Genomic DNA, 144,179 nt, shown 5'->3' with positions numbered 1-144,179 from the left:
CAAGACTATGTCTTGTGCCTACATACCTCCTCGGTGCAATGGAGAAGTCAGAGCTAATGTAGTTCCGCTTTTAAAAGGGAAAAAACGTTTTAAAAGGAATAAGCACATTTACCATCGTCGGGGCGAATACTCAGCCATTGATTTTAAACATGAGAACGAACGAATTCTTTGCGTCACTAATGAGAGAAGGGCGCCAACTCGGATAAAATCGACAAGTATGCCACTAGCTCTCTCACGTGGAAAAGATTTCGTCGTGTCAATCAATATTAAAATCGTGGGGCATCGCAACTAATGACAATGATTAATTGTGCTTACTTTTTGAAAGAAAATGCCAACAGAGGCTAAATATAGTTTTTAAAGAAGATTTTAAAAAGGATTTCAAACATAAGAAGTTTTTTTAGAAAAAGAGAGGAGACTTTGAAAATTTAAGAAGTGGGAGGAGATGAAGAGGCTATCCTAGTGCGAGAAAATAAAAGTTTAGGGAAAAACGATCTGACCAAAATAAGAAGTCGACACTTGACACATTGAGTCAAGGAAGAATTCCATCCTTTGGACTACCCACACAAAACCAAAATTACCACTTAGGGACCAAAATGAACTTGCAAATCTTCGAAGAATCACATAAGTTTCTGACAGAAATCGGACAGAGTAACGGTTGCAAATGGGCGAAATCCTTATCTTAGTGCTTTGGAATTACCCTTCAAAGACTTTTCGAGGAGATACCTACACACATCACAACAGCAATCCAACCAGACAAAATAACAAGCAAGATAATAGTCAAATAATGATACACAGTCCATTGGTCCTTAAGTGTTTTTTAGGTTTCATCTTGTTTATTAATGTTTTAGCATAAGAGTAAAGTATAGTCCAAGTGGACAAAAGAAAAATAGCGGAGAATAAATACGACGTCCAAATGGACAAAATAAAAATAGCAGAAAGTAAATATGATGATATGATGAGTATAAGAGCGGTAAATATAAAGGACAATATAATAAAAATGCGGAAATTAAAATTAGTCGTTAGTTGTTAAAGATAACCATCTTGAAACTTGTCAAGTATGTTATCAAAGTTAGTAAATAAAGATTAATAATGGAGGAAGGATGAATTCGGATTTAAATCAACCACATACAACTTCCTTTTCATTTTTAATCTTTTATCGATTCGGGACAAAGAAAAAAGGAGGATAGATGAAGAAGAAAAAACAAAAATAAAATAAGAAACTAATATATAAAAAGAAAACACAAGGTAAAAAACAAAAAAAATAATAAGACATATAATGATAATGGAGGAAGGATGAATTCGGACTCAAGTCAACCACATACGACTTCCTCTCATTTTGCTCTTTTATCGATTCGGGACAAAGAAAGAAAATGAAAGATAGATGAAGAAAAAGAGGAAAAAGAAATAACATAATAAACTAATAAAAAAAACACAAGGTATAAAATAATAAGACATATTTTTTGTGAATTTTTTCATAATTTTTAGACTAAAAACAGAATTAATATAAAATTTCTAAAGTTAGAAACTAATTAAAATGAAAATAGCAATATAAAATAAAGCAGAATAAATTCCAGCCATCTGATCTAGTCAACTTCAACACAGCATTGACATCGGAAGGTCCAGATCAAAGTACATAATTAGTACAGTAGGCAGAAAAATAGAGAATCACAATTCTGATCATCTTCTCAGGTGAGGACAAGTGGCTCCGATGGCCACTTGTCACCCACTGGCTGTACCGCGCGGATCACTAGGAGAAGATAAAGAAAAATTTGAAAAAAAATGCTGTTGACAGCATGTTTACGTGGAAAGAAGCAAGGGTGGTGAGCATGAGGGACAAGTAAACATCATCATTCATCACCATTAATTCAATATTATTAATCATAATTTTCAAACTTCAAATAAACTCCACATTCTCTTTCATAGATTTTCTCTCTCATTTTTTATAAAAAAAAAGAAAAAGAAGTGAACAAAGTAGAAAAAGAAGAACACCGCAAAACTTTTCCAGAAATAAAAACTTTTTACATGATTCTACTCGGTTTCCTCTCCTCTTTCCAAATGTCAAATTAGTTTTATCAGAAAATAAATTCACAAGCACAGATCTAAAGAGAAAGTGCTTATGATTTTTGTTCTAAACACAAGTAAATATCACAGAAATTAGCAATCAAAGGATGGAATCGTTATCAGAGAGTAACTCTCAACCTTTTGAGGCAAAGAAGTCAAAGAACGGTGGCGATTTGGAACTCCGGTGCGGTGGTTGCGATTTCCGGCAGTGGTCCGGTGAGAATAGGGGGCGGATTCCGGCGAGGGAGTTCAGGTGAGTTTAATTTCTGATTTTTGTTCTGAGTAAGTCTGAATTTGTCAGTCTGAAAAAAGTCCTTTTGTGTCAGTTGATTCAATGCTTATATAGAGCTCAGAGTCAAGGTTTTTTTATGAACAAATTGGGCTCAGAAGTGATTTTGATGAAATGTTGAATCTGTTGTGAAGCCCATTCCGAAAATCCCTCTCTATTTCCAATTTTCAGCTTTGTTTTAATGTTCTTGAGATGTTGTTTGAACATAATCTTGGGCCTGGATTTAACTTTGAATTTGAATTACTTGTTGGTGTGAATGAAAATTACCACAGTAACTTCACTTTGTACCGTTATTCTTTTGAATGCATGCAATACTTTTGATTTTGACTTGAATTGTTTTTTGTGATTTGGATAACATTGATAATTATTTCTCCATTTCCTTTTCATGTGTATGATGACGTGGGCAAACATGGAGAGTTAGAACAATGAAGATGAACATGAACGAAAACCAATGATGAAGCTTGAAAGTTGATAAGTCACACCCATGGAGAGCTTCTGAAGTGATCCAAGAAAATGACTTTGTAACATGGATGTAATTTGAAATTGTACATAGAACTTGAATTATTCATGTTTGACAACTTGTAGAAACACTTGTTATTTTTTGAATACCAAACGAACCTTTCGTATCTCTACCTCTTGTATTTGCTTGAACAACTTGAAATTTACATCTTTAAAAATCTTGCCAATCTTGAATGATTATTGAACCTTGGACTTGAACTTCAAATAATTCAATTTGCATGATTTCTTCATCTCGAATTAAATTCTTGAACAAAATAAATGCTCAAAAATCCAATATCGCATGGTTGAACTTGAACACTCTTGAATCAATTCTTAACCAATCTGACAAGCATCAACCACAAAAGAAAATCTTGATTCAGACCCCTGAACCTTGATCGGAAACATCACCTGAGCTTTTTGATTCCAAACCCTATCTGATAAAGAAACCAAAAATAAAAAAAGACATATATATTTTTTTTTGAATTTGATTAATGGTTAGTGAAAATATAAAGACTATAAATAAATAAAAATACAAGAAAAGAGGTGCCTGATGATTCCCCTGAAGGTGAGCTAGAAAAGAAATAGGCACCAAAGAACCTCATAAATGATTTTGATGTGATTTAAGCAGAGCCTGAGATGCGGGATCTTAGGGTCAAAAATTGGGGTATGACACTGTTGAGGAAATCCCTGCAAATGATCTATCAATGGAAGCTGCAGATCACAATGTCATCCCTGTGGATAGAAGCTGTGAAGCTTCTTCTGATGAATTTTCCCGTTTTGCAAGGAAGCTGGAAGTTATTCAGAAGAACCAGGATGAGCAAAGCTCAGCCAATGCTGAGTTTAGAGCTTTCATGGAGAGGCAAGAAGGATACAACATTGTGGTTCAAGAGATGCTGGCTAAGATCATGTCAAGGCTAGGGCCGTCCTAGATTGAGTCTATGTTGTTTTTTGCCTTTTTTACTTTTGCTGCATCTGTTTTTGTGCATCTTGTCTTCCTTCTCTCCTTGTACTTCTGTACTTCTGGATTGTTGAGCTTAAATGAAAATTATCCTTTTCTTCCAGGTGTATCTTTTTCTTTCATCTGAATCTTTTATGTTTCTGATGTTATGACAAAAAGGGGGAGAAATATGTGATAAATGATTTGATTTAATCAGTTACATTACTAACAGAACTTGCAAAGTTCTATGTTTTTAAGTTGTGTTGTTGCAGGAATCAAAGATTCAAGATCAACATAAGAAGCAACAAAATGATCAGAAATAGCTCTTGGATTCTTGAAGCAAGCTGAGTGCTAGGAAGCTTCAGAATCAGAAGCAAGAAGGAAGAATGATCAGAAATTCTGATAATAGAATATGATCCAAATCATTGTCTATTTGCTCTGATACATTGTCTATTGGATCTGATATATTCTATATGGCTTATATGGCTCTGATACACATTTTGTGTTCTGATACACATTTTATGTTCTAACTCATTCATGCTGACTTTTGTCGTTTAGTTTTGTTCTGTAACATTTCAGGATGTAGAGATGCTCTGATGATGCTCTGGTACATTCAACAATGTTCTGATACAATCTAGCATGAAGTGATGTAAGAAGAAATTCAAAGCTCTGAAGCTATCCGAGGGAAGCAGAGATCAGAAGCTGTGAATGTTCTAAAGATCCAGAAAACTCAAGTTCTGAAGCTGTCCTAAATGGAAGCATGAATCAGAAGCTGTGAATGTTCTGAAGATCAAAGAAATTCAAGTTCTGAAGCTGTCCTAAATGGAAGCAGGAATCAGAAGCTGTGAATGTTCTGAAGATCAAAGAAATTCAAGTTTTGAAGCTGTCCTAAATGGAAGCAGGAATCAGAAGCTGTGAGTGTTCTAGGGATCTAAAGAAATTCAAGTTCTGAAGCTGTCCAATGGAAGCAGAAGTCAGAAGCTATGAATTATCAGAAGACAGAAGCTTATGTGATCGTCTCTACCGAAATAATCAGGGAAGTCTTTTATTATTAAAGTTCTTCGAGTATTTATTTCAGGGGGAGATTATTCATCTCAGGGGGAGATTGTTAATCTCAGGGGGAGACATATTCACATGCTTATGCTATAGCTGTGTAATTTGTCTTTAGCCGTCTGCTCCTTCTGATCGCAAATTCATATCATTTATATATGTTTTTGTCATCATCAAAAAGGGGGAGATTGTTAGAACAAGATTTGTTCTAATCAATATTCTTAGTTTTGATGATAACAAGGATATGAATTTTGTGTGAGATAATGTGGTACTCTAATACATTGCAATTTCCCTTTCAGGAAATATATAAAGAGTATGCACAAATCAGCGCTCAGAAGCTTTGTCTCAGAAGGTTCAGCATGCAACATCAGAACATGGTCTGGCAAGACATCAGAAGATGGTCAAGGCAGAATCAGAACATGGGTCTATGGAAGCATCAGAAGAACTTGAGATCAGAAGCAGAAGCACTGAAGTTCTCATGGTATCACGCTCAGAAGCACTTCAAGGTCAGAAGACAAGAAGATGCTATGCACCAAGCTGTTTGACTCTGATGATATTCAAATAGTTTATTCAGAAACATCAGATCAGAAGAAAGTACAAGTGGCAGGCTACGCTGACTGACAAAAGGAACGTTGGAAGCTATTAAAGGCAACGTCAGTAGACACAGCGTGAACAAGGCTCGAGGTAGTTGACAAAAGCGTGAAACATTAAATGCAATGCTGTACGGAACACGCAAAGCATTAAATGCACCCAACGGTCATCTTCTCAAACGCCTATAAATATGAAGTTCTGATGAGAAGCAAGGTTGACGATTTGCTAACAATTAACTTGCTGAAACGCTGTTCAAATTCAAAGCTCAGAAACTTCATCTTCATCAAAGCTCACTACATTGCTGTTGTAATATATTAGTGAGATTAAGCTTAAAAGTTAAGAGAAATATCACAGTTGTGATTATAGCTTTTCAGAAGCATTTGTAATACTCTTAGAATTGATTACATTAAGTTGTAAGGAACTAGAGTGATCGTGTTGATCAGAATACTCTAGGAAGTCTTAGAGGTTATCTAAGCAGTTGTAACTAGAGTGATCGTGTTGATCAGGAAACTCTAGAAAGTCTTAGAGGGTATCTAAGCAGTTGTTCCTGGAGTGATCAAGTTGTGATCAGAATACTCTAGAAGACTTAGTTGCGGACTAAGTGGAAAACCATTGTAATCCGTGCGATTAGTGGATTAAATCCTCAGGTGAGGTAAATCACTCCGTGGGGGTGGACTGGAGTAGTTTAGTTAACAACGAACCAGGATAAAAATAACTGTGCAATTTATTTTTATCGTTCAAGTTTTTAAGACTACACTTATTCAAACCCCCCCCCCTTTCTAAGTGTTTTTCTATCCTTCATCCTTTATAGGAACCTTTCTAGGTAGTTTTGTTTAAAACATGCCGTATCCTTTATAGGAACCTTTATAGGTAGTTTTGTTTAAAACGTAACATTCCCTTTATAGGAACCTCTATAGGTAGTTTTGTTTAAAACGTTTCATATCCTTTATAGGAACCTTTCTAGGCAGTTTTGTTTAAAATATCTCACATCCTCTATAGGAACCTTTCTAGGCAGTTTTGTTTAAAACGCTTTCAAATCCTTTATAGAAACCTTTTTAGATAGTTTTGTTTAAAACATACTATGTCCTTTCTAGGAGCCTTCCCAGGTGAGTCTTGTTTAAGGTATCTCGTATCCTGTCTAAGAGCCTCTCCAGGTCAGTCTTGTCTAAGACATATCACACCCTTTCCAAATACTTTTATAGGTTAGTCTTGTTTAAGATATATCATACCTTTTTAGGTAATCTTTTCAAAACATGTATCCAATCCCTCCTCATCCTCTCTAGGAGTCTTTCCAGGTCGGTCTTGTTTGAGACATATCTAAGTTAACCTTCTAGTCTTTTTCCAGTAACCTCTCTAGGATAGTCTTGTTTAAGACGTTTCATACCCTTTTTAGGAACCTTTCTAGGCAATCTTGTTTAAGACGTATCATAGTCTTTCTAGGCAATCTTGTTTAAGACATGTTATAACCTGTATAGGTAATCTTGTTCAAAAGTTTGCAAATCCTCTCTAGAAACCTCTTCAGGTAGTCTTCTTTAAGACATTCTTTTTCCAAAAAAAAAAACCTCTTCAGGTAGTCTTCTTCAAGACATTCCTTTTTCTAAAGCCCCTTTTTAGGTAGCTTTCTTCGAGACATTCTTGTTTTAAGTACCTCTTGAGGTAGTCTTCTTCGAGACATTCCTGTTCTAAGTACCTTTTCAGGTAATCTTCTTCAAAAAAACAATTTGGCATCCTTTTCAGTCTTCTTTAAGACATTCTACGAACCTTTCTGGGTGGTCTTTTCTAAGACATTCATTGTCCTCTCCAAGAACCTCTTTAGGTAGTCTTTGTAAAACATTTTCAGCCTCTTCAGGTAGTCTTCTTCAAGACAAATTTTCATATCCATTCAAGAAACCTCTTCAGGTAGTCTTATGTAAGACATTACTTCTTCTCTCCTCAAATACAATCAAATGATCAAGGTCAGAAAAGCATATGCTTTAGACAAGTACCCTTCCAGGCAAATAGGTGGCATCTATAAACCCATCTCCTACAGAAATCCTTCCCTACGCAAGCAAATTTCAGGGCATTTCAGTGTCCAATCATCTTCTACATCTTCAGGTTCAAGAAGATTGAACAGGGGCAGCTGTCATACCCCAAAATTTGCCTTCCATATTCCATTCATAATGATTCAAAGTTCAAAGGTTCAGCCCCAAAGCCTTGCTCACTGAATGATCCAGATAACCTACAGTCAACTGGGTTGACCTAAAAGTCAACCACAATCAAAGCATGGTCCAAACATCGGGGCCCAATTATTACAAGGGTTTTGTCTTTTTTGGGATTATAGTTCTTTTACTAACATTTGTTTTATTAATTTTATTATTACTAAGTATTAGTATTAATATTATTAATTTTACTAATTAATTATTGTTAATATTATTAGTAGAATTGTTATTTAGGGATTATTAGGATAATTAGGATTTTTATAGTTTTTAAATTAATTGGGCAATAGGCCCATTAGGTGTAGAAAAAACCTAATTTGACTAATATAAAAAGGATTGATTTTTAACAATTAGGGGAGGCCAATTTTGATTCGTGGGGGACATTCTCACGTTCTTGCTTCACACACATGCCTATCACACTCATTGTACATACTCACTGACAATTGACAAATCCTAATTATTTTTTCATTCCCCTATTTTCTCTCTTTATCAAAGACAGTAACAATCAATTGACTTTTCTTTTCATAGAAATCCACCCTCATGATTTTCATGCCTTCTACATACTAACCTTGGTTTTTATACACAATTGATAACTGTATATATATATATATATATATATATATATATATATATATATATATATATATATATATATATATATATATATATATATATATATATGTCCATGGTACATACAAGAGAAAGGGGAGGATTTTGACTTCTGAGTCTAACTCATAACTGTTTTGTAAGTTTGTTTTACAGGGAAGAGATTTAGAGGAATTTCTGCCGCGAGAGGTCCACCGGCAGCCATCGCGAGATTCCGTCCAGCGCCTCCGACCCTTCAATCCGCGATTGAACCTCTCGCCGGTCCTTCACGCTGCAATCATGACTCTCACCAACAACAAACACAGCGTTTCACCGTGACAATCGGCCACGCACAACCACCACGGCCGCTCCGTCCAACCGCCTCCACACGACGCCGCCCCAAACTCCACCGCGGATCTGAAACACCTCCCTCCGCCGCAGGAACTCAGCCGCCGGACCCGCCGTTCCGATTCCGTTCCAACCAAGTTTTGGGTGCCACGCCCTATCACTAATCACTCACCATCGTTGGGGAATTTGGCCGTCAATTTCGTATCACCCCTTTGCCATTGATTCCTTCTTGATTCATCATATATACTGGGTTGTAGATTTAATTTGCAGGAAAAGGGGGTGAAATAAGGAGAAGACTACACGATAGAGAAGAGGAAGGCAAGAGTGGAAGAAACAAACAGCAATAGCGTTACTCTCTCTCTTTCCAATCGAGTAGTTATGCTGGACCAAGGGAATCCAATGTTTGATTATTTCCATGTTTTATTGTATTATATTTATTGTATTCAAATTGTTTTACTAACAACTAACAGTGTTTGGCTGAGTGGTGGTGTGCGTTTGGTAATCAAGAGGTACAGGGTTCGATCCCTGGCCTCTGCAATTTTTTCTACAAATTTCTATGTGCAGATTCCGTACAGGAAGATGAGGGTCCATTCTATGGCCACCCAATATGATCACGTGCAATCACAGCCAGGTTTCATATATTTTTGTATTTAGCTTTCTTATATATTGAAATTTAATAGGAAATACTTTTGTGCAATTTAATCAATTATTATAATTAGGATTAATATAACCAAGCTAGGGTTAGGGTTAGGAGTATAACATTTTCCTGATTATTCGATTATGTCGATTATTCGACTTAATTGATTTAATTATTTTTAATTAATTATTATTAAAAATCAAAAGAATCCTATAAAGGTCAAAGGTATTAGGGTTTACCCCATCCCATTTGGCCAAAATATCAAAATAATAGGATTTAAATTATTATTCGTTTCGACTAAATTTATTGGCCGCGATGATTAACAATCGGTTAATTTAATTAATCAAATCCTATAAATTAATATAATTCAAATAAACTTAGTTTGCTAAATGGTTTTAACCAAATCTATTGGTTACGATGATTAGCATTCCTTTATCAATTCGTTATTATTTGTAATCAAAGCTATTGATTATGAGGGATAACGATAAAATTAAATAATTTAAAACAAATCAATTTGCTAACGGTGATAATCGAATCAATCGATTAGAATAATTAGCAATGCTTTTATTAATCTGTTAATTATGGTGATCAAACCTATTGATCATCGCGATTAATAGTACAAAATTAAATCAGGGTTGTACGCCCATCTCAAAACACTTTTCAAACCTTTCAAAAACTTCAATTTCAAACTACGGATTTTCATCCTTAATCAACTTACGGGTTTTTACCCTAGGCAATTCAAAAAACCTTCAAACCATCTCAAATCAAATTTCAACTCTAAGGGCGTACAACCCTTTCCCCGAACTACGTTGACTCTGATCCTCCATAAGGAGGTACGTAGGCACTTGGCAACAAGGCGAGTCCCCCTCCCTAAAATCTCAATTTTTCCCCTATTCAATTCTTTAGCCATAAACCTTTATCTTTGAAATATTAGCCTTTAGGAAAGGGTTGAGGGTGCCTAACACCTTCCCTCGACCTGAATATAGTATCTTACCCTGATCTCTATACTGCGTAGGGTTTCCTATTCGCCCTTCAGAATAGGTGGCGACTCTAAAAGCTAAATTTTTAGGGCAGGTTGCTACAGGGTTAAGGTATTCCAAATTTTCTACAAATATCCATTTTTAGTGCGAACAACCAGGTCAAGTTTTCCCAAGTTGAGGTCCAGGATAATGAGAACTTGTAGAATATGTTTGCCAGTCATGAGCATTATGGTTAAGGTTCCATATAGTTGTATGTAACCTTACAAGAAATGCAACCATCACAGTTGGTGGAGTCACAAGTCATTGATCCACTGGTTGACGAGCAAGCAGAGGTCTACATCGTAGACGAGGAATAAAAAGCATCAGAGTTAGAAGTTGATCACATGGTCAATGAGGAATAAAAAGCATCAAGAATAAAAAGCATGTTTAGAAGTTGACGACATGGTCAATGAGGAATCTAAAGACGACGAAGAAGTTATTGTGCCACCATATCACGTGTACACGCCCCCTGCACCCATGAGTAACTTGAACTTGGATGGGGATGAACCATCATCTGATATTTTCTACGATCGGTACACACAATCCATTCACATGGCACAAAATTTTGATTTTATAGTTAATCTTACCAACGTGGAGAGGTACAAAATTATGTGTAGAAACCCTGAATGTGGATTCAGGCTGGCTGCATAATACAGGAAGAGAAGTGATTCCTGGGTGATAGGATCTATTTCCCAAGAACACATATGCATTAACACAAATCTATACCAAGATCATTGAAAGCTAAGTTATGATACTATATGTCAAGAAATATTACCTCTTGTGAGCAACGATCTGTCATTAAAGGTGAAAACGATAATCTCTCATGTTGTTGCGACTTATAATTATACTTCATCGTATAGAAAGGCGTGGATGGCAAAAACCAAAGCATTTGAAATTATGTATGTCAACTGGGAGTATTCGTACAAATAACTTCCACGTTTCTTGACTGCGCTCCAAACTTATGATCCCGAAACCGTTTCTATTTTAGAGACACTGCCGACCCATTCTCCCGAAGGAACGTGTGTTCAAGGAAATGGGATATTTCATAGACTTTTCTAGGCTTTCCGACCTTGCATTATAGGATTTGCGTATTGCAAACCAGTTCTTCAAATAGATGGAACTTGGTTGTATGGTAAATACAAGGGAACCTTGTTGATGGCTGTCATACCCCAATTTTTGACCTAAGATACCACCTCATATCATTGCATATGCATCATTTGCATCTCTAACAAATTGCATAGCTTGTGTTTGTTACTTGTGCTCAGCAGGGTTTAATCAAAAGATCACTCATCAGTGCAAGAAACAATCAATTAGGGTTTTGTTCTCCCTTCATCTCAAATGAATCATCTTCATCAATAATAAACATTTGGTCCTCAGAGATTCATTTTAACAAGCTCAACAGCTCTGAATCAACCAGATTAGGATTTTGACTGAAGGTAGCATACTCCTGACTTTTGCTCAGAATTTGACCTAATAGCTTGGGACATGATATCAAGACCTCAAGTGCATCATTTTGACCTAATCCATTGGCTCATAACATCTCCTACACAAAGATTGATCAGACAAATCCTCAGATCAGGGTTTTGAATTATCAGGGACTGAAATCAGGGATCACATTTGGGAAACCCTAAAAACCCCCAGGAAGTCAATCAAAAGTTTCAATCATCTTCAAATAATCCCTATGACAATATACAATGGAAATTGCATCTCAATTCAAGACCTACAGTCATCAATTTCATCAGATCGACAATTAGGGTTTTTGACCTAATTCACTGAACAACTGACTTTTTAATCAGGACATGGTGCCACAACTCAAACCATGGCTCAATATCCTCTAATGCTTCAATGTGATCCATTCATACCATTCATTTGATGAGGATAGCCTGTTTCATTGAAAACTCCAGAAACGCGATTCGTCTGAAAAAGTCAACTGTACAAGATCACCATTGACTTTTGGGGAAATTGGGTCAACCATGACTTTTGAAGTTTTAAATCATCAATATATGATATATGAAGTCATTTGATCAAGAGAAATCAAGAAAATCAATCAAGAATCAAAAAGTCAAAGTTTGACTTTCCATACTTAGAAAAATTTCTAAGTGTTTTTCATGGTTTTTTTCCAAACTTTGAAAGGGAATTTCTCAAAATTTCACCTACAAACTGAAAAAAACTTCCAACATGAAAGTTGTAGATTTTGATCCAATAAACAACTTTGACACATATAATTTTTTTCCATAAGATCAACCATTTAAGAGATATGGAGCTTCAAAGTTGGCATCTTATGAAAATTTCACTTAAAACTTCATTTTCTTCAAAGTTCATGGATCTTTTTCACCCATTTCCTTAAAGGTCTTGAAGAAACTTTCAACTAGGGTTTTGAAGTATGCAACATGAGCTTTCCAAAATGTCCAAGAGCATGAAAAAATATGGAGTGTAGCTATGGTTTTGAATTATGCATTTAGTGATCATTTTCACTTGAATCTTCACCATTTTTCACTAAGTTTCAAGACTACATGACCTATAATCCAAGCAATGATGCAAAGAGGCAATAATTGAAGATATTTTCTCTGATTTGAGATCAGAATGGAAGAGGATAAGAAGCTTGAGTTTTAACCATGGTTTGGTCACTTTAACCATTTTGCATTAAATGTAAAAGATTCCTTTTTATCTCTTAAGCCAAATCATCAAACTTTGATCAAGTTGCAAAGCTCTGAGTTCAGACTCTTTGGCCTATAAATAGAGGTTCAAATCACTCTTCAATTCACACCAAAACCTCACAATTATAGGTTTTCTCTCTTCTTTCTTGAATGGCAAGTTTCTTAAGTTTCAAAGAGGTAAAATGCTCAACCTCTAAACCTTTGAAGTTCTGAGCAAAATGATGCTTCCCACAACTCATAAACATCATTTGAAACTTGTTTGAACCACTCATACACCCCAAAAACACCTCAAGCTCAAAATCACTACCTCACTTCTCAAATATGCATAACCATGGCCTTATCATGCCAAAATCCATTCAAGATCATTTCTGTCCAAACTAACACTTCCAACACCTCATATATATCACATATGAACTATCCAAACACTCACATATGATCTGAAACATCTCCATCTTCAAATTCGATTCATACTTGAAGCAACTGCAGATCGGGTGCCATGGCCATGCTCAGATGAATTCAACTTGTTCCAGACATCTAGACACCTTCCATAATCATCATAGAAGCTATTCAGATTGATACAAAGCATCTGTAACACCTCCAGATCAAAATCCAATTCTCAGTTTGGCCGTTTTTGAGGTAAGTGCACTTGAACTTCAAACTCTACTCTCCACGCATCATAAATGAAATATGAACATACCATCTCATTTCTGCACACATGAGGATCATTAACCCTCAATCAATTGCATCATAACTTGCACATACACGATTTCAGATTGAATCATAGAATTAGGGTTCTTCGTGTTCATCAGAAAATTGATAGCCTTAGAGTGAAAATAAATGCAATTAAAGACCACCATCATGATCCTTATGAAAAAACGAGTGAGTTAGACCCTTCACTTGATCAATTTGGTTCAGTTTTCAGAAAATTCAAATTCAAATTGGGATTGTGTTCTTGGCGCGTTTTTTGGTTCATAAGTTTTGAAATTCAGTTGAGTAATATATTCTACCAAGCGCGTATTACTAACAAGCCACAAGCGTGGCTCAGCTGGTTATTGTTTTGGTTGGTGACCTTAGGGTCACGAGTTCAAGTCCTCTAGGGACCAAACCATTTTTTTTAACACTTGTTTTTCTTCATTTTTTTTACAACTTTAATTAATTAATTAACACATCAAATTAATTCATTTTTCATTCATTTTTTGTACACTCTTTATTTAACACATATATTTTATGAATATCAAAAAAAAATCACAAAAAAAGATTTATTTAATACATTTTTAAATAGGTTTAAAATGACATGTTTTAAGTGTTTTTTAATACTTTAAAATATTGTTTTTCATTTGATTCTTAACCTAATCACTTGTAAATATTTTTTGTGATCAAACCCTAATCACTTAGGTCTTAATTAAGCATTAAAATTTGATTTTTTTACTTAATTAAGTTGACTTTTGTCAAATTCAAATTGTTTTAAAACAAACGATCGTTCTTTTCAAAACAATAAACCATTTCTTTTTGAAACTATTGATTAAATCTTTTTTTAATTGATCAATTGATTTTCAAAACGATGTGGGGCCTCTCGAATATTAGAGAGTATAAGACCCACTCCTTTTTTTCTTTTTACACAGTCTTTTTATTCAAAATAAATAAACTTTCTTTCAAAACAAACTTTCAAACCGTTTTTCAAACGACGCGTCTGCTTTTCAAATATACCACGGGCCTCCACGTAGGTATAAGTCCCAAGCCTCTTTTGTACATACCCACTCAAGTACATGAAATTAGGTATTTCATTGTACGCCTTTTGTACATATCTCGATCAGTCTGTTTTTTAACTTTGAATAACAAACCAAAAACGAAGGTTTCTTTAAATCTTCCCAAAAATACCATGGGCCTCCATGTAGGTATAAGTCCCAAGCCCTTTTGTAAATACCTGTTTACATAGCTTTGAATAAACTCAAGTGGACCTCTCCTCGAGTATGAGTCCCGAGCCCCTGTGTATACAAATGGAAGCATGCTTACAGGTATATTTCCTTCATAAACTCCATTATATACACACACTTTGTCATATATATATAACTGTTCATATTTGTTCATGTACTTGTTCATATTTGTTTGTACTTGTTCATATGTGTGATTGTGTTATATATACTTGTTCAACTTAGTACAACACTAGGTTCCCCATAGCCTCCTATTGGGCTTCGTGCAAAGAATCTCCCTAGTTTAGGTTAGGACATAGAGTATGGTTTCCCGGTGAAATCGCTCTAAGAGCTCAAACCAACTATACCATGCCTCCCCTTGGGCTTTGTACAAACGAGTGTCCCTCCCATAGCCTCCTCTTGGGCTTACAATGCAAGGACCCTGGATTGTCCCTCCCATAGCCTCCTCTTGGGCTTACAATGCAAGGACCCTCGAATAGCCTCCTCTTGGGCTTCGTACAAGGACCCACGGGCTTCTTATAAGCATCCCCAATATCCAAAACAAATACCCTAGGAGATTAGACATTTTTCATCTCTATGCTAGGAGTATCTCTTATATATCATCACAAACAATCAATCAATCAAACTTTTTTTGCCACAAGGCTGGCTAATCAATCAAACTGTTTTACCACCGTACTGGATGATTAATCAAAGTTTTTGTCACAAGGCTGACTTCATTGAAACTTTTGCCACAAGGCTGGCTGATTAATCAAAGTTTTTGTCACAAGGCTGACTTCATTGAAACTTTTGCCACAAGGCTGGTTAAACAAAAAAAACATCTTTATCATTCTAAGCACCCTAAGTGGCATGGCCCCGGGCTTATAATGAAAAGATTTTCAAACAAAAATCAAACAGATGTATGTGATGATATAGATTAGATACATCTAGCATTTAGACGACATTTGTCTATTTTCCTTTGCTTCCACTAGCATAAGTGGGAACTACGATTGCTCTGACTTTCTCAACATCCCTTTGAGAATACGTAGGCACAAGGTCGATCCTTGGCGAGCAAAACAAAACAAAAAAAACCATTCAAACCTTAGCACCCGTAGACCCCGAGCTACAGATGCTCTGATTCCCTCTAAGGGATATGTATGCAGAGGATCGCGATGATCTTTGCGAGCATAATCAAACAAACACCTTAGGTCCCACCTATTTCAACAAGAACCTCTCAACAAGAATGGAATGAAAAACAAAGCAAAGAAACCTATAGAGTACTATAGATACGTTGGGTGCTAATACCTTCCCTTCGTATAACCAACCCTTTTACCCAAGATCTCTCCCCCCACTTTTAGGTTATTGCAGCTTTTTTCCTTTTCCTCCTTTGGAAATAATAAAAAGTTTGGTCGGTACAAAAGAAAAATCATTTTTTTGAGCACTCGAGCCCAAAGAAGGCATCAGGTGTCTCATCCCACAAAAAGAGGAACAAAACGGTTTTTCGCCCGCGACAATGGCTATTGCCCAAGATGGCAACAATAATATTTTCAAGTTGAGTTCGCTCTTGTGGAAGGTGAAACTGCTGGGGGGTTGGAGTTTCTTTCTCAGAAATCTCTAAACATACGTTGCTCCCCAACCTGGGCTATGTTTGATTTCAGTTAGGCATGCTTCCATCGAGAGTGAGTACAATAATCCAGCAAACGATTGGCACGACCCACCTTCAATGGATGTATACTATATTTGAAATATTGCGCAAAATTTCATGCGGGAGATCAAGGATATGGTTCTTCGGAAGACTCTTGTCAATGCGGGGTATGCATTGACTCAACCAACGTTCCAACATTATTGACGTGAAATTGTATTGTCAAATTCGGATGCAGGCAGGTGGATCGATAATCTAGACATAGAGAAATGGACTAGGGGATACGACAACAACCAACGATTGAGGCACATGACTACAAATCTTGTGGAGTCAATGAACAGTATTTTTAATGGAATCAGACATCTTCCAATTACTGCCTTGGTGAGATCAATCTACTTTAGGATGACTTCCCTTTTTGCAAGAAAAGGTGAGCGGTGGAGTGCAATTTCAAAATCAGGATAATTGTTCAGCAAAAGTTACATGAAATTTATGAAATAACAATCTGCCAAAGCCAACAGTCATCATGTTACAGCTTTCGACCGATTCAACTGCACCTTCATTGTCAAAGAAACAATTGACCATAATGAGGGCCTCCCGAGACAAGAGTGCAGGGTTCTGCTGGAAGAAGGGTGGTGCGACTGTGGAAAGTTTTAGGCCTTTCACATGCCTTGCTCCCGTGCCATAGAAGCATGTTCATATGCGCATCGATATGTCTTCACACTCTTAGCTCCCATTTACAAAACCGACACCTTGCTCGGAGTATACAACAATGCATTTCCAGTGATGGCAAAAGAGGATTACTGACTTGCGTACGAGAGGGAGGTAGTATGGCATAATGACAAGATGCGGCGAAAGAAAAAGGGTCGACCCAACAACACGCGTATCAGAACCGAAATGGATGATCATGAAAAAATGGTAAGAAAGTATAGCATTTGTCGTTAAGTCCGGCACAATAAAAATAATTTTCCTAATCGTGGATCAACCTCCACCAACCAATAATTATATGTCATGTATTTGTACTATCTTTTATGAAATCAACTAGACTTTCACGAACTAAGATTAAACAACAAGAACACAAATCTAGCATAAACAACAACAACACAAACAACACTTAACAACAAAAACTTACAGAAATTAGCAACATTAAAACAATTGCAATTTCACGATATCACAACCATCAAGACGATGTCATCTGTGTCATGCATCATGTTCATGACATCTAACTTCAACCAACCAACGTTCAATTTTTCCCGTGATAATCGACAATAATAAAATAATTTTACATTGTCCGTATATATCATTTATGTTTATAAAATGTTTAAAATAATATTTTAAAAATAAATATTCAAATTAAATTTTCATAAAAAAATTGTAATTTTTTGAAAATAAAAATATTAACATAAAAATTATTTTTTATAAATAGTTAAAACAAACAAACCTTAATTTGACACCGTTTTTGTTAGAGGCTTATATAATATATAGCATGAAAATAAAATATTCAACAAAATATGAAATTTGCTAAATACATGATAAGTAATTGGGTACTGTTTTTAAATTTTAACTATTTTAAAATAAATAAAAATAAATACATAATATGACATTAAACTATCCTAATTGATTGACTCTATTAATTAAATATTACCCAACTAAATTGAAGGGTACCAGAATCTTTAACCATTGTTTAATCTCAATGCAACAATTACGGTTGTCTTGAATGCATCAAATAAATGACATCAAAGAATTATAGTCCTCAAAACAATTAGCGTGTGATTGTGAGTTTACGAAACTTTTGTTTATCTTTTTCTAATAGAAAATGGTAAGATTGAAAATGATGAAAAATCCAAATACTTGGCTTTGTTTATGCTTAATTAACTGTATAAGAAAAAGACTCTTTTAATTACATTTTTCATTTTTCATTAGAGTTTATGACACAGCACGCCAGATAAACAGTGCCAACAAGTTAAAAATGTGCAATGACTATCTATCTATTTAATTTCATTAATTGTGCCAACTTCAATGTTGTACTAATCATCTCAGGGTCCTGGCATTTAGTTTTCAATGCATGAGTCTTCAAACATATTTGCCTTGCATAATCAGTCTGAAATTAGAGAATGCCATAATAAATTGTCAGCTATCCATATGGTATATTTGATAATCATGTGGCTTCTAATATACCTTGGTTGTTGCAGCCGTAAAAATCCCCTCTTCAAAGCTTTGGACAATCTTTCCCAACTCATCTGATCCTTCTTGACCAGAAACAATAGGAAGTTGTTTTTTTAAAGTGTGCATTCTACAAAAAGGAAAAACAATGGTTTAATCATTAAATAGTATTCCATCCACTCCTAATTAAATGCAGAAATTTGAACCAAATGCATTCTTTGATCCATCTTAGCTTATTAAAATAATAATAACATGAGTTATTAATATGTTACTGTCACTAGACAATCCTAATAAGATACAGATGACTGACATGTAAGAAAACATCATTGAAATCATTTGGACATGTTCTGATAAAAAAAAGATAGTAGAATGGATGGCAGACATGGATTACAGGAACTATAAATGTTCTTGGTAACTAACATCTTAGATAGGGATTAGTCTCCTCCTTAAACATTACACGCAAAAATGTAAGATTACCGGAGTTTTCGACTGAACATTCATCCAGAAACCCGCAAAACAGTAAGATTGCCGCAGATTTCCACTTAACATTCATCCAGAAAACCCGCAAAACAGAATGCATGAAACATGTTCAAAACGAACGGCAGCATTCTCCGCCAAAACACATCACATGCTTACAAAGATATCCAATCAATCAACAATCTATATTTAATTGCTCTTTTGATATGCATCAACGGGAAAAACTCATACCAAGTCAATGACACAGAATTTACACTAAAGCTTACATTATGTTGACAACTCTTTCTCGCGCTCCAGGCTGCAATGTACCTCTCCAGTCACCTTGATTCAGTCTCCCATTGGCTAAGTCTGAGATGCAAAAAAAATAAAATAATAATAATAATAATGAAGTAATGTCATAATCTAAATGATTCATGATTCATCAATAGCACGGGAATAATAATGACATGAAATAAAGATTGAAGATAGATGACAAGGACAGAGATCATGTAGGACGAGCAAAACTTTAAGTGTTAAATGAAATCTCAAAGCAGTAGCTCAAAGTATAGTCTCGATAGCTAATGCTGAAAGACATGAAACAATTCAGAGTCTGATACTCTCGGAATACGATCACTGTGGCAATGCTCTCAAATGATTACCTGGATCAAGAGGTTTATTGCTAGGGCCAATTTGGTTCCGTGTCATATTACTGGCCAGAGAGGGGCCCCAGAGTTTATTCTCTATTTTAAGACTCTTCCAAAATATTTTCGTTGCATAATCAGCCTGAAATTTGAGAATGTCACAATAAAAAGTCAATCTTCAATATGGTATGAGTGTGTGCTAGTAATTATAATTTAAAAACCATATGGCTTCTGATTAGAGATATACCTCGCTTGTTGCAGTAGTAAAAATCCTATCTTCAAAACTTCGGGCAATCTTCCGAAGTGGACGCGATCCCTCTTGACCAGGAAAGGGAAGATGCCTTTTCAATGTGTCCAATCTACAAAAAAATGAAAAACAATGGCTTATTTATTAAATAATACCCCAGTTCCTAAGAACCGGCAAAGCAGAATGAAGAAAACCTCATACTTTAGTTCAAAACTAATGGCAGCATTCCTTACCAAAACACACCACATGCTTACAAAGATGACAAATGAATTAACAATTTTTTACATTTAATTGCTCTTTCGATATGCATGAACAATAAAAAAAACTCCTATAAAGTCAGGGACACATAATTAGCAATAAATCTTACAGTTTGTTGACATTTCTTTCATGCGTTCCAGGCTGCACTTTACTTCTCCAATCACCTTGATCCGGTCTCCCATTGGCTAAGCTAGAGATGCAACAACAACAACAAATAATAATAATAATAATAATAATAATAATAATAATAATAATAATAATAATAATAATAATAATAACAATAATAATAATAATAAAAATAATAATAATAATAATAATAATAATAATAATAATAATAATAATAATAATAATAATAATAATAATAATAATAATAATAATAATAATAATAATAATGTAATGTCAGAATCTAAATGATTCATGATTCATCAATAACACAGGAATAATATTAAGAGATATTGAAAAATAGATAAAGATCGAAGATAGAGAGGACAAGGACAGAGATCAAGTAGGACCAACAAAACTTTAATATATCTCAAAGCAATAGGTCAAAGTATAGTCACGACAGCTAATGCTGATCACCATGGCAAAGGTCTTAACTGTGCACCTGGATCAAGTGGTTTGTTGATAGGGGCAACTTGATTCGATGTCATATTGTTGGCCATAGTGCCCTGGGATTCAGTCTCCATATCCAAAGATGATGTTATATTGTTGGCCATAGTTCCATGGGATTCAGTCTCCTTGTTGGCCATAGAGCCCTGGGATTCAGTCTCCTTGTTGGCCATAGAGCCCGGGGATTCAGTCTCCTTGTTGGCCAAAGTGCCCGGGGATTCAGTCTCCAGTGTAAGCATATCCAATGATGATGTTATATTGTTGACAATAGTGCCCTGGGATTCAGTCTCCAGTGTAAGCAACTCCAACGATGATGTTATATTGTTGACAATAGTGCCCTGACATTTAAACTCCCATGCAAGCATCCTCATGGATATTTTCCTTAGATAATCAGACTGAAATTAGAGAATGCCACAATAAATAGTCAATCTTCAATATGGTTTGATTTTGTGCTAGTAAGTATAATTTAATAACCATGTGGCTTCTGAGTAGAGATAATACCTGGCTTGTTGCAGCAGTAAAATTCTTGTCTTCAAACCTTTGAGCAAGGTTCTGAAGTTCATGCAATTCCTCTTGACCAGAATCGAGACTATGCTTTTTTAAACTTTCCGTTCTACAAAAAATGAAAAAACAATGATTGAATTATTAAATAATAGTATAATACTCCCTGCGTTTAATCTCTCATTGAAATCATATGGACATGTATATTAACAGTCAAAAACTGGTCAAATTAGTGAAAGTAAAGCTTACATTCTGTTGACAACTTTTTGGCGTAATAGAGGGTGCAATTGACCTCTCCAATCAGCTTGATTCGGTATTCCATTATTGGTATCCATTGCTGAAACAAAAAGGAGCATTCTTGTCAAATCATACTCTGAAAGGAATATAGACAGATGTAAGATTAAAAAGTTAGTCATACATGAAAAGCAGTTACAGTCGCGACGACGAAACCCTAATCCTGCAATGGAAAATTCCTATACCTATTTCTTCCAACGTCTTTCAATTCAATGAGAGAGAGACGGTGGTAGACGGTTGAGGTGAATATTCAGATTGTAATGGACTCTTTACTGTAAATCCATCAAATTAACAAACGGATCCCTTACAAAATTCCAACAACACCCTTACTTTTTTATTTTATTTTATGAAAAATTTAATAATAAATCAGGTCACAAATCTATTATCTATTATCTATTACCTGGAAATTCCAATATAAGCCCTCTGATAAAAGAACTAAAACTTTTCTTATTCCATGGGTAAAAATGACTATTTGCAAAATAACTCAATATTATTGATTTAACATTTATTATTGATGATGTGTCACCCTCTTATTTCATGGTATTTTATAATTATTTTTATTTTCTCAAATACATTACAAAACCCTAATACTTATTTAATGTGAAGGTTGAATACTTAACCCTTTCTTTTAAATGATACATTAATATCTTTCTTTGAAAAACTACTATTTCTCCATTACCGAAAAACAACAATAACTCTTGCTCTTTCACCTTTCTAAATCGTTTCTTTGATAATACTATATCAACTAAACCAATTCATTTTCACTCTTCACTTTGTCTATTTCTCCATATCACTTCTTCTTCATATCTGTTTTTCAAGATGTACGATTTTTATTGTCATTACATCTATTTGCAGCTTTTTACGCGTGCCCAATCGAATCTATGAAGACATCAACGAGTCGAAGGATTTGAAGGATTTGAAGATAGCAATTAGGAATAAGAATATATGGTCATTGACTTCAAACAAAAAACACATAGAGATGATTATGAAGACATCAACGAGTCGAAGGATTTGAAGGATTTGAAGATAGCAATTAGGAGTAAGAATATATGGTCATTGACTTCAAACAAAAAACACATAGAGATGATTTTGGTTGATTCGAAGGTAATATTTAGTCTCCAAGTTCCATTTTGTCTCCTAAACACTATGTTCTGCCTTCTCTTATATGATTAAGGTCTAATTAGTTTTCGAAGCCTAATATAATTCAAGTTATTTGCTGTTGGAAAAGTTTCAAACAATGATTTTGTTGATTTTAAAAAGTTGGGTTTCAAAACATTGATGGGATTTGGTTTTAGAAATAAAAAATTAGGTTTTACTACACCTTTCAATGTTTCTTTCTTGGGTTTTGAATTTTTTTCTGATTTTATATTATGGTGGTTAGTGTTTTTCTTAATGATTTTGTTCTGTTTTTGTTCTGTTCATAAATCTGTGTTCATACTTTTGCAGATCTGGATGAATGAGTATATATCAGATATTGAATCTATACTTGCAAGGTGAATAAAGAAGAAATTATATTGACGAGGTGAATAAAGAAGAAATTATATTGAATACAGATTTTAAAATATAAGTGAATGAAAAATAAAAGTTTTTTATTATGATGTTAAATGTAGACTTGAAGTAAAGAAATTGGTGAAATTGGTTGATGATGATGTATCGTAGATGATGACTATAGTATGAGTCATGAGTTTGATTTATGTTTTTATTTTATCTATGAAAAAAATTAATTGATGAAGATGATCACTATAATGGAAATCATACAATGATAACAGCCCAGATTAATGTCTATTTTGTTTATAAATTAATTTTTTAGTTATTTATTTCATTTTTTTATTGAATAATTTTATATTTAATAATTACAGGGGTAATAACCTAGGAGAAATACTTGCATGAATACAACATATTATGGAATATTTTTGATTAAAAGAGTACAGAGACAATTTTAGTTTTATTTTTTAATTTAAAAAATTATGAATGACTAATTCGTTTTTTAGTTGGTGCTAATGGGTTGGTTCCAATTTTTTTTTTTAAAATCGTAACTTGTTTAAAAATTTTAAAATAAAATTTTAAAATTTGGAAAGTTGGGTGATACTTATCACGCTTCTTCTTTTCAAGAAGAAAAGTTGGAATTCCATGATAAAGTTTGTCATTAATAAATCATTATTACTATACTCAGAAAATTAAAGAAAGTTTGTAATGATTCTTCCTATATATTTATATAATGTAATTGTTATTATTCTCTATTAGTAATTATTGTTATTACTCTCTATTAGTAATTATTGTTATTACTCTCTATTAGTAATTATTATATTTCAATTCCTTTTTGAGCGCGTGTTAGATTATTATTATTACTATTACTCTAATAAAAACATAAGCAAATTATTATTATTACTATTATTCTATTAGAGTAGTTTTTTTTTTAGTTTTGGTTATGAATTTATGAATATGATGATGAATGGTATATCGAAAGGTTTGCGTAAAAATAAATAGATTCCTTAAAAATAAAAATAAATAGTTTCCTTAAAAATATGGAAAATCAAGTTTGACTATAAAATTTGAATTATTGTAATTAATGGAAAGATATCTCTAAAATAAAATAAAAAAGAATGAAAGGATATCGTGTCTAATATGTCCATTTTCATAACTATTGCATTTAATATTTTTATATTTTTAATTATTGTGTTTACTAATTAAAATCTTACAATTAAATAATACATTAATTTAATTTTAAAATCTTCCAATTATTGTGTTTAATCGTAAAAGATGTTGATAGTAAATTTACATTTAATTAGAAAGAGTATTATCCAACAAAAAATATTGCAAAATTTCAATCATGATTAATTTAATTTTTTTTATGAAAATCAATCCGTTTATGATGTTTGTACATAAACTTTATTACTAATACTAAAGTTTTATTTAAGTTCTTCTTTTTAAAATTTAGTAAAACATTAACTATAATTAAAATTACTATTGAAATATAATAAATTATATTAAAATTTCAATTTATCAAAAAAAAGTTAGTTTTTTCTATGATAAAAGTATCATTTATACTAAAAAAATGTTATAAATATTTGTATATGATAAAAGAACATGAGACAATTATGATAGAAACATACATAAATTTATTATGAAAAATAGAAAATTGCCATTCTTTTTACATTTCTACAATTATATATTATCATTTTATTTAATTAGTACACATAATATAAAGTTTTATCACCACATCAAAAATAAGTTTTGGCTCTTTATAAAAATGTAAAAAATAAAATACATTAATTGTGATAATTTTAATTATTATAATAATACATTAAACATAGAAATTTTTAAGCATTTGACGGGAGCTGTCATACATTTTAGGTTTGAAAAAATGAGCTAATATTTCAAATAGGTTTAATAAATTTTATTCTCTAACTATGTTTAATTTCTTAACTAAAATTATATTTTTTTAAACTTACAAATTATATTTTTTTATATTAAAATAATATGCATTAAATGTCGAAACTTTTAAGCATTTGACGGAGCTGTCATACATTTTACGTTTGGGAAAATGGGCTAATATCTTAAATAGGTTTAAATTTTTTTAGAATTAACTCATTTAGATTCAACTGAGGTTTCTTAACTCATCTGAATTGACGGGTAGATGTGAACGTATCTATGAAATATAGTTATTGACAGATAATTTTAATGTCTATATTTTAACTCTTTCTTGTGTTACTGTTTTATAAAATTGAAATTATAAAAATAATTGACGGGTAGATGTGAACGTATCTATGAGATACCAGTTATTGATTGATCGTTTTAATGTCTATCTTTTAACTATTTCTTTTGTTACTGTTTTATAAAATTGAAGTTATAAAAATAATTGTACGATTTATTATAAATATGAAGTTGGTACGTATTATTAATATATAATTGAAATTACGTGAATATTTATGAACGACAAAATAAGTTATATTATGTTTGATATTCTAAACACATGAATTAAAATTTGATAAATGATTATAAGTTATAAATATATTAATGTTACCTGTATCTATATATGTCACACACTTTATTTATTTTTTTCCAAAGTTTTGATAAATAGAAATCTTATTTTATGCATTTCACTATGCAGGTATATGATGCAGGCTTTGTTACTGATTGATTCTGATAAGACTATAGCAATTTAAGAATATAGCATTTGAAGATTGTACCATCTATATGTTTATTGTTTTATTTAAAGAGCTAAAAGTTTAGATGTATTATTAGCACTTTCGTTGTTAACTATTAAGTTTTTGGGATTAACATGACTAAGTTTGAGTTGTATTTTGGTTAAATATACATGTTTGATATATATAAAGGAACTTTTCAAGTCATAATTAGGTACATGTAATGTGAAGTCTCAACCAGACCCGTGCGATAGCACGGGTTTCCTACTAGTCAATCATAAAAAATTAAGCATGTGAGGAGAGACAATCCATCCGATTTTTTTAAATTATGTCGCAATTTTGATTAATAATTTTTTATTTAGTAGTGTCTTGCTAGAGGAATAGTTTTTTAAAAATAGAGAAAAATATTAGAAAAAAAAAAAAGAAAATAGGAATAAATTGGAGAAAATAAGAGATTTATCATTGGATTTCTCGCTATTGTGATAATCTATAGTGGTCGCGATGCAAGACATTGCAGTTGCGATATGATCATTGCAAAGAGACGTTGAGTAGCTAAACATTAGGTACTCTTCATTAGGCACCACGTCCAGGTACCATGACATTTTGCTTTCTGTCCTCTTTGCCGCCAAGGATATCTGCAACAGAAATTATCTTCTCCTTAGGTACCCACAATTTCTTGGGTCCTTTCTTGTTAGTTCTCCTCAAGTTCTGATTGAACTTGGGTTTAGCAAAATATTTAGCAGGAGGAACAGCATTATACTTCTTATTCTGAGTTCCATGATATTTCTTAGGTTGTGTCACATGCTTCTTGGTGTGTGTTATGTGAAAATTTTGTGCATGTGATGTGTGCTTAATATCATGGGAGTGGCCAAATTTAAATTGGTTATACAGAGGCTTGTATGATATTTTCATATCATCCACAGATTCAAGCTTGTATGGGATTTCACCCTCATAACCAATGCCAACTCTTTTGTTCCCAGACACAGCATATATCATAGAAGCTAGCTGACTTCTGCCAATAGTCCTAGATAAGAACTTCCTGAAACTTAAATCATATTCTTTCAGAATATGATTCAGACTGGGAGTGGATTTTTCTGAATCAGAAGGAGATCCAACATTATTGGATAATTTTAAAACTTTTTCTTTTAATTCAGAATTTTCCAACTCAAGCTTCTTAGTTTCAAATTCAAATTGCTTTTTCAGCTTTTTGTATTTGATACTAAGATGAGCTTTTAATTCAAGAAGCTCTGTTAGACTGGAAACTAACTCTTCTCTAGATAGTTCAGAAAATACCTCTTCAGAATCTGATTCTGATGTAGATTCTGATCCATCATCTTCTGTCGCCATCAGCGCAAAGTTTGCCTGCTCTCCTTCAGAGTCTGATCCTGATTCTGATTCAGAATCATCCCAAGTTGCCATAAGACCTTTCTTCTTATGAAACTTTTTCTTGGGATTCTCCTTCTGAAGTTTCGGACACTCGTTCTTGTAATGTCCAGGCTCATTGCACTCATAGCAGACAACCTTCTTCTTGTCAGATCTTCTGTCACCAGAAGATTCTCCTCGTTCAAATTTCTTTGAACTTCTGAAGCCTCTGAACTTCCTTTGCTTTCTCTTCCAGAGTTGGTTTACCCTTCTAGAGATCATGGACAGTTCATCTTCTTCTTCAGATTCTGATTCTTCAGGATCTTCTTCTCTGGCCTGAAAAGCGTTAGTGCATTTTTTAATATTAGATTTTAATGCAATAGACTTACCTTTCTTCTGAGGCTCGTTTGCGTCCAGCTCAATTTCATGGCTTCTCAAGGCACTGATAAGCTCTTCCAAAGAAACTTCATTCAGATTCTTGGCAATCTTGAATGCAGTCACCATTGGACCCCATCTTCTGGGTAAGCTTCTGATAATCTTCTTTACATAATCAGCCTTGGTGTAGCCTTTATCCAGAACTCTCAATCCAGCAGTCAGAGTTTGAAATCTTGAAAACATCTTCTCAATGTCTTCATCATCCTCCATCTTGAAGGCTTCATACTTCTGGATTAGAGCAAGAGCTTTAGTCTCCTTGACTTGAGCATTTCCTTCATGAGTCATTTTCAAGGACTCATATATGTCATGGGCCGTTTCCCTGTTAGATATCTTCTCATACTCAGCATGAGAGATAGCATTCAGCAAAACAGTCCTGCATTTGTGATGATTTTTGAAATCTTTCTTTTGATCATCAGTCATTTCGCTTCTCGTGAGCCTTACACCAGTAGCTTTAACAGGATGTTTGTAACCATCCAACAGAAGATCCCATAGATCAGCATCCAGACCAAGAAAGTAACTTTCCAGTTTATCTTTCCAATATTCAAAGTTTTCACCATCGAATATTGGTGGTCCAGTATAACCATTGTTACCATTGTATTGCTCAGCAGAGCCAGATGTAGATGCAGTTGGATTTGATTGAGATTCACCAGCCATCTTTTACTGAAGCGTTTTTCTCTTCCTGAATCTTTTCTAAACACGGTTAAGTGCTTGCACCTTAGAACCAGGCTCTGATACCAATTGAAGGATAGAAAAACACTTAGAAAGGGGGGGTTTGAATAAGTGTAGTCTAAAAACTTGAACGATAAAAACAATATGCATAGTTATTTTTATCCTGGTTCGTTGTTAACTAAACTACTCCAGTCCACCCCACGGAGTGATTTACCTCACCTGAGGATTTAATCCACTAATCGCAACAGATTACAATGGTTTTCCACTTAGTCCGCGACTAAGTCTTCTAGAGTATCCTGATCACAACCTGATCACTCCAGGAACAAATGCTTAGACACAAGCTAAGACTTTCTTAGAGTATCCTGACCACCACGTGATCACTCTAATTACAACTGCTTAGACACAAGCTAAGACTTCCTAGAGTATCCTGATCAACACTTGATCACTCTAGTTACTTACAAATTAATGTAATCAATTCTAAGAGTATTACAAATACTTCTGAAAAGCTATAATCACAACAGTGATATTTCTCTTAACGTTTAAGCTTAATCTCACTAATATATTACAACAGCAATGTAGTGAGCTTTGATGAAGATGAAGTTTCTGAGCTTTGAATTTCAACAGCGTTTCAGCAAGTCTTTCAGAATAATTTCGTTCAGAATTGGTAACCTTGCTTTTCATCAGAACTTCATATTTATAGGCGTTTGAGAAGATGACCGTTGAGCGCATTTAATGCTTTGCGTATTCCGTACAGCTTTGCATTTAATGTTTCACGCTTTTGTCAACTACCTCGAGCCTTGTTCACGCTGTGTCTACTGACGTTGCCTTTAATAGCTTCCAACGTTCCTTTTGTCAGTCAGCGTAGCCTGCCACCTGTACTTTCTTCTGATCTGATGTTTGAATAAAATATTTGAATATCATCAGAGTCAAACAGCTTGGTGCATAGCATCTTCTTGTCTTCTGACCTTGAAGTGCTTCTGAGCGTGATACCATGAGAACTTCAGTGCTTCTGCTTCTGATCTCAAGTTCTTCTGATGCTTCCATAGACCCATGTTCTGATTCTGCCTTGACCATCTTCTGATGTCTTGCCAGACCATGTTCTGATGTTGCATGCTGAACCTTCTGAGACAAAGCTTCTGAGCGCTGATTTGTGCATACTCTTTATATATTTCCTGAAAGGGAAATTGCAATGTATTAGAGTACCACATCATCTCATACAAAATTCATATCCTTGTTATCATCAAAACTAAGAATATTGATCAGAACAAATCTTGTTCTAACAGGTACTATCTTTGAGGCTTTGGCTACCTCTCATAGAGATTTATAATTTGTTTGATGTTTTGTACATTTGATCCTTTTCCTTTTCGCTTTACTTTTTATTTGGGTCAGTAGTAATTTTCATCCCTAGTTCGGCAAATTATAATCCCCTCCCCGAAGCCCTGTAATAGCTAGGACCCCCTTTACTTTCTGCCTTTACTTTCCTGTATGATATTATTTGCTTGCATGTGTTAGTAATTTAGGGCGTGAAAAGAAATTAACCTCGATCTAGATCACTAACTAAAAAGATAAAATATTCCGAAACAACACACGTGATTGCTGCACACACTCACCCATAGGGTACGCCCCTCTTGGTTGCCTTACGAATAAAGGTAGTGTCCCTCGAATATAGAGGTATCAATAGCAAATTTCCCTCGATAAACAAAAATCATCAAAGATCATGGTCCCTCGACGACCCTCGAATTGCTGCCTACGAAAACATGATCTTGTCCCTCGATCGGTTGCCTAACAAAGATGATTGTCCCTCCGATATTGCTAAAGGTACCTCTATCATGTTGCCTTCAAACGACCTTCGATGACCCTTCGATGTCCCGAACATGTCCAATAGATAGGACTACCTACTGATCACACTGAATCGCATTATGTTTCTGGCTCGAATATCACATGTTTTCCTTAGTTTTTATTATCTTTATCTCGTATTATGCTTGTATTTCCTTTGTTTTCAGGATTCTTGACCTTTCAGAGCCTCGAGTGAAGAAACAAGCCAAAACGCCAAGAAAAGAGGGTTTTTCGAGAAGTATTGTGCTTATGGAGTTCTGCACTGCGCCGGCTATAGGGGACGCGATGACGTGGCCCACTTCATGATGGAGCCAACTGCCACGATCACACGATCATGTCCATTACTCCTCACCGCGCCCGCGTAGGAGCTGCCGCGCCCGCGACCTTCACAAAAAGACTCCCGCCCAAAAGGAGTTGAGGGACACTCCTGTCTTTACGCTGATCCAGAATCCACTATATATATAGTTAGTTTTTCATTTTCGTTTTTTATCCAAGCTTAGTACAAACTTAAGCCATATACCATCAGTATCTGTAAAGTAGTAACCTCTTCACATCGGGGAGTTACTACGGTGTAGATTGATTTGTAATCGAGTTTTGGAGCACTTTGGTTGAAGTTTATCATACCAGCCTTCACTTTGTATCAAGATTCAATCTCCGGTCGAAGTAAGGTTCAATTTACTTGCTTTATTTATTTTCCTGCTCTTACCATAGTCTACACGTTTTATAGACTCTAAACGCACTTACCATAGTCTACACGTTTTATAGACTCTAAACGCACTTACCATAGTCTACACGTTTTATAGACTCTAAACGCACTTACCATAGTCTACATGTGTTATAGACTCGCAATTACTATGTCTGGCTAAATTATAAAGGTTTGAATGTAATGATTGTGATCATGTCTGTGTTCTAATTGTCGTGTTAGTGAAAATACTCTAGAGATGTTTTACTTTTAACTTAAGTCAAATTGTGCTTAAAATGTTTATTGGGTAAGATCGAAAGCCGTCCATATCAAAGATAGACTTGATTATTATTTAACCAAGCAAAAGAAGCGAAAGCGATTTGGTTGGTTAAATAGGAATCATTAACTCTTTTTAGAAAACGATTTTGAAACTATTTTCGGACGCGTTTGTAGGTTTGAAATCCGACTCTTGGCCAAAAGCCAAGAGTCTCTTTAAGTTAATCTTTCCAAGTAAAATCACTTTTCTGTTAAGTCAAAACTATCAATTTATTAAAAATAAATTTACTTCTTTAACGCGGAAGGCACCCTTTATATATGACAATAAAGGAAGTTAAATTAAAGAGTAAATTCGGTTCTTAGTAGCCAAAAGCTACAAGTTCCTGTTAAATTGGTTCTTTGCTACGAATAGAGAATACTGCCCCATGAGTCGTTTCACTGATGCATATCTAGAACATAGTCTGGTTTCATGATTTACATTCCAACCTATCGCTTTAAACTGTTATTCACTTCCCTCACTTACCTTGTTGCACTGCACTCACAACAGTATTCATGTTCACCTTAGATAAGCACCTTAACAATAGTGTTGATAGATTGATGATTGGTCTCTGTGGTTCGATAATCTTATATATTACTTCGATAGGCTGTACACTTGCAGTACTATATTTAGGCTATATGTTACAGACCCATCACCTACCCATAAATGGTATGGTTAGCCCTATCCCTCCGAAAAGCATAAAAGTATAGGAGAGACTAAGCGTAGGGTAAATAGCCTTAGTTTGCTTGCTCAAAATATCTCTCTCACCACTTACCTTTTTTTCAAAACAAATTTCAAACGCTTCGCATACATCCTTGGGGACTGATACAAGGATCATTGTGAAGTCTCGATGCTTCTTTTCAAAACACACACACACGCTTTGACTTTCAAACAAAACAAGCGAGCTAAGCAAACTAAGAGCCCGTAGATAACTACGGATAAAAAGGGTGCTAACACCTTCCCTTTTCATAAATTACCCCATGAACTCAAGTCTTTTCTTAAAAAGGTTTTTCCGGTACTTTTATGCCTTTCCATAATTGGACAAAATAAAAGTTGGTGGCGACTCTTGCTCACTGCAACATTGTTTGCTTGCGAAAATGAAAAGTCAGCTCTCCCACCGAGTTACAGAAAGGTTTGGCATGGGTTAGTTGGGAAGTAATATGCAAGTCGAGATCGGAAGGTGGCTTAGGAGTTAAAGATTTTTGTAGTTTTAATAAAGCTTAAATGTCTAAGTGGATTTGGAGATTCTTAATAGGGGAAGTTGTAATTTGGAGTGACGTGTTGGAAGCTAGGTACGAAGACGTAAGGAACATGATGTGGTTTCGGGATGACACATATACTATATCCAAAGAGTCACTATAGTGGAAGGATCATATGATGTTGTGCGATGAACCTCAAGGCATCTTGAAGAAAGTCACGACCAAGTTAGGAGATGGAAACTCTACTTTGTTTTGGAAATCTAGCTGGTTGGGAAGGGGCAATTTGGATGATCATTTTCCTCATCTCTATTTGGAAGTTGTATCTAAAGAAGCTGTAATTAACACATGGGATTTTGGTGGGAAGGCTCGTGGAGGTGGAAACTCATAACAGGTGAAGAAGTCCGGGGGCTGGAGGTGTCTGCGAAATATGCAGAACTGCATGAGCTGCTGCACGGTTATTTCCCCTGTGTTAATTATGCAGACAAGGTTATTTGGCCATTTGACAAATCCAAGAATTTTATAGTGAGGCCGTGCTACGTTAATCGTAGACAGACTCACGCTGCGGGTGCAATGAAGGTTGGAAGTAGGGATGACAAGCAGACCCAAACCTGCGGGGCCCACCCGCACCCAAGTTAATGAGTGAAAACTTGAGTTGACTGGGTTTGAGTTTGGGTTTGGGTGCCACCCGATATTTCGGGTGCAAATTTGGATAGTGTAGAACCCGCACCTGAAACCCGAAATCACACCCGTTTATATATATATATATATATATATATATATATATATATATATGGAGCATATCAAGTGAGAGCATTTTATAATGAGATTTTAGAGGAACAAATATCAACCATTGGATTCATCAAGAGAGAGAAATTAATAGTCACATTAATGTATTAACATTCTCTCTCTTGATGAATCAAATGGTTGATATTTATTCCTCTCATCTCTCATTATAAAATGCTCTCACTTGATATGCTACCTATATATTGTGGAAAGATGTAGGAAAATTGTATTTTATGTATTTTGTTGTGGGTTCGGGTTTGGGTGAAAAAACCCGAACCCAACGGGTGTGGGCGTGGGTGTCATTTTGCCACCCGAACAACTTTTGGGTTTGGGTTCAGGTGGCGATTTCGGGTGCGGGTTCGGATAGTGTGAAACCCGCACCCGACCCGACCCGTTGCCATACCTAGTAGGAAGGACAGAAGGTTTGAGCATCATTTGGGGAGCTGTTGTCCCATCAAAACTGAAGATTTTTGGGTGGAGGCTTTGCTTGATAGATTACCGTCAATCAAGATCACGAGGCTATGTATCTCTGTTGTAATTTCCAGGTAGAAGATACCAATCATTTGTTCCTCTATTTGTTCTAAGCTGAATGGTTTGTGGAGCAAAATACTCTTGTGGTTGGATGTTCAACTGCCCCTGCTGAAGATTGGGGTAAACATTTATTGTATTGGGCAGAATCATTGAAGGGGAAGATAGAAATCAATAAGGTAGGAGCAATATGGCTGACCATGTGTTGGTGCATATGGAAGTAGAGGAATGACATAATCTTTAACGTTGTAGTACTAGATATCGACGAATTATTCTATATGATCTTTTGATATTTTTAGTGGTGGCTAGCAATTGTTACTAAGGAGATAATTAACTGTAACTTCTATGAGTGGTTTAAAATTTTATTTTTTTTTTGTCATTGATCAATTGTAGTTTCAGATTGATGTCTGTTTTCTTGTATGGGTTGAAGTAGCCCTAGTACCTCTTATTTATACGAGAGTTACTTATTAAAAAAAAAATTACCAAAGAACTAATTATGATGAAAAATAATAAATTATATTTACATTTCTTTAAAAAAATGTATGTCAAACTAATGCATGTTATATGTTATTGAAGTAAAAAGTATACTTAATAATTTATTATTAATTAATAACATAATAAAAAAATGTAAAAGTAATAAAAAAATAATGGTTCATGGACTTTCACATATGACCATGCTTTTTTTTTTAAATTAATCAACTCGTACATATTTTCAAATTTGGGAAATGTCAAACTAATATGCTTGTTTCCATAAAATTACATGCAAATTTAAAGTGACTCGTTAAAATTCCAACAACGTCAAACATTATAGAATTCAATCTCTAAACATTTTAATGATGTATTATAATATAAACTTAAATATGAGAAATTAAAATATTTATAAAGAAGAAATAATTTGAACAAGTAAAAAAAAAAGACGATTGAAACTAATGAGAACAAGAAAAAATTGAAACTTAACAAAACAAAAATTGTAAACTCATGTGAAATGATAAACGGGTCACATATGTAGGTTGAAAATATGTTACTAGGGATATTTTACCCCAATTTATTAAGGGGTAGCCTAGGTCTCACTAATAATAAAATATATAGCCATGACAAGTTATGAAAATGAACCTGTATATTATTTCCAAAAAAAAACAATAGTTTTAAAGCACAAGAGATTGGAAAACAAAGCACCACTAAAACATGTGTTTTTCTTGAAGGTCACAAGTGTTACAAAACTCTTCCCTCATGTCTAAAAGGCATACACAGTAAGAAGTTTTCAATTACTTGTGTAAAAAGTTTTTGGGTGGATACTCTCGGTATCATTTCCAAATTGCCTGTGTTTGCAACACTAATAGGTCTACCTACACTTAGCATTACAATATTTTGCTAGAATGCAAAAGTTGTAATTTCAGAATCACTAAAAAAAGTATATCAGTCTATTGATGATAACCCACATAGAAACCAAGTCCTATGTACCTGTCATATACTATCTATAGTTGAACCAAGATTGTCAGTTATGACTGAAACGGCTAAGCTTGTACTTGATCCTGTCCCATTTGAGTCGGATTCAGCAGAATCACTTGAGCTTGTACTTGAGCTGCTTGTACTTGAGCTTGACTCATTTTCCGCGTTATGTGGTTCTTCATCAATCACATTTGGTTCATTATTTGGTTCTTCATCAATCACATTTGGTTCATTATTTGGTTCTTCATCAATCACATTTGGTTCTTCATTTGGTTCTTCATCAATCACATTTGGTTCTTCATTTGGTTCTTCATCAATCACATTTGGTTCTTCATTTGGTTCTTCATCAATCACATTTGGTTCTTCATTTGGTTCTTCATCAATCACATTTGGTTCATTATCACCCACATTTGGGTTATCATCAAGGCCATCATCAGCTACCAATTCAGCTTCGGAATCTGTGTCCTCATCGTTGCGCTCATCATCGCGCTCATCATCTGCCCATTCATCTTCAGAATTTGGCTCCATAGCATTAGCCCATTCAGGTTCGGAATCTGTGTCCTCGTCATGGCGCTCATCATCCGCCCTTTCATCTTCAGAATTTGGCTCCCCATCATATTCATTTGGGTCATCATCACTCTCATTATCTGCCCTTTCAGCTTCCGCATCAACTCCCATATTTGCATCATAATCATCCCCAACTTCAGCAACAACAGCTTCTGGAATATGGTCATCCTCATTCCCACCTTCATCCGGAATATGGCCATTCTCTTCAAGTAGGTTGTTTAATTCATTGATAAAATCTACTAACAACTGGTTTTCATCACCATCATCAGAGTCTTCAAGTAAATTTTCCTCACCATCGGAGTCTTCATTTTCCTCAGCTTCACCAGTGTTTTCCTGTAAATTTTCCTCACCATCGGAGTCTTCATTTTCCTCAGCCTCATCAGTGTTTTCCTGTAAATTTTCCTCACCATCGGAGTCTTCATTTTCCTCAGCTTCACCAGTGTTTTCCTGTAAATTTTCCTCACCATCGGAGTCTTCATTTTCCTCAGCCTCACTAGTGTTTTCCTGTAAATTTTCCTCACCATCGGAGTCTTCATTTTCCTCAGCCTCATCAGTGTTTTCCTGTAAATTTTCCTCACCATCGGAGTCTTCATTTTCCTCATCACCAGTGTTTTCCTGAAAATTTTCCTCAAATTCGTCGTAGTTTTCCAGTAAATTTTCGTCAAAGTGCGTTGATGAAATCAACACATTATCACCGGCAGCACCAGAAACGTTTGATAAATTTTCTTCAGGTTGTGTTGATTTCATCAACACATTATCACCAGCTGCACCATAAACGTTTGGTAAATTCTCGTCAAAGTGCGTTGATTTCATCAACACATTATCACCGACAGCAGCAGAAACGTTTGGTAAATTTTCTTGAGGTTGTGTTGATTTCATCAACACATTATCAGCAGCAGCACCAGAGTCGGTTTGTAAATTTCCCCCAAATAGAAATGAAAAGTCACTTCCCAAATATTCTCGCGAGAGAACGTCGAACTCCGCAATCGAAACGTCATTAAACTTAGCCTCATCCGGATGAAAATCACACATGAAAAAGTCGACACGTTCGTTGATCTCATTACGTGGTTCGGAAGAACTTTCTTCGTTCGGTAACATTTCTACCAAAAATGCAAGGACAAGAAATTAAAAAGAATTTGAAAGAACAGAAAGAAGAGATTAATACGGAGTATAAACTAACCTCCGGAGAAGACGGCGGCGACAATGCGGCGGAGGAAAGGGAGAAAATGGGTAAGGGAAGTAGCGTGAGTGAGAAGCAGAAGGAGAACGAACACGAGTGAAGTGACTAGTAAAGAATAAGCGGGAGTCTCAAACGGTTTTAAAAGGTTTAGGGCAAATAACAGAAAACGGTTTTTTCTGTTTTTCTTACACTATGGTATGATCTTTCTGCATTAATTATACACGTTGATATTAATGGAACAAGAAATATAATAAAACAATGAGACAAAATTTTATACATTGATTGTATGCAATCTCAATTTTTTTTTATTAAAAAAGTTTAGTTTTTTAGAGTTTAAAAAGGTTTGAGTTAAGTTATGTTACACTAAGAGTAAGTCTTTTTTTTTTTATTTAATCATTTTTATTGTAGACATTAAATTTCACAACATGCAATAGTCAAGCTTATTGAGTAAATCATATGTATAATTTTTTTTAAAAAGTTTAAGACTAATTGATATTTTATCAGAAAAATTCAATTCAACGTATTATATACTTTTAAAAATACAAGAAAAATGTCGACTATAAAATTATATTGTTACACACACAGAGACACCTATTTTTATATATTTTTTAATTCATGACTCTTAAAATAATATAAAATATTCTATGACTAAATTGACTGAATTCAATATCTAAAAAAATCATTAGAGAGTAACTTAATAAAGACTTACTTTTAATTTTTTTTTAAGATCGAAGTCTAGAAAAAGAATTAAAGATAAATATATTTTAGAGTGTTCTACTCTCTTCTACATTTTGCATTATATATATTTTTTAATGTAAGTGAAAAGTGGAATTTGTCTTTTTAGATTATTTGATCTCAAGGCTGAAACCAAATTTTTCAGAAAAATAAATATTTCAAATTTAAATTCTTTGCTATAAAAGTAATAAATGTTTGAAGAATCACTATTGAAGTCGTTTGATATTTATTTTTCAACTAAATTAAGATATTATTATACTTAATTTAACCGGTAAAAAAAAATCATAAGCTGCTGTTAAATCAAACAGGGCATTATTTTTATATCTGTATAGAGTGTTAATTATCATTGTAAAAAGTCATAAGAGTCTCTAGATTTTGTAGATTTTGTATATGTGTCTCTACTCACATTTAAATTACACACTTCCAATATTTTAGAAAATAAGTTACCTCTATTTTGTTCAAAAATATTTTGAGAGACGCATCTTCGTAATCATGTTTAATTTAAAACACTGAATTTTACAGAGATGTATCTTTGAACAGTTTTTAATTCATATACCTGCGCCAAAATCTTCCCTTATTCATTTGTTACATTTTTCACAAATCCGTCAATGACTTTTGTATCTCTCTCTCTATGTCATTGGGAAAATATGTCAGCGATTAAACCCTTGGGGAATTATTTGTGATGATCATTTTTCTTGTGTTTTTTAACCTCTAGCAATTCCTTTGGAAAATTGGCAATTTTAGGATTTTTATATGTTAATACAACGGCTTCCCCCTAGTAAACTAGCATTTTTCGTGTAGTATCTAGGGTGCCTTTAGGGCATGTCCATCTTTTGGTATGTCATACTTGTTAAAACTAAAATGACATAGTTTCCTCTTGATTGGCCTTGGCCAAGTCGAGAATAGTTTTCCTCAAAATCTTAGTTGGTTCGGCTAAGTAATGGCTTATCACTTTACATTATCACATTTAACTTTGTGTTTTTTTCTCTTACTAATACTCTAATCTTCTTAAAAATCTTTTCGAGGGAAGCTTAGGTCTTATAATTTCTGGGACAACTTTCGTTAAATAATGATACTACACTTTTCATTTAGAGATTCATGATCTTCCTCTGTGAGCTTTATCCTCTTTGCTAGTAAATCCTTCATAAATTTTGCATATATCGGCATTTGTTCCACAACTTATCCAAAGTGAAATTTTCCTTTGAAGTTTAGTAAACATTTATAAGAATTTCATGAATTGTCATTTTTTTATTCAGGTGAGGATATGGTAGTCATGTTTGAGGTGTGGTTTTCTTCTCTTCAATTTTTTCTCTGATTACCCCTTTTTCCCTATTTTTATTCCTTCTCCTATCTTTTTTTTTCTTTCTTGTTCGACTACTCCCTGAAAGCTCTCTTTGCTCATATTTTCCAAAAAAAATCTTCTCATTCCCCTCAAACTAAGCTTCTTAAAGATTTGCCAACTCCTCGATTCTATAATATGTGAACTCTCATATTCCTTTGCTTTCTCTTCATTATCATTATAAATGTTGAAGTTGTCTTATGAGAAGTTCATAAACTATATACATCAAGACTTTCTCCAAGATGGAAAATTTCCCCAATTTTTGTTGTTGATGCCTTTGATGCTTGCTTACAAATGTCGGAGTGTAAGTATAACATGATTGTTTCTTTGATAGACGCTCATGTAATTTACCTCTTCCTCTAAGAAGCATTCAAAATTGCATTGGTCATTCTCACGATCACTGCCACAATAATCACACATCATATCTTGCCATTCATTGTTCGTTGTCCACAAGTTTTTTAGATTATTGCGTCCAACTTAGCTTGCATTTGATCGACACGAGTTGACATCTTATTTTACTATTTTCTGATACAATTTAATCTGTCTCATATGTTACTTGCTATTTGTTTGCACCTTTCGAGTTGGACTCCATAATTGAACATTTATATGTATACCTTACGAACGACCCGGAAAATGTCAATTACGAAATTAATTTGACTAAATTACACCACTTGATTTAGTCGGTTTCATTTATCTTTTGATTAGCCCGAAACACATATTAGAGAAATGAAGTAGTTTGGAATTTAATGGAAAAAATGATTTATTCATGTTACAAACAGGGTCAGCAATTTGCAGGCGTAGCCTGCGTTACAGCGTTTGCCCAAAATTCTAAAGAACCTACTTATTTTTTAGGTTTAAATATGTTAGTGGTCCTCCTAAATATAATCATCTTCAATTTTAATCCCTCTAAAAATTTTCGTCAAAAAACGGCTCCTCTAAATATTTGCATCCACACTTTTGGTCCCTCCTACTAACGTCCGTTAATAGAGCGGACGTGACACTGACACATGACATTTTGTCCCTATTTTACATTTTTTATATAAATTTTATTTATAGCAACAAATATTCCATCACAAAATTCATCGCTTACATGAACATCATACAAAAATCCAAAAATCGCAGCTAATCTGCCGCTAATCCGTAGCTAATTCATAGCTAATTCAAAAACAATATTCTTATGACCAAGACGTTTTTTTTCATGATTTTATTGCAAGAAAGTTTATCACATTATAAAGATCTCTCTCACAAAATTTTAAATTTTTTTAACTTGAGATAAGTTAAATATGAATGATTTTACGAATCGATTTTTTTACAAGACGGAAACAAGAAAAAAGTTTTCATATAATTAAATTTTAAACTATTATTTTGCTATGCGTTATATCATACCATAAATAAAGTATTTAAAATTTTTTATTATATTTTGAATAAGTATTGGTTTATTTTGATTTTTTGATCGAAACACATATATGTATTTTGATCAAAAATCAAAAAATAAATCGAGAATTATTCTAAATGATAAAAAAATTTCAGATAATTTTTATGTATTTAATTTCTAAGTTATCGGTTGCTTTGAAGTCCGAGTCTGAGGGCGCAGCGGATTAAGGTAAGGTTGTTCGGAAAGGACAGGTGGTGTAGTGAAAAGGTTAACCAAAGGTAGTCACGTGGATGAATATAAGACGATAAATGTTTTGTCTTTTTTAGAACATCTCAAATGGTGCTATTTTTCAATGAGTTCTCCAACTAGACATCAATATAATAATTAAATATCTACTTTTAATATAATAAAGTACATGACATATGAAATTCTTTTAATATCCCTACATTCACCAATTTGAAGGTGATATTCGGGGACATAGCGGTCATTGTATCTCCTATAATACTTTTATTAATGAGTAGATTTTTTTCATCATTTGATAAGTTTTCAATTGTCCATTTTCTTACATAATTAATAATGTCTTGACAGATTTTTATTGGAATTGTGGAAAACTTTCTTGAGTACAGGGAAAACTGTTGCACGCTTTTTAACTTTGGTTTTTGAAAAACCCTATAACATTATGTCAATCATCTCTATATATGATGGATTTTGTTTTCAGATTGCAAACCCTAAAGTACAACCCATTACATCTTGCTCATCTCCCATTCTCTCAGCTTCACGGTTTTTAGGTTTTTTTCTCACGAGTTTATGTGCTTCCCTCTCCCTGTTACACGAATCTTATAATAAGTTTGCTGTTTTTCATTTTTTTTCCAGAACATGAGTCGAAAGTTTGACGCCATCAAAGACATTACCGACAAGAAGGAGACGTGGAGACTGGCTGTTCGTATTATTGATTCATGGAGCGTCGTTAACAGTAAGGGTGCTGAACATCTGGAGATGGTTATCATGGATGCTGCGGTATATTTGTTTCAGTATTTTTGTATCTTTTGTTTTTTATGCATTAAAAATAAGTTATTGTGTGTTAACCATTTTTTTTACCGTTGTTCGTAGGGTGATCGAATTCAAGTTTTGATTCGTGCTGATCACACACATAAGTGGAAACCAAGAATTCAAGAAAATATGACTTGCGTAATAAACAACGGCACTGTATTTGATAACGATTTTCAGTGGAAGCTTTGTGACCATTCTAAAAAATTTGTCTTCCTTGGTGGTACCACCATGAAACACATGGATGTTCAAAATATTCCTCCTCGAAAGTATTATTTCAAAGACTTTTCTGAAATTAATGGAGGCAATTGTCAACTAAACAGACTTGAAGGTAGATAAATTTATTAACCTCACTTTTTTTATAGGAATCTATTTACTTTTAACAGTTTTGATATATTATCTATCTCTGCAGATATTATAGGTGTTGTGCATGAGATCAACAATATGCAATCAAACACGCCCGGGAAGAAGACATTTGCTGCCTTCAGTCTGAAAGATTTGAGGTATATTTTCTTCAGTAAATACTCCTTCAGATATGAATGTTTCGATGTATGATTTTATTAACTAATTTTTTTTTTAATCTTAGTGGTAACATTGTTAGCTGCACATTATGGGAGAGCTATGGATCTAAGTTTTTGGATTACTACAATGACCCAAATAATAGCGGTGCTATTGTCGTCATACTAACCCATGCAATGATAAAGGAATGCCAGGGTTTGTTTGTTTTTTCTGCTTTTGTTTCCGCTATATCATTTTTTTAACAATGTTTTAAACTCTTATTTGATTGTCCTGCAAATAGTATCCAATGCATGGAGTGGTTCTAAGCTGCTGATCAATGAAGACATCCCTGAGATTTCCGAGTTTTTATCAAAGTATTAACTTTTTGCAGTTTTCAATTTCTATTAATTACTGTTGTTGTTACCAGTTTATGACACGTTTTTTATTTTAATATCTTAGACTGCCTGCAAATGAGCAAAATCAAAAGCCTTCCCAATCTGCCAAATCTATGTCTCTTTGGTCCGGTGGATCTCAGTTTACAACAGTTGAAAAATTTGTTCATAAGGCAAAGTGCATTCCTTTGAGTGAATTAACCAAAATGAAACAAGTATATCTCAAAACAAGTGTTTTTCATCATTTGCTATATCTCAGATCAAGTTATTTTGCAGTTATCTATATTGAATTCTAATTAATTTTTTTACTTAGGACATGTTATGTGTGACCATTGGAACTACTGTTAAATTTTATGTATCCAAGCATGGTTGGTTCTACTATGGTTGTACAAAGTGCTCTGTCAAGGCTACTGATTTGAACAATCCATACAAGTGTGTCTGTGGCGAAAATGTTAACAAACCCATACCAAGGTTTTTTGTTATAATATTATGTATTTATAATATTTAAATGCGTTATGGTTATGATCACTCATTTTAATCAACTGTAATATCTAACAGGTACAAAGTTGATATATACGTTTATGACGGTGAATCAAAGTTCCGATTTGTCTTTTGGGATGCCGACTGTGAGCATATAATAGGACAATCTGCTGATAGCATGCATAAATCAATGTTGGAGGTAGGTTGTTATTATATTCGCTCATTATTAAGAAAAATTATATCTATCTAACATGTAATTTCAATTTTAGAACGGTGAAGATGATCCCATGGTTTATCCTGATGAGCTTGACATCTTACTGGAAAAGAAAATTGCTTTGAGAGCTAAGGTACAGCCAACCTTTGGGCAAGCATCTGTTTGGAAGTTGTCGTACGATGAAGAATTTGTCAACCAAATTGAAAAGGATTATATTGCTAATGAGGTTTGACAGTATAGTAAAAACTGCCTGAATAACTTAAATTAATGAATTCCAACTGTCTTACTAATTTCTTAAAATCTAAAACCCAGGCTCATAGTATTCCTGTCACGCAAAATGCTGTTGCTGATCACGTTGAAACTTCCATGGTATGTTATTTATTATTTTTTGATGTTCACCGAGTGATCAAGTATTTTTTTTCTCCATGTTTACTAAATACGTTTATTACATTTGAAGGAGTCGTTATCTGCATTTGGAGAAAATGATCCAGACAAGAGTTTGGCCAATACCCCTTCAAAGAGCGTATCTCATGCCGTTGATGCCGAAGATTCGGATTGTCATGTTTTAGGGCTTACTCAATACTCGGGAACCAAACCACCCAAAAAAGTGAAGATTGAACCAAATGCTTGAAGACTTGATACACTTACTATTTGCTGGGACTTATATTTTGTTTAATATTGGATGCGGTATTTTTTTGAGTTTTTAACTTAATTGGGTTGTATTTTTTGTTATGACTTTTGGACAAGCACTGCTTATTTGTACTGTCACATGGTATTTAACTGCAAATTTAAATTAGTGAAGTATGTTTTAGTTAAATGCTTATGCTGTGTTTTTGTTACTACTGTTTTATTGTGTTTAATTGTGTTGTATGATTAAAAATTTTTATCATTTTTTGACACGTTAAAATTAATAGTATTTTAAACATGTTGTATTTAATTACATATCCATATTTTATTTGAATAAATCAGTTGAAATATTTGATCTTATGGTTGATCTATATGCTTAATACAACATATATTGTCACACTATTGTCACATAGCTATTCATAATTATATTATTTCATATTCCAACTATATTCAAAAATATGATTTCAAATAGATGCCGCAGCTCTGATGCTGTTATTCACTGAACATATTTATTTTTCTAAATAATGGCTCATACTGATCATTTCAACAAGTTTTTTTTTATCAGAAAACAATACAACTTTGCTATATCATTATTTATGAATTGTTTTTTTAAAAACATCTCATTTTTAATAAATACATTTATTCACCCAATTCAAAAGTTGCATGCTTTCGATTGGTCACCAGTTTTCTTTATTTCAAGTTTTAGACAATCATAATTGGTTTTTATCATGCTTTGAGATTTTAACAGCACTTAACGTGTAATACCAGCAATAATAACCATTACCATTACATAAATAGAAGTGTGGAGGAGAAAGATTAATTATTAACTTTGTTAAGCGTGCATATGAAAGGATGTTTTAGAAGAAACATGACTGCGAAAACCAGCTCCTATTCCTACTATAATTATTTCATACGCAGAACTTTTGAGTGGACGTGTATCATGTCTTTTTATTCATCATAAGTATTTGTTTCAAATGCTGTCTAAAGATATCAAAATACCAAAAATATGGATGAACAGAAACAAAAAGCGCTTGAAGATAAATGGTTTAGCAATGTGTTGAACAAAAAAAGATCAGCAGAAGCAAGACTTCATCGTAAACGTCAGCTCGAGTTCAAGAGAGCAAAGAAGATGAATGGAGTGCAGAAAGAGAACGTAGGGAAAACTGCCTCTATTAGTAGACACGATACTCCTCAAACCAGAATACCACTTTCTACTATCTCTCCAAACATTCCAAGTTCAAGCAAATCGGTTTTAACAAGCTTGCACAAAACTCATGCATCCTCAGTGATGAACGGTCTTTCAACTTCTTCAAATAAAAAACGATCAAGAGTTGTTACTTGCAGGAACATTAATAATATAGGGACGAATTTAAAGAGGAGGTTTGATAACGTTGTTGGTGATTTTGGTTCTACTTCTTCAAAAAATTCAGCGGAACCAACTCCTCAAATTAATGAACTTTTTGAAGACGACAGTGAAGAGGATAATATGCACGATGATTCTTCAGAGAGTATGATTTATTTGTGGTAATGTACATTCTTATGAATTTAAAGCTTTACATGTTTCTAATAAACTTTGCATGTGTTGTATTACAAAGGTTGGAGCTCAGATCACAGTATGGTTATGGACGAAGATGAAGATGATATGGACACTGATATTGTATCTGTCAATGCCCTAGCATCAGGTTTTGTAACATTTATGTAATTATTTTGAGTTAAGTTTTATTGTCAATCATCATTTTAGTTGTTAACTTAGATACGCATATATTTAGGAGATTGTTACGACATAGGCGATCCAGTGTTTGAATGTCCAAGATGTTGTGCAAAAATGTGGTATTTAGAAAGGAAGAACAAATATCGACAATCTCTAAATCCCAAGTTCACAATGTGTTGCGGAGATGGTAAAGTTCAAATTCCTCTATTGAGAGAACCTCCGGAGATTTTGCAAAAATTGTTGTTTGATCAAACAAGCCCTGAATCAAAAATTTTTCAACAGCAAATACGCCTTTTCAATATGATGTTTGCATTTACTTCTCCGGGTGCTAAAATGGACAACCGCTTTAACAATGGTAGAAGTCCTCCGAATTATAGAATTCAAGGACAATCATGTCATCGTATAGGTAGCATGTTACCATTACCAGGACAAAATCCCCGATTTGCACAGCTATATATATTTGATACAGAACATGAGATACATCATAGAGTAAAAGGATTCAAGTATGTTTCTTTACTAATTCATGTATAATAATATTATATGTTGTATGACATATGAGTGACGTTCCATGTTTCGTTGTTATAATTTGCAGAACAAAAGACGGAATAGATGTTAACATAGTGAAAAAGCTTTCTTCTATGTTATATCAACACAACGTTCATGCACAAAGTTTTAAGATGGCAAGGGATATTCTTTCTGAAGGCAATGTTTCTGACCTAAAGCTTCGTCTTATTTCTGAGCGACGAACCGATGGAAGAATCTACAATCAACCAACTGTTTCCGAAGTTGCTGCTCTAATTGTTGGTGACGTCGACACTGCTGAGAAGAGGGACATAATAATGCACAAACAATCTGGACAACTTCAAAGAATAGATGAATATCATACATCATATTTGGGATTTCAATATCCATTGCTTTTCCCATATGGCGAAGATGGTTACAGGCCTAACATTAGACATCGAAATAAAGATTCACACAATAGACCTAATTCAGAATCATCGGACGTAGTAGTAGACACTCAGGATGTTCAGTGGGAGCAGGCAACTAAAAGAAATAGACTTACAATTAGAGAGTGGTTTGCATTTCGTATTCAAGACAGAAAGAATGAGGCCCAAACAATTCTCAGATCAAGAAGGCTATTTCAACAGTTTTTGGTTGATGGTTTTACAATGATGGAATCTGAGAGACTTCGATGGTTAAGAAAAAATCAGTCTAAACTTCGAGTTGGAAAGTATAGCTATCTAACAGATGCCAGAAGCAATGGTCAGACCGATGGTGCAAACACAGGTAAAAGGGTTGTCCTTCCTTCATCGTACGTTGGTAGTCGCAGATACATGGATCAACTCTACTTTGATGGAATGGCAATTTGTAGTTATGTTGGATTTCCGGATCTATTTATAACGTTTACGTGCAATCCCAACTGGCCAGAATTGCAACGTGTACTTGCTTCTAATAATCTTAAACCAGCAGATCGTCCGGACCTCATTACAAGAATATTTAAGATGAAATTCGATGAGCTACTGTCAGATTTGACAAAAAAAAGTATGATGGGCAAAGTTCTTGCGTGTAAGTACTGTTTCATTTAAACTGTTGATATATATTATTCTGAATCTGAAATATCATTATTCATACATTATATTTTGTTGTAGATATATACACCATCGAGTTTCAGAAAAGAGGTCTGCCTCACGCTCACATTTTGATATTCCTTCATCCCTCCAGCAAATATCCAACACCTGCTGATATTGACCGGATCATATCCGCTGAAATTCCTAACAAGGATACAGACGGTGAGTTATATAATTTGGTCAAAAGCCACATGATTCACGGACCATGCGGAAATGCAAATCGGAATTCGCAATGCATGAAGGAAGGTAAATGTTCCAAATACTTTCCTAAGGAATTCCGCAAAGATACAGTTGTCGATGAAGATGGTTATCCGGTTTACAGAAGAAGGGACAACGGTCACACTGTAATTAGGAATGGTATAGAGGTTGACAATAGATTTGTTGTTCCCTACAATTCAAAATTGTTGTTGAAGTTTAAAACTCATATTAATATGGAATGGTGCAATCAAAGTACATCCATAAAATATTTGTTTAAATACATCAACAAAGGCTATGATCGAATAACCGCTGCAATCGTCATGAGTGAAAATGGAAATCCCATTGAGAGGCAAGATGTCGATGAAATCAAGCAGTATATTGACTGTAGGTATGTTTCTCCAAGCGAAGCTTCTTGGAGAATTTATGGCTTCCCCATTCATGGAAGGAAACCAGCTGTAGAAAGATTACACTTCCACTGTGAAGGTCAAAATTCAGTATATTATACTGACATTAGCAATATTTCCACTGTTCTTGAGAAACCAAGTGTTACTGAGTCGATGTTTACGTCATGGTTTGAAGCTAATAAGAAGTATAGAGAAGCTCAACAATTGACATATAGCAATTTTGTTTCAAAGTTTGTATATGTCAAAAAGAAAAGAGAGTGGAAACCCAGGCAGAAGGGTTACACAATTGGCAGGTTAATTTGGGTTCCTCCAACTACAGGAGAATTGTACTTTCTCAGGATGATGTTAACACATGTTAAGGGCCCTCGAAGTTATTCTGATCTGAAAATAGTTAATAACGTCAAGTACGATACATTTCGTGATGCATGTTTTGCAATGGGGTTTATCGGGGATGATCGCGAATTTATAGCCGCTATTTCGGAGGCATTTCATTGGGGATCTGGCCATTACCTAAGATTACTTTTTGTTCATATGTTATTGTCAAGTAGCATTAACAGGCCAAGGCACGTATGGAACAAAACACGACATCTTCTATCTGATGGAATTCTTTACTCACAGCAGATTATTGCCAACAACAAAGGTAACATCTCATTGATATCAATATTAATCATCAACTCTCCTGACTGTATACATAAAATAATCTGCTGTTATTGCGTCATGTTAAAATAGGTTTGAGGCTATCAGAACAAGAAATCTACAATCTAACTTTGATTGAGATTGAAAAATTACTTGAAAGAAGTCGTAAGAGTTTAAGTAACTTTCCTGGGATGCCAAAACCACAAGGATATGTTCCTGAAGAGTTTGGAAACAAGCTTATTTACGAAGAGCGGAGCTACAATCCGGTTGAACAACTACAAGAGTTCAACGCGTTGTATCAGAATCTCACAGGTTTGTTCATTGCCCGTTTGTATTTTACTTATGAATGCATTACCAAATTGTATATGAATACGTATTATCTTAGTCTTAAATCATAATTATCTTATAATTACCAACAGATGAACAAAGGGATGTATTTAAGCAAATCATGATGGCTGTGAACAACCAGAATGGAGGCGTATTCTTTCTGTATGGTTACGGCGGTACTGGAAAAACTTATATGTGGAGAACATTAGCTTCGTATATAAGGTCAAAGAAACAAATATGTTTGACAGTTGCTTCTTCAGGAATTGCCTCACTATTACTTCCAGGTGGTCGGACTGCGCATTCTAAATTCAAAATTCCAATTCCGACGCTTGAATCTTCCACATGCAACATAGACAAAGGGACCGAAAGAGGTGATCTACTAAAACTATCAAAGTTGATAATTTGGGACGAGGCTCCAATGTGTCATAAATTTTGTTTCGAGGCATTGGATAAAACCCTGAAGGATATCATGGGTGGATCCAAATCATCAAATAAAATTTTTGGAGGTAAGGTAATTGTTTTTGGCGGTGATTTCAGGCAAATTCTTCCGGTCATTCCAAGAGGCAGCCGATCCGATATAGTTCATGCTACAATCAATTCATCATACATATGGGATCACTGTAAGGTTTTGAAACTTACAAAGAACATGCGACTACAACAGTCGGCAACATCCACCACGACTGCAGAGTTAAGAAATTTCTCGGATTGGATTTTAACTGTTGGAGATGGGAAAATATCAGAACCTAATGATGGTTATGCAGAGATTGACATTCCCAAAGATCTATTAATTTCCAATTTTGATGATCCCCTTGAAGCAATTTTTCAAAACACTTACCCAAACTTTCATATGAATTTCAATAATGTAGACTTTCTACAGTCAAGAGCAATATTAGCTGGAACCATAGAGACGGTTGATGAAATTAATCAGTATATTTTAGACTTTCTTCCCGGTAAACAAAATTTTTTCCTCAAATTTTGTCTATGTTTTTTTTGGAAAGCAGAATGTTATTTGCGATAACAAATAATACTGTCAACTTGCAGGTCAAGAGAAGGAGTATTTAAGCTCAGATTCAGTTGATACCACCGACGGAAACGGCAATGAATCTTTTGATGTTTTAACTCCAGAATTTCTGAATTCATTGCAAGCCTCCGGTGTCCCAAACCATAAGATCAAATTGAAGATTGGTACTCCAATAATGCTTCTCAGAAATATTGATCAAGCAGAAGGTCTTTGCAATGGAACACGTCTTATTGTTACCAAATTGGCTGACCACGTTATTGAAGCAAAAATTCTTTCCGGAAAGAACATCGGAGGTGTCGTATATATTGCACGAATGGACATAACTCCTACCCAATCCCCATGGCCTTTTCGAATGACAAGAAGACAGTTTCCTATAACGGTATGCTACGCTATGACAATTAACAAATCTCAAGGGCAGTCTTTAGATTTTGTTGGTATATATTTGCCAAGAAGCGTGTTCAGCCATGGTCAATTTTACGTGGCCGTTTCAAGAGTAAAGAGCAGAAAGGGCCTAAAGATTTTAATTCACGACAAAGAAAAACAACCATCGGCGGTGACGACGAATGTCGTTTTCAAAGAAGTCTTTGAAAACTTATAGCGTCGCATTTACATGTTTTATTCAAATATGAATGTGAATACTTAAACTATTCACTTTAACATTTACAAATTTTGTATTTCAGTTTGAGGATCTTGAAGGACATGTTGCACTTTTATCACTTTACTGATTCCTAATCTCTATTTTTATAAGATAGTGTTATGAACATACGCAGCATATGCTTCAATTATAGATACCGAACAGTTGCCTTTAAAGAAACACAAACATTCTGCATAAAGCATACATCATAAGATTATACAGCGGCAAAAGAAATTACAGACAACATAAAAGCAGAATTCTTAAACAAATACATTTCACAAGACATACATTAAAGCTAAAAAGATAATGAACCAATACATTGGACCCTAATATTAAAACATTTCAGCACAGTCAAATACTGTTTACTAACCCAACAAACATCACACCTGAAAACGGAATCATGGAGAATTCAAGCACATCTCCTGATTTAAGTTTTTTATCTCTTGCAAAAGAGTACCATCCAAGCCCAATATGTTTTTCATACTCATTCCTTGCAGCCCTAATAATTACACAGTGATAACCTTTTCCATCAAGCAGATCTACCATCCTTATTGCATTCTGTTCCTTACCAAAACACCTCCTTGAAATTTCCATTGGAATATTCTGCAGAATTAACAACTTTGATGTTATCTACAACATCATTACAAATATAAACACAAGTCCTTATGAACATTCAGTAAATTTACCAGTGCATTTTGTCCATGCATGTTTGATTTTGTGACATGCTTCCTCCACTTTACTTCCCCACTATAATCAGCCACGCGTTCCGCTTCAGTAAGAAATCCATCATTTATAAGATTTTGAAACATCCTATCCTGCTCTTCGTCAAATTCTTTCAAGATGTTGCGTGCCCACTCAAGAGAGTCTCTTTCTGGATCACTTAAACATCATACACAACAAAGATTTTTTCGATTAACAGATCTAACAAAAAATTTACACCATAACTTAGTTTTCATTGATATCTCCCTTTGTGAACAATTATTATACTTGATGCATTAGTAAAGAAAAATGAAGTATTGGTATGCATTTATAAATTTACATAGTTAAACATGCACAGTTTACTTACCTGCTGGAAGGAGAGGGAACAAACGGTACACCCCACTTCACCATCTCCAATGTAGTAACTATAATAGAGCAGGTGATTTCCTTTTGTCAAATACCTGCTATATATAGGTGTCATACCCCAAAATTTGCCCACATTATTCCTTCTATTCAAATTCAAATCAAAATACAAAGCTCCAAAACACAGTCTCCCACACAGAAGTTCTAAACTAGGGTTTGAATAATTCAGAGGAAAATCATTGAATCAATGGCTCAAGGTGGTTCCATAGGGTCACTAACATCCCAAAGTATCTCCATATAAAGTTTCAAGTCAAACAGAGCAAATTTAGTCCCTCAAATCCTGATTAGGTCAACAGTCGACTCCCAAGGGCAAAACAGTCATTATACAGTCAAAACTCAAGATATTTGGTCAACAACATTCTCATAACCCTAAAATCATCATTTGATCAAGGGTTGATCATGATGATGCAAGGAAAAATCAGAAAAGTCAAATGTCAAAAGTTACTATTTTGGGCATGAACTGAAAAAGTCAACCAAAACTTTGAAAATTCACCAAATATTCATACTTCATCAGAAAAATTCCCACCAAAGCTCATTTTAAAGGGAATTCATTCCTCTATCCAATAGTACAAGAATCAAAGCTCATAGGTCAATGGTTTAAGAGATATGGCTTCATACATTATAGGCCCTTTTCAAAAGTCAACAAAGAGACCTTTTTTTCAAAAGGACATAAAATAAACATGGAAAAGAATTTTGATATGAGACCAAAGACACTGGTTAGAGGACTCTCTAAAGTTTTTAAAAAGTCCTAGAACTCCTTCATACCTCAAAAATTGAGGGAGATATGCCTTGACAAAGTTGGGTTAGTTTTGGAGGGAAAGTGTGAAGGAAAAAAGATTCAAATTGAAATCCTTTGCAAGTGAGCCCATATTATTTTCATCAAAACTTCATCTTAAGATCATGCACGTCCCAAAAATATATCTCACTATTTTTATTATTTTTATTAATTATTTTATGGTTTTAATTTATTTAAAATCATAATTTAATCATGTAAAATAATAAAAAATAAAAGATATGATTTTACTTCAATTTTAGGCCAAGGATTCAATCAATATATTCCTCTAAAATAAGTCAAATTCGTGCACTCATAAATTGGTGAAGAAAAGATTGATTTTAGACAAAATTAGAAAGATTTATGAATCAATTTTCTCCAAATTGCCAATCAATGATTCAAGAAGATTCATGCAATCTTTATTACCCTATTTCATTTGTCTATAAGTATATAACAAGGCCAAAGCATTAGGGGTCGGATTCATTAGGTTTTGCAGCCAAGAGCACCAAGATAGAACTTATTTTCTTCTCAAAAAACTAAAACTCGGATTTGCAAATTGAAGGAGTTTCAAGGAGATTTGAACATTGCTATACAGTTCTGAGGCATTCCTGGAGCTATTCAGATCACTCCCAAGCCCGTACACATTCAGAATCGCTCCAAACAATCCACGGTTTGTCTTAAAATCTTCCTTAAATCGAATTCATATGAGCATACATGTTTAATGTGTTTCGACTGTATATTAGTGGTTATCACTATGTTTTTATGCGATCTGGTGCTTTAATTGAGTTTTGTTGACGAATCCAAGAACCTGCCATAGTTAGGGTTCTTGACCTACGATTTAGGGCTTTCTGATACGAGCAAAATTAGAAGAATTCATGGATCTCACCGTGTTCAGGAAGGTTGGACGAACACGCTAGCATATTCGCGAACAATTTCTTTTGCGTGTAGGAAGTTTTGTGTGTTGCAGGTATATTGGCTACGAGAGAAATCGCGGGTGATTCGTAGCAAAATCCTGGGACGGTTTGCAGGTTGCGTGAGGAAGAAGAAGACGTGTTGTTGTCCGATTGGTCCTATTTGAATCCCTAGCCAGCGCGTGTTTTTCTCCATGTGAGCGTGTTGTTATATTATATTATTTCATAAATCCCTTCATTTAACAAAGAGTTTAACTGGCGCAGCTGGTCAGCTTGTTTCTTGGAAACCGGAGGGGTGTGGGTTCGATCCCCATCCCATACATGTTTTTTTTCAGAAATTACCTCCATTGATCCGGTGCACGCGTCCAGCAGATGCTCATGGTACATCCTCTAATACCAACCGTTGGATCGACGCCCAGATCAATCCAACACACACAAAGACTGAAGTGTACCATGGACCCTCATTGGAGCACCACATCTGATCCCAGCTAAGTCCCCCAGCTTTTTTTTTATTTAAGTATTTATTTTGCTATATGTTTTGTATTTGTTTTATTCTACAAACCTTTACTAAATTAAACATTCTTCTAAAATATTTCTATTTTTTTTCCCTTTCATAAAAAATATTAAAAATAAAAAATGTTGATTCATTTTGAATGACTTTATTTTATTTTTAATTGTTAAAATTAGTTTAAATTATAAAAATATTTTATTAATGGACTAAAATATATATTAGGGTTAGTAGATTTACTCGGAACCTGATTTTCATCGATTCAATTAATTGGGTTGAAAACCAACAATTAATTTTATTTATTCTATTAACTAGGGTTAACTTATGCCCTAATCAGGGTTTACGAAGATCAAGCTATACACTGATATATTTCTTTTCCATGCCTTTTTCAGGGTCAACCCTAAAGGCGCCCAAGCAACCCTATCAGATCAAATACAAAGCTAAGTACCCTCACTTTTTTAACTATTATTTTTATACTTATTTATTTTTTATTTTTAGGGTTAATCCCTTTGCCCTCGAATCTGATAATACACTCACGCCTTATTTGTTTCTTTGCTCATTCCTAGTAGTCAGAGTCGATGCTTCTGGCAAACCCTTGCCCTCAACCCTATCAGGCAAATGCCAAGCTAAGTACCTTCTCCCTATTCTATTTTTAATTTATTATCCTATTTTCTTTTGTAGTTAATGAGGCTTGCCCTCGAATTTGATAATGCACTCACTATATGTTTTCTGTCTTGTCTTTTTCCTTTTCAGGGTTTATCAATTGCTAAAGCTACGTTGTTGGTAACCTAAACCTCATTTTATTTTATGCCTTTTATTATTATTACTTGTGTCAAACCCTGATAAGGGATCCGCTGGTTACAATTTCCCGCCCCCTTTATTGCTTTATATTATTGTGTGGTTAGTAATCTTAGGGAGTGTAAGCCTTAAACTGAATTAGAATAACTAATTAAAAGATAATATAATTGAATATAATCACGTGATTGGTGCACACACGCACGCTTTGGGGTAACCCTCTCTGTTGCCTTGTTGCCCGTTGCCTGTTGCCTTTATGTTTGTTTTGCAGAATAAGCCATGTCCCTCGAATACGAGGATACCTCAGCCATGCTGCCTCGATATGTAAAGGTCATACGACCCTAAATGATGCTGCCTTCGATACACAAATATGACCTCGACCCTCGGAAGTTGCCTACGGAAAAAGGCTGAGGTATCTTCTGGCTGCCTACGAATAAGGCTTATTCTGATCCTTACCTTAGACTACCTGCCCTCCTATGGCATGGGACAGTCTTATGGCAAAGGATATTTCGATGACCCTTCCACCTCCAAACGAAAGGCTTCCTGCCCTCTTATGGCAAGGATTGACCCTTTCATTCTGAAAGGCTAAAAAGAGACCTATCATCTGAGTTTAAGGTAATTGCCCCTAATTGCCTTGCAATGCTCATCTTTAATATTCTTTCTCACAATTCTTCGAAAACTGGCTACGCTCATTTACGAGCTAAAGTCCGCTTTTTTCTTTCATCTATTTTTTTTTCTAAAAAACAAACGAGCAAGCAAAGCAATTAAGAGCCCATGGAAAACCATGGATGCAAAGGGTGCCTTACACCTTCCCTTTGCATAATTACCCCCCGAACTCAAAATTTCTTTAAAAGGTTTTTTTCTGTTCTTTTAGCCTTTCTAATATTTGGATAAAATAAAAGTCGGTGGCGACTCTTGCTTACCGCGACATTTCGATTATTAAAAAGTCAGTTCACCGTATTACAATAGGCATAGTTTCATACTTACAATTTGGGCTGTAAATATTGATGGGCCTGTATTTCATATAACTAAACAACCCAAACAAATTATTTTAAGGCAAAATTCTCTTTATTTCATTATTTACATCATGTAGACGAATATTTGATTTTATTAAAAAAATGACATAAATTAGTTGATATAGTTATTTGGATTGCACAAAACATGTATTTTGAAAAAAATGGAGTGTGGACTCTGCTATTTTGAAATATTCATTCATTCTTAATAAATACAATAAAAGAGAAATATGATTTAAAGATCAGCATCTTAACAAAATGTCAGTGTTCATATTTCATTCATAGCAACCACAATAAACTTAGATGTCCCAAACCATTATCAATGTCAAAGAAACAACTTACAATTATAAAAATACAAAAAGTACTTCCATATCATATGTTCTATTATTTTACTACACCATGGACATGCATCATTTTTTTTTCAATGCCACGTAGAGATACGGAGAAAATTTATCCATTTGACATAACAACGTGTCGCCGTTTGCGAATCCTTTCGTGTCCACGTAATTATACCATCCTTGGGTCATGTACTTCTCCCATGGGCTTGGTACCCCATTACGCTTTGCCGTCTTAATTGTACATTTAAATTCAACATGGAGGTCAACATCTCTAATCGTTATCTGCTTCTGATTCTTCTTCAAGCACTCTTTGGTTACTTCCCTTGGAAAATGCTGCAAGGGTATAAAGACATATCGTTAATTCAGTGTTTGCTTATGTAAATATGTCAACAACACAATGGATTTATTGGAATTATCAAAACCTGAACATTGTCCTTTTTGTTCCTCGAATTATCAATAGTTATATCCCAGCAATATGTTTTTTTTTGTACCAAACCATTTTATCCTAACATTGCAGGAATTTTTTCCCTTCTTAACTTTCTTCGATGTTTCTTTCTCACTGTCATTTGCATTTGTTTTTGACTTGGAGCTCTCGCCCAAACATTTGTTGTGTCTTCTCTCATGATGGACATTTGCGGAATCGACATTTGGAACATCAATGTATTCAACCTTAACATCCTTCAAACCAGAACTAATGTTCTTCTTAGATGGAACATCATCATGAGTGACTTGCAAAGTTTCTTCAAACCTAACTGCATTCTTAGCAGGTGCATTTTCATTTGCAAGGATTACATCAGATTTTGACTTTTCAGTACAGTCTACAACCTCATCCACTACTGTATGTACTTCATCAATGGACGTGTCCTGACTGGAAAAAAATGTCGTAACATTGTTACAACATTATGGATGATAAATAAACATCATAAGCATTTGAACCCTATAATTCGTAATACATAAATTCGACCTGTAACTCTTATACCGATCATAAAAAAAACCTTAACCACAAAACCAATAATATAAAATGTAAATAACTCCAGATATCACATTGTCAAAAAATGGCAACCATCCACATATGGAACATAACACTTAAGGATTTTTAAATTTGGATACCAACTTCTCCAAATTGCAACACGTATAACATCCATGTTATAATTATGAATTCTACAAATTCTACGATTGAACAAATGTCCATTACCAACAATAAATGTTTTTTACCTATATAACCTCTGTATTGCTCAGTTTGATAAAAACTCTGTCATTTTTCATAAACAAAAAACACATAATAAAAACTATAACTATCATCAAATACATAAAATCTGAAAAAAAACGCTGAAGTTGCATGCGAAATCTACTACTGACCTCATGCCAGACAAGCTGTCGTCCGAAATCCACCCATAGCACGGTCTTCTTCCCCCCCTCATCGTTTCTAATTTCCTTTTTTTGAGAGTGACAGAATAAGAGAACAGTACAAAATGAAGCAGCCCAACTAATAGACTGTTTTAGTTTTCCGGGTATGCAGCCTATTGCGAGAATCAATAATTCATTGATTCCACACGTTTTCCAACTCTGAATGGTGTAACCGGCGGTGCAATAGTTCCCAACATATCTTTATCTGACGTATTTTATTGAGCTATGCCTTTAAGTTAAGTAGACATAAATGATGTATCTATTGTTCTGTCATTTCATAGCTTAAAAGTATACGTGCATATATACATATTTTAATTAAATGGTCCATCTATATTCTCTATTATTGTCTAATTTGAATACAAATTAATAAGTATAAAATGTCTACAAATATACATGTATAATATAATATATTAATCAAAATTATATATTTAGGGAAGAAAAGTTTGCTTCATTGGTATTACAACGACTGTTTCCCACAAGTTTTTTAATTTGTTCAAATATAAAGATTTATACAAGTATAATTATTAGTGTACTATGCTTACACTTCCCATTTATCATTGCCATATTTTAGTATAATCAGGATTGTTGTATATATAAAAATTGAAAAAAATATACATTAAAAAAAGAAATTTGCTTCATAAATTTACTGCGGGGTTTTTAAACTGTTTCTTTCAATGCAGTAGATGTTTTATCAAGTTATTAAACTATTAAATTTTATTCCAAACCTTATTATTATTATTATTATTATTATTATTATTATTATTATTAATATTATAATTATTATTATTATTATTATTATTATTATTATTGGATGTTTGTCTAAATAATTTTAAGAATGAAAGTCCATTTTATTCCAAATAATTTAATTATAGATTATATATATTTTTCTATTTGACAAAAGGTTAAACAACACATATCAAATTTTTTGAGAATATCTATAATGCTTGATATAAAATTCAATATTACTAAATAAAGAATACAGTAATGTAATATATGTTTTTATAACTACGAAAAAATTTCATTTCGAACACCGTAATTCATAATTGGTTTTAAAAAAAAAATCTAAATATATTTTTATTTTCATTTAGGTCAATTATGAATAAAGTATATATAACAAAATCTAAATATATTCTTCTATCAGCCCAACCTGTATTTCCATATAAAAATTCAAAGAAATTAAATATAGCTTCAAAATGGCACTGCAAACATATATTGTATCAGTAATTAATACAACTTAACAATTTTTCAGCAATCTTTCCAAAAACACATGTGTTTCAGAATAATTTAGCATTACGCAGAAGAAAAGATCCAAAACAACAAATCATTATCCTAACGCCTCTCCACAGTCAAATTCACATAAGGCGAAAACCGCAACATGCTCCAGATTAAAGTATCCCCATTGGAAAGTTTGATACTCTTAGCTAATTCATACCACCCCTTAGCCATGTACCTCTCATACGTACTTGGAATGCCTTTCCTCCACGCCTTATGAAGGCTGCAGTTATACACCTTCCGAGTCGCCACGTCGACGACCTTTACTTCATCCTGATATACTCTGAGGCATTTCTTAGCTATTTCCTTTGGAAAATGCTGCATAAATACAAAGTAATTGATTAATATCTTAATAATGCTTTTATATCAGATCTATACGAATCACATACAAAGTTATTATCTTACCATAACATTTTTTGCACTTTTTTTGCCGTTCGTAATGCGACATTTCCAAGTGAATTTCTTTGCCCCATTGGAGAGCTCTTCTGTAATCTCAGCAGACTCCTTCCCTTTCCCTTTCTTTGCTTGAATTCCTTTTCTCAATACATTAGTATGAACTGGTGCCCGTGATGAACATGCTCGCACGGTCTGTTTTCCCTTATCTTTAACTCCCACATTTGGTTTATCAGCCATCTTTTTCTTTTGAACCATATTCAGATCCCCATCGACTCTATCAATTGTTTTCTCCACAACCGTTTCTTCTACTGGCTCCTCCTTGACAGAATGAATCACAACATTGACACGACTTAACGGTTGTGGAAGGATATTGGCGGATGTAGAAGCCATTTGATCTACCCGACGTATATTCGCACGTTCCTTCTCTCTTCGCGCTTTCTTCGAAGCTTTTTTTTGCCTCAGCCGCATTGTACCCTGTTTCAGCAACCAATCCATCTATCACCCTCATTGCTCTTTCGTTGCTAACAACCAAAAACAACCACAACAATAATCAGCTATTTGTTTGATAAATGTAAAGAAATGATTAAGTCATTTGAAACACTTAATATCATTCATCCTGAATATAAATAAAATCAATTTTGCTGAAGAATAACAGTAAACCAATACGAAAATTCAAAAAACATTCTAAATATGAACAGAGACAATATGAAAAAAACATCCTTATAAGAAACACAGGCTGAATACGAACAAAAAATTACACAACAATACAATAAACGCAAGAATCATTATTCCAACCTATTGTACTATGTTTGTGTCATTTCAGATTTAAATACACCTAAACCCTAACGTCTCTTGGTCCTTATTTTTTCAGCATTCACACATACAGTTATAGAATCTACAAGAACTTTAACAGGAAAAAACACAACACGGTCGTGAATGCTTCATTACCCATAAATCCATAATAGCCATAAGAGGGCATATATCAAAGTTAAATTTTACTAACCCGAGCAATTAAATTTTTTTATATAAAGATACATAAACGCGTTTAGCGAACTCATGCATTCCAACCCATTTAGCATCAACGACACTTCATCTCCGAAACCTCAGATACTAACAATCAGAAACATAATCCTAAGGAAATGATGGAACGCATTACCTGATTTCTATTCCGTCTTCTTCCAAAATCGATCCGTGGACAGGTTTTCTTACTCCGGACATCTTCTTTGGCATGCAGCAAATCCGATGTCACCGTACTGTTCAAAAAAATCGCGCGTTTGGTTTGCTGATTCTTCGTAAACCTGAAACAAATTATTTCAAGACAACTCTTTACTGCCCCAAACTGATGGGAAGTTACACATATTAATTACCATTGGGCCAAAAAAATTGTTGGGTTACCCTGGACAAAAAAACATGCAATAGCCCAAAATTATAAAATAATACAGAATATAAACATTATAATATTATCATGATTGGTAATTTATTTTAATATTTAAGCTTAAAATAATATTTTGTGTGAGAAAATTATGCAACTGGTCTATATATCATACAAATATTAGTTTATACAAGAGAGTATTATTAATTTTAATCCCTCATTATTATATTGCAATCAAATTAGTTAATTAATACATTTTGTTTAAAATATGTATTTTTTAACGAATGTATTGTCTGCAATATGAAGAAACTAATAATCATGTATATTGATATGTACATTTTAAAACAAATCTATTATAAACAAAAATGTATTAAACGCAGTATACTTAAAAAATAAAATTAGCACCATCAAACTAAGAGAAAAAAAATAAACATCATTTTTTTTATTCATTACAATTTTCTACAGCCCTACAAAATCAACCATATATATTCCCCTATTTCATATTAAACATACATTTTCTTTAAAATATATTTTTTTCTCACGATTTTATTGTTTGCAATTTGAAGATATTAAAAATACATTTTGTTTAAAATAAGTATTATTTGTCAAGACTTTATTGTTTGCAATTTGAAAAAACTATTAATCATGTTAAAGTATTTCATATATAGAATGATATTTATATGTATATTTTTTAACAAATTTGTTACGAACAAAATGTCTAAAACTCAGTATAATTAAAAAATAAAATTAGCACCATCAAAACACAGAAAGTCCTTAACATAATTTTTTTTATTATTCCTTACAATTTTCTACAGCCCTACAAAATCAACCATATATATTCCCCTATTTCATATTAAACATACATTTTCTTTAAAATATATTTTTTTCTCACGATTTTATTGTTTGCAATTTGAAGCTATTAAAAATACATTTTGTTTAAAATAAGTATTATTTGTTAAGACTGTATTGTTTGCAATTTGAAAAAACTATTAATCATGTTAAAGTATTTCATATATAGAATGATATTTATATGTATATTTTTTAACAAATCTGTTACAAACAAAATGTCTAAAACTCAGTATAATTAAAAAATAAAATTAGCACCATCAAAACACAGAAAGTCCCTAACATAATTTTTTTTATTATTCCTTACAATTTTCTACAGCCCTACAAAATTGACCATATATATTCCCCTATTAAAGGATTAAACATACATATCTTCCATAAAAAAATGAAATTGTAAAGCATAACCAAAAGGATAATAAATTGTATCTGTCATATAATCACTGCTACAACACCAGCAGATAATAGTAATTGTAGAACATGGTGAGCAGTTTGATATTCATGCATTAGTGCAAACCAGAATATGAAAATATTAAAATTATAATGTACTTATCAAACCATCCAACATTAAAATCCAAACATAAAAACTGAAAAATAAATAAAACAAGTTTTTAACATTACAATAAAGTTCAAAAATTTAAAATTTCTGAACCCAAAAAAATCATTCATCAGAAAATGCTGTTCTTCAAAAAGTTGGCATCAAGGCACGCACCATAACCATCAACACATCAATAATACTCCCTCAGCTAAACCTGCATTGCACAGACATAACAATGTTAAATAATTTTCAGAAACATACAGATGAACATGCAAAGAATTGAATATCAAAATTTGTACAATATACTGTATGAACAAAGACATTCCTAACCATTGATTTCATTTTCTTCACCAACTCGGTCCAGATCATCCATTCACTGTCATGCAAATTACAAACGTAATAAGAAGGAGAAATGCAAATAAGATGTTTTAACCTAACGTCATACTTTTCGTAAATACTTGAGTAACAATGTCATACCTTTCAGTTTCAAAGCTGATCCTCCCAATAGATACTCCATCAGACACTTCTATCATTCTGGGTTTCACATGCAACCCCACACTTCCCATCACATCAGTTACAAACTGAAGTTCTTCAATAACAGCAAATCTCAAGCCAGCTCTGATTGCCTGATGCTTTCCATTCCAATTGCATGCAATCATCTGATTATTCCACACCCGTGCTATTTTCCTCACCTTGCTCTCCCTCTCCCAGACGCATGCAACGTTGTTCATCACATGTAGAGCCAACTGACTGCACATCTTCGTAATCCGTTTTTTCCTCAACTTCAATCTCATGCCGAGTAGCTTGGATCTTCGTTTCAATTTCCGTTTAATCGCGAACCGCTGTAAACGATCTTCAACCAGAAGGAATTTCAAAGATCTGCATAATCGGAAACAAGGTTCAATCAAAATGTATCTCTTAACAAAAAGGAAAAAAAGATTGGATTTAGAAGGAAAATCTACAACCTGCATGCTTTAGCAACCTGGGAGAAGTTACCCATTTTTCTCTCAACAGTCGGAAGAGATTTCGTTTTTGACAGTAAATAAAAATTTTAATAGGTTGTCATCTACTTATATACCGAAACTTTTCAACCTCTTAGACTTCATTTTCAATGTTGCCCTTAAAATTCATTATCATTACTAAGTAGGGGAACGTGCAAAAGATCTTTGGAAACTGTTAAACTGCCCATTTTTTTTAATACATGACTAAATATAATGAACCAATATAAATAACAATGAATTTCAATATATGAATATAGACCTTATTTTGTTAATTGCTGTCACATTTAACTTGTTGACTCATAATTATTATATGATTTAATACATTATTTTAATAATTCACTCTGATGTATTATTTAAAATTTTTTCCCTGGATTTTTATATAAATTACCTTAATTCATATTTTGCCATACTATATAATATGTTTTAAACTACATGTTTACTTAACATTAATTTTAATATTAAATTATAAACATTGCTTTTTTTTTTCTTATATATCTTTTTCGCCAATAAAATACACTACATTGCATTTTTTTGTATATTATTTGATATATATTTATGCAAAGCTAAAATAAATTATACTAAAATAAAATTTTATTTAAACAACTATATTTTATTCATATTCCATACTTTAAATATCCTAATGGCTTTTCATACACAATATAATAATTATTGAATTTATATTTCTTACAATTTAAAACATGACAAATAATAAAATCCTTATTGTTTTTTATTGTACTTACGTGACCCGTGCGAACGCACAGGTTGATGGCTACCTATGGTATATTTTTAACGATATTGTATGATTGAAGCGAACACAATGGTAAATGACTAATTAATTATATACAAGTTAGGACACAACAAAATTTATATGCCAATTATAACTTCTATTGTTTTTTGTTGCCTATATTTTTTATTTACTTATCAACCATTGTTATATATTTTTTGATATTTATATCGACTTCGTGTGACCCGTGCGAACGCACGGGTCCTTTACTAGTTTGAATCAAAATGTCATGACATAGTAGAGTTGCATTGCAATGCAACTAGTAAAAAATTGTGGTACCCAATCAAATTAATTTATGAGGTAATATTGTGGGACCCATTTGAATTACACTAATAAAATAAATAGTAAATAAATTATTTTGAGATGATATGACTGGTAGGACTCATAAAAAACTCAAAAATAGGTTGCACCATTAGAGATGGTCTTACATTCTTAAACGCTAAGCTTACAAAACATGGCTGCTATACTTTTCACAGGCTAGTAAGTAAAAAAAAAAAGGCCATGCCATGCTATTTTATATACTTAATTTTAGTTAAGTCTATGTCTATCTATATGTGCAATTTTTATTACCACCTCTCATATTTAATATAAGAAAAAAACTTATATATATTAAAAAATTAAGGATTAATAGTAGTTTACCTCATGTAATATGAGCGTGTTTCGGTTTAACTCCACTGTTATTAAAGGTAGGTTTTGACAACGATTTTTTGAAAAAAACCGTTGCCAAAAGGTATGGAGGGGAAAAAACAAAATTCGCTAACATTACAGGGGTGAATTACTATAAACCCAAAAATTAATATATCTTTTTAATAAATCTAAAAAATAATTTTTTTAAAATTAAAAATTAGAGAGTATAATTTATATAATTGTATTTAAAAAATCTAAGGAATATATAACATTTTTATTTTTAATCTTTAGTGTCATATTTAATATTTATAAAATTCTTTAATTTAATATTGTTTATTGTGATATTTATTTTATTTTAAAATAAATTTAAATAGAGTATTTCAAAAATTACAAGAATATATTTTAAGTATATCTTTTTTTCTTCATTTTTTATCCTTATTATTTTAGCATAAATTCATTTTTATCTTTTATAATTTATTTTTATTTTAAATTAAATAATTATATATTAATTATTTTTAATCATTTTACATTTATAAGTTAATTGAACCGCTAATTTTAGCAAACACTTTAGTTATCAGTCTTAACCATCCGCCATAAGGTAATTTATCAGTTAGCCGCTATTTTTACCAAACAATCTATAAAATGTAATGTTCACTTTCAATATATTTAAGTAATTTAATAATAAAGTCTGAGTAATTAACATTATAAAAAATGCTCTCGAGACCAATTTAATATAGTAAATGGTAGATTGAGATAATTAAAATTTATCAAATATATTGTACTTCTAATAACTTAAATGCTAAATAAATTATTTCATGTTTTTTAGCTTAACTTTCAATCTCTCTCTCTCACTCAAAACTACAATAATATAAATTATATATATTATAAATATTAAATTTCAACACTAAAAAATAGAATGGTAAAAAAGAAGAAGGTGTGTATAATATGGTTGACAACAATATGGACGGTGTAGAATACGAGAAACAAAATTATATTTCACGAAGGTTTGTGCCCATCAAACGAAATCATCATAGGTATCAAAGTGACGTCGTGGATATGGCAAGCGATTGGCTCGAGAGGGAGAGGTTTTTGTCTTTCTATAATTGATTTCAAACTCTCTTAGATTCTATCAATGTTTATTAGGAAGATCCTAAAGTCCCACATTGGCTAGAGATAGAGCTTTCAAAGAATATATATAGAGGGACACTCCTCACCTTACCAACCGGTTTTGTAAGGATGAGTTAGGTCAAACTCTAATATGGTATCAGAGCCTATCGATCGGACCATGGGCCGCCCACCATTAATATCCACGCACCAAGCCCAAAAAGAGTGCTGGGCGTGAGGGGTGAGGGGGTGTATTAGGAAGATCCTAAAGTCCCACATTGGCTAGAGATAGAGCTTTCAAAGAATATATATAGAGGGACACTCCTCACCTTACCAACCGGTTTTGTAAGGATGAGTTAGGTCAAACTCTAATAATGTTGTATAAGTTTTGTTGAACGTATTCTATGTTCCAGGCCGAGTATCCATTGTATTCAATATTTTTGTTAATATATAAAAAATAAAAAAAATAGACAATCAAACTCATATTTTTTTTTTCATTTTATCTTTTTCACTTTTAAAACTAAAAAATATGCATATTTAAATTTTAATGGAATCAAAGAATAAATGACTGGATTTTATTGACAATGTTGTTGTTATTATTATTATTATTATTATTATTATTATTATTATTATTATTATTATTATTATATGTCTATTGTACGATAAATTCGCTCTTTATTTTGTTTTTGTGAATTTAGAAATATTAAATTTATGTTCCATGGTTGGACATGTTTGCATTCATTCCGAAAGAATCACTTCAAACGCAAATTTTAATCATTTTTCAATATTACTTTTAAAAGACTGTTTTGGAATGACACAAACAACTTATATTTGCTCTATTTTGTATCTAGTCATCATTTTTTTATATTTAAAATCATAATAAAATAGGACAAAGGCCTTAACATCTTAAGACACGGGAAGACGATTCGGCACACATTTAAGGGCATTTATTTTTTGAATTGCAAATTTATTTTCAAAAATATATTTTAGAATATTTTTCATTCTAATATTTATTTTAAGATTTAAAAAATTATATCTGAGAACCTCTTATTTCCAAGAATTTTATACATTGTTTTGTCACTTTCTATTATCATGTTATAGGGTAAAAATCTTTTATTTCTATTGGGGTAAAAAAAAATTATTTCTATTGGAATAAGAACGGTTCATTTATAACTTTTCACTTTCAAATTTTTTTATTTTTTTATTTTTTATTTTAAAATTTAAATTAAATATATGTTATTATTATTCTTAAAAAATTAAATTACTCACCAAATTCTCAATAATAATGTTTACTGAAATAATATCCAAGGATTATAACTTTAATCCTATAATAAACACACTATTTATAGAAAGTTCACATAGACGGATCTAAGACAAATGTCTCTGTAAAGTCTAGGGCAGTCACTTCATCCATACACTAGTGCAAAAATGACAATACAATTTATAAATTTACACCCATTATACTAAAAACAGGTGTAAATAAGACACAATATGACAAATTCGTAAATAAAATCTCATTTTTAATATTAACAAGTAACCATGGACACCCTATTTTTTAAAAAACGGGTGTAAATTAAAAAAAAATATTATAATCAACTGTTTATTACTCCCGTTTTTTCAATAACGGGCGTAAATAGGAGAAGTAAAAAAAATTAATTTTTATTTATAAAATAGTATAAGTTAATATTTGTATTTCTCTTTCTCCTTTCATTGAACCCTAATAACCATTTTTATGCTCTTAGTTTCACCGTGACAACTCCAAATATTTCAAACCCCAATTCCACATCCACCATGAATCATTCTTCACAACCCGAAACACCTCCACCCTCTCTGATTCCATCACCTCGTCCCAACTCGAACCGCCACCGCCGTCTGATTCCGCCGCTAATCCATCATTTCCCGAACCATCGCCACCGTCCTATTCCACCACACTATCTGAACCACAATCACCACCTTCGTTGTTCCATTCCTTAGATACTCAAACCCCCGAACCCTCTCGGGGTATAGCGGTTCCGTATAAGATTCCAACTTTGAGTTTCTATATAATATTTATTTTAGGTGTTAATTTATATTCCTTGAGCAGCAAATATCAAGGTTATTGAACCAAGATTGAGAAATGTAGCATGGAAAGAAAAAGTTGACGGCTGAAAAATGACACCATACCTCAAACAGACGCACACTGCGGCTCCACTCTTGCCGTTGCGGTTTCCGTTCAATCAACCATACTCGTTGTTGTGTTGTTATTTGTTGTTGTTGCAAGCTGTAATTGATGAATTGATGGAGAATTGGTGCAAAATTTGTCATTTAGCGCTATGCTCACCAAGTGTTTGGTAAAAGTTCTGAACCAAGATTCTTCTTCCTCTATTTTGTTGGAACCAAAGATATTGTTATTCTATGCCATGGTCTTCGAGCTTCTAAGGTCTGTTTCCGTGTTTTATCGATTATGAGTCCATTATTCATATTTATATTTATTATTATCCAAATTGTTACAAAATATGCAATCTGATCTCATAGACCTGTAATTTCCTCGATTCAGTATTTCTAAGTTGGAATTTTGTTTTCAATCATCAGGAAGATATTATTATGACATGGCTTGCTATTGCTTTGGAGAATGTTGGAATCAGTTCTTTCTGCTTTGAGAGAAATTCCTAGACTCTCAAACTTCTACGTTTTACAAATTGGGAAGGATCATTTCAAAATCTATCATTGGAGTTCTTGATATCTATGGGTTTGAAAGTTTTAAGTTTAATAGGTAAGCTAATGATTTCATCCAACATTTATGATCAGCCAAATACCAGATAAGATAAACAAAAATGTGGGGTAGTTTCAAGTTATGAGAAAACAAGATCAGTGATGAAAATTTTGGAGTTGCTGTTATGAAACATTAAGTTATCCAAGTTGAATAGAAAAATATCATTTCCTGTCTTAGCGACTGTGCCTCGTTCCGTTGGAGCTCTTTCCAAAATACAAGTGCTTCGGTTTAAGAGTAGGTATGACTCTATCGTCTTCTCCGCGCTTAGCATTCTTGTTTCTCGTCTTGACAGATTTCCTAGCAATTTTAATTGCCTTAATCTTTTGAGCAGAATCCCTGAGGCCTTCTTCAGGCACAACTTCATGAGGTGGACGGGAGACCGACCTGGAATGTGACCGTGATCTACTTAGACACTGCTTCTTGCTAGGTGTGTCACCATCAATATCACCATCAATAGGATAAAAAAAAGAAGTAAATGTAACAATTTTATACCATCAGTTTTTTAATACTCTCTGATTTAATCTAGTGAGTTCTATAGATAGTAATTATTATTGCATTGAAAAATGAAATAACCATTCATTTCATTTTGAGACAATTGTTTTTGAGTCATTATACATTGTGGATAGTGGGACAGATTATGTACATCAAGATAGTAAATTCTGAATGTAGTACAATGTACAAAAAGAGGAATTTTATCCTGTAACTCTATGATAGTACATTGAATCTATTCTTCTATTAAATGGATTTGTGCAGCTTGGAAAAAGTGAGATAATTATAAGTAATTAAGTGATTTTATTTTAAGCACCTCAAATGTATAGGAAGAGTCCTATTAGTATTTATACTACCTGATGTTATCTTTGGTTTCTTTTCTTATCAGTGTGTGAAACCAAACAAGAAAGATTGTTAGGAGCCTCTTGCAATGATAATCATCTCAGTCCCGGATCTGTTTTAGAAGCTTCATTTTCTTCTAGTAGTCTCGACGAAAGGTAAATTCTAACTTGATAAACTGCATTCAATTTAAAAACGGTTCACACAATTTCAATTTATTTATTCTCTTTCTGATCTTTGATTGAATTCCAGGACGTGGTTTTCACCCTGATTCTGTGAGTTTCTCGTATAGCCAGCCAGAAAAAATGGAACATGACGACGAACTTTTAGATTCTGTAGTGTCTTTTAATAAAGGAAGTATAAGTAAGATACTAATTGATATTGTCAACCAAATTTCTATGGCATTACAATGGTTATATTCTTTCGGGACACATTTCACAAGAAGCAAGCTCAACAAGCTTTTCTTCCTCCTAATCTCGGTTAAAGCCTCTTGCTGTTCCGGTGTCAATTCAGTTCCATCATACTCAAAATCATCATCTTCAGCTTCTGCCTGGCTGTCATTGATTTTCTTAGACTTCATCTTTATCTCCACTCTCTGATTCAACAATCTCTCACAAGCTGCATTTTTCAAAATCTATCATTGAAGTTCTTGATATCTATGGGTTTGAAAGTTTTAAGTTTAATAGGTAAGCTAATGATTTCATCCAACATTTATGATTTAGTACTTTAGAATTTAACATTGTATCTAATAAAATTCATTTTCTTAGTTTTGAGCAGTTCTGTATTAATTTTACAAATGAGAAGTTATAACAATATTTTAATCAGGTATGGTAGTTTCTTATAAAATTTATGATTTATATTATATAATACTTTTAAATCTTTCCATGAGTTCTGATTTAACTAGAAACTATAAGTTTGAAGAAATGTCAATTGTTTCCTGGAGGGTTCCTCACAAATGCAGGTTGGCCATATACTTGAGCCTTCCTGGAGGGAAATATCTGTTTTAACTGACCTATTCTTTGTAGGCTGTTAGCCGTGAAATCCGAAAGATCCTGACTGAGAGGGCAGCCAACTTTAATATTGCTCTTGATGATGTGTCAATTACTACTCTGACCTTTGGCAAGGAGTTTACTGCTACAATTGAAGCCAAGCAGGTGGCTGCACAAGAAGCTGAGAGGGCGAAATTTGTTGTGGAAAAAGTTGAGCAAGACAAAAGAAGTGCTGTAATCAGAGCACAGGTAAGAAGAAACTGTTAATCCTTATGCAGTTACTGCTGTGGTGCATTTTCAAAGTATATTACAATTGGAAATTGCTGGTTGCGCTTCTATATATCCCCAAAATTCAAACTGTCTTATTTGTTTCCTTGATCATGATGTCGGATTCATCTTTTATAATGATTGACAAGTTTCTTTGTTCACAAATCTGCTTGTCAAGTTTAATGTGTTTTTAAATTAAATAATGTTTTGGCAATTGCCAGTTTTACACCTTCGACGATTATTGACTTTTCTTACAAATCAACAGGGTGAGGCTAAAAGTGCCCAACTGATTGGACAAGCCATTTCCAACAATCCAGCTTTCATCACACTCAGGAAGATTGAAGCTGCAAGAGAGATTGCACATACTATATCAAACGCAGCAAACAAGGTTTTCCTGAATTCAGATGATCTTTTGCTGAATCTTCAGGAGCTGAATTTGGAGCCTGGCAAAAACTGAGCTGGTTAATCTGTTTATGGTTCTCAATAATTTTCAAGTATAAAAATATGATCGATTTATGGGGAGATATATTTTAGGTAAGAAGTATGCTTCTGGGCAATTTTACATTTGAATCAGATTACAATCATCTAGTAGATGCATTATGTTGCATAGGAAACATTGCAAATCAATTTGGCTCTACTGTGTCTAAGTTTATGAGTAGCCTCTATACTCAACCAAATTAAAAGGTTAATTAGGAGTCAAGCCAGTCGTGTCGTTCACATTCTATACTTTGATCATAGCATTTCTTGAATTGAAGTTTTTATGCATAATGAAATGATATCTGTTTTCACGTGATAAATATGAAGACGGCGTTGCTTTTTCCAGCGAAATGGATAATCTTTGACCATTCAAATCTAATTAAGCTATATAGTTATCAGAATATTTTTTGACAAGCTGTTAATAGCATTTGTACTTGCAATATCTATATAAATAATGTGTTTTATTTATATGTTTCTGATTTGATATTTATCTTTATATATTTAACATTTAGGAAACCTTAGTAATTAGAATTTGAGAAGTGTTAGCTTTACATTCAATTTTATTTATTTTTAATAATTATCTTTAACTTTTTTCCCTCTTCCCATAATGTTACCACCGAAGGCATGGCATTGGTGAAGCACGCCGAAGATGCTGCAAGTAACAAAAAGGTATGTGCCTGAATTAGCAATTCTATAATTTTGCTTTTTTTCAGGTTGAAAAGATTTAATTTCTAAATACAATAATTGAGGAAAGACTAGTGCATGCATATTTTGCAATATTTAAGTGTTGACAATTATTTTTCATTATTTTATGGACTTTCGCAGTACATGTTCAACAAGTTAGAGCTTCATGTACTCATTTTAGGGATTGAGAAGGCTGGCAAAACGGTAAAACATTTTTTAACCTCGTAGTTTTTAAGAAATTAGAGGTTTGTTGTGTGGCTCTAAATTGCTATATAATGAATAATTTTGTAGACTTTGCTTGAGAAGATGAAGTCGGTGTACACGAATGTAGAAGGTCTTCCTCCGGATTGAATTGTGGAAAGCAATTGCTTCTCCAGGGCGTGGTATTTTGGCCATGGATGAATCCAATGCTACATGTGGAAAGCAGTTGGATTCAATTGGACTAGAGAACACCGAAGCTAACCGTCAAGCATGGCTTGGTTAAAATATAATTTTTATGTGTATGATTTTATAGTACTTGAAATATTATGAATGCACATGATTTTGTATACTTTTTGGTTAATATTAAAAATATTTTGACTTAATTAAAATATGATTTTTATGTGTATGATTTTATAGTATTTGCAATATTATGACTGAAAATGAAAGATAACTAAATGATGTATATGAAATGGCGTATTTAGATTTAAATATAATATAATTGTTCATTCATAAATGGCGTATTTACACCCGATTTTTATTAAATAGGGTGTAATTAAGAACTTATCTACACCCGATTTTAATTAAAATAGGGTGTAATTAAAACGTAATTACGCCCAATTACACCCGATTTTTATTAAAACAGGGTGTAATTAAAACGTAATTATGCCCAATTACACCCGATTTTTACTAAAATAGGGTGTAATTAAAAACGTAATTATGCCCAATTACACCCGATTTTTATTAAAACAGGGTGTAATTGAAAACGTAATTACGCCCAATTACACCCGATTTTTATTAAAACAGGGTGTAATTAAAAACGTAATTACGCCCAATTACACCCGATTTTTGTTAAAAATAACGGGTGTAAATTTGTTAGACATTTCTCACCCTGTGGATATACACTCGATTTTTATTAAAAATAATGGGTGTAAATTTAATAAAAAACGGGTGTAAATTAACATTTTTGTACTAGTGATAGACGCATTTTTCAGTCCCTCTACCATAAAATCATCTTAAATGTATGTCTTGGTCCCATTGCCAGATCTCGGGCAATGTTCTCAACATAAAGCTCAAAGTTATGCTCTTGATATCATTTTATGGGGTCATCAAATAGGTTAGTCTTCTCTCTTTATTTTAGGTAGAAATAAGTTGAATCGAATTAGGCTTTATTAAGTATGAGTCTGACATGTTAAAAATTATATATTGCAGCGCAGTGGAAAAAAGATTTTGTTACAAGGTTGGGGTCGCATGTTTGATCGAAATCTTGAAACTAAGCGTTTATAATTTTAAACATTTTTAATAGATTGTTAAAAAATAATATCAAATGGATTTGATCTCATGTAATTGAAAAATATAAATTCTACTGGGACAAATCAAGCTAATCAGATTCTTTGTTCACGATCATATGTACTTTAAAATTTATCTATAATAATCTTTGAATGATTATATGTAATGTAAACTTTAAATAATAGTTATTTTCATAATTTAATATTCAAAAACTTATTTTATAGCAAAATTATTTATTATTAAATTTTTCTAATAACATATAACACATAATTATTGATGGTTTTTTTATAAAAAGATATATTATCAAAATTCATTTTATAAAAATATATTAAAAAATAATAATATTATTGTTATTTATAACTAATTTTTTTGATTATATAGTTAATAAATTAAATAAATTAGTTTAAAATATTTTTGAACAATTTGAGTTAAGTTAGTGTAACCTAACACAATATTTATAAGATTTTTTTTTTTGATATCTCAATTCACCCCTTGATACTCTTAGGCTTTGTTTGCGAGTTTAAAGAGGAAGGCTTGCGAAAACGAAATTTTAAAAAATATAGAAAAATATTTAGCATTTTTTGAAAAAATGATTTTGTTTAGAATAATTTAAAAGTCAATATCATTACTATATTTTTAAATTTCAAAATACTATAACAACCTAAAATTATTTGAAAACTTTATGTATGCTTTCTAAAACCCTCATTCAATACAATTTTTGAGTCTCTCATATTATGAGGTTTTTGGTTTTATAAATAAAATGAAACCCTCCAAAATCCTCCGACCCAAAATCTTTCTATTCTTTTCACTTAATTCTTCCTATTTTCGAAAGCTCTCTCCTCCATTCTCTTCCAAACTCTCAAATAAATTTTTAGGTACCTAACGCAATAACATTAACGCTCCCTACTTCCAAAGATATACATCAGGAAGCACCATTTTTTTCTAAAGTTTGATTTTTTTTCGAAGCTACATCTAAGGAAGTAGTTTAAAATTGTAAACGTTGGAAAAATTCAAATTAACTTAGATCAGGGAATCTTCCGTAGATATATCTCTGAAAAGTCTTATAAACAGAACGTTCCATAGGTACATCTACGGAACCTTCTGCTATATTTTAAACCAACTATGATTCACTCCAAAACTCCAATTTTTTTGTTCAACGACAGAGTAATACAGAAAAAAGTAAATAAACTTGTGTAATGTCAACTCAATGTTATATAGTACATCAAATAATACATAATATACATCATCCAACGGGTGATATGTCATATCATAATCAAAATAAAGTACATCAATAAAATAAAACTAAAGACATCAAAATAATCAGCACAATCACTATTGTGTGTGCCAGACAACATTTGCATCCCCTCCTTTGCCTATCGCGCCTCCTCTGTGTCCACCACCTCCTCTGTCTGCTTCTCTGCCTTTACCGTCAACTACCTTACCTGCACTGGCACGATGTCTACGATACACCAGTGCCACCTGTGCCACCTCCATGATATCACCCAGTAGTGGCCTAACACCATACCCCTCAGAGAAGAAACCACCATCAATGCATGCCTACACTATATCAAGTATCCGACGACAGCGAAGAAACACATCTTGAGTGTGGTCCAATTGAGACTGATGCTCCTGCAATATCTCCTAATGATCTTGTCTGGAAGGCGATCCCGTTGTAGTAGGGACCATGTAGGGGTGTGATATAATGAAGAACCAACAAATGTACACATCGGCGCAGCTCGAGTCCTACTTTGCTCTGGTCGCCCGAGCCTCGTCCGGAACCATGTGCTGCTGATAGTCAGTAAAGATCTCATCTATCTGCTGACAGATCAACCCGGGAGTAGCGGAGACAGAAGGGTGGCGAGGTATCGTCTGACAGTAGCCGAAATTGTCGAAATAGCTTATGCTTTTGAAGCTCTAAAAGTTCTAAACAAAGTTTTCGTATCTTTAATACTTATTTGATAATTAAAACTCAAAAAAGGGATTTGAAAAAGAGAAATCTTATCAATTCTCGAAATAGCTTATGCTTTTGAAGCTCTAAAAATTCTAAACAAAGTTGTCGCATTCTTTAATATTCATTTGATAATTAAAACTCAAAAAAGGGACTGGAAAAGGAGAAATCTTACCAATGCTCGAAATAGCTTATTATTTAGAAGCTCTAAAAGTTCTAAACAAAGTTGTTATATTCTTTAATACTCAATTTGATAATTAAAACTCAAAAAAGGACTGGAAAAAAAGAAATCTTACCAATGCTTTTAGTTTTATTTAAATAGTTTAAAACCAGTTAATGTGCAAGAATTGTGCCTTTAACTTGTCTCCTTTGAAGTGGTGCAAAGCTGACAAAGAAAAAATAGTTCCACTCACAAAGAAATAGTTTGGGTTTATGTAAAGGTAGTTTGGTTTGGTTCGAAAACAAAGAACCTTTACATCAGTTTGGGACAAACCATTGATGGTTCGTTTCAATTCTATCGAACTGCAGCAATAGTTTATTTTAGTTTGATTTTTCTACATGAACTAACCATGAATAGCCCCCAACAAGAGATCCTTGTTAATTCCTACTTGATATAAATTCATGTGATTTACACTTTGTGATGATAACTCATGCATTAAGCTAAGATAGGTATGCATATTATGAAATTTGCTCTGTATCATTTACTTATTCTTCCACTTTTAATAGAAGGTACACCATCATGATGTTTGCTATGATGCAAGCGAGTCCTTCTACTGCTCCTTCTTGTGCCCGTCCTACTACTTATCATGATTACGATGATGAGAGTGATGAGCAATTGGTGGATGAATATGAAAATGATGGATGGATGATTGTGTTGGATGTAAGTCAAATGGTTTCATTAAGCTTAAATTATATTATCTGTTATATTACATGTTTTTAACTAAGTTGTGCTTTGAATCATTGTTATGATGATTATAGTATGTGAATCTGCTTGCATTTATTCTTGTTAATTTTTTTCATTTAGTGGCACTAATATTTTGTTAACATTAGTTATTATGGTGTTGTTGAAACTCTTTTGGTCTATGTTTCTTTTTTCCTTCTCTTGTTTGTTGATTTGACTAAAGTTTGTTTTAGGAGTTACTTTCTTCTTGAGCTGTATTATAACTATGAGTTTGTCTTATCAAGATGCATCTTTTTAAAATAGGTACTGAAACTGCACCCAGGAAGACGGGAGCAACTAGCAACTGCTTTTTCCTAAGCCTTTAATTATAGTAGTAGAGTTATTTTTCTGTTCGATCATTGATCTTTGGATACATTACACTATTTTTAGTTTCCATTTCCCTTTGTTAATATATAATTGTATCATGTTTCAAAATGAGGACTGTATGACATTTTGTTGTTCGATGGGTGCATATTTTGTTGATGTTTTTGATAATTAGGAGAAGTAGAGATCATAATGGAAATTGAATTTAAATTTGTGAATTTGTTATATTGAATTCATATGTAAAGAGGCCTTTAGCTTAAAAATATGTTACTAAACCGGATCTGATACGTATAAAAAAGGGAATTTTAAAAAAAAAACTTTAGCGTCGGCCTAAATAGACGCTAGCCTAAATAAACGCTAAAGAAATACATATGTAAGAACATATTAAATGAGTAGCGTCGCCTCTTGCGTTTTAGTAAGCCCACGCTAAGGTTAGCGTCGGCCCATCGCTACGTATAGCTTCGAGCCTTAAGTCGTCTGCCATGACACCGACGTTTGACCGACGCTAACACCCATTAGCGTAGGTTTTTTTGCCTTTTAGCGAGGGCTTTAGGCCGATGCTAAAACGCAGTTTTATTGTAGTGAGTTATAACCAATCCTTGTTGTTCTTCTTGTCTTCCCTAATTCCCTATTATACTTTGTTCTTGACATCGTTTTTCATAACAAATACAATTAGGAGGTTTGTAACCCCGCAATGTAATGCATATTTTGTAGTCAAGCAAGCTGTTTACTTTAAGTGACATGGCATGCAACGTGGCATGCCACGTCAGCTTCTGTTAAGTGAAATAGACAGCAGTGACCAAAAATGTGAACGGAACACTTTAGGAGAGCTAATATTTGAAGAAAAGTTTTAGAGACTAAAATCGATTTTTGAATTATTTATAGGGAAATATTTAACCCTTAAAAAAATTTAGACAATAATTATATGATGAAAGGTGCAAATTACAAGAAGGTAAGGGGTAGATAATTCACCATATATTCATGTCCTGATCTAGCCTATTAATATTCAAATAAAGAATACAATGCTAAGATGAGAACCTTGGACAAACTCTAATAATAAGGTTTATACTAAATTCACTTGATCCATTAATTAGAATACTAACATCATATCATTTGTTTGGATCTCCAGTTTAGTTTTTTCACGCCCTAATGTTATTCCATTGTGAAAATCCAGAAACAAAACTGGACTTCTAATGCTACAAATAATAGTTCCAGTTATAAAAGTGAAAGGTAGAGAGTTGAGAAAACATACCATGAAGTGTAGAAGGAAATATTGAACCAAACTTAATCACAATCACATAACAATGTTTGTCCTCACATGTTTTTGTTTATCTTTTCCAAAAATGTAATTGCATATGACACACTCACCTAATAATGCTTCCAAAGTGCATATAGGTGAAATTCTTGCTTTGCTTGATCAATTTTCTCATCCAAGCTATCGACAACATTAATTTGCATAAGTGCATATAGTTGAAAAAAGGAATATTTCAGAAAACTTCTAGCATAGCACGAGAGATGTAAAAGCAACAACGTTTTAGAAAAAACATACGTGTAAATAAAAAAAATAGTATGTGTACTGATTTCTTTTTAGTTTTTTTTTTAAATATATATTCTTTCAAAAATGTTTTGAATATGAGGTACATTAATATATTTAAAGTCAAACTTTAGTAATTTAATAAATAATAATAGTGATTAAAATAAATAAAATAATAATTATTTATTAGTAGTTTAATTATGACTCGTCCAAAAAAGTTATATTTAAGAAGATAAACTTTACAATTTAATAAAAATATTGTGTAAAAAATAATATTATAAATAATAAATGTAAGATTCCAATGTAAAAATAGAAAAATATGAAAATTTCTTTAGCCACCACCCTATGGGGGTCACCCCCACCGAAAATCCCAAAATACCCCTGCTTCGGAAGTTCATTTCCGAAAGCGTCTTTTTTTTGAAAAAATTGACTTATTTCGGAAGTTCATTTCCGAAAACAATATTTCGGAAGTTCACTTCCGAAATACTGCGATTTCGGCAGATTTATCAAAACACTCCCCCTCCCCCAATCATTTACCCTAAATCAAAACAAAAAGTGGCAAAGGCGAAAATTTGTGCAAACAGAATTCCAAAGCTGCATCAAGGCTCCAATCACACTGCTAAACAACATTCAAAAGCCCTCAATCCTAACACTTTGTAAGTTTTGAAATTTTAGATCTATTATTCAAATGCATGTTATTTAGGGTTTTAATTGCATAAATGATATATGGTTAGGTTGTTAGTAGTATTTAGGTTGTTTAGAAGCATTTTGATTTGGTTTGAAGTTTGGTTTAGGGGTCTGCCATGGAAGTTGCAGAAAACTCCATCGCAGGGGTGTTTCGGAAGTTCATTTCCGAAAACACCTCCATCCCAGTTTTCGGAAATGAACTTCCGAAATGTATCAGAAGTTCAAATTTTTTTTATTTTTTATTTTGTCTCTCATATTAATCGATTTCAATTGTTTACAGGAACATGTCAGACAATCAACCAGCACGCAGGACTGCGTCTTCTAGAGAGGGTAGGGAGTGTCCGTTTTAATTTGCAAGTACTTTATTTTTAACGCCTTTGTTTATTGTGCCTGTTTCTTTGAAGTTTGTGTCTCTTTCTTCTTTTATAAAAGGAGGTCTCATGGACCTTTCTTTCTTCATTTTTACGCAGGAATGGGTGGCGCTAAGGGAAGAAAGGGTTCTTCAAAGAAGGAGGTGAAGGAGGTGAAGGAGGTGAAGGAGAAGAAGAAGGTTTTGACTGGTTCTGCTTCTCGTCTCCTGGGGGTCCATGGCTCGGACGTGCAGACTCAGTATTCAGGCGTGATCAACGCTGATGGTTCTGATACTAAGTGGGATGAGGATTGGTATAATTATCTTCATTCGGAGGAGTTCGCTCGTCGGGAAGAATAACGTGTTTTTATTTTGTTTGATGTGTATTTTGTAACGCTCGTCGGGCAGAATAACGTGTTTTTGTTTTGTTTGACGTGTTTTGTTTTGTTTTGTTCTAATTTCGGATTGTATCGCACAATGTTTTTGTATTGGATTTATCATCTTAGATTCTTGGATTTCATCGCCGCGAACATTATCCATCTTCTGAATTATAAACATAGAACTTTGACTTTCCCAGCGCACCCCTTTGTTTGATTTTTTTGTAATGACGTCCCCTGATCAGGTAAGAAATGTGGACACATGTGCCTACGTAAGCCTTATAAGACGGTTACCTTCTAAGAAATGTGGTAACACTTTCCTACTTAAAAGCCTACGTAACAAAAATTGGGAAGCTCCACAGCCACGCCCTATTTAAAAGAATAAAAAACCTTTTGAAATTTCGAAGTTCCCTTTTCCTTCTCCCCACCACTCTCAGACGGTTAACTTCTAAAACACTTTCCTATTTAAAAGCTTCTCACCCATTTTTCTTTCAAAATATCCCAAATCATTTTCGATCCTAAGTCTTCTTCTTTGCTTTAACGTTTTCTATCTCTTGTTACTGCTTTCATCACAATGTCTCGCCGCGGTGGAGGAAATAATCCCGAAAATCGCCGGAGTCAACCATCTCCTGCACATTCTCAATAATCATCCATCAATGCTGCAGGATCAGGCCGTGGTGGTGGTGGTCGTGGCTCTCGCGGTGGACGTACCTCCAATCCTTCTTCCTCCGGACATCCACCTCCTCCGTCATATGCTCCGGCCCCGGTTACCTCTCCTCCGTCCGTTGTTGCAGCTCCGGTTGTTCGTCCATCTGTTTCAGCGCCGTTTGTTTCATCTGTCGCAGCGCCGGTTGCTTCCTTGAGTTCGGCTCTGATCTCCATCGAGAGTCTGACTGCCGAAGTTAAACAGAAGGCTACTCTAAAGTCGGCTCCGTCGTCTCAGAAGGAAAATTGGGAAGGAAAATTCAAGTTCGTGCTAATCATTTTCAGTTGCGAATGGCTGATAAGGATCTACACCACTATGATGTAAGTATAGTTTGCTCATAAGTTTTTTGTTGTTGTTTATTATGTTGGTAAGTTACAATGTGGTATGGATTTCTAGAGGATCAGGACTTTCTAACCTGTTGCAGCGTCTCCTCCATCGTCTTCATCCGATTAAATAAAGCGAATCGTTCTTGTTTGTTATTTTTCTTCTGTCCAGACCTTTTTTCGGAAGTGCATTTCCGAATTCCTCCAAGGGGGGTGAGTTCGGAGATGAACTTCCGAAACACCACATTTTCTGAAAATGTAACTTTATTTCGGAGATGCATCTCCGAAATCAATATTTTATATTAAAAAAAACACGTTTTCGGAAATTCATTTCCGAAAACACCTTTTTTTCAAAAAAAAATACCTTTTCGGAAATGAACTTCCGAAACAAGGGGTAGTGTTGTAAATTCACCAGGGGTGAGCAAGAAGGTTAGGAGGTGGGTGAAAAAATTCTCAAAAATATTTATGACAATCGACAAAATAATACATATCATTGTAATAGAGATAATGAATTACACGTGTCCACTTATAAGTGTCTGCACTTTATAATGCGAAATTTATCCATTTTTTATGAAGATAGTGTAAAAAAACTAAAAAATATTTTATAATTATAATATTTAAAAAATAATTACATTAATATTACTAGGGTTTAATGGTGATGCACTGACAGTGTAAAAAGGTTTTACACTGTCATCCAATGAGAATATATCATTCAGCCATGTCATCTCAGTAATTTAAAAATAACAGTATGACTTGGTAGGATACATGGTCGCGATTGGTTGACAGTGTAAAACTTTTTTACACTGTCAGTGCATCACCCCTTTTCTCATATTACTATTATAGAAATTTTATATAAAATATTTTATGTTCAAATCTTAAAAGTATAAATAGAAAAGGATTCTATGTTATATAACACCAAATACTTGGATGGCATAAATCAAAAGTGTAAAATAAGAATCAAATAATTATTCTTGAAATGAATATTATAAAAATATTTAAAGTTTAAATAAAAAAAAATATTTATTAAATATATAATAAAGAAAGTGGTATATAATTAGAGTTTAAAGGTAGTGCACTGTCAGTGTAAACAAACTTTACACTTACATCCAATCAAAATCCTTACACTTGCCGTGTCATATTAATTTTTTTAAATTAAAATTGTGTTTTAATTAGATGCATGATTGTGATTGGTTGACAGTGTAAAAATATTTTACACTGTCAGTGCATATCCTTTTTTCTCATATAATTAAGTTCCACTAATTAAAAAAATATAGTGACACGTAAAAATTAAAGTCATATTTTTAGAATATAATAGATAAAGTACAATGTATGCTTGAATATATCAAATAAAAAATATTTGTAAAATTTTAAAATTTTCAACTTAAACAAACTGAATACTTAATTATAGTATATGTTTGGTAAAAAAAAAAAAAAAAACAGTATTATAAGGATCATGCTAATCAATGTGTTTGTAGTACTCTTTAAACATATTAAATAAAGAAGGGTGCATCCTACACATGATCAGGATCAGGATAACCAGGAAAACATAAATGAGCAACATGAGGAAGATATGGAACTGATTGCAGTTCCTAAAACTCCAGGAGTTTGACCACAGTTGATGTAGAAGGGTTCTCAGTTCACTTTTTTTAACCATTTTTATACAAAATAAGATATTGGTGTGGAATTGTAGAGGAGCAAACAAGTAATCCCTTCTTTAGGTATTGTAATCAGTATGTTTTGATCCATAAACCAACAATGTTAAGGGTGGATGAGACTAGATGTAATCCTGTCATTTTGGAGAAGATTTTTAAGTGTATGGGCTATGATGAAAACATAGTTGTGCTCAATAATGGTTTTTCCGGAGGATTAGTGTTAGCTTGGAAGAGTGGTCATATGAAAGTAGAGTTAATCAATAAAAATTATCAATTTATTCGTGTGAGAATTCATAATGTCGAAAGGAAGGATTGGATATTCACAGCCATATATGCTAGCCCAAATGAAGAGAGAAGGAGAGTGTTGTGGGAAGATTTGAACAAGATTGCATAGAGGCCAGATGAATAAACCCTAGAAGTGGTTCAAATGGATTGAGACAAACATTAAATATTCTTGTATTTAAACTGAAGATCATCAGAGGCTTGTCAAAGATGTTGAAGATGAAGAAGTTAAGGCAGCAGTATTTTCCATGAATCCTTGGAAAGCTTCAGGTCCAGATGGTTTTCCAATTTGGTTTTATCAAAACGGTTGGAAACAAAGTTTGTGAATTATTGAAAAGAATTTGGAGCAATCTTGGTGAAGTTATGCATATCAACCAAACTGACATTTGTTTGATCCCTAAAGTTGAGTTGCCCCAAGTGGTGTCGCACTTTCGTCCTATCTCGTGTTAGATAAATGGTATGATAATCCTGGATATCTTCAAGAATCGTGTTTGTTCACTTTCCGAACAAAGTATTTCGACCCTATACTTGTCTGGGTTCACGAAATCTTTGCGGGGATAATTCTTGAAGTATCAATCTATTTCTGACAATGGAGAACAGATCAGAATGTAGAGGAAGTATATCATTTTCGTATACCAAATCGAGACCAAAAGACTCCTAGACCAATAATAGAAACGAACAAACATACATTTTCGGAAAACAGTTATGTCTGTTGGAACGGGTGCAACTATTCAAACGAATCGTTATGTCCGTTGGGAACGGGTGCAACTATTCAAACGAAACGTTATGCCCGTTTCTATTATTCATATTCAATTACGTGTTTGGCTCGACGAGCGTGCACTCCGCACTACCCTAACTCGTTTCAAACTTAACGCATAATTGCATTGGCCTATAGTAAATCACATTACTATCAAAATGCATTGATGATACTAAAATCACCAACAAACTCCCCCCATTTTAGTATAATCCTTGATTTACTTTACAGGTATAACGATCAAACAAATGCATAGAAGAAAATGTCTTACGATTGAATTTTCATCTTAGTACAAATACACATTCCAAATATTCGAAAATCAGGGTGTCATAATGATTGAACCCGTCAATCCATTTGAATATCTAAAGATATAGTACACATATGTTTCTTACAATACTCTACTATACATACTTGACACTTTACAAGCCATGTGTCCTTATCCATTAATAAGCATATAGGAAGCCAAGTCCAAGCTTCTTGAAGCGGCAAAACTTCATGCTCACATAGGTGATCCTTTTAATCTTGCACCTGCATTAGCAATTTTTCAAAAAAAACCATTAAGAAGATATACTTCAACCTAGCCATCACTTGCAGGTCTGAGCACATACCTTGGGAAGATAAACACAATTGCTCCAATCTTTAACTATGATCTTTCCACATTGAATTCTGCTTCTAACGTTGTATTAGAAGGGAATTGGGTATACCATAGTTAATAGATTTAAATGGACTTTAATCCCATCCCAATTACCGACTTCTTCACTAAGTCTCTAGCTAACCCCTTCGTCAAGTGGTCAGCTAAGTTTTGTTGCGACCGAACAAACTCAACAGATATCACCCCATTCATGATTAATTCCCTAATCATACTATGTCTAATACCCAAATGTCTAGACTTTCCATTGTATATTTGACTATATGATTTAGCCAGTGTGGCACTACTATCACAACGGATAGAAATTTGGTGATATCGGTTTAGGTCATATTGGAATCTCATATACCAAGTTCCTTAGCCATTCTGCTTCTTTACCAGCAGCACCTAATGCTACAAACTCATATTCCATTGTGGAACTAGTTATACATGTTTGCTTCTTGGAAGCCCATGAGATGGCACCTCCCCCAAGCAAGAACACCCATCCACTTGTAGAGGATGAATCTTCAACATTATTTATCCAACTAGCATTCGAATAACCCTCTAACACCGAAGGAAATCCCATATATGATAATCCATAATTCATAGTACCCTTCAAGTACTTGAATACCCTAGTTATCGCATGCCAATGATGTCTTCTAGGATTACTAGTAAATCTACTCAACTTTCCAACCGCATACGCAATATCCGGTCTAGTGCTAATCATAGCATACATCAAAGAGCCTATAGCTCTTGAGTATTCGATTTGATCCACAGGTTTACTTGTATTTGGCATAAGCTTTTCTCCTGGATCCATGGGAGTACTTACTGGAGAACAATTTTCATAATTGAACTTCTTGAGTATTTTCTCAATGTAATGAGATTGCGTAATTACAATCCCCTTATTCTCCAGTTTAATCTTAATACCAATAATAACGTTCGCTTCTCCCATATCTTTCATGGAAAACTTTTCATAGGTTTCTTCATTAGTTGGAAACTCGAATTTCTTATCCTCCTCGATAAGGTTCTCAAAATTCCACATCTCAGGATCTAATAGTTTTATTAGACTCCAAATCCATAAAACTATATAAGTTATGATCCTTCTTTGGATGGTCCATAAAACTCTATATATCAGTATTTATATATTAGTGGTTTCAAAATTATATAGCCAAACAACACATCAATTGACATCAATTGATACAACGTTTTGATAAGAATTATCTATCACCGTAATATTGCCAAACCATATATATGTTTTGGAATAGTACTTTCTGGAAAACTAATAAATCGTTTCAATTCTATATATAAATGGATGCATTGTTACATTAACATCATATCCTTTCACGCAGTGCCGACAATGTTGTAATAACTTTCAATTATAAAGTTTGCTGTGCTATAACATTAGTATGATAATCTACCTTTTCTTATCGATTGAGAGTTATTTCATTAACATACATATTAAATTTCATGCAAAACAAAAGTCATACTTTTAGAAAAGAATTTAATATATTATTTTGATTGATTCGGTATCATAAACAAAATTTTGTTTTCCAGACATAGTATAATTAATAATGATAATTATAAATTTGCATTATAATTCATAACAATTCATCACCGTCAAACTTTTCAGAGTACTTTAATGTTTATGAAGAGTAGTAAAAACATACCCGAATTTATGATACAAATTCTTCTTGTATTTTTGATTTGATTTATTCTCTCCTTTCTTTGATGTTTGAAATTGAAACCGCGATAGCCATTATATAAAATACTTATAGTATTTCAAGCACTCCCAATTTGTCTTGGAGTTTCTACGCAGAAATATCCAGGATAATTCAGCCTTATCGAGTTTGTGCAAGACCGACGAAAACTCGAATGTAGCGAAGAGTGCTCTGGAATTATTCTAAAGGTTTGCATTTTTGTGTTTTCACCATATGTAAATTGTCCTTGAAACTTGTCCAATTTTCCGAAACTTTTAGTCATCTCCTTGACGGTGCTTCCTCCTCCAGCCATGATTTTCAGAAAGAATACTTTGTTCGTTTGTTAGAGATTCGGTATGATTATCCTGGATATCTTCAAGAATCGTGTTCGTTCACTTTCCGAACAAAGTATTTCGACCCTATACTTGTCTGGGTTCACGAAATCTTTGCGGGGATAATTCTTGAAGAATCAATTTGTTTCTGACAATGGAGAACAGATCAGAATGTAGAGGAAGTATATGATTTTCGTATACCAAATCGAGACCAAAAGACTCCTTATATAGGAGACCAATAATAGAAACGAACAGACACACCTTTTCGGAAAACAGTTATGTCTGTTGGAACGGGTGCAACTATTCAAACGAATCGTTATGTCCGTTGGGAACGGGTGCAACTATTCAAACGAATCGTTATGTCCGTTGGAAACGGGTGCAACTATTCAAACGAAACGTTATGCCCGTTTCTATTATTCATATTCAATTACGCGTTTGGCTCGACGAGCGTGCACTCCGCACTACCCTAACTCGTTTCAAACTTAACGCATAATTGCATTGGCCTATAGTAAATCACATTACTACCAAAATGCATTGATCATACTAAAATCACCAACATCTCGTTATGTAAAGCAATTTACAAAGTTGTCAGCAAGTGGTAGCCTTCTCAAATTGGATTTGTTCCAGAGAGAAATGTCCACGAGAATATTATGATAGCCAAATAGGTGATGCATAATATGAAGGTTCGTAAAGGCTACTTTTCCGTCAAAGTGGATCTCTCGAAGGCGTATGATAAGATTAGTTGGGAATTTATCTAGAGAGTGCTTAAGGAAATCTAAGTTCTAGATAGAATAATCAATATGATTATGCATGGTGTTACAAGTATTGAAACGAATGTGAAGTGGAACGAAGGAAAAATGCGTATGTTAGACCTCAACATGGAATCCGTCAAGGGGACCCAATATCTTCGTATCTCTTCGTTTTGTGGATGAAGAAACTTTCACTCCTCATCATGGAAGCGGTGAATGTTAAAGAATGGAGAGTTATTCGCACGGGGATGGAGGGGCCATGGATTTCGCATTTTGATGTTTGCGGAAGACTTTGTTGTTAATAGGTGAAGCAACTCAAAGCCAAATGGAGTGTGTTATGAATATTCTCAGCATATTGTGACATGTCAGCCAGGAAGTCAATCAAGACAAATCTTGGAACATATCTCGTCTAAGCTAGCTAGCAGGAAAGCTAACTAACTTTCTTTTGCAGGTGGTGTTACTCTGACAAAGAGTGTGGTGCAGGCAGTTCCAAATCTACTTTTGCAGGTGGTGTTACTCTGACAAAGAGTGTGGTGCAGGCAGTTCCAAATCTACCCTATGATGACGGATATTCTTCCCAAAGCTTGCATCAAAGAGATTTATCGTCTTCAAAAGAGATTCATCTGGGGAGATACTTTGGAGAAACATAAATATCATGATGTTAACTTAAACTGATGTATGCAGAACCATGAAAACTGGAGAGATGACGTATTTATTTTTGCAGGAGCTGGAAGAGAAGGATTTTCAGTCAAGAATGTGTATGAAAGCATGGTTAATAACTAACCAACTAATGCTCATATAAAAGCCTTTATTTTTTTTTAGTCTAGAAAATTCATTATTATTGTGTATTAGTTTTGTTTTTTATTTCTATTTTCTTTCTTCTTTAGTTAATTATTGTCTGCTAATTTTTGGTTTGATTATTTTGTAATGTTTGGTTTTATTTATTTTTTTAGTATATTTTATTATTTATGTTTTATAATAAAAATGAAACTTTAACCTTACATTTTTACATCTCTGTTTTTTTTTTATATTTCAACTTCAGAATAATCATTACTACTCGAGACAAAAATTTGCTAGAAAGGCATGAGATTGAAAAAAGTATGAAACTTTATGAGCTTAATGTAGGAGAAGCTCTTGAATGGTTAAAGGTAAAGGCTTTTTAAAAAACACAATTGATTCAAATTATAAGGACATTTTATACGGCACAGTAAGAGAAACATCTGACCTGATGCATCTCCAGACATTTTTTTGGAAAAAATTAAGAATGTCTCACTTTTGGGAAAAATAAAAAATGTCTCATTTTTAACACCTTTGTTAGTGTGTGATTTAGGTGCGTCTGAAAATGCATTTTCAAACACTAGAGAATATATAAGGGTGGAAAGATCAACCCTAAAAAAACCATAGAAAAACACTGTTTGTCTATTTTTGAACAATTGAAACCTTCTTTCTTGTGTTTAATTTCTCACTTTCAAATGTAATAAAATGTTATAGGATTATATTCATCTATCTAAAAGTAGATTCAACAATAAATTTCAAGCTAAGAATAAATTCCTGAGATAAAGTATCCAAATTCTAACTTCAATTTGTAATAAATTTCAGAGGCAAAATCAATTCTGATTGAAAACACTGAAACATGTGTGACAATTTCTAGAATCCATTTTGCCTCCTCAAAAAGTAACTATTTTTGAGGAACTAAACATACACACATACACAGTCACACTGCACCAAGAAACCATAAAATCAACCAACAGACAATAAAAAAGATTATAAAATTCAACTACTTTGTATTAATTCTTAACATTATGCTGTTAATGGTACAAAATGACACCTTCAAGTTCAAACAAAGCATGACATTTGCTCATAGTACTCTTGGAGGTCAGACCGTAACTTGATTTAGATTCATCATTACTCTTTCGAAGTTATCACGAGCAACCCCAAAGCACCAATGAGAATATACTGCAAAAAAGAAGAGACAGCTTTAACACACTTCATACTCGCTCTAATATAAAGAGTTGATTTGAAAGAGAAAAGTGGAAAATCATAGCCATGATTGTGTATAAAACATGATATGTAACTCCACAACTTTCTGTCTAATTCAGTATCCCTCATTTATAACAGATCAAATCCTAAAATCTATGTCATCATACATCTTTAAACCGGTCATCAGTTATCTCATAGTTAAACATCCTGATTATCATGTTTCACCATAAAATACATAAAACAGCTAACTTCAGCTAATGATAACATAATGATCAGTGGATTGGAGGAGTAAACAAACCTTGATGATAGGTTTTTCCGTCATGATAATTGTCACCCAGCCAACATAAGGTAAGAACCTGCCATTGACAAATACAAGCAAATATCATAAAAGGATTTTCAACTGAACATGTTTCATACTATACAATGCAAACTGTATGAATCGGTGAAAGATAAATTTGGATAAACCCTTGGAACATAATGTTCGAAGGTCCAAGAAGTGTTTGATATTCCACAAATAGGTGTACAAAGACATTAATCGTGCATGCTCAGTGCCACATATCCCATTCTTATTATAGTTTGAGACTAAAACACATACAACCTTAACCTTTGTATTGTTAATTAAAAATATAGGTTGTCACCGCAAGCGAGGAATGAAGACAAGTTTAGAATCAAGTGGAAAAGAAATGCTATACCCGACAGCTCTACCCATAATGTGGTGCCTTTGCAGCCAAAGCTGACCATGGGCGTACAGAAGCCTGTCATCACCGTAATTGTTATCTCCTGCCAAAAACAGAAAAATGAATGACCGGTTTGCAAAAATGGAAAACTTAGCAAAAATTATGAAATAAGAGTATGGAGAAAAGAATGAGAGTCAAATTCACTTATAAAAGATTGGGTTTTGTAAAATACTATTTCTATTTCTATTTTTTTTTTTTTTTGCCGTAATAGTATTTATATATTAGTTATACTACCTTTTGTGAGAACATCGACCTCCCCATTATCAGCCCTTTCGTGTACCTACAAAACAATCAAGCATTAAGAGCCTCAAACAGGACAATCTTAATTATCATTCACTGCAAGTTAATAACTAATAACGGTATATTTTTGAAAGCATAAAGAAAGTTAGACAGGCGAAGAAAAGTTATGGAAATTGCTATGGGGAATCAGGATGGTTCTTTTGGAAAGAAGACCAATAGAAGTAATGTCAATCGTATCCATTTCTCACAATTATAAATTATCGCTTGCCAATGACAGGATGTTGATGAAAGTAGTTCAAACAATACACCAGAGGGTCAAAAGGTGAAGGAGGTATTTCTAATGGCTTCACAAATTAATGAAATGTATCCACCCATCTAGCATCGAGAACCACTTTTTCCTACTTTTCCAGGCTTTCACGTGAGAAGACACAGAGCACTTGGCCTCAGAATCAAATTCAGTAATGATGCAACTGTTGCAACGAACAAACTAAATCCAACCAAAATATTGAGCTTACCTTAATTACACGATGAACGATTGGAATCTCTCGTCCCTACAAAAGAAAAAGTGCACGCCAATAGATTTTGTCAGCAGGGAAAGAAAAGTCTCGAGCAGAATACAAAGAATCAGAAAAATGCTGATACATAGATATAAATCGAAGTAATCAAAACATTGAGGATAATAAAACCGAGAGGTGAACTTACATCTACATTAAATACAACAATCTCCCCTGCGCGAATCGGTTCCTTACTCATGTGTAAGAACAAGATGTCCCCCTGAAAAAACCAAACATTCATCAGCAACAGAAAGAAACAGACAAATTATATTACCAAAGCTTCCATGAATAAGATTGGCTTACCCGCTTGAATCCCGGTTCCATACTTCCAGAAAGAACAACAACAACAGGAGATTCACTGCCGGTGATGCACATCAATGCCTTCCATATTATCAGTGCAGACGTAACAATCATGCCTGAAGCAAAACACATAACCCCGGATTACTACTAAACCCATAAACCAGAAAATAAAAAACCTAGAATCTCAATTGGGACTGTTATGTTAAAGTTAAACCCTACACATCCTAAAATTAAACAAAATCATGGCTCATTCATGACATAACATAAACCCTAAAATGAAGAATTCACATCAAAAACATCAAAATTCTACATTTTCAAAATCGACCCACGTCAATGTAGCTCTCGAATTGAAGTAAAACAACGTAAAAACAGAATTTTGTTGGTATGAATTGAATGAAAAGATTTTTCAAGAGAAAGAAAGAGAACGAACCAAGACTAACACCCTGAGTGAGGACCTGACGGATCTGAAGAGATTTGATAGAATCCACGGTCTCACCGATCATACCCATTGCTTCTTCGTTCTTTCTTTCTACCAAACTTCACCACTTTCTTTTCACTTAACAAATGGAGAAAACCAAAGACCAATCCAAGGCCAATTTCTACCCAAAAAAATTTTTATTTTCTTATTTATTTATTACCCTAACTTGTTTAATTTCTTTCTTACTTTTTATTTTATTTTGAGTCATTCTTTCTTATTAGTATTTTTTTGGTGGTTCTGTTTTCTGATTGGATATAATGTGTCATTGTGACAAAACAACTAGCAAAGAAATGTCTTGTACCAATTATATTAATATATGCAATCTTTTAAGAAAAAAAATTACACGCAATCTAATCACTTTCTGATGTTGTTTTTTAGGTATATTTAGTTAAATATGTATTTAAAATAATTTGACTAGATATATGTTTAAAAATGTTTTAGGCTGTCAATACATAATTATTATTTTTTATTTTAATTTTGTTTAAGTTTTTTGGATTTTGTATGTAAATTAATCTTAGGAAATTCATTAAAAAATTATTTTTAGTTTTAGAAAATTTCTTTTTTAATTTTTAGGAAATTTTTTTTAAAGGTTGGAAAATCATTCAAAGTATGAAATTCTATTTATTTTTTAGTTTTATTTTAAGATTGTGGTAGATAATTTTTTTAATGAATGTAATTAAATTTGAAATATGTCAGATATTAAATAGATATATTCTTCTAAAATTCAATGGGTTGTTGGATCTTAGTAAAGGCTATTGGCAAAATCTCAGTTTTGTTGAAGAGGGACGTAAGTTAACTCAAAGTCAAAACTTTTAAAGTAAAATGAAGAGATTTAATAAGAATGGTGAAATCGATAAAAAAAATAACTTGTATAACATGATTGTGTGAAACGACATACTTCAACACACTTTCTTTTTATTAGTCGTCACCATACAATTCACGAGTCAATACGATATGATTGTTCTATTGTGTTTTTGTTTTTGCAATTTTGTGTGAGTTCTACTCCCAGTCTTCATCAATCATCATGTCACTAAAGAGAGTTGGAACTTCCACCAACTTCTTCGCTCCAATCTACTTTTCTTTTATGATATTTCAACCATGGAGCAAGAAGTTTGATACTATAGAGAGTGTGCTGAAATTCAAACCTTGCCTTCCTAGTTTTTAGAGGAGAGTGTTTTCAAAAATTGTGAGTTCTTCAAAATGCTTGAAGGAGCAAGGCTGAAAAACTTCATCTATGTAGCACCGATGGAGATATATCCAACTTTGATAAAAATGTTCTACGCCAACCTTAGGTATGCAAATGGTGTCATCACCTTAGAAGTCAAAAAGCTTTAGATTTCTCTACCTCTTAAAGAGATTGCTTAAATTTACAATCTTTCATATTATGGTTCCTACTACTAGGAAATTGATCAAAATGATGATTTTATTGTTGTCGCCACCTATTACTTCTTTCAAGATATAGACTCTACCTCATCTTTTCATGTGAGAAGTGTGCGCCCATACATTCGGTTAATTTACTACGTGGTAAACCATACTCTTGTCACTATAAAGCATAATCTGGGACAATTATCAAAAGTTGATGTGCTCATGTTCTTGCAAGATATAGACTCTACCTCATCTTTTCATGTGAGAAATGTGCGCCCATACATTCGGTTACTTTACTACGTGGTAAACCATATTCTTGTCACTATAAAGCATAATCTGGGACAATTATCAAAAGTTGATATGCTCATTTTCTTGACATTAGCCAACACATTTTAGACAAAATGGGTCATTGTAGTGATCCATCACATGATGGCAAGCAAAAGAATGAGAGTGATATGGGTATCATTTGGTCACTTGATACCAAAAGTGTGGGAACATTTTAACTTTAATGTTGAGGATGAGGAAATTGTGGATAACTCTACAAGGATAAGGAATGTTACAGTATGGATAATAAGAATCGAGATCAATAATGGAATGCCATTTCAAAACATCATAGAGTTTGAAGAACCCCTCAAAGACAATATGCTCAACATTAGGCTCACGACCAAGCAGGTCCTTCAAATGTTAAGGATTCTGATCACGATATTCCTAGGTCTCCTTCATCCAAAGCTCTCCTCAAAGACAAGACGCTCGACAGTAGGCTCACGACCAAGTAGGTCATTCAAATATTGAGGATTCTAATCACGATATCCCTCAGTCTCCTTTATCCATAATTCTCATCAAAGAAAGCCTCAGATAGCAGAAAAGGGCCAGCCATAAGATCAACTAGATAGCTCGGAAGCTTGCCTAGATTTAGCTGCTATCAAGGTTGTTCACAGATGAGGATAATGAGGACTCATAGTAGTTTTGTCACCCTCTTTGCTTACCTGTTAATTGTGTTTCACGTGAAGGTGAGAAAAATACAAGAAGGGTGGTTGAATTGTGTTGACTTTTTCTTCTTAAGATCTATTATTAGATTTTAGTTCAAAATCTGATTCAGAGTGTGATTAATAGTAGCGGAAAATGTTAAACAAGAGTAAAGAATAAAGCAAGACAACACACAAGCAATTTATCCTGGTTCCTCCTACAAATCAGGAGTAGTCCATTCTCCTTGCACTTCCAAGAGATTTTCACTATAATAGATCTTATTACTAGTTGCTCAAGCACACAAGCAAGAGACATCCAATGCTCAAACACACGAGTAAGGGACTTTAATGCTCAAGCATACAAGCAAGAGATCTCAAATTGCCCAAGCACACAATCAAGATACTTTTACAAATGCTCAAGCACACAAGCAAGAGATTTCAGAAATGCTCGATCACACAAGCAAGAGACTTCACTGCTCAAGCACGCAGGCAAGAGACTTCTAATAATTTATCTAACAAATAAATGATAGTAACAGAGTTATAGTTACACTTTATATACAATCAGAGGTGTAAACAGATTACAACACAAAAACTCTAAGACTTAAGAGCTTCTAAGAATGTAAAATGGTAAAAGCTCTAAGTTAGATTGAGCTCTTTGTTTTGATAGAGTAACTTCTCTTTTTCTTGTCAAGGCACAGTGTTGTATTTATCTCCAAATCTTCAGCTCCTTTTATAAAGTTCCATGATAGAGTTGTTTGATAAATAGTTGGCATGGTTTTCCACTTCCTCCATTCCTCCCTACATTCTCTCACACGAACTCAGCAACCACCACTTGAAATTTTAGGGTTTTAGAACAGTATAAATAGGATAAGTACTTTACTTTTCAAGGATAGTACAACTTAGGCATAAAGTTACATTAAAAAACTCTAATTTTTGCATCAGAGTGTTATTGCGTCGTTGTTGTCATTGAGTTTGGAGCACTTTATTTTTAAGCTTTTAATCTTGCTGTCATATACATTTCGTTGAAGTTTATTTCCGTCTATTTTCATTGTACCAGCTTCAAGTTTCCGTTTGGAGCAGGTTCTTAATTTATTCAGCATTATTTAAATTTTATTCACTTTGTCTATTTTATTTTGCACACTTATTTCTTTGTCTTACTTTAATCCCGCAACTTTATTTATTTATTCCATTGCATGTTTTTTATTTTACTTGAATCACTTAACATGTTTAATTTCGTATTCAATCAAAAACTTTAACGTTTAGCGTAAGCATGTCCAACTAATTTGTTAGTGTTGGAATGTAAGGCGCGTCGATTTAACGGTACTCTTCTGTCATTTCTTTAAAATTACTATTGAGGGTTGTTTTTGTTTAAATACAATTTTTTTAACTTAATTTGATTGGCTACTACGAGAGTAAAACCATAAACACGTCGGGTAAGATTGAAAGTCGTTCGACACTTAAGACTAAAATTGATTTGTTTTTAGTTAATAAATACCAGAAAAATACTTTATTAATTAATTAGGAGGATTTAATATTTCTAGAAAAAATTTATCATACATCAAAGTCACAAACCTAGTCCCAACTGATATAACTACTTCAAAAGAAAAACTTCAACTATGTAAGAGATAAATACTAATAATAAAAAATTAAATATTATTGAATTATTATATATCGACAAACATATATATATATATATATATATATATATATATATATATATATATATATATATATATATATATATATATATATATATATATATATATATATATATATATATATATATATATATATATATATATATATATAGGACGTATCATATGAGAATGATATTTTTATGTGAAAACATGAGAATAATATGAACCATTAGATTTTAAAATAAATGGTAGAGAATATTTGTCAATTTTTTTCTCTCTCCTCAATATTTTATTTTAATGATAGAGGAGAGAGAAAAAAAATATTGACTCATAATCTCCATCATTTATTTTAAAATCTATTGGTTCAGATTCATTCTAATGTTCTCACCTAAAAATGTCAATCTTTTAAAATAAATATTAAGGATCATAGAAAGAGAAACCAATCCAGTCCATTAAAATCAACAAATCAAAATTTAATGGTCGTGATTCATTGTTTTCATTTCTCATAATAATTAAGTGTTCTCACTTGAGTCATCCTATATATATATATATATATATATATATATATATATATATATATATATATATATATATATATATATATATATATATATATATATATATATATATATATATATATATATATATTGACTTCTACCAGCTTTAAAAGCACTTATAATCCACTTCAACTTGAAAATTGATATTTTTTCTTGTTTGAATATTTTTTCAAAATCATTTCTCCTCCTCGTAATTCTAGTATGATTCATAGCTTTTGATTTTAATATAATCAATTCTATATTTATTATATATTATTTATTACAACTCTTTTAAATTTTCCTTCTTTATCCTCTTTAAGTTTTCATCAATTATTTTCTTTTTTATTTGTATTAGAATTTAGGCTAAATTACAGTTTGGTCCCCCTATTTTGGTATTCTCACGGTTTTAGTCCCCCCATTTTCTTTTTAAACAGTTTTGGTCCCCCATCCCAATTTTGTTCATGAACATTGCATGATCCGTACATGAACAGTACATGACCGTACGTGAACAGTTGGATCAAAATTGGGATGGGGGGCCAAAACTGTTTAAAAAGAAAATGGGGGACTAAAACCGTGAAAATATCAAAACAGGAGGACCAAAACTATAATTTAACCTAGAATTTATTACCAGTTTGATAATTATACCATTCAAAATCAATTTTGTTAAAATTATCCAAACAACATTAATCCATAACATTCACTTTTATATCATTTTATTCAAGGGCGGAGCCAAGGCCCAGCTAGCCCGGGCAGGCGCCTGGGCTCAACCCCTATTTTCTTTGTACTTCCCCCCAATTTTATAGTCGATTTTTAGACAAAATCAAGAACAAAATCGATTTTATCCAAACATAAGTTAATTATTCTAAACTCAATTCTATTAAAATCTTTTTTTACCAAATTCAATTATCTCTAAATCAATTTTATGGTCATCCAAACACACCCTAAATCTATTAGTGCCATAAAGCAAAACCAAGCTTGGTGTTGGCTCCTGCGCCACCAAAAAAATTAAATTATATAAAAAACATAATATAATATATTTTTATGTTCCTTCATACACAAAATACTTGCATAATTTATCAGACAACTTGTTTGTTTCAATGTCTCTTCAGCTTCAGCTACCGCTTCGTGGCTGCGTTGTTGGGCGCGTGAAATCAACGACGTGCTCGCCGCGTGCACGAAGAGTCAAAACCTTGGCTACTCTATCACAACCCCAAAGCGACGATGGTGTTAACTGGGTGGAAGCAACTTCAAGTTTCTTCGAGCAAGACAAAAGACCCATCATGTTATTCGACGGTAAATTATCAAAATTCTTCTTCTTCGAATTTTCGATGGAACAAACGTCTCTTGGAACTCTATTAATTTATTTTTGATTTTGAAACACAGGTGTATGCAATTTATGTAATGGAGGAGTAAAGTTTGTTCGTGATAATGATCGAAATAAGTAATATTATTATAATATCCTTTCTCACATTTTCATTATAGTTATTAGTTAGTTAGAGCAGTTGATTAGTCAGTTAATTGGTTTTGACAGGACAATTAGATATGAAGCTCTTCAGAGTGAAGCTGGTAAGATGTTACTCAGGAGATCAGGAAGAGCCCCTGATGATATCTCAAGTGTTGTTCTTGTGGAAAATAATAGGTATTCACTATTTGTATTATAAAAAATATTTATTTTTTATAGATAAAAAAATAGCGGATAACTGATAAGGTAGTTTATAGCAGATGAATTTATAGAAGATATCTGATAAGTTAGTTGAGTGCTGATAAGATGGTTTATTTATTTTATAGATCATACATAAAGTCAGAAGCTGTGCTGAAGATAATGGAATACATAGACTTGCCCTTTCCTCAGCTAGCAATTCTTCTTCACTTCATGCCTCTGTAAGTTAGCTTCTTTACATTTTCATCATGTTATTTTATTGCTAAAGGCAAACAAGGTTGTGATATATGGAACAAACAACCGCAGGTTTGTCAGAGATTTTGTTTATGACAACGTTGCAAATAACCGTTACACCGTTTTCGGTCGCTCTGAATCATGTGAAATCTAGCATTATCCTCCAAGGAATACTAGTAGTCATAACAGTATTTTGTTATATGTATATGTACTGTAAAACATAGCAAACAAGCTTTAGTTTGATATAATTGTTCAAAAAATAATGTATATTGTTGTACCATGATGAGTTGTGTAAACAAAAACTATAAGTTGAGGTTGATTAGTCGGGTCGATCCGTTACTAATGATTATAAATAAATTAATTTCTGATGGAATCTAAATATAGCTGATTCTATTACAGAGAGCATAACATTTTACATGGATAGTCTACAAACCAGAATTCAGAGAAGTATTCGCGATCATGCACATGTTTTGATCAAAAGAAAGCGACGAGTCTGTTATTACATATGTACTGCTATATACATTTCCAAAAGGAAGATTTTGGATTGTACATGAAAACAAACTTGAAGAACAAGCTGTGGAATCTGAATCATTCAACGTGGAATACTCCCTGTGACGGAAAACATTTCATCTGGTTTTCCTACGTACAATAAAACTAACCCATATGCATACCTGTGAATCAATCAAAATCGTTAAATTCTTAAAAAACCGACTCTGATTAGTTTGACGGTGTAAACTTTTTACATCAACAATGTATTAGAATTGAACTTGAAAAGAAAATTACGATTTATTTACCCGATAAGTAAGATAATGAGTGCCAAGATCAGAAAGACGTACTGATACCATTTATATTTGGATTTTCGTTTTACGTTATATCCTGGAGGTACATATTTGCGGTTCACATAACCATATTGAGGGCGTATTAAGAGAACGAAACCAAGGAAAAACCCTGAAAGGAATCCTCCTATATGAGCTGAATTGTCCACATGAGGTAGAAATCCAACAGCCAAATTTAAGCCAATAATGAGCAGAAGACTTGTAAGAGCAGCACACTGCAGAAGTAAACACAGTGAATCGATCCGTTAAAAGTTAGAATTACAACTCTAATTCAAAAGTAAAAATATACTAAAAACACAACCGCAGAACACGCAATATTTGATCACGCAGTTTGACCAATTGATCTAAGTCTCAGAGAACATTGTTCTTACCGGCACTCATACACGTTAGAAAGTACCTTGTTTAAATATATAGTCCAATTGGTTAGAAGCTCGGAAAGCATGGCTCCCAGAAGTCCAAAAAGCGCACCCGATGCGCCAACTGATATGGTAGTTGGTGTTCCCGGGTCTCCCAGATGCAAAATCGATAACAAACTTCCACCAAAACCAGAAAACATATACAGTAATCCAATTTTAACTGCAGAGTCCAAGAGATCATACATAAATAAATCAACTAAACATAGAAAAACAACAGTGAGTTTCAATTGAGACATGCTTACAGAATCCGAATTCGTTCTCAAGACGAACTCCGATGAATAAAAGACTAAACATATTGGCAAGTAAATGTATAACTCCTGCATGAAGAAACATGCAAGTAAAGAAACGCCATCCTTCATTTTCACCCACCACAAGGTCCTTTTCAAGAGCTCCCATTACCCTCAGCCTGCATAAAGTTTACATAATAACACCATAATCACCAATTAACAAAAGAAGATTAAACTTTAACATTGTTTCTTTTCTTTTTCTATTTTTTTCTATGCATGCATGCATGTATTATAGGCATTTTCATTTTATGTCTTATGTTGCATTAGCATATCCTCAAAGTAAGACCACAGAAGCATGATTTTAATTCGCTGATGTGGTTACACTGCAAAGTTTTTATATTTCGGTCAAATGCAGAAAAATGCAGCCGAGGCGGTTGAAATTGCAGCTTTTAAACCGTTTTAGATAGTTTAAAATTTGTTATATTGCGACTGCAATTGCTGTCGCATAGCGCAATTTTTTAAAACCATGCCTATAGGAAATTCAGGATGCGTATTTACCATAATCACGAACGTTATATCAAATATGACCTTTAAAATGACGATGATTATGCGAGAGAGAAGAGATTCTTACGTGCGAACCGAAGGGCCGAGGAGAGGGTTTTCGGTGAAAGGTTGAAAAGAGAATCTTCCCAAATAATGATAGTAAAGGCAATCATGTTCATTCAAATATCCAGGACAATCATTGAGATACATGCTATACACAAACAATACAATATTGGCTAAAAAAATGAGCGGCACCAACCACGAGAACCATTGTGTTGATTGTGGTATATGGTAAGAAGGCGGTGGTGGCGGGGGATAACGAGCCGCCTCTATATCGTTGGAGTACGGCGGCCTTTTCCCCATAGGAGGTTGTGAGGATTGTAACAAACGAACATGCACCGACAGAGAAAGAAGAAAAACAACAGAAATAGAAATGTTGTGTTGGCAAATATGCAAAAAATGCTTAGGAATGAAAACGAATGAGTCTTAGCCTAGCAGTTAAATTAGGTAACTCATTTTCTTCCTTATATAATAATCTGTTATTACATTATATATTACATTATGTTATATATAGTATATAGTACTATACATTACAATAATACACTCTCAATAACATTGCTAAATTTTTTTTTTTAATTTATAAAATCGGTATATCTGCGTGTAAATATAACCACAGATTAAGCTCAAAGAGATACATCGAATCATTCTAAATAGTAATTATTCAAAAATACAACAAAGTTTACACAGATTATTGTTCAATAATCGTAGTTACACAACAAATAAAAACAATTTGAAATCTTCTCAACAATTCAAAGGGAATTGGTAGCTACTTAAGCAAGCAGAATAGTTTAGGTTTGGTATGAGAGGCAGTTCCATGAGCATTATGGCAGAAAGAGAAAACCTTCATCCTAGGAACAGCAGATTGTATATAAACATGATCAAACACAATGTTGGAGCATCCAAAATTTTGGTCACAGTTCAAATTTATTGCTTTGTCTGTTAATGATGTTCCAACAATGTATTTGAAAGTTACATCACTCACTTTGATTGCTTGAGTCTATTACACATAACATTCAATAGAAAAATTTGTTAGAAATTATATTATATAAACATGATTTTTCATTAAAAAAAAACTTAGTTAGTGGATTTTATTGTGTTACCTTGTTTGGGCAAATCATTGGCTTAATACAATAAAATTGTTCAATGATAATTGGGTTGTTGACTCTAACAAATTTGATTTTTTCAAAGGTGATCCTCCTAGCATATCCTCCTCCACCCTGTTGCATTTAAAATTATAATATGTGACCATAATTATATAAGCAAAAAATCCTTGGAATAAAAAAAGTATAAATTAATCCATCAGGTGACAAATACCGATATTACTAGTTTGGACGCCTTTGTGCGAGTTGGAACTCGGAGCCTTACTATTGTGTGTGAGTTTTGTGTTCTATTTAAAACTAGTCTATGTGTTCTATTTAAAACTAGTCCATAAGACGAGGATCATCACTCACCGGACTAATGCAACAACCATTAGGTTGAAATTAGTCCATAATGTGGACTTCGCCCAACTCAACAGATAAATGTCAAAATTACTATATTGCACACTTTCATCCGAATTTGAACTTTGAACATTATAGTTAAGGTGAATTCTTATTTATCTAACTCAAAAAGTTGGGTAAAGTTACATTCAGTATAAAACGTCTTGAAAACAACAAACAATTGTATTATTTAATAAATAAATATGTTAAAATTAAATGGTATCGTGTCATTGGTTGAAGGTACACTACCCAACTTTTTGTGATGGGTAGAGAAGTTGTCCCCGTTAGGTAATTGCGAGTTTGAGTTGTTCCATTTAAAACCACTCTATAAAGAGGGTCTTGCTAAGTCAACTAACAAATGCAAATATTACAAGACTGAAAGACTTCATCCGAGTTTGAACTCGAAATCTCACAATTGTGTGTACGTTTGAGTTTCTAGGAAGCACGAACACTCCAAATACGACACCGACAATGACACTAGTTATAATTTGAAAAAATTAATAAATAAAAAGTAATCACAAGTGTCGGTGTCTGCGACGAATACGGACACAACATTTTTCAGAGGTGTCGGTGGTGAGTTTAACCTTTCCATTTCGTGTATGTAAGCAAATTAGTATGAATTAATTACCTGCTTTGTCTTGATCCTTACTCCATTTAATGTCTCTATAATTGTACAATTTTTCACATGCACATCCTCTACAATATCACTCTCTCCACGTGCCCCCAATGATCCAATACTACCAAAAAAAATATTTTCTTGATTAATATAAGGTAAAGTAGATTGCACATTTTAATAAAAAAATAAAAAAATCAAAATTCCAACCTGATACCATGTCCTGGACCACATGTTATACCAGTTATGTTGATTAATGATGATCCAGCACTAATAGCAATACAATCATCACCTAAATTATCACCAGACACAATATATAATGTTTCAGTTTTGGTTTATTATCTAATATAGATTAAAATTAGTTCCTAATTAATTACCTGTTGCAATAATAGAGTCATGTACTTGAATTTCTTTTGAACCAGATATATCAATGCCATCAGTATTAGGACTTTCTCCGGGAGCAATTAATTTGAGATTAGAGACAATTCCCTTTATACAATTTGTTAGAGTTATATGGCTTCTTGCTGGATTAATACTTTTATAACCTTTTAGTCTAAATCCATTACATCTATTAAATGTTACTGCCTGCACATTAATTAACATAAACAAAATTAATATACCAAATATTTCTGACCGAATGTGTATGGTATCTAACACACAGACTTCAGAAACAACACCAACACGTGTCAGACACCAGACACGTTTTTGTTTAGGTGTGTTATTATTTTGGAGAAATGATACGTACTGTTGGTGGACGGCAAGTTGTTCCCTGAAAAGAGAAAAAATCATAAGAAAACTATAGAAGAGTGTGTTATAGAAGTAATAGAAGTTGAAATGTAAAGCCAAAAAAGCACTTATGTTTGACTTACAGGTGATGGATTTCCTAAGCAAGGTTGTTTCCACCACATAGAGCCTCTACCATCAATAGTACCTTTTCCACTTATAATTAAGCCATTCACAAATGAGAAACCTATCCATGTGTTTAAATGAGATCCTGAATATTCTGATTTTGTTGCTGGTGCAACTATGTTCCCTGAAAGCTGAATTCACAAAAAAGCACTTAATTGGTTATTTTTCACTTACAACTAGAGAAATTAAGGACCTGTTTGAATGACTTTTAATTTTTAGTTTTTAAATTCTATTTTTTCAAACACTTTTAACAAACTGTTTCTTAAAAGAAAAGAAGTGAAAATCCATTTGGTAATCATAACTCTAAAAACTGTTTTAGAGAATAAATAGCTTAAAAACTTGTTTGATAGATTGATTTTTAAAATATTTTTTAAATAATTAAAACTATTATATTAAATTATAAAGTCAAATATATTCACATTTCTTATAAAATTAACATTTTTTAAATGAATAGTACTTCCTAGTCACTATAGAAATGATATACTGGTAGTTTTAGAATATCTGAATAAATTTTATTTTTAACTATTTTATAATTATTTTTTAAAATGTGTTTTAAAAATTGTTTACAAAAGAAAAATATATTATAAATTTGTAGGAAACCTTAATTTAGTTTTTTGAAGAAGCAAAATAAAAAAAAAAACGTGTTTTCTATTTTTTTAAACAAAGTTCAAATTTATTGAAATATACTATTATACAAATTAAACTATTATAGAGTAAAAGCAATTCAATTATATTTATTTTGTATGTATTTTTATAAATAGGATGGCTTTAAAAGATATACAACGAGTCATTCTGACATCGGACATCAAACTTATGCAAATTCTATTGAACCATTCCGACGCATAGTTTCTCCTTCAATACTCGCAGTCAGTCCTTCCATATTATAACGAATGCTATTTTTTTAAAAATAAAATAAAATATGATGCGTATATGATTTAAACTTCAATATATACGTATATTATTGATAGATTATTGGTAGTAGTGTACCAATAATATTCCAGAAACACAAATTTATCAATAAAATAAATTATATATATATATATATATATATATATATATATATATATATATATATATATATATATATATATATATATATATATACACATATATACACACACACACACGTGGAAATGGTAGATTTTACCCATACAATAGAAATAAAATTTAAAAAAATGATAAAAAAATCAACAATAAATAGAAAATAAAAATGTAAAAAAAAATAAATAAATCAATTAATCCAATTCTTATAGTTTAATATAAAAATATATATTTTATTCAATAAATTTTAAAATGTCATTGTTGTCTTTTTTTTTCTATTACTATATATATATATATATATATATATATATATATATATATATATATATATATATATATATATATATACACTAATACAATGCACATACATAAAAAAATAAAATAAAGGGTCTTGCTAACCAGTGCCCTCAGTGCAATGGTTAAACATTTCAAAAAAAGAAAATATTTTATAGAAAATTTAATATTTCAATTTTCGAGGCATTAAATATGCGGATTATCGAGATAAATTTACTATTTTTAAAGTCTTAAACATTGTCCTGAGAGCACTGGTTAGCATTTCCAAAAAATAAAATTGAATAACAATATTTATTTTTATAGCAAACAAAATTTAATTTCTATTAAATTAATTATATATGAAACATTATGGTGTGTCAATGTGAGGTATAAGAACAAATACATACAATAAATATATAAGTCAGTTTTATTTCATATTTAAAAACAGAAAACTGAAAACCAAAATAGTATAGAGTAGTTTTCAGTTTTCACATTTAAAAAGAGTCATTTCAAAACAGTTTTAAGAAACAATTTTTAAAATTGAGACAACCAAACAGATTTTTGAATTTTGAATTTTAGAAAAGAAAAAACTGTTTTTAAAAAGCTATTCAAACAAATTGACTTCTTTTAATGTATATTTTTTTCATACGCACCGGCCATAATCAAACTGTAGACCAAATAATTAACAGATTCAAATATTTACCATTTATAGGACAATATTGATATTTGAAATTTTGAATGTCTTAATTATATTGACATGAATATCATGGTTACGAAAGTACCTGAATGTAAATATTTTTAGAATTGCATGGACCATTGAATGCTATTGGCCTCAATAAAAATGTCTTGGCTGCTGGTATGATCAGTTGAGATGTGCCTGATTTGCTCTTACACACATCTTTCCATGCTTTTAGAAATGCCTGATCAATATACATTACTAATTTTCATTAGATTTAGTTTTAAATTATTTTGATTAATCTTACACATGAAGCTAAATAGATTAAAAATTAATTTACAGGAGAATCATTGGTTTTTCCATCTCCAACTGCTCCATATTTCAACACATTGAAAGTCGTTGTGCTACTCAATCCCGGTTTAACGATACTTAGAATCACCCACAATGTGATAAAACACTCCTGTACAGAAGAAATAAACTTCAAACACCATACTGACAAAGACGCAGACACATTAAAACAAAAAAATAACACGAAAAAATGAATTAGTAACTTAATATAATCCTATATGTCGGTTTCGTTTTAGGATCGGTATTACTGAGATACTAACCATAGTATGAAACATTGTTATGCTTTTGAACCACATGACTTTCACACCTTCAAAGACTATGTAACATACTTCACATTTTGCTTCTATTTATAAGGGTAATAGCAAAGTAGAACTTAAATAATTAATTCTTTCAATTGATAAAATAAATCAACTAATGTTTAGAGTAAGTCAATTGAAACATGTTAAGAGGTTGAGGAAAATTAAACTCCACACAAGCTAGTTGGAAAAACACATGGCTTATGGAAAAATGTACTTATCTAAGCTATCTTATGTTATTTTGGTAAACTGATAAATAGATAAAGAAATTGTTAACGTAGTTAGGATGAAAAAGTTCTTCAAACTACTTTGATTTCAAATCACGTTAATTGTCTTATAGGGAGACATTGGAAAGGAAATAATCAATTTGGCCGGTTCTTAATGCGATAACAAATTGTTTAGCTCAAGAAAATATTTTTGCGTGTACAAGAATTTCGAGCCATGTCTTTCAAAAAGATAACAAAAATAAGATTAGTATAATTTTTAAAATTCAGACATATGATCAATCCATTAAGACACTAGATTAATTAATCTTAAATGGTATCTCGTTTACTCATTATAAATAAATTGAACTAACCTAAAAATCTTTATTCTGGTGTGCATTCCACACCCAAGGTCATCTCGACCAAGACTAACAACTCTCTAGATAAGGGCAAGCGAACTCTCAAGAAATTCTTACTGAAGATATATTGAACATAAAACGAATCTCCAAGAAGTTCTTTAATAAAGATTTATTGAAAGGTTAAATATATTCAAGAGTTAGGAGTGAAAGGATCACATTAATTAGCGGAAAGACTAGAAAATTAAAGTCACAATTAAAACAACAAGTTATTAACTTTCTTGACTTTAAGTCATATGAATAGATCGATCAACGTTATTCTAATATCTTAGTCAAAGAATTAATTTAAGACCAATTTTTATTTTTAGGTGTAATAATAATACTTTAAATTAAAAATTAAGTTTGGTTTGTGCCTAAGAATTTGTTTAGAACTTGTCAACAAGTGATAATCTTTGTCTTTAATTTTTATTTTAAGTTTTATGTGTTTTTGTTCATAATAAATTGAGATCTAAAATTCATTTTGTAACAAATTTTCTGTAATTTTAAATTGTTAATTGGTTACTTGAATTCAAATTTCATATCCAACTATTAATTCCATTTATTAGAGAAAATATATATTAGGACTAAGTTTCCTACCCAATTTCACTAATTAGGGGATAGATGATACTAAAAAATAATAATGGAAAACAATATCATATTTCAATACTCCAACCCAAGGTGGTGCATATGCATCATAAACACCCATATGTCGGATATGTAAGTAATCTGAAGTCTTCGAAGAGACTTTGTAAAGAGGTAGCAATTTGGTTCTTATAATTAACAAAGAAGGTTTTGATGGTTCTGATGGTAATCTTCTCTCTAAGAAAGTGACAATCGAATTTTATATGCTTTATCCTCTCATGAAACACTGGATTATAGGAGAGGTGCAAAGCTGACTGGTTATCACATACAAGTTTCATAGGACTAACTTCACAAAAATGAAGTTCTTGAAGTAAATGCTCCATAGGGCCGACTTCAAATACAAATCATCGATATCTACCTGGATCAGTATATGGCTCCCCCTGATTAGGAAGAAGCTTTAAATTAGGATTCATATGAGTGTCAGCCGGTTTGCAATATGTAAGACCCGTTTCTTCTTGAATATCAAGAGCATATTTCGTTTGAGGTAACAATATACGACTTTGATTGAGCTACCTCAGTCCCTAAAGAATAACGAAGATGACTCGAGTCCTTAGTTTGAAAGTTCTGAAATAAGTATTATTTTAAAGCCTTGATACCCTCATAATCATCACCTATAAATACAACGACGTCAACATAAACCACTAAATAAATATATTTATTTGATGAGGAGCATTTAGTGAAAACTGAGTGATCTGATTCACAATGGTTCATCCCAAATTGTTATAACACTTTAATAAATCTTCCAAACCTTTCCCGAGGTAATTGTTTCAACCCATACAGAGACTTGCGCAATTTACATACACACACAGGCGGATCTACCATCCGGCCACCCTAGGCCTATGCCCGGCCTCCATATGAAGTTTTAGTGTTATAGGAGTATAGTGTTTTCACACAGTTAATGCATGCAATTCTGCAAGTTTTTTTTTTTTATTACTAATGGCTTTTTCAACCTAGGATAATTATTTCTTATAAATAAATAATTACTTAATTAAAAACAATGAAGTTTAAAATTAGTGTAATGTTTTTATGTACTATAATTTAGAAACAAATATCAACGACAACTTTATTTTCTTAAAACTAATGTAATGATTTTAAATAATTTTTTTTAAATTAATAATATAACACTGTTTTGATTTGATGAAGAGACTTATTAAGTTTTTTTTTGATAATAAGACTTTTTAAGTTATGTAGATTATTCATAAAATTGGTATTATTATTAAATTGGTATATAGCACTGTTTTGTTTTGATTACACCAAGCAGGAGATATTTAAGTCATTTGATAATATTGATATTATTCGAACATTCACCGCAAAGAAGTCTTGAAAATGAGTCTTGCATTGTAATTTTATTTAACCCCCTATTGTAAAATTATGTTTTATGTCTTTTATTTTAAACTATATTTTTGTTGACAAAATAACGAGTCTCTTTTATTTTGATTGATGACTATTTATATATTATAAGGTTAAGTATGTTTTTAGTCCCTGTAAATATCTCAAATTTCATTTTTAGCCCCTATAAAAAAATGACATATTTTAGTCCCTACAAAAAATTTATGCATGCAGTTTTAATCTCTGCTATTTTTTAAAATTTTGAAAAATGTTTGATTACCTATAACCTTTTTAATTTTGAAATATTTTTTTTATACGAGTTTAGAATACTATAACATATTTCTTTACCAAATTATAGAATTTTTTAAAATGAGAAAAATTAAATATGAATTTTTTAAATTTCAAAAGATAAAGTAATGCAAATCTCGACTTAGAAATCAAATTTCGAGTTCTTTTTTTCGAAGAACTTTTTAGAACATTTTAAACATGTCTGAAAAATAATCATTCAAAAATACACATCAATTTAATAGTATGGACTAAAACTACGTGCATAATAATTTTGTGGAGACTAAAACATGTCATTTTTTTAATAGAGACTAAAAACAAAATTTGGTAATTTTATAGGATAAAAAATATACTTAACCCTATATTATATATAATGTGAATTTGCGATCTTTAAATTTTTGCCCAGGCTTTATAATTTTTCTGGCTCCGCCACTGCATACACAATTACACTCTCTCTAAGCAACAAATCTAGGAGGTTGCTCCATGTAAATCTCCTCTACCAAGTCATCATGCAAGAATTCATTCTTGATATCCAATTTAAATAAATTCCATTGTTTTATGGCATCCATGTCTAGAAAGAGATATACAAATGCCATATTTGCAATTGGAGAAGAAATATCACTATAATCTTGACCAAGAACTTGAGTATATCCCTTTTACGCTTGGCGAGCTTTCAATCGATCTACCTATCCATCAAGGCCCGCCTTAATATTAAATATCCACATATAACCAACAACAGATTTCCCAGAAGGGAGAGGAACAAGCTTCTAAGTATGATTAGATTTTAGAGCTGATATTTCATCAAGTATTACCTGTCTCCACCCTGGATGGGATATTGCTTCCTAAATAGTTTTAAGAATAGAAACAGATGCACGTGCAGTAACAAAAGCACAATTGGTAAGTGATAACCGATGGTAAGACACACAATTATAAATAGGTTAAGGGTTATGGGTTCAACGATTACCTTGATGATTGGCAATGGTAAAATCAAAATAGAGATCCGGAGCAGGGGTGGAGGCGATTGGAATAAGAGTCGAATCACGTGGTTCAAACCTTCTCTCATAGGTAATGAAATACCAATTCAATAGTGGTGGATAGTCACCTATCACAACGGGTGGACTAGAAGGTAAAGGAGTGGATTTAATGGACTCAAAATATAGAGTAGAAAAAACTTGATCTAAATCAATTTTAGGAACATCTGAGTTGGGAAAGTATGGTATGTCTTCAAAGAATGTTACATCTGTTGACGTGTAGAAGAAATGTATAGAAGGGGGTAACACTGATATCCCTTTTAAATGCGAGAGTATCCCAGGAAAACACATTTGATAACACAAGCAGACATCTTATCAAGACTTGGGGAGAAATAATGAACAAAATAAATACTCCTAACGACATGAGGGGAGACAACATATAAGGGATCTGTAGGGTGCAATAGGGAATGAAGAACCTGATCATTCTATACATAGGATAACATCTGATTAATTAAATACCCAACAGTAAGAGTAACATCACCCCAAAACTTTAGAGGTACATTGGCACTTAGCAACTGGGTACGAGCAATGTCATCAACGTGTCTATGTTTTCTTTCAACAACACAATTTTTTGAGGTGATGAGGATAACTATATTGACATAATATGCCTTTGGAGTGCATGAAAGAGTTAAAAAAATAAATAAATATTCTTTTGCATGCTCACTATGTAAAATACGAATGGTTTTGCCAAATTGTGTCGTGATTTCATAACGAAAATTCTTGAAACGTATTAAACAACTCAAAACGTCTTTCATTAAAAATATCTAAGTACATCCTGAGAAATCATCAATAAAAGTAACATAATATCTCAAACTAGGACCCCAAACATCAGAATGAACAACATCAAATAGAGATATGGTTATGTTATTAATATGATTGGAAAAGGATACTCTAACATGTTTTCCTGACTGACAGACTTATACTGTAAGGACTCTAAATGAGAAATATCGGACACCATTTTCTTCAATTTTGATAAACTCGGATGACCTAAGAAATAATGCAGAAGATCGAGAGATTCGGTGGTAGCATATATAATGGAAGTGGGAGTTGAAGATATTAAAGACCACTAGATTTAGTTCTGACTCCAATTGTTTGGCCCGTACTCCGGTGTTGTATCAATAAGGAATTAGAAGTAAAGGTTATGGCACAATTTAAAGAGCTAGTTAATTTGCTTATAGAAATAAAATTGAAAGGACAACAAGGAATCAATAAATCAGAGCTCAAAGAGAGAGAGAGAGGGGGGGGGAATAAGTGACACTTATGCAACACTAGTTGCCTTAACTTTAAATCCATCTGCAACAGTAACATAATATGAATAATTTGGTGTTAATAATTTAGAGAAAAGTGAGGCATTATCGGTCACATGGTCTGAAGCACCATAATCCATAACTCATCCAATAGGTGTAGAGTGAGAGAGACAAATTGTATAATTACCAGTATGAGCAATGATAGTCGAGGAGGTGGCATGTTGTGTTGTCTTCAACTTCAAATATTCCTTATACTCATTGACAAAAAAAAGTAGTTTTGAGTTCACCCTTTGACTCAAGGTTTGTAGAGGTTTGAGAAACATTAATAGTTTTATTAGGGAAGACATGTAAGTTAAAATATCCATCTTAAGTTTGCCCATTTTTCTTACAATAAATACAATAGAAGTTGCCTATACCACGACCGCATCCATTACGTCCTCCACTACTAAAGTTAGAAAGAAAAGAAGAGGACCCAGTGTCGCGGCGCGAAAAATATGTGAGTGTAACAAACTCTCGAAATACAACAGAGTCGCCACCCAGGTTTATCTTTAAAGAAAAAACATAGATAAAACCCTAAAAGAACAAAATTTGACCGTTGCAACTAAATTCGGGTTCGAGAGTCAGTTATACGAAGGGAAGATATTAACACCCCTCAAATCCGTTGTACTAAATATGAATCATCCAATTAATTTTACGAATACAAATGTTAACTTACGTTATTTGTTTTCTTCTGATTATTATTATGCATTAAAAGAAGAAATAAAGTACTAAAAATAAGTTTTTTTTATTAGGGTGCTTGACAAGATTGCGAGTCTTGCTCCTACGTATCCTCAGGTGTGATGAGGAATTCAAAGTTATGTAATTCTTAGTAGCAAATGATTGTGTGTTGGTTGTTTTTAGAGAGTGATGCTTAGGTTGCATTGAACGGTTAAACATTGCTTGTTGCTCGCGCTTGGAGGATGAAATGTTTGTTTGTTTCGCGTCGAAATGGATATATCATCACCCGTTTGTGAAAATGGTTTCTTAGTTGAGCTAAGAAAGAAAATATTTATTTGATGAGTTGGATTGTTTTTAGGTGGAAGACGGATAATCAAACTTAATCAAAGTGTACACCCTGCGTCCAATTATTCGAGAATAAGATGATGTACTTTCATTCACCCTCAATTTTACAGTCTCTAATTCTCTCTCACTATTTCCTCTTCGCACTCAATTAATCAATTATTCATCAACCTTGTGGCCCCAACTTCCAACAAGAGTTTGTGATGAAGAATGGAAACTTGTCATTTTATAAATATTTAAGAGGTTAACTGACCACTCCTCAACATTATTACAAGATTGTTTCCACAAACTCGCAACTCTAACCTCATAAATGCGTTGGGATAGTTGTTTTTTTAAGTCAGAGTACTGCAATAATGCCTTGATATGAATGTATATTTACTCACGTGAATTACTTAATGATTTATTCTATTGTTGACTTACGCAGTTAATTATGTTTATTTTCCATGTTTATTGTGTGATATTTCCTATGTTCTTAAGTGATTTAAAAATAACAAGTTTTCTCGCATTTTTTATTTAGTTGGACTTTTAAACATTTTTAAGTAGAGTTTACCACTAATACGATTAAGGTGAGAAGAAAAATTCATTGGTTAAATTAGAATAAGTATTACCAACTAAAAAATAAAGGTGGTTTGAATTTTAGAAGTATCAAAAATTTTAATTTGGTGTTGCTTGCTAAGCAAGGATACCATATATTATATAATCCCGACTATTTTCTCTCTAAGGGTTTTTTAGAAGTTGTTGTGAGTTTTTTATTTTAAAAATCATTTTTAAAATCAAAATCTATTCATAAAATTATACTCTCTTTCGTCCCAAATTATAAGACGTTTTGAAAAAAATATTTGTTCCAAGTTATAAGTTAATTTACAATACCAATGCAACATTAATACAAATTTTCCCAATATGCCCTCTATCATTATTACTCTTCCTTTTCCATATTTTTTAAATTTCGTTTTCAATATAATTATTGAAGGACATTTTTTAAAGTTATACATCATTTCACTTTCTCATATAGTAATAATTATATTTTTTTAATTCATGTGAAATACCTAAAATGCCTTATAATTTAGGAGGGAGATAGTAGTTGATTTGGTTTGTTATTTAATTTCAAAACAATTTTTCACTAAAACTTCAACAAAAATTAAATATATAAATTTCTATTTTTGTTTTAAAGTTAAGACATCACCATCAAAGGTCATCGACCACTACTTCAATAACTATTATAACCACCACCAACCACCACCGCCGATCAATACCAACCACCACCACTCTAATAACCAGTGTTTTAAAAATCGGACCGGACATCAAATCGGTGAGGATACTGGGTCACTGGTTTATTGGTCGAATCACTGGGTTACTGGTCGAACCGCATGATTAAACCGGGTTAAACCGGATAACTCGGTTGAGTAGACCGGTCGTAATAACAAAATTATATAGGTATAAAATATGTCGAACCGGATCCCTATAAAATATAACTAGTACTTAAATTTTTTGAGAACATCATATTATAAAAAAATTCACAAGTTCATAATTTAAATTCAAATTTTACACATAGGTATCACACACAATCAAATAGTACATAATTATAAAATATAAACAAAAGTTTAATCGTAATATAATTTAATTGAATAATTTATAACAAAATAATTCTATTGTCTACTAAATTTAATTTCAATAAAAAAAATTATTTCAATGTTGGGATCTCCTTCTTCACTATCAAAATTATCTGTAACAAAATCAACCGCATCTACAACCATTTTTTTATTTAATTTTTTATTTTAATTTTTAATTAAAATAGTCAAAATGACATTGTTTTAATTTTTTAAAATAAAAAAATTTAAAAAATAAAAAAATGCTTTAAACCACCGGTTCACAAAAACCGTCGGTTTTCCCGGTTCTAGCGGTTTACACCGGTTTTGACCGGTTCACACCGGTTCAATGACATTCCCGATCCAGCTATTGAACCAGACCGGTTACCTGCCCGGTTCCCGGTTCGACCGGTTTGACCGGTTGGTCTGATCCGGTTTTTTAAACACTGCTAACAACTATTATGACCACCACTACCACAGTCCACCTATAACCATTCATACTACTTCAATAACTATTATAACCACCACCGACCACTACTACGACCATCGCCACCGCCGATCAATACCAACCACCACCACTCTAACAACAGTTATGACCACCACTACCACCTATCGCCATTCATACCACTAATCTGATCATAAACTTATCATCATTGACCATCGTCACCCACTACCAACCACCAACGACCACCACTCATATCACTAATCCTACAATTCTGACTATCACTGACCACTCTGCCTACTATCAACCACCAACGGCCACCACTCATACCATTAATTTGACCATTATTATGACCATTATTGTCTCCTATCAACTACCACTCTAACCATTATTGTGAACACCACTTTGACCACTTCCGACTACCATTATTTATTTATAATATTTAATTATATTGCAAACCTAATCTTATGAATTATTTGGATTACTTCGTTATCATGAATATTTATTTTTATGTTTATGTATGAAACTGATTTTGTGGTTTGAAAATTTCATAGCTTAACTTAAACTTAAATTGATTTTGATTTTTTAAAATTTTAAGACTCATGATTAGGGTTCGTTGTCTCGTCAACCTAGATACACTTGAAGAATTATACATGAGGCTTTATAAATTCTTCTAGAAGTTGTATTGAAAAGTGAAAACTTATCTTTTATACATACAATACAACAAAAATGAGTTTAAGCAACAACCGAAAACCGTGGCTAGATATATAAAAACCGTAGCCTAAATATTTAGGCTACAATATGTTATTTATTACTCCCTCCGTTTTTTATTATAAGTCGTTTTAGACTTTTCACACAGTTTAAGAAAAATAATAATTGTTGTATGAAAATGAGAAATTATGAAGATTTTTACAAAATTATCCTTCATTAATAACATATGGAAGATAAATTTATATAATTGAAAGGGGAGAGAATAATAAATATTTAAGGATATAATACGAAAAGTAGCATTAATTATTTATTGAAATTGTAAAGCGACTTATATTTAAATACAATTTTTTTCTTCCAAAACGACTTATAATAAAAAACGGAGGGAGTATACGTTAACAAAAAATTGCAAATTGATCACACACAATATTTTAAATAGACAAATAGAGGTATTTAATTTGTTCCCCATAAATTACTTTTGTAATAAAAAATAACTAATGTAGTAGAATTATTTAATTATTTAATTAACATAACATTTCAATATTATAGTGTAATTAATTATAAAATCACAATAATAAAGTTGTAATGATTTAGTTTTTGTGATAGTTAGAGTGATTAAATCTTTATTTAATTTCATTAACTTAAATATATTCAAATCAACATTAAATATTTTGTTCTCCATTTCATGTTTTGCTAAAGTGGTGGTCTTTCAACCAATATCTTCGAATATTTAAGAAAGAGAGTAAAAATATAGATTTAGAGGGGCACTCAAATATTTAATCTGCGGTTTTTCGCGAGTGGCTAACATTAATAAGCAACGGTTATTTATCCATGGTCCATTTCACAAAACCCGTAGTCTTTGATTAGGCAGAAAACCGCAGTCTACATATAATAGGCAACGGTTATGTTAATCCCACAATTAATAAACCATAGCGTAAATTGAAAAAAGTTACGCTTTTTCTACATCAATTTAAGAGTGAAGACTCATTTTGGTCCCTTACAATAATCGCACAACCCAAATTAATCCTTCACAAACTTGATTTAATCCCTTACAAAATTTAACCGGACCATATTAGTCCTTCTGTTAATATTTTTATCAAATCGGTTTTTTCATATTTTTAAACTGTGACTGGACTGTCACGTTGACTTTTATTTTTTATTTTCATTTTTTAAATACTAAATTAATTTTTAATTATAATTTCATTTTTAAACAATTCTGATTTAATAATATCAAAAAGGCAAAATTGTTTTTTTATAAAGAATCGAACCCAAATAAATATTTATTTATTTCAAATTAATTCAATTTAAATAATAATTAATTAATTTAATAATAATTTAACTAATTATTAAAATATTTAATAAATTTAAATTAAATAATCAACTACACAGTAAACAATTAATTTAATATTAATTCAATTAAATATATATTTATTTATTTTTATTTGATTAATTTTATTTAAGATTTATATTTTATTAATTTTATTTTTAAATTTTTGTATTATTTAAAATTAGTAAATATTTATTTTTTTGTTATTTGAAATAAGTAAATATTTGTTCTGAATTATTAACTTAAGCATTTATTATTAATAATAATATTAACAATATAAATTGACTTATCTAATTGTAATGTGACTATCATTTAACTTGAACGGATTTGAATTCATTATTAATAATAATATTAACAATATAAATTGACTTATCTAATTGTAATGTGACTATCATTTAACTTGAACGGATTTGAATTTGAGATCCCGTTGATACAAATTTTAACTTTTTTTGGTTTTAAATTATATATTATTTAGTATTTTTAAAAATTATAAGAATAATTTGTCATGAATATACATTGGACTAGTGGTAAGGACTTAAGATATTAATTAAAAATCATAGGTTCAATTCCATATAAAAAAACAATTTTAGCTTTTTTTATATTATTAATTCATAATTGTTTAAAAATCAAATTATAATTAAAAATTAATTTAGTATTTAAAAAATAAAAAATAAAAGACAACGTAGCAGTCCAGTCACGGTTTAAAAGTATAAAAAAAAACCGATTTGGTAAAAATATTAACATAAGGACTAATATGGTCCGGTTAAATTTTGTAAGGAATTAAATCGAGTCCTTTTTTTGTGAGAGACTAATTTGGGTTGTGTGATTTTTGTGAGAGACCCTTCGCTCTAAATTTAAAAACTTAACAACGCGTAAAAAGTGCAGGTTATTCCCCATTTGGCTACGCTTTTGGGTTGTCTATTGTTTTGTTGCCTAAAGTAAAAAATGGTGCAGTAATATTTGGTCGCCCAAAACTCCTGTAACTCTAACCTCTCAGTCTCTCACAGTTGTCTCAGCTCATTCTACATGATTGCGTAGTTCAAAATTTTCAATTAACTAATGTAACTTTTCTATTTATTAGAGCCTTCCAGATCATAAAGTTACCCTTCTCAATTTCAAATCAAATAGATCATAACTCAGGGTCCTCACCAAAAAAAAGGTACTTTTCTGCTAAAAATTCTTATCAATCCACAAGATAATGCAAAAAGTCTGATTTTCCTCAAAAGTTTAACCAATCAGCACAATATGAGGTTTGGACATAACTTTGGAACCTTCGTACTTCAATGCATGTTCACTAGGCTTAACGAATTTTGAAAGATAACTACTCAACAAAAAAAGAAACTTCTTCATAAAAACAGTCTCTCAAAATATCACATAGTATATAACGTGGAATAACAATACAGACAGCAAAACCTACAAACATATATAGAAAACCCCTCATGAAGGGCTTATACAAGGTCCAATAAGCCCCCACATAACATAGGGTTTTACAGTAGGACACCAACCATATTATTTCCGATAATTTCTCCTCATCTCCAACATTTCTCAAAACACGCAATTTGTCTGGATTGTAATCCAAGCAAATTGCGAGCTTGATAAATGCGGGAGTAAGAAGAAACTATCATTATTTATTCCTCGGCCCACAGGCTAACAAGTTCCACTAGATTGCTGCTGCGGTAATGGTTGGCAAATAAGTGCGACAATTATCAAAACCATACCAAATGCCATTAGGAATGAAAGTGTTATAGTAGAAAGTAGCAGGTGGGTAGTTAAAGGTAGATACTGTAACACTCTCTGGTCTCCAACCATCGTATCCGGTTCTGTATAAATACAGATAGCATATTTGGTACGTACATGGTCCATTTACATGAAATGTGTCCGTAGAGCATCTCTCAAATGTCCTTGAACTAGGATCATCCAATCTCGGAACATAAACCTGATCCATTACCAATTAACCAACTCATTAATTTTCACAATACGCCTGAAAATAAATCGAACCAATTCAAAAATTCGAAAATTAATTTTCCGAATTTGAGCTCAAACCTAAGCTTCTAAAACAAATTAATTTTATAGTTTAACTGGTTTGATTCATGATTAAGTTCAAGATGATCCAATTCTTATCTAATCGAGTCGAATCAGTTCAACTGAACTCAGGTAGTTAAAGTTGAAATCAAATATTTGAAACAATTATGCAATTTATGATTGGCGGAAATGGAACCTGATATCCATAAGCATCGCCGAACGAAAGACTGATTCGATCTCTGGTATAAGATGGAGATTTGCAGCTTGTTTTTATAGTGACGGTGTAAGCACAAGTGCTTGCTCCAACAGCATTCTGCAACATGCATATTCAATTCATTTCAGATTTTACAATAACAAGATCTGAAAATGCTTCTCTAGAAATCATAATTCGGTACCTGAGTTTGAATTTGGTTGGGGTTGAAAGATTGATTAGGTTGAGGCTGATCGGAAGCGGTGGTTATCGGTGTTGGTTCTGAGAAGACGGCGATAATGAAGAATGAGAAGAAGAGGATTGAGGTAAGAGATTTCATGGTTATGATTGGAGAGAATAGGTTGTAGGAGGTACCGCTGGAATGGGTTTTGGTTGGTTTTATGGTAGCCACGACAACTGGGTGAGTACTGAGTAGGTGGCTAGGGTCAATATTCGAGTCTTAACTAGTAAGTTCTTCGTTGTTCAATTCCCTTGTTACAAGGGTGATTAGATTAATGCTTAAGCTGTATTTATTGTTATTGTTATGCTTTGTCATTCACATTGACTTTCAACGAATTCATTTTGATTTATAGTAAATTAGATATAAAATAATTTGGGATGATGTTAATTTGTAAAATGAAAACTAAAGTTTGTGTTGAAAACAACGGTCAAAAATATAAAGTTCAAGTATTTAATAATGTCATTGTATAATTTATATATATATATATATATATATATATATATATATATATATATATATATATATATATATATATATATATATATATATATTGCACAAGTTAACATTGTCTAATAATTTATACTCGATTAAGTTAATATAAAAGTTGATTTTGATTTATAGTAAATATTTAAATTATTTGTTAAAGTTGAAAAATACTGTCATTGCTATTATAATTCAATTTTAGTTTTAATGATTTTTATATAATATAGATCATTAAAAAATTATTTATTTAATGAATATCACCCAAGGAGAGAATTGCTAGAATCAATTTTAAATATAAATAATAAAAAATTAAGAAAAATGTTTATTAATAAAAAAAATGAAAAAACAATAAATGTAAGAATAATTCTCAGCCATTCATTATCACTACAATTCCATAATCCCTATTAAAAAGAAAATTATATTTAAAATTAATTTAAAAATAGTGACACATATGCATTCTTACATTTTTTCTTTAAATTATTTTGTACTAAATAGCAATACTAAAAAATTAAATATGTTTAACTCAATTGTAACTTTTAAAATAGTATTTTTGATAAAATAATTTAGTGATATACTTTAAAAAGTGAAAAAAAATAAGTGAAAAATTCAGTGATAAATATATTTTGTTCAAAATTTATTTTAAACAATTTTTTTTCCTTTAGATTTATTAGACACGTTAATTTATTATTTAGTTAACGTTGCAATTAGACTTTATTTAAAATTTATTTAGATTTATATTTTAAATGAGATGAGTGTCTTGATTTTTTTTTTCGATTCAACTAGTTTAATAATTATATAATTTTGTTTTAAAAACCAATTTAATTAACTGAGTTACTCGATTTAATCATCAATTCCATCAATGACTCAATAGTCTCACCAATAAACCATTGATTTAATGTCTAGTCCAATTTTTAAAACTATGAGATAGACTTATATAACCTGAAATAAAAAGTTAATCACGTGTCGAGAAGCTGTTTTTGGTCCTATCTGTCGCCTCGCCAAACTCGTGCGTAGTAAACAAACACAAAAGCATAATGAATCATGCCTCGGTTTAAATTTCTGTGCACATTCTTTTTTATGCAAAAGTTCCATGCACTTAAAATCCATAGTTTTAAAACAGTAAATTGGAAGCATTAGATACTGTCAAAACTTAGTTAGTTCCATGGAAAGGAATATCATTATATATCGGGATCCTATTCTATTCACTTTAATGGCCACCATTTTTAGATAGCTTCTAGAGTATAAGTCCAACTAAATTCCTAAACCCTAATATTGTGATTTAATTCTTTGCCCGTACCACTCGGTTTGGTTTCGAATTTTAGAAAAAATGTGTCTTCAAAGAATTTTCCTTTTCAGCAATGAACTTGCAAACTTAAATTACAAAAAAAAAACCTAATTTTCTATGTCTATGTAGCATTTGGCGGCCGTTTAGAGCATGCTAGATATGGTGCTGAATCAGGAGAAGGAAAAAGATTACTCAACATCACTTGTCAACATACGAACTTGCCTTTTTATGATATAATCTCACAAGGGTTTCTGGGATTGAAACCAGTAGTAACTGTAAACCTTTATGTTTCTTTCCAAGAAGATATAGGTTCCCAAATTTTGTCTTAATGTTTTAAAATAAAAGAAGCTTAAAGCAGCAAGCAAGCATGTCAACATCTGGTACATGAATCACCATTGGAATAAAAAGCATGTCTCATCAAACAAAAGTATACTTAGAAGAGCAAACCAAGAAAGAATGAAAAAAATACACATTGCACAAGGTAAAGGTAGAATAAAATGAACAATATAGATGTTACAACATGACAAAATGTTTAATCAATAATGTTGATGTTAATACAAGTATTTATGGGCTAAGCAAAATCCTCACCTGCACCATATTAGATAATAGAATATCATACCTAGAGGTTTTTGCCTGGCTTCTGTTACATGCCATTCTAAGCACAAGATGCTCAACACACAACTCAAACCACTGATTCTATAATGACTGCCTCAGAATTTCTCATTCAGAACTCAGTAGGAGGCTTCAACCTTATCAATCTCTTGATTCTATCTTTTTCCGTATTTTCCAAATATCCCTTCAAAAGATACACACAAAATATGTAAGCACAACATCAAGAAGAATTTCCTCTTTGCAACAATGGAATGCAAAAAGATAGTGTGTATAGTGAACAGAGACAAAGTAGCAAGTTTTGCATAAAATATGGGGGGAACCCGTCTGTTTTTATGCTTCAGTTCCCATTTATTCTTATTAGATGGGGTGTCATTTCATGTGCATAGAAGAAGATAATCATAATGTGACGAGTCTCATGCAAAATAATTAACATCAAATAACAATATCTATAATAACTATAGAGATGCATGTGATGACATACACTATGTGAATGTCAAGAAACGATGTCTAAGGTAAGTAGAATGAATGAGTAAACCGAGAACATTTTCAAAAGTTAGCTGTGATCTTTTACTAAACATTGTCCACCAAGTCTTCTCACCTTCCATACAATTTCATCCAAACACAAGCAGATTCTTCCATACTTATCAAGGAAACGGCGCTCAGTTGGGGGCTTCCCACATACATCCTTGACAGCTGAGGTTATTGTAAAGATCACCTCCGACACTGGATAGAAGCAAAACACTGGTAAATTAGTATTGTCGACATAAAGTTACTAAAGTTCTTGACAGCTTTAATAGGCTTTTCCTTATGTACACAAGTTATTCTTGCACCATGCACGATTTTGTTTTCTACCATTTGATCAATAAATCTAATCATATCTCATTTGATCCAATGGTGAGACTTATTGATCCAATGCTAGAAACAACCATGTACATGGTGCAAGACTTATCTCGCCTGTGCACTGTAGAATTGGCCTTATAACATGAACTTTTTTTTCTTTCAAAATTTCAATTTCCAACCGTTAACAATATGCTCGAGTCACTTGGTATTATTATGAATGCTGAAGACATCAACTGTTACCATGAACAAATAACTTTGTCTTTTAAGTAAATGTTTTTATTTTTATTTTCTTGGAAAGTTAGACAAAAGTGTCCACTAAGTTTAGATTCTAAGAAGTACCCCTACTAGTTCACTGATTGCTAGCTTTTCCATTATGTTATTTAAAATGTAATGTCATGCTTCCAACACCACAAGAGTATCCTTTAATTGCTAGTATATCTTCTATTAATATAGGGAATATGAGGGAAGGTTTCCATCTTTAATTAATAGCTCCTTTTTCTAGGAGGCATTTCATGACTAAATGAGAATGGTGGGTTGAGGGGGTGATGCGACGAGAAGCTTGCAAGAATTGAAGACAATAGAAAGAAAAGGAAATGGAGCAACAGTTGTGGATGTACATCAAATAACAACAGTAACATTGTAAAGAGATTGTGCAAGAAGGACGAGATTCTTGGAAACCCAATTGACAACATGAAAAGAGGCAAAGCCATGGGTGCTAGAGTGCTAGACACAACAGTAACATAGAAGAATCAAACTTCTTTGATAAGTCAAGAAAATAATCAACATGTTAGGAGGTAGAATAATTGATGTCTCAATGATGACACCCAAGAAATAGAACTGCAGACAAGGACAAAAACAATGAAGAACCTTACAAATGTTGATGCAGCTATTGAGATAAAAGACATCCAATTGCTAGATATCAGAAGACATTATCATCTTTAATATGCAAGTTGGTGGACCCTGGCGGAATAATATTTTACCAAACTGATCACCTAGAGGACAAGGTTGGGAAGAGAGGGAGGGACTACTACTAGATGTATGTAAGGACTGTTATAGAGAAGGTTAGTTTGTTGGGCTGAGATAATTAAAAGAAATAAAGTTGTTACCTGTAAATAAGTGGAGGGAGTGATATCTTGTTATAATTATGGACTTTGGGTATAAGCAGATGAAACCCGCCAAAGTTCTGCAGTGTACTATCTTTTTAATTGGGGTTTGTCCCTATTTCTTTCTAATAAGATGTGGGGTTGTTATCAGACTTCAATACAAAAAAATGAGAATATCTATTTTCAAGCATCAACAACTTAAGTGACTCATTTCTTGTTCAATTTTACCATCAGCAAGTAGGAAATATTGCTGCAATTCCTTATTACAGCATTAACACCTGAGATGAGTAATTTGTTTACTTTTATTTTACCATTTACCATCATTGTATACAAAAGATTGGTTCATAGAATACATACAAGCAAGTTCATCGTACTCGTCCTTCCCCACAACGTATATACTGACATCTCCAAGTATTGTGTATACAATATAAACAGACCTGATAAAGATAAGTAGAAGTAAAATACTAAATCACCATGTAAAAAGGAAAACTCTTTCAACACATATGTATGAGACATAACTTTAAAAAATGAAGGAATATGAATGAACAACAATTAGCAAATAATCAAACAATATTTTTTCCTCGAGAATCCTGTAACATCTATTCCTGATTTTGATTGGACAAGTTCACATGTCATTTGTTTAGCTTCCTATTCCACGACTCATTTCCAAATTTTCCATTAAGGATTACACTATCTGAAATATCATAGTAAACAACTACTGTTACTCACTCTGTTCTCATCTTTTTGCAATAGAAAGCCCAAATGTAAACTATACAAAGTCTATCAGTGATGTAGTCAAGCATGAGATCTTAAGTAAAATCGGTCGGTTTGTGAAAGATCGTAAAACTCGGATAGTTAGCACGACACGTAAGATCCCACTGAAGGGAAAAATGGCAAATTCATATATACTCATACACACAGACACAAAAACATGAAAAATAAAATAATATTAAGGCCTAACAAAAAAGGCCAAGCATGTTTTTTTTTTTTACGATCTTGCTTCAAAAAGCTTGATCTTGACCACACCGGCGACGAAAACGATCTTTCTCTAATCATATCACTCTGAGGCATCCTTCGCACATAAGATCCTACGATCCAGCACTCAATCTTGACTACAATGATCATTGTCATAGTACTTAATTGATAATGATTCAGATAAACACATTCAACAACCCACTTACCTTGCCACTACACTCCTAGTAACCAAAATCTAGTCCTTCCCAGTTCCCCACAAGTTCAGAATCAGATAAAGTTACAGAGTGCTATTATATAAAGTAACATTCATACATGACATACAAATGAGAGAAGAGTATATACTCACTTGTGGCAAGCAACTAGAAGTTCTTCATTTTTTATACCCTTAAGATTGTCCGCTCCTAATTTAACCAAGAAAGAACGCCAGTGTAGTCGCTCCTCCGCAGGAACTCCATGAAAACTGCAATCATAAATCCACTAAGTTCTGCTAATACCATTCAACTCAATTCAATCCAATTCAATAGAAAGTGAAGCAATTTAGCACATTACTCTTAGGTATAAATCTAACTAACACTAACCAATCCTCAATTTAGCAATTTAACATCAAAATAGGTTATCAAAATCCCTAAATATATGATATATATGATCTATTAATTTCGTTAATTGCCAAAGCATTAAAAGGATTAACCATGTATACTTATAAAAGATTTGATTTTCAAAATGCTTAACAAGTGTGTTAGTCTAATCCATTAAAAGATCAAGAAAAACCAATATCGAAAGTTCGAACAGCATCCAGATCAAACAAATTGCAGAAAATTATGAACAAAACAAGAAATGAGGAAATTAGTAGATCAGAGAGAGATGGAAGAGTACCGTTCGATGAGGATATTGCCCTCGGCGTTCGCAAACAGCACCGCAAGGATCATATTCTTTTCGCTCTGAAATCTATCTCAAGTTTGTTTACCGGCGTCGTTAAATTGACGAGTTTAAAATTACTTACATACCCTTGTGAAGAATAATTTTTCTTTTCTTTGGATTGAAGGAACAATGGAAAGGAGTCTTTTAAAATGAAATAAAAGAATTAAATATGTTTTTTATCCCAAGGTTTGACTTTTGGTCCCAATAAAAAAAAGTCATCTTTTAGTTTTTATAAAATTATTTTTATATGATGTGTTGGTCTTTTTACAGAGACTAAAATTATATGCATAACTAATTAAAACATCATTTTTTTATAAACACTAAAACTCAAAATTGATAATTTTATTAGATCAAAAATATATTTAACCCTAAGATAAAATTCTATTATTTATGTAGTTTAGTGTTTAAAGGTATATATAAACCCTAAAATAAAATTCTATTAACCCTAAAAATATATATATGAAATTAAAATCTTTAAATTTGTCAAGTCATATCAATATTTTAAAAATAAAAGCGTGATTTTATCAAATACATGTTTTTATTGAATGACAGTATAAAAATATTTTACATTTTTAATGCATATTTCATATCGTCTTGTTTGCATTAGTTAAATTAGGATGGAGTAGATCCGAGTTAATAAATATTTATTCTATTTTATTCTTTCATTGGTAACATTTTTTTTTACCTCTTGATTAAGGTGGAATTAGAAAATGACTGTGTCTTGTCTTAAAATATTCAAATAATAGAATGAAACTTTTATCTATTTTATTTCACTGTGTTCAGTTTCACTCCACTTCTTTTTATTTTGTTAGATTCGTTTAAAAATTCCAAACATAAACTATCATTCAGTTTTATTAAACTTGCTCAGTTGTTGTATATGAATATTTGATTAAGAGATATAAATTCTCCCGATATCTCAATTATTCGGGTGAAATTTTGGCCATTAAATTATTAGATAGTAAAAAGAGAAATGTTTTAAACTCAGAGAGAAAAGTTAGAAATCATATCATTCATCGGTAAAAACGTGTATGCTCGTCCCGTTTAGGCCCACTTTTAAGTTAGAACATGTTTGATGACAAAACTTACAAATCTATATTTTAAGTTAGAACTATTCTATAAAAACAAATTGTTTCTATTAAAAAAAATTCAAACATCTCCAAATCAATATGTATATGGATTATTTTTACATCAAAGTGTATTCAAATATAGAGTTGAAGCTGTTAATTCATTCCACTAACCAAATATGATAAATACAATTATATATTAGTCTAAGGTTTATATCCAAACATTCTTGACAAAGCATAGAAGCTTGTGTGATTTCCTTAAACTTGTATCATAACCCCTAGCTAGCCCTACTATATATGTTAAAGCCATTTCATTGCAATGTCAACATCTAAAGTACAAAGAAGGTAATGTATAATTTGATCATTTTGGCTTGTATTTACTATGTAGCCAGTGGTCACACTATTATACTATCGCAATAAGTTCACAAAAGTTCCTTAAATTGTTCTATCATTTCCACATTTCAACTCACACAATTCTCACATCTCTCTTTCCATCTCTCTCCCTCATATACCTAGCTAGAGAGGGAAGATAATTCTAAACCAACATGGTACAATCAAAGAAATTCAGAGGTGTCAGGCAACGCCATTGGGGCTCTTGGGTCTCTGAGATTCGTCATCCATTATTGTATTAACCTCACTCTCACTTATTTACTTTATAAAATTTTTAATAAAAATTCATATTAATGCATGTTTGTATTTTATATGGTGGTGTGAATAGGAAAAGGAGGGTGTGGTTAGGAACATTTGAAACAGCTGAAGAAGCTGCTAAAGCATATGATGAAGCAGCAGTTTTGATGAGTGGAAGAACTGCAAAAACCAACTTTCCAATTAACATGGAAAATAAAATTTCATCTTCGAGTTCGAGTTCAAGTTCTTCGAAAGCGTTTTCTGCGGTTCTTAGTGCAAAGTTAAGGAAGTGTTGCAAGTTTCCTTCACCTTCACTCACATGCTTGAGACTTGATGCAGAGAATTCGAACTTCGGTGTGTGGCAGAAAGGCGCGGGTCCTCGTTCCGAATCAAGTTGGATTATGATGGTTGAGTTAGAAAGGAAGAAAAGTGATTCTGTGGCTGAGAAAGTAAAGCCAGAAGAGGAATTATGTAAGAATGGTTTGGATGATGAACAGAAAGTTGCTTTGCAGATGATAGAAGAACTTCTCAATAGAAACTAAATCAATGCTTTCTCTTTCATGTGTGGGACTCATTGAAAGGAGAGTTTAATTTGAAGTTCCATGATGTTTGTACTTGTCTTTGTTTGTTTGTCATATGTAGGAGTGTGTTTTATGATGATTCATATCTTGTGTTTTACTGTTTAGTTTACCACATGTGTAACTGCCTATAAGCTAAAGTTATAATTTTATGTTCTCTATTAAAAAAATTATATATATTTAGTTAACTAATTTGGAGATATTCTATGGTTTCATTCCATGCATAATTTTTACTTATGATTTTAATGAAGAGAACAGATTTTCTTCTGTCATCTCTCTCATGTCCTTCATCTTCATCTGGTCCTGATTTCTGCCATTCATCCACCAATCAATATTGTTGATGGTATGAGACTCAGATGGGTGAAAACACTAAGGGATTTTGGTTTTCTAAGTCTATTTTTAATATTTCATACTGGTTACGTTGTTGCTCAGATTAACAATTAACAATGTATGCCAGAAGATGATGGACTCTAAATTTCCTATAGAAATAAACAGAACCTATTAAAAGAGGAAAAATTATGCCAGCACTCATTCTAAGCCTAGAGTCATATATTGTGAAAACACTAATAGAATTTGTTGATAGGTTGAAACACATTAAGTTTCCATGGACCCTCGACGCTGTCGCGCGCCAATGTCAATTTTGGCCGTTGGCCGCGTGCATGGTGTTTTTGCCCAAGACAAAATTTTACGTCGGATTTTACTGTTCGGACGGTCTGTGACCAGGCCATGGCACCACAAAATTCTTTCAAATTTTGATCTTCGATCCAAGAACAATTCGATGATTGAAATGTCAAAATTCGATTGGGTTTTGCGGGAAAAATTCAATGCAACTCCGACTCCGCCATCCGGACGTCCGTTACCAGGTTCGGACGTCCGTACCAGGTCCAGACGTGTGTTTGGCCTGGCAAGGGCACCGCAAAATTCTATCAAATTTTGATCTTCGACCAATGAACGATTTGATGATTGGAATGCCAAAGTTTTGCGAGAAAACTTCGATCGAAACTCTGATTCCAATGGCGTGACTGTCTGTGACAAGCCTCGCACCTTCCGTGTGCAAGCACGGACACCACAAAATCCAGCAAAATCTTAAATTTTGATCAAGATAATTTGATACGATGATTAAAAATTTGAGATTTGATTGGATTTTGCGGGAGATTGTCGGATTTCTCGTTGGAATTGCTTGGAACACCTATAAGCGTGCCCCTTAGCTACTACATTTGCCTAGGTCGGGCCTGTTGGTTCACGGCTCTATCGTCCTTCATCAACCTTTCAGCTTCCTTACGACTTTCTTCAATTTTAGTTTCTGAAAGTCTTGAAATATAATTTCCTTCTTTTCAACACTTAAGGTTTTAAGATATAATTCTACAATTATTCACTTTGAATTTAAATTATGGTGATGTTAATTTATCCATCAACCACCTTGTTGCTCTCTAACATGTTGAAATTATTATTCAACAACCTTGATCAAGTTCAATACACGTTTGAACCTTTATCTTTCCACTTGAATCTATTTTCTTCCAACCATATTTTTTGCTTCACTAGCCTAACAAGATCACAAGTGTGATTCTCCAACCACCTTTGACTCCCTTTACTTTTGAATACCTATGTGAATGTCTTTGTTTCTGAGTCTGCAACCCTTCAGCCACATTCAAAGCATAAATACGAAAGCAACATAATTGTACCTTTGAAAAGGTACAACTCCATCCTTACCTTGTCACAAGTCAAATAATAATTAGAGGCTTTTGTAATCGTTCACTCACTACTACTAGTATCCATAACAGAAACCTCCTCCTCGAACCGAGTCTTTCCCGCCATAGTTTCTAAAATCTTCATCTTCATGTCTTTACTCTTCCTATTCTTCCAGGACTCATTGAAAGTAATACATCCACAACTGGTAAACTTTGATCCTCCATATTTCATTACTCACAACTTATAACTGTCATCACCTTTTAGATAGATACTGAAGACATAATTCACAACCTTACCATCAAGTTGAATTAGCTTGATTTGATCAATAAGTAAAGTTTTAATGACCTTCAAAACATATTAGTCTTCAAGTTTCCTTCCTCAAACCTCTATAAGTGTCTGAAACTTTATTCTAGTGTATGTATATTTGTCGGCTAGGTAAGCTACTTTGCCATCAACCTTACCTCAGAAACCCAATGAAAAATCAGTGGTCAAATGCAATTTTTTCACATGTCTTCTGCAAAACTCATTAAAATGGTCTAAAACAACCTACAAACATAATTCGTGTCTTGACCTCAAATCAAATAACTTGTTCTTGTCATGAAAGTCCTCACTGGCTGATGATGAATGAACAATAATATTATAACCTTCTAAGATATACAACTAACTTATTTTAGACCATTTAGTCATGATCACATCACTATGCAAAATATTCAACACCCGATGTTCAACTCAAGTGCAATAGCTTATATCATCAAATGTGCTTATGGATAAAAAATTTCAACTGGGCTCTAAAACGTACCTCGTATTTTATAGACGGAACTCACAATCATCAAACATTTTAATTATGATCATTTCAATACCAACCCTTGTCAACTTTATTGTCATCAAAGAAGACTGATCCACCTTTATCGTGGTTCAAATTTTTAAAGTATTTTTTTCTTAGACACATGTGTTAAGAGAAACCTTAGCCCATGATCAAACTCTCTTTAATCTCCAAACTCGATACTACTATGCACTAACATTATCATAACTATCCTTATCTTAGGCAATAATAATATGAATAGAATCTTCACTTCCTCTTCCTTAGAATAATCCTTCACGAAGTGGTTGGTTTTTAAACAAATAAATTATTTCAACTTTGAATTGATAAACCTCTTAGATTTGGACATCCCTCCACACTCAGTTCATCTTTATAAGACACTCGAGCATTGCTAATATCATTAATTTTCACATTTTTTACCTTTGAAAAAACTTGAATATATCGACTTCATCCAAAGTAATAGTACACTTACCATAGAGAAGGACAACTTTGAAGTTCTAAAAGAATCTGAATAATGAGCTTAATAAGAGTAGAATTTTGTCTTCACCATCAATCTTCACCTCAATATTTTCCAGGTCATTTGTGAAATTATGTCAACTGCTCCACTATAGTTTAGTTCATTACCATTCTAAATGAGTAAAGTTGTTGTTTCAAACACAATCTTGTGAGGCGAAGATTTAGTCATATACAATGATTCAAACTTTTTCCATAAGATAATGACATGCATATGGCCTTATCCACCATCTTGGTCTTTTCGGCTTAATTTAGGCGTGCAGACATCGACGTCTCACCCTTCAATTCTTCAATTCACTTTTGTCATATTTTATTTATTCACTTTCCCCCAATCCATAATAGTTGTCTGCAGAAAACTTCTCGATATATCATTTATTACCCATGGTGCTCATTTTTTATGGGTGCCACTAGATGTGAAAACTATAAAAATAATTATAAATTTCTAGATAGGTTCAAACAAGCTAAATTTAATTTACAACTTATATAGTATAATTTCTTATCATATAAACTTATATGACTAAATTGTTTTCATTGCATAAGATATAATAATGTCAAAATACAATTCATACAAATTATCAACTGTTTTCATAAGTAGTCGTAGAGAATTTGGCTCTGTTTGGTAAGACATGTTTTCGAGCTTATAGCTTATGTCTTATATCTTATAAGCTCATATGATAATTTAGACCCGTTTGGTAACGGTCTTTTCATCACGAGCTTATAGCTTATTTTACTAGCTTATAGCTTATTTTCCAGACGCTATTTCAAATAGCGTTTTAGCTTATGTCTTATAGCTTATTGCTTTTTCTTCCTTTTTTATCCTTATTATTTCAATTAAAATTCATTTTTAACCCTTATAATTTATTTTAATTTAAAATAAAATAATTGTATATTAAATATCTTTTATGTCATTTTACATTTATAAGTTAATTGAACCTCTAATTTTACCAAACATTTCAATGAGGTTATAAGCTATCAGTCTCAACCATCCGCTATAAGCTATAAGTCCTCAGTCATCAGCCATCAGTCATAAGCTATAAGCTATCAGCTAGCTTATCAGTCAACCGTTATTTTTACCAAACAGACCCTTTATAAAAACAACCTAAAAACAATTTATTAACAAGTCATTTTTTATTCAAATCATATTTAAATTAAATTTCATTAGAGTCACGCGGTTAAAAGATGTTCATCACAACTTCACAAGGTCGTAAATGAATCTACTACAATCACTTTTGATTAGATGAATTTCAAAATTTTGTTTTAAACAACAACCATATAATTTTTTTCTATGACTCTGAGTTGTTTGACTTTGTAAATTTTAAATTGTACGACTATAGGGATTTCGAGTCTCTCATAGACAAAATCAAAATTTTGACCCATGTTCGTTTAAATTTACCATATTCAAAATTTAAGAGTGAGTAATTAGTTTTATATTGATTAATTATATATAGATTAAAATGAGTTAAATCTTGTAGCACATGCCCAACTGAGAGAGTAGTCATGCCTATGTTAATAATGATATGCATAATCGATCCTAAGTTCAGATAAAATGAGAGGACTTTGTTAGGTTATCGATAGCCAACATTAAGTTTTTTGAATCTCAAGGAAATGAATCAACTACGTAATAATTTGAATGCTAGGTCGTTTCCCAGAAGCAACATGGTGCATGGTTTAAGTACAGTGTTAAAAGAGTAAGGGCTGGTGTATCGTCGACTGGATGGAGTGAAAAATAAGGTAAGGTTATCACATTTTTGTGAATAGGTATGGGTAAAGAAGTTACTTCATGAGAATAATCTTTGTTTCAAAAGATAGAATATATGCACACTTACTAGAAAATCTATGAAAATAGTGTACACTATGGTTAGAAGGAATATCAATTTCATGTGCCTACAACAAACTAAGTGGACAATTAAAAAGACAAAAGAATTAGACATCTCTAATTTTAAGTTTTTGTACACCAAAAAATTTAGATCGAGAAATGGGGTGGAAATTATTATAGACAATATGTGGAAGATGGATATTGTTGATGTGAAAAGAGTAGGAGACCCGATAATAACCTTGAAGTGTATTAAAAATGAAGAAGGTGAAGTCTTGGTTAAATGATGGGTGGAAAAGCATTGTAAATGATGAGTAACAATAAGGTGGTTGGGCCAGAAAACATACCTATTGAACAGTGGAAAATTCTTGGAGAAAGAAGCATTAAGTTGCTCGTCAAACTCTGAAACGAAATTATGAGGTCAAAACAAATGTCTTATGAATTGATAACAAACACTTTAGCTCCAATCTATAAGAACAATGAGATATACAAAATTTGGCAGATTATAGGGGGTTAAACTTATGATTGATACCATGAAGTAATGAGAAATAGTGAATAAAGAGAGACTAAGAAAATATACTAAAGTTATCGATAATCAATTTGGTTTTATGCATGGTTAGTTGACTCTGGAAGCAATCTATCTACTACAACGTGTGATGGAGCAGTATCGGATAGATCAACAAGCCTTGCACTTAATTTTCATTGATTTGGAGCATGTAGGGAGAAGGCGTGTAAATTTTGTTGTAAAAAGAGTATAAATATGGTTTTAGATAGAACACTATAATTGAATTTGATTCATGTAACGGACTTCCTAAGATAATGTTTGATTGTTATTTTCGCAAAATTGAGAAATTGCTTTTTATATTATAAATATGATAAAAGTAGCAAGAGGACAACAAAGAAGGTTTTATGACTTCATTATAGATGTAAGCATGTTAGAAATTCTCTTTAGGTTTCTATAATAACATGGAATTTTTCTTCTTTACTCTATTATGATGTGGAGGAAAATCGGTTTGTGAGAAAAAAACTTATTTGATAAGATAATTTCAATGACCATGACAGGCCTAAACCACGTTGTTGGTGTAGCAATATTGATCATAACACATACAAGGCAATATGGTTCCCACATTTTTCAACTTTTATTAAACTTTGTCACACATTGAATTTATGCGATAATGAATGACGTGAGATGTTAGAGAAAATGGAAATTGAAAACGAAATGTTCTGTATTCTATAAAGAATGTAATACAGAAATATTCCATTCATGAATACAAAATTAATGAGTTTTGGAAGTAACAAATCTCATTGGTAGAGATATTATAGGCTCTTTAGGCCAGGGCATTTGTGTCTCTAACAAGAACGTGAAAACTTAAAATTGATTTCATGTGGGGACTATAGACACGTTGAGGCAGTTAATAGATAGCTAGTTGGTTTGTTTGTCACATTAATTCATTGTATTTGTTTTGTGTTGTATGAGCTGTTCTCCATATGATTGGGTGCAAGAGATGGATATATAGTAATGTAATTATTTGAAGCTTGGTGTGTGTATACTAGTGAAGTGTGGACAGGGTCATCTAATTGATGCATATTGGCTATATAAGGCTAAGGCCTTGGAATACTTTAACTTTTAACTAGGTTTGTGCTTCTTCTTGAAAGTTATTTTTTCTTTCTTTGAGAATTGATTTCTAGCTTGTCATTTAACTCATTAGGGATAGAAGGTTAATTCCTTGGTTTACCATAGGCTTAATTTTAGGAATTTACTAATAATTGGCTATGCTCAGCGATATAGAAATCAAATGGGGTACTATTCATCATAAGAAAATGGAGAATGTTCCGACTATGTAAAATATTTTTACAGTGTGTCAATCAATGAAAAACATAGATTTTATCAAATCATGTTTTTATTTTTAAAATACTAATATGACATGATAAATATAAAAATTTGATTGATTTTATGTGTAAAATTGTTTTGAGAAAATGGGTGATGCATTAAATTTTACACTGTCAACCAATCACGATCATGAATCAGGACAAATCAGACTGTAATTTTAAAAAAATTTATATGACATGACAAAACGATGTACTTCTATTAAATGACAGTGTAAAACTTTTTTACATTGTCAGTGCACTATCTTTAACCGCAATTATTTTACACTTTCTATGCATTATTTTTAAATTCATTTCACTAATCACTGATTAACAATTGAAATATTCTAAATAGAATATTTTGTAAGTATTTTATAATAAATTATTCGCAAATAATTATTTTTGGATTTCACTCTAATATTAAACATATAGAAGATATAAGATGTTTTGAATTGGTAAATACTCACAAAGACACGTTAATGAGATTTTTATTTGGTATCGCAATACACAAACTTTACACTTGTTTTAAAATTGGACCGGACATCAAATTGGTGAGGGTATTGGGTCATTGGTTTATTGGTCGAACCACATGATTAAACTGGATTAAATCGGATAACTCGATTCAATAGACTAGTCGTTGTAACAAAATTATATAGATATAAAACATGTCAAACCTGATGCTTTAGTCTCTATAAAATATAACTAGCACTTAAATTTTTTGAAAATATCATATCATAAATAAATTTACAAATTCGTATATTAAATTCTAATTTTAAATATAGATATCACACATAATAAAATAGTACAAAAATATAAAGTAGAACTGCAAACAAACTTTAATCGCAACATAATATACTTAAATAATATATAATTAAATAATTTATAACCAAATAATTTTATTTTCTACTAAATTTAATTTAAAGGAAGGATGATTGCTTAAATGTTGGGATATCCTTCTTCAATATCAAAACCATATGCAACAAAGTCACCCTTCAGCAACATCTTTATTTTTATTTTTTATTTTTTTTTATTTTCCATTAAAATAATCAAAATGATGTCGTTTTAATTTTTTAAATAATTTTTTTGTTAAAATGCAATTAAACCACCGGTTTTTCTGGTTTACACCGATTTTGACCGGTTCAAAGACATATCCGATCCAACAATTGAATCAGACAGGTTCCCTGGTCGGTTCTCAGTCTGACCGGTCGGTCCGATCCGATTTTTAAAACACTGCTCATATATTTTATTTAAAGGGGTGTTTGTTTCAAGGTTAGAAAATTATTTTTTGGAATGATATTCCTGATATTAGTATTTCTTGGAATATTATTCCAACTTATGTGTTTGGTTAGAATTTAATTTCTTAAGAATAATGATAAAATTTGTTTAATTTAAAAATATTAAAAAATAAAAGATAATAGTAAACGTAAGTGATAGTGGGAAGTTGGAGTTGGTTGAAGTTATTCTCATGGGAATAATATATTCCCACCCTTTAAGCATTCTCATGGAAATGTTATATGAAAATTTCTTTACTGACCTCCTAACCTTCTTGTTCACTCCCGGCGAAATTCCCAGAATGCCCCTATATTTCGAAAATGCATTTCCGAAATCATTTTTTTTCTGAAAAAAAGTTAATTTCGGAAGTACACTTCCGAAAACACCAAAAAAAAAAGGTGTTTTCGGAGATGTATCTCCGAAAACAAAAACAAAAAGTGTTTTCGGACTTGGAATGTTTCGGATATGCATTTCCGAAAACATTCAATAATTATTAAAAAAATTAAAATAAAGGAGAATCAATACAATTAATAGTATAATTAATTGTATTAATTAAAAGATATTATTAAATATATATCATTATCATTAAAATATAATAATAATTATTAACATCTTTTTTTAAATTAAAATATTTTGTAGTTATTATTTATAATTAAATTTTTTCAACAATTTTTATGCACTATAACTTTATTTACAAATAAATTATTTGATACTTTATTTTAATTGAATAGAATAGAATAGAATTTAATTTTAATAAAATTAAAAAAACAATAAGAGTGTTTTAAAAAAATTAAAAGAAACTTTTTTAACTTTAATCTTTATTAATTTATTTTTTAACTATTATTAACTATTTAAAAAGTAAATAGTTGAATTATTAAATAAATTATTTATAAAATTGTAACTATTTAACTAAATTATTGAGATTATCTAAAATTTATTACGTTAATTATAAAATAGCTAAATTATAAATATAAATAGTTTAATAGTTAATTAGAAAATATAATTTTAACTTTAATTAAAATTTATTACGTTAACTATAAAATATCTAAAAGTTATAAAATTTATAAAAAAATACAATTAAAATTTTAATTTTAACGATTAAAACTTAACTCAAATTTATAAATAAATAAATAAAATTTAAAAATTAAATAGGAAAATTATTAAACTAATAATAATTTAAATTTATATTGATGAAATGTCATAAAAAAATCATTTGAAATACACAAGTGCATCACGTGAAACTTTGCAAAAAAAAAAAATTAAATTAAAATAGTAACAAATAATTTAGAGGAATCAAAATTTATAATTTTTTTAATATACTAAAAATTATAGTTGATAGATTCAAAAGAATAAAGAAACAAAGTATCAAAATGAAAAAAAAATTATTAATTGATAGAAATAAAATGATGGCAGTTTTTGGGTCATTCTAATATAATAAATTCATTCTGATTTTGTGTATCATTATTAATTCAATACTAGTCAGAGACTCGTGCTGTCGCACGGGTGCATTATTTGTAGTGTAGAATTTTTTGAACGATACGAAAAATGTAAAGTGAAGAAGTTTGACCAAATTGCATATATAAAATAAAAATTAACCATTTAAAAAAATTACTAATAAGACATTAGTAGTATGAAAATTAGGTTATAAATTACAATAAAATGATCCACAAAAAAGGTTTAAGATATGTCAACACGTGTAAGTTCATTCATATCTTAGGTCATTTGATAAGGTTTGCTTGTTGGTGATATATAATTGTTATTAGAAAATCATTTAAAAATAAATATATAGCAAATTATCAACATGATAAAACCAATATGTCTAATAACTCCAAATATTTTCAATTATTAGTGATAATTAAAATAAAAAAGATATTCTGGTGATAATGACCCGTAAAAATAATGAGTTTCAGTGATAAAATTCTCGGGAGTTGGTAAAAAAACAACTCTTTAAAATTTTATTTTAGGATTTAATTATTTTAAACATGTCTTTCTAAAGAAGTTATGTACATCTTAATAGTTGTGGCATATATGATTATACAATAAATTATTTTTAAAGCAATTTATGTGTTCATCCTTTGCTTTTGCCTCTTGCTTTTTATCTAAGTAGTTTATAAAGATAAATTACATAAATTATTTTTAATCAATTTTTTTTTTTTACATATAATTTATGTTTTCAACAGTTACGATAAATTACATAAATTGGAAATAGTTAGCATAATATTATTTCAATTGATTGGATCTTATGGGGAAGGGGGATATTGGACAATTTTATTTGATATATTTCTCAAATGTTAGCAAGCCCATTTAGACATAGGACAAATATGGGGATCTATGTCTACTATACATTTGCATGTTTATTGATCACATATGTATGAGCTTCCATTAAAATACTCATGGGTATTTGTATACAAAGTAGGTTAATGTCATTATATGGTGCCAGCATAATTGTAGTTAGATATAAAAGTCATAAAGCATGTAAATCTATGAAAACTATAGAAGTCTCTTTAAAGTCCATTCCAAACTATTCATATTACAGTAGCTACACCTTACGGCTTAGTAGAAACAAAGGCCATTGAGTGGTAACACAGGACTTTAAATATTAAAAGACAAAACATAAATGTATAATAATAAGAGGATAAATTGTACATTTAGCAAATGAAGGGGAGAAAACTCAAGAGGTTAAAATATGTAAAATAATCCACCTAACTACTTTGCCTAAGTTTTTGTTACCCACAATAAGTTTCTTTGACTCCTTCAACACAGAAGAAAAGAAACAGAAAAGAAATAGGTTGAATATTGCAAAGCCATCCAGTCTAAGTACACAAGATTTTTTTCAAGCACATTACTCACTTCAAATATGAGTAAACACATCCAATAAGTACTATAAAGACTATTTCATATTGAATTGTCAGTTTCATCATACAAACACTTGTGTGTGTGTGTGTATGTTTCGCTTCGCAATAACGCCAACATGCAATTGAACAGGAAAATCTGCAAAGAAATCAACAACTTCAATTTAATAACTAATGAGAATGAACCAAGGTTCATAAAACATTAACATTTCTATTCTAGCTTACAATGTCTTTAATTTTCTTCTAGTATGGACACGAATAACCCAAGATTACCAAATAACCAAAATAATTAAATAACAGGAAATTACCTTCTCACATCCAGAAGCAGCTCCATGATACAAATATTTTATGACAGAAGCAACTCCAAGACAATGAAGATCAACAACTGCATCACCTGTTTTACAAATCCCGGTTTATGTTGTTGACTTAAGGGAAGCTTCCGCATATATAGATTTTGAATCAGTAGCTCTGATAGATCCATCTGCCAATATAGGACAAGAGAGAAATAAGGAACTATAATATTTCAAAGAGTGAATTAGTAAGTACATTATTCTGATTTGCGAGGAATGTATGGGAAACACCTTTCTTATCGGATCTGCCTATTCGCCTAATTCTATGAACGTAATCTTATAGAGTTAGAGGAAAACTAAAGTTTAGCATTAATTCAACATCGGGAATATCCAATCCTCGTGCAGCCACATCAATAGCAATCTATCCATTAGATTGAGAAAACAAATAATTAAACATATAAAGCAGCAGAAACAATGAGTGATTATTATCTCTTGCTCAATAAATAAATGGTTCTTCTTATAGAAGCAATTCATACTCTGCTATAGACATTCAGAGGATCCCTTGCAATGATGTTAAAAACTACACAACACAGTGATAAATTTAATTTCAAACATATAACAAAGATTTCCCATCTCCATTGTTATCATTCTTCAATTGCATATAACAACAGTTTCTACATATAACAGAGAATTTCAACATAAAGAATTTTTAAAGTGTTTGACTTGTATTTTCAAGATAAAATTTAGAACATTGTTAAAGAATTATTCTTAGGGAACTGATTAGCATAAGATACTTCTATTCAAGGGTTTATAAAGCATGTGAATATAATGTTGTGGATTGTTATTGTTGCACTTAAAGTAAACTAAGAATTGATAACTTTAAACCCACTTCAGGACCTTGTAGTTGCATTCCCGTTTCAAAAAATATAGCAACTGAACTGATTCACTTCAAAATTGAATAGTTGGAGAAATATTATAGACCATATTATTTCAAAATTCATGTAAGGTACAAATGTCACCACAATCTTTGAAAAAATAGAATCTGAAACTAATCAATTGAAGCACCTAAAGTAAAAAAGAAGAAAATAATTTAAGTACCTTGCTAGATCTTAACGATACTGGATACATTCCGCAACATTCTCAGGAGAGATAAATTCCAATACCACATGAACACAATACTGTAGGTCAATAATCAAATGTTTGTCATATTATCCATACAATTTAAGATGAAGTGAATTACTATCTAGTGATTCCTTCCATTGCATCTTTTGCTTTATACATGCATCCACTTGGTCTTTTGTCTAAACACCTGGCGTGCATGGAAATTCACAAGCAGTATCAGAAACACTTGTATCTTCAGCAATGAGAAGAGAAGAACACAGAACAAACTTATAAGAAACTACAAACATAGACATGCACCCATGAAGAAACTACAAACACAGAACAAACACAGACACAAACAGCATAGAAACAAAAACCAGATGCACCTAGAATATCAATACACAGAGAAGAGATATAAAAATAGTTACAATTGAACTGAAGTATGATGTACTGAAATATAGCAGGAAATATATTATATAGATTCAGAAGCATTACTTTATTTGTTGAAACTACAAGTGTACAGTGAAAAAGTTGAGCTAATGCAAACTTACTAATCAAATAGTCTGGTTATATGTATAGCTTGATTTTTATCCGTTTGTTAGTTTTACACGGGTATCGAGGATAAGAATAACATTAAACGGTCACTTTGTTGAAACAATTCCAAAGTCATTGGATTAATGTAGTACCTTTAAAGCAACATGTAGTATTCAGTCTCTTCCAAATATGTAGAAACTCAGGTTAGTTCAGCAGCTACAACAGCAGGTTGTGACAGTGACAACACCATTTCAGCATCACGGACCGAAAAAGCAGGACAGTTTGGTTATTAAAACTCGAAAAAGGCCCTGCAGAAGTCAATATTCAAAAAACTATATTATTCACTATTGAAGAGTTATGTAATGATAAATAAGTATTGTACTAAATTTGCCAAAAGATATTAAGCATGGTTAATCTTCATAAGAAATGCTTCAAGTACAGGCATGTTGATTGATTTGAAAAAGCATTATAACTATTCGGCCGCACCTTTGGTGTATTTTACCAGTATACTTTCTTACTGTGTTGGTTGTGATAAATCACATATTAATAAAGAGCCTATATAGCATTTGATGAAGCTACATATTAATAGGAGCCAAAACATTGATTTCGGGACTTGGTTGTGTTTTGAAAAAAGATGTGCAAAACTACATTTGATAAAGCTACATATTAATTGGAAACCACACATTGATCAAGTAAAATAGCATGTTAAAGAAAGAGCTTCAACATTGATTTTCCTGTGAAAACAGAAGTGCAAAACCTGAATATTAAACTGAAAACAGAATCGGTTATATGCAACAATACATTATACTTCAACAGATGTTCATTAAACTGAATAAGTTATGAAAAGAACAAATGGATACAAAATAAGCTATAGGCTGTATATTAAACCGAAAATAACAAAGAAATATGCAAAATGATTCAAACCGGTGTAAATCAAAGCATTTGCATACAAATCGAAAGAAGATATGAATTTCAACACAAAAAGGAGAGGTAGCTTACACAAATATTTGTTTTCAAAAGTCAGGATAAAATATCTTCATACAAAACACCATTTCATAAGGACATGAAATTTTTAATGGAAAACAACAAACTTATTTTTTCATTGAAACATCAACAAAAGGAAATAGTTCAGACCTTAAACCTTAACTATTACTCTTTGACAACATAAAGCAAATGTTTTCATACCTTGTTCAAAAGCAAACATTTTCAGACCTTGAACCTTAACTATGGATCTTTCACATTAGAAACATCAACAAAAAGGAAAACGAAATAGATCTTTCCATGGATCTACATTCATTTACTGATATCTGCAATCAAATTTATCGAAATCAAAACAAAAGGAAAACGAAAAATCAGTAAGCAAAATTGAAGAGAGAATCAGCAACATACATGCGCGGTGACTTGCGATCAACTGAGATTGAAGAGAACACAGATTTTCGGCTTTGGTGCGCCATTACAAACGATGATACAAATATACCGTGTTCATTTTGCATTGGTTGTCCACGGCGAAGTTCTTCGAAACAAAACTCCAAGCGGTACATTAGGAAGGTCGTGAGATGAGAAGTAAGAAAATGGTTATGGTTTTTTCATTAGAAGTGGTGGTGACCGTAGAAATGGTGGAGAAAGGGGGTGACGGTAGTGTTAGGGTTTGTTGAAAAAAATAGAGGAGAGAAAACGGGAGAAAGAGAGAGAAGTGAGGGAAGGGATATGATGGTGAGAAAACAAAGGAGTAGTGGAAAGTGTGCCAACGAAAATCAGTAGGATAAGTACAATAGTAAGGTTTCTATCCAATAAGAATTCACCAATTGGCAGTTTGTATTATTGAATTTGTTAATTACTTTGTAGTCCTTTTGATAGACTAAAGAAAATTTAGTAGAAGGTTAAATTAGTCATTATGGTCAATCTTTGAGTATTGGGTAGATAGTAGATAACAAATTTCCAAAATTATTAACATATTTTTTTTATTCTAAAAAGAATGTATTTATTCCATTTATAAAATGTTTTATTTGATCGGTCCAAAATTTGAAATGGTTGTTCCCTATAATTAAAATCGATATATTTGTCTTTATTAACTAATAAATAGTATAAATCTTTGAAGATCTTAATTTTAAACCACCTTTTCAAAATAATTCTATAATTCAAAACTTCTGCGTTTTTTCGGAAGTGTACTTCCGAAATCCCAAAAAATGGGATTTCGGAAATGCATTTCCGAATTCTGGAAAAAAATTTTAAAAAAAATTATTTCGGAAATATATTTCCGAAGTAAGGGTATTTAGGGGTTTTCGCTGGAGGTCAGCTCCATAGGGAGGTGAAGAAAGAAATATGTTATATTCCCACCATTTAAGTCTTGGAATAAGAATAGAAAAATCATGTATAAATAACAATCCTGGAAATAAAAAATATCTTAGAATAATTTTTTAAAATTTTAACATGAGAATGTTGCACTCTCATAGTCATATTTATGTAAATTTCATTTATTTGTTGTATAATTTTCTCTTAAAATAAATAAATAAATAATTTACAGCATTTTTTTTTCAAAAATCCAGTATATAATGTACAAGATGCATCCAATTTTTGATAGATTTGACGGAGCTATTAATACAAAAACAAGATCAAGAAAAAACACAACGTTAATATTTCAAGAATTTTTTTTTTATAAATAAAGTATGTAAGTTAAGGTATCGTTGAATTCTTAAAAAATCTAGTATGAGATGAATGGTTGAATTGAATTTTAGAAAATATCAGATAGACTTTTTTTAAATGATTATCAAAGAATGAATAAAAAATTACCGAACAATTGAGTAAGCGGAGAGCTTTGTGGGATAATATTGAGGAATATAGTAAGCAGGTCAAGGGTCCTTGGATGCTTATTGGAGACTACAATAACGTCCTAAAAGTCACAGATAGAATTGGAGGCAAAGATGTTCAATAGGCTGAATACATGGAACTGAATACCATGATGCAACAGGTTGGCTTATTTGAACATCCCACTAGAGGAGGCATGTTTACATGGTCTAATAAACACTCAACTGGCACGATTTACTCTAGAATTGATAGAGGCTTATGTAATACCGCATGGTTTAGTAAGTACCCTGGAAGTGATATGGAAATCTTAAACCCTCATATATCTGACCACTGTCCCTTGAAACTAACCATACAGGACAGAACCATCCCAAATAAGATAGGGTATAGATTCAAGTTCTTGAATTGCATAGGAAAGGATCCTGACTTTCTGATGAGTGTTAAGAATAGTTGGCAAACTCGGGTTCAAGGGAGTCCTATGTATAGTGTGTGGCAGAAATTGCTTAGACTGCAGAAACCTCTGAGCCGACTAAATAAGAGAATGTATCAAAAGAGCCAACACATCCAGGAGAGCAGAATTGGGCTACAAGAAATCCAAGAGCATTTGAAAGGTGATCCTTTTAATTCTGACCTCATAAACAGGGTAAAGAAGGAAACTGATGAATTACTTCTTAAGGTTGAGATTGAAGAGCAAATATTGATGCAAAAGGCAAAGATTGATTGGATACAATTGGGGGATGAAAACAATAAATATTTCTACGCCAACCTTAAAGAAAAAAATAGACAAACTACCTTGGAGAATTTGGAGAATAGAAATGGGGAAAAAATCACAGAGTTTGAGGATATAGAAAGGGAAGTGATTGAATTTTATACAAACCTTGTGGGTACAAGTACCACCCATTTGACACATGTTGATATTGAGGCTATTAGAAGTGGACCCTTACTGAGCTCTGAAAAAGCCAATACTCTCACTCAGGCTGTTACAGAAGCTGAAATTTGGCAAGCTTTGAAGACTATAGGGGACTACAAGGCTCCTGGATGTGATGGTTTCAATGCCAGCTTTTTCAAGCAGAGCTGGGAGATCATTAAAGAGGATGTCCATAAAGCTGTCCAAGAGTTCTTTTGCCACAAAAGAATGTACTATGAAGTTAATTGCTCATTGGTTACTTTGATACCAAAAACCAAAGATGCAAAGTTGATTAAGTATCTTAGACCCATCGCATGTGTTACGACCGGCTTTAAATTTTAAGTTAAATAACCTAAATAACAGAGTCGCCACCTATGTTTTTATTTTATCCTAAGATAAGGGTAAACATGGGAGAAAAACCTAATATTAAAGAGATTGGGTAAGTTGAGAAATTAGGGTCAAGGGAAGGTGTTAGGCACCCTTAACCCTTCCTTAAGGTTTTCTAAATGTCTCTGAGGTTTATAATAAGGGTTTTATCGTAAGGTTTATAGAAAGGTTATGGTTAAAAGCGCGCAATAGGGTAGAGAATAAAATCTCAAACCTACCTAATTTTTGGGGAAGGAGATGAACAGGGTTTTTTTTTACCTTAATTTGACTTGGTCGAAATAAAACATACTTTTTTTTTTAATTTGAATTAACAATAATGAGTAATAACAGTATTATTAACTAATAACAATATCTAATTAATAGACTATTTAACAATAATAATTAATAATATTAGTTAACATAATGCATGATAATACAATTAGAAGTTAACATAATGCATGATAATACAATTAGAAGTTAACACTCACTAAAATTATTTACCGTAAAAAAAAGTTGAAGAGATTAAAACAAATTATAATAACAAATAATAATAAATAATAACAATAACAATTAATATAGTATCACGATGGTAGTTTTCTTTTATTGAAAAAGTCATCACATCTTAATTGGTTTATTAATAAAACAAAAATCTATCCTAAAAACATGGACATAGGCGTCCCTCCTATTATTAATTAATTTTCTTTTTACATTTTTTTATTACTAATATTTATTATTTAAATTAATTAATTAAATAAATATAGGTAAGATAAATATTAAAACAAGATACTTCTATATGGACTCTAATTCTATGGGCCTAAGAAATATTTTAACAGCTCACACCCCTATTTTGCATACACATTTTATATTAAAACAAACAAGAATAATAATCATAATATGCTAAATAATAGAGTAAAATATTAAATAAAATAGGTTAAATTTTGGGGTATGACAGCTGCCCCTATTTAATTACTCTTTGATTGAAGAGCGTGAGAATACATAAGTCTCACGCGTTTCGGATCAGAGGGTTATTAAATAATGGAAGACCCCTAAATTTATCCGACAAATAGGCATGGATAATTAATTCATCCCTACCGAGGTTTGTGAATTGACATATCTATTTCGCTATAAGATTGACACTCATAGCCACAAGATACATTTGTCACATGTTTTATTCCTTCATTCTCACTTACGAGGTAAGGAGTACGAATGTCGACTCTATATTTATAATAAAGTCGAGAATGTTCAATGAAGATTATGCACTCCTACCGCAACCTAGGGGGTAAGTGGTGCGAGTCTAAACTCAAATTTAGGATTAATCCAATAGGGTTGGGGAAACATGAAGAATTAACTTGCCAAAGTCTAGGGACTGATGAAGCAAGCATTCACAGATTCTCGTTTGTGCGTGCAGGATTAACTTGCTAAAAAGGTAGAAAGCATTCTCAGATCCTGATTTATGCGTTCAGGATTAACTTGCTAAAAAAGGTAGAAAGCATTCTCAGATCCTAATTTATGCGTGTAGGATTAACTTGCTAAAAAGGTAGCAAGCATTCTCAGATCCTAATTTATGCGCGTAGGATTAACTTGCTAAAAAGTAGCAAGCATTCTCAGATCCTGATTTACGCGTGTAGGATTAACTTGCTATAGTGCTAGCAAGGTTTTGCAGTTTGTAGGTAACACACTTACTATAGTTCTAGTAAGTCGTCGCAGTTGGTATACCCACTCACTATCGTAGTTTGAGTAAGTCTGTCGTAGATGGTATGACCCACTTACTATAGCTCTAGTAAGTCGTCGCAGTTGGTCATACCTACTTACTATCGTAGTTTCAGTAAGTTTATCGTAGATGGTATGACCCACTTACTATAGTTCTAGTAAGTCGTCGCAGTTAGCCATACCTACTTACTATCGTAGTTTGAGTAATCCCACAAGGATCACTTGCTATAGCTCTAGCAAGTTCACCTGCACCAATGGGATCCACTTGTCCCGGTTCGGACAAGTTTACCTGAATAGAAGATTGTTTGCTATAGTTCTAGCACGTTTGCCTGCATGAAAAAGATTCACTTGTTTGGAGACTCACGACTCGAGGGTCGGAGAGAATAGCTTGTCAAATATTCACGACTCGTGGGTCGGAAAGAAAACGATATGTTTAGAAGCTCGCGACTCGAGGGTCAGAAAACAAACCAATCACAACACGAGGGTT

General features: G+C 32.3%; 12 protein-coding genes and 1 long non-coding RNA gene across 13 annotated transcripts; 7 read left to right on the top strand and 6 right to left on the bottom strand.

Moving 5' to 3' along the window:
• Window positions 1–34,998: 34,998 nt before the first annotated feature.
• Window positions 34,999–36,648, bottom strand: LOC131651494 (uncharacterized). The gene has a single exon (XM_058921154.1). The coding sequence runs from the start codon at window positions 36,646–36,648 to the stop codon at window positions 34,999–35,001; it is 1,650 nt and encodes a 549-aa protein (XP_058777137.1).
• Window positions 36,649–36,659: 11 nt separating this feature from the next.
• LOC131651493 (replication protein A 70 kDa DNA-binding subunit C-like) lies at window positions 36,660–42,412 on the top strand. The gene is made up of 7 exons (XM_058921153.1): window positions 36,660–36,794; window positions 41,053–41,196; window positions 41,290–41,557; window positions 41,639–41,729; window positions 41,813–41,940; window positions 42,026–42,098; window positions 42,184–42,412. Exons 1-7 carry the CDS (start codon window positions 36,660–36,662, stop codon window positions 42,410–42,412), a joined length of 1,068 nt encoding a protein of 355 aa, XP_058777136.1.
• A 471-nt stretch (window positions 42,413–42,883) lies between these two features.
• On the top strand, window positions 42,884–43,441 carry LOC131651492 (uncharacterized). Its single transcript, XM_058921152.1, has 3 exons — window positions 42,884–43,036; window positions 43,123–43,179; window positions 43,268–43,441. Exons 1-3 carry the CDS (start codon window positions 42,884–42,886, stop codon window positions 43,439–43,441), a joined length of 384 nt encoding a protein of 127 aa, XP_058777135.1.
• A 1,002-nt stretch (window positions 43,442–44,443) lies between these two features.
• Window positions 44,444–49,960, top strand: LOC131651491 (uncharacterized). The gene is made up of 8 exons (XM_058921151.1): window positions 44,444–44,945; window positions 45,033–45,119; window positions 45,207–45,651; window positions 45,741–46,714; window positions 46,798–48,018; window positions 48,108–48,326; window positions 48,434–49,291; window positions 49,383–49,960. Exons 1-8 carry the CDS (start codon window positions 44,444–44,446, stop codon window positions 49,958–49,960), a joined length of 4,884 nt encoding a protein of 1,627 aa, XP_058777134.1.
• A 19,077-nt stretch (window positions 49,961–69,037) lies between these two features.
• LOC131651490 (prohibitin-2, mitochondrial-like) lies at window positions 69,038–70,142 on the top strand. Its single transcript, XM_058921150.1, has 4 exons — window positions 69,038–69,065; window positions 69,147–69,160; window positions 69,405–69,617; window positions 69,901–70,142. The coding sequence occupies exons 1-4, from the start codon at window positions 69,038–69,040 to the stop codon at window positions 70,090–70,092; spliced, it is 447 nt and encodes a 148-aa protein (XP_058777133.1). The 3' UTR covers window positions 70,093–70,142.
• A 7,410-nt stretch (window positions 70,143–77,552) lies between these two features.
• On the top strand, window positions 77,553–78,291 carry LOC131648370 (uncharacterized). The gene is made up of 3 exons (XR_009298126.1): window positions 77,553–77,686; window positions 77,998–78,047; window positions 78,188–78,291. It is a non-coding gene; the product is annotated as an uncharacterized LOC131648370 (long non-coding RNA).
• A 9,036-nt stretch (window positions 78,292–87,327) lies between these two features.
• LOC131648369 (uncharacterized) lies at window positions 87,328–90,004 on the bottom strand. Its single transcript, XM_058918133.1, has 8 exons — window positions 89,805–90,004; window positions 89,378–89,490; window positions 89,223–89,294; window positions 89,036–89,071; window positions 88,515–88,560; window positions 88,236–88,323; window positions 87,842–87,899; window positions 87,328–87,519 (listed from the first exon to the last, which is right to left on the bottom strand). Exons 1-8 carry the CDS (start codon window positions 89,881–89,883, stop codon window positions 87,469–87,471), a joined length of 543 nt encoding a protein of 180 aa, XP_058774116.1. The 5' UTR covers window positions 89,884–90,004; the 3' UTR covers window positions 87,328–87,468.
• A 5,378-nt stretch (window positions 90,005–95,382) lies between these two features.
• Window positions 95,383–96,571, top strand: LOC131654086 (DCC family protein At1g52590, chloroplastic). Its single transcript, XM_058924499.1, has 5 exons — window positions 95,383–95,648; window positions 95,739–95,796; window positions 95,887–95,994; window positions 96,144–96,236; window positions 96,322–96,571. The coding sequence occupies exons 1-5, from the start codon at window positions 95,453–95,455 to the stop codon at window positions 96,401–96,403; spliced, it is 537 nt and encodes a 178-aa protein (XP_058780482.1). The 5' UTR covers window positions 95,383–95,452; the 3' UTR covers window positions 96,404–96,571.
• A 10-nt stretch (window positions 96,572–96,581) lies between these two features.
• Window positions 96,582–98,736, bottom strand: LOC131654085 (RHOMBOID-like protein 5). The gene is made up of 5 exons (XM_058924498.1): window positions 98,360–98,736; window positions 97,744–97,907; window positions 97,483–97,661; window positions 97,044–97,300; window positions 96,582–96,920 (listed from the first exon to the last, which is right to left on the bottom strand). Exons 1-5 carry the CDS (start codon window positions 98,632–98,634, stop codon window positions 96,842–96,844), a joined length of 954 nt encoding a protein of 317 aa, XP_058780481.1. The 5' UTR covers window positions 98,635–98,736; the 3' UTR covers window positions 96,582–96,841.
• A 60-nt stretch (window positions 98,737–98,796) lies between these two features.
• LOC131654084 (probable polygalacturonase At3g15720) lies at window positions 98,797–103,975 on the bottom strand. Its single transcript, XM_058924497.1, has 10 exons — window positions 103,930–103,975; window positions 103,662–103,781; window positions 103,428–103,565; window positions 101,292–101,462; window positions 101,168–101,191; window positions 100,800–101,007; window positions 100,633–100,714; window positions 100,438–100,546; window positions 99,432–99,548; window positions 98,797–99,328 (listed from the first exon to the last, which is right to left on the bottom strand). The coding sequence occupies exons 1-10, from the start codon at window positions 103,963–103,965 to the stop codon at window positions 99,098–99,100; spliced, it is 1,236 nt and encodes a 411-aa protein (XP_058780480.1). The 5' UTR covers window positions 103,966–103,975; the 3' UTR covers window positions 98,797–99,097.
• An 11,569-nt stretch (window positions 103,976–115,544) lies between these two features.
• Window positions 115,545–116,931, bottom strand: LOC131654082 (embryo-specific protein ATS3B-like). Its single transcript, XM_058924495.1, has 3 exons — window positions 116,637–116,931; window positions 116,438–116,554; window positions 115,545–116,155 (listed from the first exon to the last, which is right to left on the bottom strand). The coding sequence occupies exons 1-3, from the start codon at window positions 116,769–116,771 to the stop codon at window positions 115,880–115,882; spliced, it is 528 nt and encodes a 175-aa protein (XP_058780478.1). The 5' UTR covers window positions 116,772–116,931; the 3' UTR covers window positions 115,545–115,879.
• A 1,981-nt stretch (window positions 116,932–118,912) lies between these two features.
• LOC131654083 (uncharacterized) lies at window positions 118,913–123,001 on the bottom strand. Its single transcript, XM_058924496.1, has 5 exons — window positions 122,844–123,001; window positions 122,317–122,430; window positions 121,353–121,432; window positions 119,651–119,775; window positions 118,913–119,236 (listed from the first exon to the last, which is right to left on the bottom strand). Exons 1-5 carry the CDS (start codon window positions 122,894–122,896, stop codon window positions 119,165–119,167), a joined length of 444 nt encoding a protein of 147 aa, XP_058780479.1. The 5' UTR covers window positions 122,897–123,001; the 3' UTR covers window positions 118,913–119,164.
• A 1,372-nt stretch (window positions 123,002–124,373) lies between these two features.
• LOC131654081 (ethylene-responsive transcription factor WIN1-like) lies at window positions 124,374–125,350 on the top strand. The gene is made up of 2 exons (XM_058924494.1): window positions 124,374–124,577; window positions 124,671–125,350. Exons 1-2 carry the CDS (start codon window positions 124,498–124,500, stop codon window positions 125,119–125,121), a joined length of 531 nt encoding a protein of 176 aa, XP_058780477.1. The 5' UTR covers window positions 124,374–124,497; the 3' UTR covers window positions 125,122–125,350.
• Window positions 125,351–144,179: the final 18,829 nt, after the last annotated feature.

Source organism: Vicia villosa, linkage group LG2 (genome assembly GCF_029867415.1).
Source record: "Vicia villosa cultivar HV-30 ecotype Madison, WI linkage group LG2, Vvil1.0, whole genome shotgun sequence".
In the NCBI taxonomy this organism is placed as follows: domain Eukaryota; kingdom Viridiplantae; phylum Streptophyta; class Magnoliopsida; order Fabales; family Fabaceae; genus Vicia; species Vicia villosa.
This window is presented reverse-complemented; position numbering and strand designations above follow the sequence as displayed.

Excerpts from the sequence above, each read along its gene's own strand:
- LOC131654082 (XM_058924495.1), bottom strand. The coding sequence starts at position 116,771 with ATGAAATCTCTTACCTCAATCCTCTTCTTCTCATTCTTCATTATCGCC. Across the intron at positions 116,555-116,636 it reads CCAACCAAATTCAAACTCAG|AATGCTGTTGGAGCAAGCAC; the intron begins GTACCGAATTAT and ends TGCATGTTGCAG. Across the intron at positions 116,156-116,437 it reads GCGATGCTTATGGATATCAG|GTTTATGTTCCGAGATTGGA; the intron begins GTTCCATTTCCG and ends GTAATGGATCAG.
- LOC131651491 (XM_058921151.1), top strand. The coding sequence starts at position 44,444 with ATGGATGAACAGAAACAAAAAGCGCTTGAAGATAAATGGTTTAGCAAT. Across the intron at positions 44,946-45,032 it reads GCACGATGATTCTTCAGAGA|GTTGGAGCTCAGATCACAGT; the intron begins GTATGATTTATT and ends TGTATTACAAAG. Across the intron at positions 48,327-48,433 it reads GTTGTATCAGAATCTCACAG|ATGAACAAAGGGATGTATTT; the intron begins GTTTGTTCATTG and ends AATTACCAACAG.
- LOC131651490 (XM_058921150.1), top strand. The coding sequence starts at position 69,038 with ATGGGTTTGAAAGTTTTAAGTTTAATAG. Across the intron at positions 69,618-69,900 it reads GTGCTGTAATCAGAGCACAG|GGTGAGGCTAAAAGTGCCCA; the intron begins GTAAGAAGAAAC and ends ACAAATCAACAG.
- LOC131651493 (XM_058921153.1), top strand. The coding sequence starts at position 36,660 with ATGCAAGGACAAGAAATTAAAAAGAATTTGAAAGAACAGAAAGAAGAG. Across the intron at positions 36,795-41,052 it reads AAATGGGTAAGGGAAGTAGC|AACATGAGTCGAAAGTTTGA; the intron begins GTGAGTGAGAAG and ends TTTTTTTTCCAG. Across the intron at positions 42,099-42,183 it reads ATTTCCGAGTTTTTATCAAA|ACTGCCTGCAAATGAGCAAA; the intron begins GTATTAACTTTT and ends TTAATATCTTAG.
- LOC131651492 (XM_058921152.1), top strand. The coding sequence starts at position 42,884 with ATGGTTTATCCTGATGAGCTTGACATCTTACTGGAAAAGAAAATTGCT. Across the intron at positions 43,037-43,122 it reads AGGATTATATTGCTAATGAG|GCTCATAGTATTCCTGTCAC; the intron begins GTTTGACAGTAT and ends TCTAAAACCCAG. Across the intron at positions 43,180-43,267 it reads ATCACGTTGAAACTTCCATG|GAGTCGTTATCTGCATTTGG; the intron begins GTATGTTATTTA and ends TTACATTTGAAG.
- LOC131654086 (XM_058924499.1), top strand. The coding sequence starts at position 95,453 with ATGTCTCTTCAGCTTCAGCTACCGCTTCGTGGCTGCGTTGTTGGGCGC. Across the intron at positions 95,797-95,886 it reads CGTGATAATGATCGAAATAA|GACAATTAGATATGAAGCTC; the intron begins GTAATATTATTA and ends TGGTTTTGACAG. Across the intron at positions 95,995-96,143 it reads GTTCTTGTGGAAAATAATAG|ATCATACATAAAGTCAGAAG; the intron begins GTATTCACTATT and ends TTTATTTTATAG.
- LOC131654081 (XM_058924494.1), top strand. The coding sequence starts at position 124,498 with ATGGTACAATCAAAGAAATTCAGAGGTGTCAGGCAACGCCATTGGGGC. Across the intron at positions 124,578-124,670 it reads GAGATTCGTCATCCATTATT|GAAAAGGAGGGTGTGGTTAG; the intron begins GTATTAACCTCA and ends TGGTGTGAATAG.
- LOC131654083 (XM_058924496.1), bottom strand. The coding sequence starts at position 122,896 with ATGATCCTTGCGGTGCTGTTTGCGAACGCCGAGGGCAATATCCTCATC. Across the intron at positions 122,431-122,843 it reads GGCAATATCCTCATCGAACG|TTTTCATGGAGTTCCTGCGG; the intron begins GTACTCTTCCAT and ends TTATGATTGCAG. Across the intron at positions 121,433-122,316 it reads CTTCTAGTTGCTTGCCACAA|GTCTGTTTATATTGTATACA; the intron begins GTGAGTATATAC and ends TATCTTTATCAG.
- LOC131654085 (XM_058924498.1), bottom strand. The coding sequence starts at position 98,634 with ATGGGGAAAAGGCCGCCGTACTCCAACGATATAGAGGCGGCTCGTTAT. Across the intron at positions 97,662-97,743 it reads TGAGAACGAATTCGGATTCT|TTAAAATTGGATTACTGTAT; the intron begins GTAAGCATGTCT and ends TGGACTCTGCAG. Across the intron at positions 97,301-97,482 it reads GGACTATATATTTAAACAAG|TGTGCTGCTCTTACAAGTCT; the intron begins GTACTTTCTAAC and ends TTACTTCTGCAG.
- LOC131654084 (XM_058924497.1), bottom strand. The coding sequence starts at position 103,965 with ATGTGGTTCAAAAGCATAACAATGTTTCATACTATG. Across the intron at positions 101,192-101,291 it reads GCTTAGGAAATCCATCACCT|GGAACAACTTGCCGTCCACC; the intron begins GTAAGTCAAACA and ends TTCTCTTTTCAG. Across the intron at positions 99,329-99,431 it reads CAATGATTTGCCCAAACAAG|ACTCAAGCAATCAAAGTGAG; the intron begins GTAACACAATAA and ends TATGTGTAATAG.
- LOC131651494 (XM_058921154.1), bottom strand. The coding sequence starts at position 36,648 with ATGTTACCGAACGAAGAAAGTTCTTCCGAACCACGTAATGAGATCAAC.
- LOC131648369 (XM_058918133.1), bottom strand. The coding sequence starts at position 89,883 with ATGGGTATGATCGGTGAGACCGTGGATTCTATCAAATCTCTTCAGATC. Across the intron at positions 88,561-89,035 it reads TCGTTCATCGTGTAATTAAG|GTACACGAAAGGGCTGATAA; the intron begins GTAAGCTCAATA and ends ATTGTTTTGTAG. Across the intron at positions 87,900-88,235 it reads ATTATGGGTAGAGCTGTCGG|GTTCTTACCTTATGTTGGCT; the intron begins GTATAGCATTTC and ends TGTCAATGGCAG.